The sequence below is a fragment of the Phoca vitulina genome, unplaced genomic scaffold (assembly GCF_004348235.1).
Source record: "Phoca vitulina isolate PV1807 unplaced genomic scaffold, GSC_HSeal_1.0 scaffold10, whole genome shotgun sequence".
In the NCBI taxonomy this organism is placed as follows: domain Eukaryota; kingdom Metazoa; phylum Chordata; class Mammalia; order Carnivora; family Phocidae; genus Phoca; species Phoca vitulina.
In genome coordinates, this window is record NW_022589713.1 from 24,833,820 (window position 1) to 24,977,998 (window position 144,179).

The 144,179-nt window shown below is 41.5% G+C and overlaps 2 protein-coding genes across 3 annotated transcripts in view; both read left to right on the top strand.

Moving 5' to 3' along the window:
* The window catches only part of CPNE4 (copine 4), a 479,148-nt gene extending 444,482 nt beyond the window's left edge, over positions 1 to 34,666 (top strand). For both annotated transcript variants that reach the window (XM_032408703.1, XM_032408704.1), the window contains exons 11-16: positions 8,126 to 8,259; positions 16,455 to 16,509; positions 19,673 to 19,724; positions 20,830 to 20,963; positions 26,653 to 26,889; positions 32,899 to 34,666. In XM_032408703.1, the coding sequence (XP_032264594.1) occupies positions 8,126 to 8,259; positions 16,455 to 16,509; positions 19,673 to 19,724; positions 20,830 to 20,963; positions 26,653 to 26,889; positions 32,899 to 33,033 (747 nt within the window). In that variant the 3' untranslated portion in view covers positions 33,034 to 34,666. The remainder of the gene's footprint in view (positions 1 to 8,125; positions 8,260 to 16,454; positions 16,510 to 19,672; positions 19,725 to 20,829; positions 20,964 to 26,652; positions 26,890 to 32,898) is intronic.
* An 18,269-nt stretch (positions 34,667 to 52,935) lies between these two features.
* MRPL3 (mitochondrial ribosomal protein L3) lies at positions 52,936 to 96,672 on the top strand. The gene is made up of 10 exons (XM_032408705.1): positions 52,936 to 53,191; positions 54,201 to 54,385; positions 55,622 to 55,713; positions 57,602 to 57,700; positions 65,482 to 65,581; positions 67,894 to 67,954; positions 84,586 to 84,694; positions 89,502 to 89,579; positions 91,510 to 91,587; positions 96,159 to 96,672. Exons 1-10 carry the CDS (start codon positions 53,100 to 53,102, stop codon positions 96,309 to 96,311), a joined length of 1,047 nt encoding a protein of 348 aa, XP_032264596.1. The 5' UTR covers positions 52,936 to 53,099; the 3' UTR covers positions 96,312 to 96,672.
* The last annotated feature ends 47,507 nt before the right edge of the window (positions 96,673 to 144,179 follow it).

Below are 144,179 nucleotides of genomic sequence, written 5' to 3' on the forward strand. Positions count from 1 at the left end.
AACCCCACAGGGTCCCTAACTCCACATCCTGGGTCCACAGGGCCTGCCTGACACAGAAGGATGATCCTCCCCTCCTTTGCCACTCCTGCTGATCCTCCCCAGCTGGGAGGCACCACCTTAATGGCTCTCACCACCACCTCCCCAGTTCCAGCTCCTCCTCCCTTACCTTATTGACTTGGTCTCCCTCAGATTTTTTGAATTGTCCTTTTATTAAGCTCTCCTGGGTCATCCCTTTTGAAGGGACCGTTTGTTTCCTGTCAAGACTCTGACCAGTACACTTTACAAGCAGGGGCTCAGAGAAAGCTTTTACACTTTCCACAGATACCTGGTGCTTCTGACTCAACCTTAAGAATGTCAAAAGTGGAGCATCTTTCCCCTCAGGTACCAGGCTGATGTATATTAGGTACTTTTATCGAATTATAATGGATTGAACCCTAAACCTTAAAGGAGAGGTAAGGTTTAGGAAAAAACAAGAAATGAGATGAATAAATAGTGTACTAGGATTTTCCTTTAAAAGCATCCCTACAGGGGAGCCTGGGTGTCTCAGTCAGTTAAGTGTCCAACTCTTGATTTCAACTCAGGTCATGATCTCAGGGTTGTGATCGAGCCCCGTGTCAGGCTCTGCGCTGGGCATGGAGCCTGCTTAAGATTCTCTCTCTCCCTCTCCCTCTGCCCCTCCCTGCCTCCACCTCTCTTAAGAAAAATAAAAGAAGCATCCCTATGAACTTAAATGTTTATGCATCCGTATATTCTAATGATAAATATCGAAACCATATTTGTGTTAATATGCATAAACAGGGTATCTTCAGAGGAGTATTGGAGAAGTGGTTTGGATTAAGAATTTGAAGGGCTTTTAATTTTGAAGTAATGTGGTGGATAAGGGAATGGTCAGAAGAATGTTGAGCAGGACACTGAAGCAATTGGGCACATACTTTAGGGAACTAAACTGGGAGTGTTGGTAGAGAGCATCAAAGGTGGTGAGGGGGCTCTGGAAGATGAAGCAAGAAGAGATTAACAGTCCTGGTGACAGGTAACAAGAGGCTAAGCTAGCAGGGCAGCAGTAGGAAGGAACACTGTGGCAAGAGAGTCCAATAAGCCTTGGCCCGTAGTCCGGTGAGGAGACGGAAGGGAGAGGATAATGAGTAGTCCGGAGGACTCAGATCTTCTGTGCCTGACTGGCAAAGCATGGCGGGCCTATTCATGGCAACATGGAAATCCAGAGGAGTTACCAACAAGATGATTTGCTTTTGGACCTGATGGAACAACTTTCAGGCCTCCCAGTAGAGATGGCACTTATAAATATGGCCCTAGGTTTCAGGAGAGAGGTAGAAGTTGCACACAAATGGGTCTGGGTGAGATGGCCAGAGAGAAGAATACAGAGAGAAAAGATGTTTCAGGAAATTGTAGAAGATCTCCATTGGGCAGCAAGGCAGAGAGGGGCAACCACCAGGAGAAGAAATGCCAGAGGAAAAAGTCCAGGATGAGGCAGTACTTCAAATGACCAGGAAGAAAATTTTATAAGATCAAGGGCAATAATCCCATATGTGAGAGAGAAGTCAGAAGGTGAAGACTAAAACACTGGGTCACGGGATAAAGAGGCACATATCATCTTTTGAAAGAGCAATTTCAACAGCGTGAGACAGGGACACCCAGGAGTTAGGGTGTAGACAGAAGGTAAGGAAGTGAACACAGCGGGTATAACTATTCATTCAAGAAGGCTGGCAGTGAAGAGGAAGCAAGAGGGGAAAAAGAGGATAGCAGCTTGAGGATTAAAAGAGGGGAGGTTTCAGGCTAGAATCTGACCATAAGCAGAGGAGAAGCCCCAGTGGAGGGAAAGAGATTAAGATGCTAAAAAGAGCCCTAGTCAATGATTCTTTTTTGGTCAGCAGCCCCACTTGAGAATCTGATACACAATCTATATCCTCTCACTGCAAAATGCACACACCTGATTCTGCATGCAGTTTTGGGAGGTCAAGGGCGCCCCCGAGGACGTTCCGTCTCCTCGTGGGAATCCTCAAATCATAAGAACTTGAGGGCAATTGTCACGTGGCAGTCTTGGAGGAGGTGGGAGGGGGTGAGTGGACGAGAAACAGACTAGAGAGGGGGAAATGGAGTTCACTGTGTTTGGCACATGGCACAGCAGCCAAAAATAAAATTTGATACTAGAATTTCACACACAAAACACAAAATTATAGACAGCATAGAAGAGACAGACACCATAAGGTATTTGGAAAGAAAATGGTAGAAGAGTTCACTGTTTCCTTTGAAAGTTACTGCTTTTCCAGATGCATAAAAATGTACTTTGTAAAGCAGACTTTTCAGAGACAAGCTGTAAGCAACCTAAATGTCCAACAATAAGATAATGGCTAGGTAAATTACAGTACCTCATTTAGGTGGATTATGATAAAGCCATTTTAAATGATAATTATAATGATTGATGATAACATGGGGACATGTTTATGACATAATGTTAAGTGAAAAAAAAAAAGAAGGTAAAGCAGAGCTACCCTATGATTACAACCAGGTAAAACGTTTATGTCTTAAGACATAAGAGAGAGAGGAGAGAGAGGACAGAGAGAGAGAAAATCTAGAAAGGGAAAACAAAACATGACTTGTTAGGCTAGTGAAATCCTTGAGGAAGAATTGACCTCAGGGGCATCCTCGACCTCTCAAAATTGTGTGCAGAATTAAGTGTGTGCATTTTCTATAAGAGGATATAAATCTTGTATCAGATTCTCAAGTGGTCCAGGTGACCCCCAAAAAGGTTTTGTTTTTTGTTTTTTGTTCTTCATATTGTCAGATGGCCATTTTCATATTGGTAATTTTCTAACATTAAGGATGGTATTGCTTTCCTTTATCTCTGATTTTATAGTCTACATTTTGGTAATACAATATGATATAATAAGCTGAATGTGGCTCCTCCCAGATTAACCTTCCAGCCTAAAGAAAAGGATCACCTATGATAAATTCTCTCAGGAAATCTTCCCAACCCTAACATGTTCAGGGCATCCTATGTCCACACTGTGTCCCAGTTTAAGTTTTAAATCTTTACATTATATCCCATATTAAACACTGGCGGACTCTGGTGTAGACCTCTGAGAAATGAGAAGGAGCCCTGGGTTGAAGAGGGGAGCGCTTTGCAGTTTGTGGGAAATTAACCAGGCGACCTTGGGGTCTCTCCCATCTAGTTGCTATTTCTTTGCCCCCAGCGGAGTTTTGAGGAAATAGAAAAGCACAAGAGTTTAACCTGTTATTTAAGAAATGGTCCAGACTGAACAGTATCTCCACCTACAAGGCTTATTGTATGGGTCCAAATTGTATACAAATATAAAAAACAAACAAACAAAAAACAAAGAAAACAGCTGCCCCAGCAGTTGATAGGACAAAGGTTGACTGCAGGTTGATTACAGAGAGATTAGGCCACTAACCAGAGGTTGGTTCACAGTAGCTTGCCTTAGAAAATATCCGGGAGGTTTCAGATGGCTTGTTTGTCACAGGCAGACAAGGGGATCTGAGGAGTGGGCTCGTTTCATGTAAGAAGCTAAACATGTCCAAAGATAGATGCTTATCGTTGGCTTCCAGCCTTTTCCGGGAAGCAGCTCTGCACCGGGGGCTTGGTGGCAATGGAGGGAGCATTTCGCATTCATACTCTACAAGGTTTTGCAAAGCTGTTCCACAGCTCTGCTTAATGATGAGCGAGGCCTCCTGGGCAGAAGGGGAGAGCCACGGGCTCCGCCTGTTCCTGGGCTGCCTGCTGAGAAGATTGGAGCACATACCAGAACCACAGGCTTTCGTAAATGCTTCCTATCGGCAAATGAAAACGTGGCCACCCCGCGAGCTCACCAGCATTCAGGAAGCCAGGCGTCAGTGGCCACCTCCACAAACTGGCATTTTTCAGTCATTTTCTTGCTTTTATTTCTCAATTTAATCCCGTCTTTCACTGCCTCCCTGTTGCTTTTTAAAATAAACCTAACCTTTCGCTCTGTTCTCTTTCCACTAATGCTAACTTAAAGAGCACAGAGAATTCTTGGTAGAAGGCCACCTCCTGAAGATATTTTATCTCCAGCTTCATCAGGGAGACTTGAGAAACCATCACTTGCCAGGAAAAAGATCTTTCAGCTTCATGCCCTTAAGACCATCCATGGCTGTCTAGTCAATGATAAAATATTTTTGTTCTGAGCAGGGGGAACTACAGAAAGGGGTAGGTGGTAAGGATCATTGCTTTATTTCCTTTTTCACTGGGTTATTTTTAAGTTCATACCCTTCCCCAAAGCTCTATCAGAATCTCTGGAGCTAGAATAGCCTCTGTGGTTTTCACAGACACTGGGGCCATCCCCATGGGAAAAGTGGAACCCCACCCCCCACCCCCACCCCACTGCCCTCAGAGGCCTGCCTGCAAAAAAAAAGTAAAATTTCCATCAGGCCTGTTCATATGTCTACACAGCACCACCAAGAGCAGGCAGCCCAACACCGACCTTCTAATGGTGATCTTCAGATGGTTCTACTATCCTCAAGATGTCATCTCTTCCATTTCCAAAGAAATGTGGCCACTCCTTTTCCCTAACTGCCATCCATCAGTCACCAAATCCTCTTCATTTTCTATCCTAAATCTCTTCGGTCACAATCCCCTTCTCACTATCACCTCTGCCCCACACTAGTTTGTTAATCATAAGGGAATTATTCCAAGCCTGAGGATGAAGAGTTGATAGAAAATGAAATGACCAACAAGGCCAGAATGAGGATGAAGCAAGAGAGGCACCTAGGGTCCAAGATTTAAAAGGAGGCATTCACTCTCAAGATCATGCAAGTGTAGGGTCAGCCGGGAATGAATGCCTTCTTGAATTTGTGCCCTCGTCATCTCTCTTGCCTTCCCCTAGTCCCAACCCTATGATATGTTGCTCTATTTTAAAATACACTGTTGCCAAAATCTGCGTGTGTTCATCTAGACATTATACACACTTCTCCCCGTAACACAACGTATTCATTCAGGTGATACACCCAGGCTTGGATGCTGTCACTTGGTGCCTGCATACTTGGAGGATCATGCCATGCCTGGGGAGGATAAGAGGAACATTTAGGTTTCTTGAGTTGTCTTTTTTTTTTTTTTTATGGAGGTTTTCCCTTCTGGCCTTTCTATTACCTGGTTTCATCCTCTGGTTTTATATCAAGACACCAGCATGTTTTTGTCACCATGGAATACCCTTGACACTCAGGTAATCAGCACATGGGACAATTTTCAACTGCAGCATCAAGAAGCACAGGCAGAGGACTGTGGCGATCCATGATGAAGAGCATCTTAAACAGAACTGATGTGAGCCGTAGGTACTGGCTATTAATAACAACATCTTGACACCTGCCAGTGATTTGCATTTTAGATAAATTGGAGCAAAATCAAGGTTATCTCCATAACAGCATTCTCACATTCTCGAGAATTCTCTAGAGTCCTAAAATGCTTTCTTCAGTAGGAAAGAGGTGGCTCTACATCTGGCCTTCCCAGCACTGTTTTTACCTTGTAAAGGCCATGTACACATGTGGAGGTGCCAATACCCCTTAGTGTGTTCTTATCAGGACCAAGAGGCTGAGAGTGGTGACTCTGCATGCTCGAGCTTCCTAAACCAGGAGGACCCTAGCTGTATGGTTTCTTCAGACACTGTCTCTCAAGCACCTCCTAAGGGTTCTCCTTAGAGAAGTTTTCCAGAAATAATCTGCATGCATTTGGACCTCTGTCTGTTTGAGGCCCCATGGGTGGGTCCTGGAGTGCTTTACATCTCCTTCTTATTCACAAAATACATGGAGGCCCCTGACACGTGACCTTTTCATCACAGTCCTTGATTAAAAGGGCCTTCACCTATTGTCTTCCTCTTTTTTTCCAGTGGCTTGACTTTTACCTTGTGGCTGGAATCTATCTCAGAAGATGCTGGATTTTACTGGTCCTCTTAGATCACCTCCGGTCATCCTCAGTAACACATTCTCCCTATTACACACACACACACACACACACACACTTTAATTGCTCTTTTCCTACCTTTTACAACTGTTCTGATTACAAATAGCTGTTCATTCAAAGCCATTCATCTCTCCTAAATTATCTAGTTGCCTCTAGCTAGTCTCCCTACTTCCAGGCTAAATCGCTTCCGTTCTTTCCAGGAATAAACATAGCCATGTGACATCGTGGCATGTTAGCCGCAGCCATGTATGTTCTCTTCGGTGTACAATGGCATAACGGAGGAGCAGTCTTCAGAGCCATACAGACTGGGGTTTTAACCCAGCTCCATCCCCAGCAAACTTCATCACCTTCGGACACCAGGATCTTCATCGATAAAAAGGAATAGCAATCTCTGCGCCCCAGAGTTTTTTAATGAAAATGAAATAACACAATACCTGGAAAGCAGATCGTACAGTGTCTGATACAGAGCAGGGTTTTAACAAAGGTTACTCCTCTCTTCGTCCCTTTGTTATCTGGGCTAGGGCATCTCAGGGTTAGGGAAGTACTGTGTGATTTTTCTCCACATGACCTTTCCTTTTGAAACACTGTTAGTACTAGCATTTTATCAGCTGGTACTCCCTTTGTTGAAAACATCGGGGTATTCTGAAAATAGATTTTGAATCCTGCTTAAATTCTTTTCAACACAGTCCTGGGGAGGGGTGAGGAAGAAAAGGGGACACAAAATCAGTGATGAAAAAAATAACTTCACGAAAGAAAAAAGAAAGGTTGTAAGTGAACTGTTAGTCTATCGCTTTTTCTCTTCTAGTCACTTGGATTCTATTGCAGCATTACAATATAAGGTATGGGGGCTATTTTTGCCTATCAACCTTACTCTTACAGGCTGATCTTTCAGGAGCAGAAACAAAACACATAGCACCTTTTCTCTGTCCTTCCAGAAGTAATATCCCCCCTAAATAAATCCAATAATAGGACATTCCAATTATGTGTCATAATGGAATTTTGTCAAATAGTATACAAATAACATTTCCCACCCACAAGATCATAAGAGAAAATAAAGCCTTTCTGTCATTAGTAAGCCCGTGAGTGGATTCTGGCAGGCCCTGAAGAAAAGGAGAAGATATAACATGAACATTTCTTTCTTTTCCTACAACTCCTTTTATTTTAATACCCCATCTTTTCCCTACCCCTCGCCACTCCCAAGCTGAAGCTTTTTTTTTTTTTTTTTTTTTTTTGAGAGGTGTTTTCTGGGTTAACTTTTATTTAAATGGTAATCATGTTGGAAATCAGAAGAAATGTTCCTTCCCTTTTAGCACTCTCCAGGCTTGAGCCTTTAGTTGTTGTTTGTTGTTATTAAGAGTGTTAAGTGAGTCAACTCTTATTTAGATAATGATGCCAGGGGCCAAAAAAAATTTAAGAAGTTCAAGGATAATATCTACTCAGTGGCAAGACAGAGGTTTCTCTTCTCTACCTCCCAGTTGTGATGCCATAGCACTCAGCCTTCTCTGTTATAGGCAGGACTTCTCACATGAGTGGAAACCAAGAGCTGAATGCCTCACTCGAAGCTGCTGCTTGTAGAAAATTTATTATAACCACTTCAACACATCTCTGCAACTCACCACACACGAAAATATGACTATGGCTTTTGGAGATAGACCACATCTTTTTTTTTAAGATTTTATTTATTTATTTGACACAGAGAGAGAGCACAAGTAGGCAGAGCGGCAGGCAGAGGGAGAGGGAGAAGTAGGCTCTCTGCTGAGCAGGGAGCCCCACGTGGGGCATAGACCACATCTTTAGCACAGAATTTAGTTTTTAAGGGATTTTACCTCTGCCTCTGAGATGGAATTGTCCTGCCTGGAGAGCAGAGAAGTCTTTTCTTAGTGAATTAGGAACTGGGGAGCAGATATTCCACCCCTCCTCGTGCTGCTTGGTGATGTGGATCAGCAGTGGCTGGCCCTTCCGACCGACATGTCCATCTCAAGTTCTGTTTCGGCACTGGGGGAGAGGACAATTGAAGACTATGGAAATGGCCTCAACCACATTAATAACTTTCCTTTTGGGCAGGGTATGTGATGTGCTGCTTTTGTCCATCTCAAGCCATGTCTTTTGTGTGGCTGATCATAGTTCCTATGAGATGCATTCACTTTAATCTACCCATTCTCCTATTTTCTCTTCTAGGTAGCTATAGATTTCACAGCCTCAAACGGGGACCCCAGGAACAGCTGTTCCCTGCACTACATCCACCCTTACCAACCCAACGAGTACCTGAAAGCCTTGGTGGCTGTGGGGGAGATCTGCCAAGACTATGACAGGTACAGGACTTCCCGTTGGCTCAGGCCTTCTCTCTCTGTGGATTCTGATGGTCCCTAGCTGATCCTTGGCAGAAAAATGGAAATTAAGTCCAGCAGCTACCCATACTGAGGCTCATGAAGGAACAGGATAAAAGCTTGCCCAAACGTTTTATCCTCTCCACACCTAGAGAAACTGAGTTCAAACACACACACACACACACACACACGCACACAAAATCCTTTCTCGGCTTTCTCTTCATATTTGTCTTACATTTTGTGAGGTTTCAGAACGTGTCTTGCTACTCAAAGTTTGGTCCGGGGACTAGCAGATAGCACCACCCAGGAACTTAGAATCTTGAGCCCCTCTCCAGACCTATTGAATTAAAATCTGCATGTTAACAAGATTCCCAGATGATTTGTGTCCACTTTGGAGTTTGAGAAGCACCAGTTTATTGGACCTTATTGCATCTAATCTTCACATTCCGCCTTATGGAGTAGGCACTATTTAACAGGAGAGGAAAACTGTGCAGGGAGGTTAAGCAATCTGTGCACTCACTCAGCCCAAGGCAGGATTTGAATGCAGATCTAATTCATTCCACCGCTAAAGCTCATAATCATGGTGTTTCACTGACTTCAGAGCTATTGGTAACATTAGCAGAGGGTGTGAGTCTGCTCATGTACATGTGTGTGTGCCCGTGGAAGTGTGTGTGTGTGTGTGTTTGTGTGTGTTTGTATGTGTGTATATAGAAAACATGATTTGGGGATCAGATCAATATTACATTTATTTTTTCTTGATGGTAAATATTGACCTTTCCCACCAAGAGAATTGTGATTTATGTAAATTACATTAAACTGAATTTATTTTGCCTTTTCAGTATTTCCAGGTTGAGGTGAAGTTGTTCACATGTTCAAGAAGGTTCTTTGAGGTAGAACCGAAGTAAATATAAATATGGGTAAATCTCAGTTGAGTCCTTAGTGTGATTATAAAACAAGGCTAGTTAGTAATAAGAAGCAACAAACTAATCCTTTAAATCAGGAAAATAAAGTGATTCTGTCCCCCAGTTTCAGAGAAATTGTATAGGAGAGCATGATTTCTGTTCTTCTTAGTCTCATAATTAGTGGTAGTTACATTAAAAATCGGTTGCCCCAAGCACTATAGGGAATGAGACAATCTAGTGACCACAATGTGCAGAAAAACCAACAGGACAGGTGATAAGAAGGGTGTCATCAGCGTCCTTCCTGCTGGTGATTTTCTGGATTCGGCTTGGTCATTGCAAGTAACTCAACAGGGTATAAGGGCAGCTGGGGACTGAATGAACAGGTCCAGTAAAATCAAACAACTTTAAACACTCTTTAAACACTCAGGCCCTTGCTGACACTTGCCCTCTTGTACATTCAGAACAGAGGGCAACAGCATTTTAAATTACCTTGTTGAAGTGATACTTCTTACACTTAACCTTGAGATACTGACTACGAAGACAACTTGAATTTCAGCTCTGATTTCTTTTGGCCCAAATACACGGAGTATTCCTAGACAGGGTATATATCATATGGAGAGTTCCACCAAGGAAAGAAAAAACTGACAAATTGCATCCCCACTGCCAGAAACTTCTTCAGCCATCCCCAGGACACCAAAACAGTCATCTCTCCTTTCTAATATGCACACGAATGTTTTGTTGTACTGGTGTATACATAAGAGGCAAGAAAGAAGGGGGAGAATCTACAGGATTCTTAATAACTTTTAAATCTTGACATGCTCATCGAAGAAATAAAGTAGTTAAAGCACTCGGTACAATACAATAAATAGATGCTTAACAATAATGTTGACTCTCTTCAGGTGACAAGGCAGTGTTCTAATGCATTCCAGTGAGAAGATTGGTGGGTTGACCGGAAACTAAGCTGCCAATGCCCGGAGCCTTAGCTGTGGTTCTGCAGCAGATTTATGGGATGATCTGGAACAAGCTGCTGAACCTCCTCTGTTTTCTGGTGACCTCACACGCAAGATGCAGATACTACAATCCCAGTGACCCATACATCTTTTAGAGCTATTATCCCCTTAAAACATAAAAGCCAGGCAAAGGCAAAGCCCAGAGAGTGTTTTGTACTCATGCGAAAACACAGATTCAATATAAAACTAAGATCTGACACCTTAGGAGTTACATGAAGAATTATTGTAAATGATTCTTTTAAAAGTTTTAATAGGATAATCCCGAAGTTATCGCCCCAACTGTCCAGGAAAATCAGGCTTCTGCAGCCCAGTGGAGCTTTATGTATACGTATACGTATATGCAAAAAGAAGGCAGCTCCGCATGAAAAGGGCAAATACCTAAGGGGGAAAAGGCCTGAAAAGCCCAGGTGCTCTTTTGAAAGACTCCCTGGAAGAATGTGTAATGCAAGCTGCTCACTTGAGAACTGACAAGCTTCCGCAGTTTCTCCTTTGCGTGGGTGGATAGACAATAGACAGGCAGAGTCAGGAAATTTCAAGTTGGGGCTTTGGAATTAATTTATTCTCACATCAAAGTCACTGAGGTTGATGTTCAAAAGAAACACTTGAATAAAAACTGACAGAAGGCGACGTACCCCCTCCTGCAGCGACAGAGAGGTTTTTAATCCCCATGAGCCTTAGAAATTGCTCCCAGCCTCTGACAGCCCGGGGTTTTTCTTTCTGCCTTGTACAGTCATTGCTGAGGGGTCAGTACAAGGTGATCAGTGAAGCAGAACAGCTTGAGAGATGCATAAAGCCCTTCTCAGGGTGGCCTTGAAGGGGAAGCTTTTCCACAAATATCTAGGCCTAAGCCCAGAAGACAGTCCTGCGAGCCCGCTCTGTCTCCGTTTCTGTGCCTTGGAGAGAGAGAACACTGCCCATACTCTCCCCTCGGACTCCCCAAGCATGCACACATGTATGTGTGCGCACGCACGCACACACACACAAGCTCATATATTCCCTGTTGGTTGTAGCACTTGCCCAGCTCCTGTGAACATCCTGCTCAGGCTGCTCAAGACCAAGGTGACATCCATTCCTTGGGCCCAGCGGAGATGTGGGTCTCTGACCACCTGCCGTGTCCTCCAACAAAAGGCTGGTCTCTCTGCTATCAAGAGAGTATAGATACTGAATCTATTGCTTGGAAGCATAGACTGCCATTTCATGGATGTGGCCACCCCACATCTGAGGCAGAAGTCCTCCTGCATGGTGTGCTAGGAGGCAAAGTTAGGGCTGATGCCCCATCTGACAGGTATTGGGGTTAGAATCAGAAGATAGGTTTGTATCACAGTGCCATTCCTTCCACTCCACAAACACCAGTCGGTGGCTCTCAGCCTTGGCTGCGCACTGGAATCATTCAGGAAGTCTTAAAATACGCTGATGCCCGGGCCCCACCCCAGAGCCTGATTTAGTCTGGTATACATCCTGAGGAATCAGGATTTTTCATGGGCATTTTTCTAATGGGCATCCCAAGTTGAGATCCAGAGTTAAATCAGTTAGATGGGTCAGATGCAGCCAAGCAGCACCTGTTGGCTGCCAGGCGCCTCACATGGTGCCGTAAAGACAGAGACAAACTAAGAGAGTGTAATTTCCCCCCAGCTGCTTCACAGTCTCAGGGAGAAAAAGCCATGTAAATAAACCACAGCCCAGCATAGTCAGGGCAGCTTGCCCTGTGTAAGGACGGGGACCGCATCAAGAGAAGGAGTAACTTTCCTACGTGAGTTTCCAAGGTAGTCAAGGAGGGCCTTCTGGGGATGGCAAATTCTGGGATGTTCAGAATTCTGCTAATACCGTCCTCTGTTGTTATTAGAACATGGATGGACTTATCTTTATTATTCTGAGTCTTTAGACCAGACCAGTTTCCTACAAAGGGCAGAGTCAACAGGGGTGATGGAAAGAGCATGGGGTCCTAGTGACAGGTAGACCCTGGGTTCAGACCCCAGCTCTGCTGCCTCTGTTCTGAGGTTTCCTTCCATTCCATGGGCCTTGATGTCCTTGATTTCAAATGGAAGGTTTATCAAACTTTTCTTGCAGAGCAGTTGTAAGGATTAGATATAAAGTGGCTAGCTAGCACATGTTCTGCCTGTGATACTCAGTAAATGATAGAGGCTATTATCTTCGATACTCTTAATTAGTTTTAAAAATAAACTGAACACAATAGGAAAAAGGGATTACAGTGTCAGATCTAAAGGACATTTTGGACCGAAAAACCTTTAATTTTTAGTTTGGGCATATACCCCTATTAAGAATTTTATAAAAATGTGTAATCTCACACATTTTTACGTTGAAATCTAATGTTTTCCATCATGAGTTTAAACAATGACAAAGACCGAAAATCCTGGTGTATTGTAAATATGGACATTTAGAAATAAAACTCTTACATAACTCTTGTGAATACATTTAGTAGGATCTAAATGCCATAGCTCTGTGATACTCACCATCACCCATTTAAAAAATGCATGAACAAGTTCTTTAGCTGGAGTTGAGAATTTTAATTATTTCTTCTTTTTCATGAAACTGTATTTCCAGTCCCCTCCCCCAAAGAATTTCATCCTAATGTTTCTTTAAGATTTTGGTTCAAAACCCTTTTATTGATTTCTACAATAAAAATATGAATATAAATTTTAAAATTTCTAATTTCTAAAATTTTCTATGTTGAAAAGACTCAAAATATTTTTTAAAATCTTCTGTTTGAGTCTTTATTACAATCATCATTAATGCATGATTGATCAAAAGAACATAAATATAATTATTGCCTATAAAAAATAAAAACTTTTAATGAAACAAAATAGTGGGGTTTTTTTCCCAAGTAGTTTACATATCTGTAGATGAATGAATGGTACTAGAATAGAAGAGTCTAGCATCAATTCTAATCCAATTTTTTGTTTTTACCAATATAAATACTGAGAAAACTTGTTCTTATAAATAAGTATATGGTAATGAAAAGAGTTTGACTAGCAGTATTACTTATTTCTTTCTGTTCGAGGTTACATATCAAAAAAAATCACGTAATGGTTTATCACCAAAATGTATTTGTAATGATCTACCAGCTGATATCAGCGCTTCCTACAATTTTTAAAAGCAAAAATTAGCAACTACCTGACTTGCAAAAGGATTTGTTTCCTAGGTCCCTTATTTTCTACTGCAGAGTTCTTGCACTCTGGAACAACACACCATTGTGGTTAAGATTCAGACTGGGTAAGGAGAAGGATAATTGTAAAAGGGAAGGTGTGAATGGAGAGCAGGTCTTTCTATCACAGGTGTTCCCTGAAGATCAATTTCAACAGAGAATACATATGAAAGTAGAGAAACTGAATACTGATTTCCTTTAAAAAAAAAAAAAAAAGCCATGCTCTCTTACCCCAGAAGGGCTTTGCATTTCCATGTACCCCAGTGTTAAGACCACTGTCTTAAAGAACAGTCTTAATTAAATGTCTAGGTGTTCCGAAATGCTGTTTTGCTCTGAGTCAGTCAGCCTCTGTTTCCTTATGGATGAGGTAATTTGTCTTTATTTTTATTACTCTCTTTCTTCATCCCAAAGTCTTCCTTAACAGGAGGGTAAAAATGGTGTTTGAAAATGAATCTTCCATCTGGACATCATTGGACCAAGATCATTCCCTAACAAGTTCAGGAACGCATGCTCATTACCACTGAAGACTATGGGCTCTTTTATTGTATTTTATACTGTTTTATTCCAATGGTAAGAATAAACGATTGCCTTTAGCAATGTGGTAATATTGAATTTTCCAAGTTGGCAAGTTCCACCGATCATTTTCCCAGTAGTTGTAGAGTGGCCCCTTTTCTCGGTGCTGAGTGGATTCAATCTCAAGTTCTTTGATGCGCTGGTGTACCATGCTTGTGTGCTCAACCTGCCTTCTCTTGCCTCTTGCATAAGACTCCTCTCTGCCTAGTTTTATTTTTAGTCAGGAAGCATGGACGTTTCAATCTATTGTGCTTAGGCTTGAAAATTTTCCTTTGGTATGTTTGTTAGTTAGAGACTTTGTGGTGGCTAACTTCAGAGAGTTGATGTCCTCCTGGGTCATTAATTATTCCTCTTGTAGGTGAGGCATTTCCCCTACCTCCCTGCTCTTGAAATTCAATTACATAACAGTGCATCATGCTCAGCAAACTTCAAATCCCCCAGGGTAGCTTAGAAGGTATTAAAAAAATATCATTAAGGCTGGAACATTGGTTTGGTGATTAGAAATGGATGGAATATTAGATCTCACCCTTTCTAAACTCATCAAAAGGTATGGAGCCTCCTAGGTTTCTGTTTTGACTTCTGAGCCATCTCCAGGTTGGAAGAACCAGAACCCGTTCTCCACCCTGGAAAATTTTCTTCCAGACTTACCCCGAAAGCACCTGTGAACTCTCTCTCACAGATTCCTTTTCATACCTGCTCACCCTTGTCTTGCTTGAGGAGGAATTACTGAGGCAATGTAAGTCAGTATTTCCAAGGACCAGAAGTATTTTTTTCTCAGAGCTGTGGCTAATCCTTCATAAGACGTTGTGTTTTTCTATTTACCAATATTAATACCTTTTCTACTACATGCCAGATGCAATGCACCACAAAGCCTGTATCTACACAATAGTGAGGAAAAGGGAGAGCTGGTGGTTTTCTAGAGAATTTGACTAATTCCAAAAATGCTGGCTTCCTTGTATCTCCCAACCCCTACCCCAAATTTGCTCGACTTGGCTGCATTTTGGTGAAGTGTTATCAAAGCCATCATTGGCTACTAATGACCTCTACATCTGTCGGATGGTGATGGCTTTGGTACTTTAGTACTTTGATTTCTCTGTCAGCCTTGGGAGGTCCCCTTTGGTTGACAGAGCCATTCAGGGACAGTGAGCCCTAATCTGAATTTCCTCTTTTCCTTGACTAACTCTGCAAAGAACTGTGAAATGTAGGAATTGTTCCAAGAACAAATCTCAGTTGTATTTTTAATGGGAGAGAACGTAAAAGGTAGATGGCATGAGAAGGATGTGCCTTTGCCAAGAGCAATATTCCAGAGCCCCACTGCAACAGTTTTCCTAAAGAGAGTCTTACTTGTCTGGTCAGGGGGTCCCGTTACCGGAAGTTCCAGAAGGAAATTACATTTAATGCCAAATAAAATCATTGAATTATAATGGGACAACAGAAAAGGCATGGGCTTTAGAATCACACAGTCCTCCCTGGTAAACACCTTTGGCCATTTTCTTAGCCTTTCTGAGACTTAGTTTATTCATCTATAAGCAGGAATAATAAGTAGGTGGAACTTCAAGGGTTGCGTGAGAATTAAATAAAAATGTACATTGCCTAGCATCATGCCCGGCACATTGTATGTGCCAATTAAAGTTAATTCTTCTCCCCATCATCTCACCTATAGTACAGTAAAGTTGGAGTTAATATAACATATGTAAATGAATAAATTAAGAGAGAAATTTCAATATGCATAAGAGAAACCAAGCCATGATTCAATTCATGAGTTGTCTAGTCATTAAATATTTATTGTGCACATACTCTATGGCAAGTATGCTGAAGAGAGGGTCAAGGGGCAGTTTGGGACAGAGGCAGTGGAGATGTAAAGATATTAATACCAAAAAAAAACAGCATCTCTTTGCATTCAGGAGATAAGAAAAGACATGTAAACAGTTTATGTTGTTTGTATGAGTTAAAGTAATGGATGCAATGAGTCCTGTAGATGGAACCAAGTTCTGACAGTTAGCCAGCCTTCCAAGCTTCCCATTGATTTTTAATATCTCTTTGGATTTAGACTCATCTGGATTTGAATCCTGGCTCTAACTAGCAGCCTGATCTTGGATAAGTCACTTTACCTCCCAAGATATTTCCCCACCTGGGAAATGGGAATAATGGTCCCTCCCTACAAAGATTTTAAAAGATAATATATATGAAAAACCCTAATAGTCAACCATTGGAGTTACATAATTCATAACCACTTTTCAAAGACAGAAAACTGGGGTAGGGGAGGTGAGGCAATCCTGGGCCATTTTATTCCTTAGTATCAAATCTAGCAAAAAGTTATGGGAAGAAATTGCAGACTAATGACTATAAAGAACTTTGTGGATTCCTTCTTGATTTTAATTACCCATGCTACTGCTATCCCCTGTTACCACAGATAATCAAGAAGCATGAGTCTGCATTTGACATAGTAACATGTCCTAGTGAGGTAATGCAGGTTCATGTTTTTCTTCCTCATTAGATGAACAATTGAAGCAACTTCTTTTTTTTTTCCAGTGACAAAATGTTCCCAGCCTTTGGGTTTGGTGCCAGGATACCCCCAGAGTACACGGTGAGTGAGTAGAGAACCTTTGCTGTAGCCAAAGGATGACTTAGGTTTCCCTCATAGGAGTTCACTCTTTTGGCCCTTGATAAAATTATGTAAGTAGAGCCCCAAAACTCAGAAATGGTCTTCAGAACCAGTGGGATTAGCTCACTGGAGCCTATCTTTTGATGAAATTCAATCTCCTGTATTCCAGATGGGTCTTCTCAGAGGTCCAAATGAAGGGTCCCATTGTTGAGCTTCTTAATAGATACGGTCAGAGACTGAGAAAACACTCAGGAAGTTGATCTCCACTGGCTCAGAACCTATCTATCCAGGTCTCCCCCAGAGAAAGGTCCTACTGACAATGCCAACGGTGAAAGTTCATGACAGGGATATCTACAGACTCCCTCATTCCAAGTCTCTGAGCCCCAGGCCTATGTGGGGGAGAGACACAGTGAAGTCCTGAAGGAGAATCACTCTGGCTTCGAGTATTGGGAAACTGAAAGGTTTCTGTGAAAACACTGGAGTCCTATTTGATACTGATTTCTCATGAACAAGGAAGGCAAAGATTGTGAAGAGAGATTTGCACTGCAGTGGAGCTGAGGCATTGTGCTATGGTATACCAGATGCTTCTGTGGGACACTCTCCACAGAGAACTCTGCTCCCACTGGTAGAAGGGCCTTGGAGAGACAGCAAGGTCCCTACCCCAGCCTCACCAATTCCTCTGAGGTACAAGCTAAGTGGAAACAATACTGCTCAGTCATCAGTTTTTCTTTTACTGATTGAGTCACAGAGCAGGAGAAAAATGCTGACGTTTGCTCCCACACCAGAGCTGTCAGACCAAGGGCTTTCCCCTCCTGTGAAAAAAGGGAATCCATATCCCTGTTACTGCTGGAGTGAGCAGTGGATAGAGTGGCATGTCTCTCTGACCTGTCCTCTTTCTTGTTTGCCTTATATCCCACACTGCCTTCCCTGCCAGGCATGGCTACAGAATTTTAGAAGCATTTGTTGGAAATTGAGCACATGGGGAGGAAGAACATAGAACAGGAGCTGCTGACTGGTGGCCTGTAGACATTATTCAGGCCACAAGTGTATTATATCTGACACACACTTTTTTTAAGAATTATACAATTTCATATACAATGTCACACTTCTCGCTTCTCCAGAAAAACTAAAAGACCTGGCAACACTATGATTAAAAGATTACACATGCAAGAATTAGCCAGAACTGAGGAGATGCAGTCCCCTTTAGATGGGGTATCAATTCCAGAATGTGGGCAAATGGGTGCCAACCTTCTTCCCAGAACTGCTGAGCTTTGAGAATGAAATGCACCTCAAAAACTACCAGTCCATGGGGTGCCTGGGTGGCTCAGTCAGTTAAGCATCTACCTCTTGATTTCAGCTTGGGTCATGATGTCAGAGTCATGAGATCGAGCCCTGTGTAGGGCTCCGCACTCAGCAGGGAGTCTGTTTGAGATTCTCTCTCTCCCTCTCCCTCTGTCCCCACCCTCCCCATCTCTCTCTCTCTCAAATAAATAAATAAATCTTTAAAAAAAAAACAAAAGCATAAAAACAGTCCAACTACCCAAAGATGGGTATTTTTTCAGGCCCTCCTTATCTCATCTGTGACATCTGCCTGGCCCCCCTCCTGGAGTAACCCATCCTTCTTGCTGTTTTCTGAAGTCCTCATGCTGACCTGATCCCTTGGCTCCATGCTGCCTGTCAGCTAACTTATTCTTCCTGCTGTCTTAACAGGCATCCCTCCCATATCCTCATTGCTGTTCTTGAAAAGTCATGCAAATGCCCCTTTTCCATGCATAATTTCCCCTCTGCCCTGACAGGCACTGATGGTCTCAGCCTGTCGGATGCCCCCAGAGAGTTTATCACAATTGACTTCTTTAGGATAAGATCTCAGAGTTTGCCTTGAAACTGAGCCACAAGCACCTCTGTCTTAGTTTGCACTCTCTCGGAAATAGACCTTGAGACAAGGATTTGGATGCAAGTTATTTATTTGAGAGGTGGAGGAAACCTCAACAGAGGGTGGGGACATGGGGAAGTCAACACAGGGTATGCTAATAAGCCAGTTACCACTGTGGGCAGCTGGAACTTAATTCTGCTGGGGGCCCCAGGGAGATAGTGTAGAGCATGCACAGACCCCAAGAGATAAGACAGCTGGGGTATTGATACACCATATCCTGTCATCCAGTGAGTGATTAAGGGCTGCTCCCCAGGGACATGAGTTTCCCAACACTTACAGCTAGGCAGGCAAAGCAGGCTCTGGAGGCCTGAGAAAGACTTAAGGTCAATAAAGCAAGTAAGATGGTTGGAAGTCAGCTGACTTGCCTGGAAGTGCTCAGGGCAAGGAAATGTGGGGTAGGGCACCAACACTAAGAAAAGAGGGGTCTTTTAACACAATGACCTATCTTCTAGCCCCCAAAAGAGTCAGTGCTTGGAAATAGCCTTTGAAATGGAAGTCTCTGTATAATTCCAGATGATCCAATAAAAATGTCCAGATGTCAGAACATCCCTCTTGTTTTATCAGGTTTTAGAAACAAAAAAAGTAAACAATATCCTTTTTGACCTTATGCATAGGTCCTGCCAGGTAGAGGAAATTGTGTTGGAAGAGTAAAAGTTGTATTACTTTATTACTTTTCCAAGAGTAGAGTCTATTTTAACCTGTGTATATGTGAAAATCCTTCTGCCCTGTATTTCTGCATATCATGTTAGAATGATTCTTAAATGTCAACAGCTTAGCTGGAGCCTTCATAACCATCACCATGTTGGGCAGACAGCTTGCGTTATTGAGCTATCATTGTTTTTATCACTGGGTCCAAATAGAGCTCAGCCAAATCTAAGCCTCCAGGCTGTGGCCAGTTCTATCTGGAAGCTATGTGGAGTTACATTTTTCAGAAATCTTTTCTTCGATTTCTTTTTTATTTGCCTTATTCTCCTCTCCTGCCAGCATTTATCTGATTCTAGAAAGTCTTCCTGTCACCTCAACTCCACAGGGAGCTTAGAATTCACCCTCCATCTCAGATTGATTGTGTAAAGGCTTAAAATGGTTCCTGCTGCTTAACACATAATGAATGTGATGGGCATTTGTTTGCAAACTCTAAACCCCAGTGCCTCCTTACTGGATTAAAGTTGTAATTCTCTTTTCTTCCTTTTTTAAATTTTAATGGGTGTCTAGGTCTCTCACGACTTTGCAATCAACTTTAATGAAGACAACCCGGAATGTGCAGGTAAATCACACCTAAAAGCAAGCTGAGGTCTCACAGCCCTTCCGTGGGTACCTTTCCCATTTTAGTCTCTCTGCTCCGAGGCAGCATCTCAGTTAGCCACAGTCATCTGTCCACAGCAGAGAAGTAGGCCTTCTGGATCCAAATAAACCATGCTACTCCAAAGGCAATGGAGAGCCATAATAGCAGAGCGGAAAAATAGCTATAAAAGACAGAATGCAGAAGAGGTCTTGAGCTTACAGCAAGAGTATTGATACCAATTCTGGATTTCTCTGGCCAAAAAAAACGTGGGGAAGAAATATACCCGATGGGCAGTGATTAGCTACCCCTCTTTCTGCTTTCTAAATTTTCATTATGTATTTATTTATCACAACTTCCTCTCTGTGAAGGAATAAGGAAGGGGGAAACGTGGAAAGCATTTGACACTTTCTGCATGCTAGCAAAGGATATGACTTCAAACAAGTAGCTTTATGCTTTTGTGCCAGAAAGAGCCTTCTCAAAGGCTTTGGTCGGTGTTGCATTATTTCCAGCTAGAAATTCCTCAACATATTCCATCAAATAATGATGATGAAGCGATGTACACATGACTCCTACAGGTGACCCAGGATGGTATATACTAGAGGAGACTCAGCAGGTGGTGTGAAAACTAGAGAAGCATTAAAGCTGACTTGCCTAGTGGCTGAGAGCACAGCCCTGAGATAGAGCCAGACAAGACCTGGGCGTGAATCTTGAGACTACAACTCACTTGCTGTGTGACCTGACGCAGATCATTTAACCTCTCTGTGCCTCAGTTTCTTCACCTATAAAAGGGTATAACATCTATTTTGTTATGCTATGAGGATCTAATGAAATCATATATGTAAAGTGGGACATTAGGGAAAAGTTTGTGTAAATGGTTGCTTTTGACTTGAGCTTTTAAAGAGAATGATTTCAGTGGGAGTGTAGGCAACACCAGGGACGTGGTATTTTCTTTTTTACCTTAAGGATATAAATGTGATGTTGATAAGGACTATTGGGGGCAACTGAATGCTTTATTTCTGTGTGTGTTTGATTACACCTGTATTTGAGGGGACTACTGAACTACTGATCTTTGCCAATTTCACCTTAGGAATTCAAGGAGTTGTGGAGGCCTATCAGAGCTGTCTTCCTAAGCTCCAGCTTTATGGTCCTACCAATATCGCCCCCATCATTCAGAAGGTCGCCAAGTCAGCATCAGAGGAGACTAACACCAAGGAGGCATCGGTAAGGAGAGGCTGGTCCTCCTGCTAATGGGCGTTTACCCGGATATTGGCCATAGCACCCATCCCACTCTGACAATAAATCCAAACATTTCTATCTGTGTGAGTTTGGACAAATGCCTTAACCTTCCCCTATCCTCAGTCTCCTCAACTGAAAAATGGAGATAATCATACCCAACTCTGCTGGGTTATTGTGAGGCTTAGCGAGGCCACATCTCAAATTCTGCAACATTGCCTGAACACAGGAGACACTCAACAATGGAAGCTACTATAGTCACCAGAGTATGGGTCATACCCACCTCATGTTCTTGGGGAAGAAAAAACTATCCAAAAATAAGCTTCCTTTCCAATGTACCCATACTACAGATGAAAGCAAAGCAAAACAGAAGTAAAACAATGGATGAATCTGTCTCCTGGTGGTCAAACGCGACAACACAAAACATCATGGCAAAGATTTGTTTCACATTCTGTTCGTGGTTTTCTTAAGAAAAATGCAAACCAAGCAAAAAGACCAAACAGAGTTTGGTTTTTTCCCCTAAAATTTTAGAGTTAAATATATTACCATAATAACTTTTCTAAATATCATTTTTAATGATATCAATATATTCCTTTTCTAGCTTTCTTAATTTTTTTTCAGATTTAGTAGAATATTACCGATGTCTGAAATTTTCTCTAATTTTATCCTGGGTTCCAAGATACTGAATTTGCATGAAGAAGATTATATACTTCTCCCTCATCTGCTGACATGAACTCATCCAAGCTATTTGCACTGTACCCAGGTTTTCAGCCGTCCTCATATTAGAATGGATGGAGGACCATGCTCATATCTGATGTCAAACTCTTGTGTACTGGGGCACATTCCCTCTCAATTATCCAAGGACATTGACCCAGCAGTTATGTTCCCCTTCTCTCCTTATCATCTGTTTCCCCTTTCTACTGAAGACTCATTCCCATTAGCAAATAAAACAGGCTATAATACCTATGAATTAAAATCTCTCCTTTGATACTACTTAACCCTTTAGCTACTGTCCCTTACTTTACTGTCCTTCAAAGCACAAGGAGAGTCTCCCTCACTGTCTCCATCCACCCATACCAGTCAGACTTTCCTCCCCAACATTTGTCTGAAAATTATACTTCTCAGAGTCAATGACACCTCCATCTTGCCAAACGCACGAGGCCATGGAGCAAATTTGAATCCTCACAGATGCAAGATTTAGAAATAAGGGTTGAACAGGATCAGTATTTCATTTTACGTTTTTTTGGTTTTTTTTTTTTTACTTTTTTTCATCACCAGAACTTCAAATTCAAACTCTTCAAATGATAACTTGGCTCAGAAACCCAACATATAAAGTAGATTTTAAGAAAATAGACTGTCCTTCCTAAATCTGGACTAAGGGGTGGGATTAGGTGGGTCTGCTCTGAAAGGGCAGGTCAAGAATTGGTGGAGGAAGCATCTAATCCACACAGCCCCAAATAATTTACCCTATAGGCCAGAAACACTGATGTTTTGCCCCAGAGATTTTCCCTGTTCTTTGAACAGTGCATGGTCCAGGGCCCCTTGCTATTACTGATTGCTAAGGATCCTAACCTTGAACCTCTTTGGCAGGTTGTGCGGGGAGTCTATGGCTGTCAGATTTTCTTCTCGATTTTTGTGGAACTCTTGTACAAATTAAAAACGAACAAAAAAAATCCCCTCCTTATCTAAACAGGACCTCAAGTTCATTCAAAGATGGTAATATTTCATCTGTGAGCATTTTCTAGCCTGACTTTAGAAGCAACTACTACTGATCGCTTTATTGGAAATTTCCATCAGGATTTCAGTCCAGCAGTCTGCAGCATATTACCTTTAGCTAGATTGAACCTTGAAGGAGCAGATTCTAGAATCCTGACAATCTCTTTGGATCAGTAGTTTTGGACCTTTTTTGTTCCATGAACACCATTAACAGCTGGTGAAGCCCATGGACCCCTTCTCAGAAATGCTTTTAAATGCACAAAATGAAATATATATTATAAATAAATCACATATATTGAAATGCGTTCAGCAAAATATTTTTAAATGTGGCTGAGAAGCAAGATAAATATAGCAATAAAATGCTGCTTTTATTAATATTAAAGTATGAGAACCAGTAACTAGTCTAATAATTCTGTCATTTCTAAGTAGTGTTGATATAAATGATATAGTAAGATATTTACAGTCACTGTAATATAATAGGAAAATATTCTGTGATTTCTATTGGTGACTAAGTCACAAGCACAGTTAAAACTAATTTTATTTGTTGATTATAATTGAAAAAAATTATAAATTTTAGTTAGAGGTTAGTGAAACTAAAATATAATTTACCCCAAGTTCACAGACTGTCTGAAATCTTTCAGTAGTCCACCGGCCCAGTTCAAGAATCCGTGCTCTAGGGGATCCTGGCTGGCTCAGTTGGTAGAGTGTGTACCTCTTGATCTCGGGGTTGTAAATTTGAGCCCTCTGTTGGGTGTAGAGATTACTTAAAAATAAAATCTTTAAAAAATAAAATAAAATCCCTGCTCTAGATGAAAAGTCAACAAACTGCATTCTATAGCGTGTTTATCAATGGCTTGTAGGCTAAGAGTGGCTTTTACATTTTTAAATGGTTGAAAAAAAAATCCAAAGAAGAATAATAATTTCATGGCACATGGAAGTTATATGACATTCAAACTTCAGTGTCCGTCAGTAAAGTTTTATCAGAACACAGCCATGCCTGTTCCCATTAAGTAATGAATATGGCTATTCTCACACTACACTAGCAGGGTTAGGTTGTTGGACAGAGATCACTATGGCCCTCAAAGCCTAAAATATTGATTATTGTCCCTTTACAGAAAATATTCTCCCAACCCTGTCTCTAGACCATTCCAACTCTAAAGTTTCTTGATGTGGTAGTGTGGCTATCAGGTGTTTTGTTCCTGGAGGTATTGAGCAGGTAGGAGCGATCCACCCCCTTGGACCACAAAGATCAAATCAAATGGGAGTTGGGAGAGGTAGAGAAAGGAGGAAGAGGACACAGAAGTGTGACTCATGCAAGGGCCCATCTGCTCTTGAGTCAGAAGTGGTCTCCCTCCAGGTGTGGCATCCGCCTGGCCTTCCAAAGTGTACCCTGGGAAGGGTGATATATGATTCTGGTGTATTCCACACTCCTTCCCCCTATCCCCAACAACCAAGTTGCCTCCTTCTGCCCCTTCTCTGCACCTCCCTAGCTGCACCATCAGGTCATCCTACTGAAACCTTCCTCCAAACTCCCAGGCCACCTTTTTTGTGACTGTATATGACTCAAAGAGCATGGATATGGATGAAAATGTACAACTTGAATGAATTTGAAAATTGGTTGGTTAGCTAGAACTAGGGATGGGTAGTTAGTGGACATGGAACAGAATTAGTCTTTACATTAAACTATATAGAAAGCATTTAAAACATATGGCTGTCTTCATCATAGTGTGAATTTCTGTTCCCTCTGTTCCCTCCAGTTGCACTTCTGACATGTTATTTTGTTTAAAATATTTTTTCTGACTTACGGAGAGAAGCGGGAACCTTTAACACTAACAGCCTGTGTGCAACCTTTTAAGCATGATTCTCAAAACCAGATGTTTTCAGAATGTGGCTAGGCTATCCAGCCTTTCTTCTTTGAAATATGGCAACTTGAAATGGCTTACTAATCCCACATTTACCCCTTGCAGATGTTGGGCATATTGCAAAAATTACATTAGATTGGCATGAATTGGCATCCCAGTGGCCTGCTTCCCTCCCATCTCACAGTAGATGCTCACAACTTCTGATAGCCTTCCTTCTCCAGACCCCATAGCGGGTCCTGAGCCCTCCCTGTGCTGATGGAGACAGAATGTCTTCTCCAGTTTCGCTCTCAGATGAGCCCCCTCCAGCCTATCAAGGTGGAAAAAGGCCAACCAGGCTGCAGGCAGGGAGCTGGGACTTGGAGCAAGAAGCCACAGGAGCTCAGCACCACAAGCACACTCAAACTAGACCAGACCATGGTGTATGGCCTTTGGGGCGAGAGGCAGCAATCCACACCCTCTGCTAGCAAGGCTTTAGACTAGTGCTGTCCACTAGAAATATAATGGAGTTGTATATGTGATTTTAAATTCTCTAGTGGCCACATGTTTAAAAGTTAAAAGAATCAAGGGAATTAATTTTTTTTAATTTTATTTTATTATGTTATGTTAGTCACCATACAATACATCATTAGTTTTTGATGTGGTGATCCACGCTTCATTGTTTTCGTATAACACCCAATGCTCCATGCAGTACATGCCCTCCTTAATACCCATCACCGGGCTGACCCATCCCCTCACCCCCTCCCCTCTAGAACCCTCAGTTTGTTTCTCAGAGTCCATAGTCTCTCATGGTTCGTCTCCCCCTCCGATTTCCCCCCCTTCATTTTTCCCTTCCTTCTCCTAATGTCCTCCATGCTATTCCTTATGTTCCACAAATAAGTGAAACCATATGATAATTGACTTTCTCTGCTTGACTTATTTCACTGAGCATAATCTCCTCCAGTCCCATCCATGTTGATGTAAAAGTTGGGTATTCATCCTTTCTGATGGCTGAGTAATATTCCATTGTATATATGGACCACACCTTCTTTATCCATTCATCTGTTGAAGGGCATCTCGGCTCTTTCCACAGTTTGGCTATTGCAGACATTCCTGCTATGAACATTGCGGTGCATATGGCCCTTCTTTTCACTACATCTGTGTCTTTGGGGTAAATACCCAGTAGTGCAATTGCTGGGTCATAGGGTAGCTCTATTTTTAATTTTTTGAGGCACCTCCACACTGTTTTCCAAAGTGGCTATACCAACTTGCATTCCCACCAACAGTGTAAGACGGAATTAATTTTAATCATATATTTTGTCTAACCCAATATAACCAACATATTCTCATCTTAATAAGTCTTCCATATAAAAAATTATTAATAAAATATTTTACATTCTTTCTTTTGTACTCAGTCTTCAAAATCCGTGTGTATTTTATAATATATCATCTTAATTTGGATACTAAATTATCACCGCAAATACTTGATCTTTTTAGGTTTTCTATATTAATAGCTGAGAAACTAGAGTCACATGCCTGAGTTGTTCCAAATGTATTTAAAAGGTTTCCAATAACTGAATCAAGTCTTCATTTTGAAGGTTAAATTTGAATTCATTAAAATGAAATAAAATTCGAATTTCAGTGCCTCCGTTACTCTAGCCACATTTCAAGGGCTCAGTAGGCACATGGAGCTAGTGGCTATTGTATTGGGCAGTGTAGCTGTGGACTCTGAAAATTCCCCGAGCTGAAGAGGTCTGGTCCCACTCCTCAGGAGATGAAGACGGTGTAGACCCAGAGGAGGTAAGTTTTCCCAGGAACTCAGAGAGTGGAGGCTTTGAGGCCAGCCTGTCCTGACTCCCCTCCGCTGCTCTGTCCCCCACACTGTGCCGTGTAACTGCACTAAGGTGATTCTTAGAATTAACCCACAATTACTCTGCCTGCATTGAAGCTCCATTCATCATAGCCTTAAGTCTTTAGGGCTGCCAACACAGGACTCGTTAAAGTCTGTCGGCACTGTCACTGTGGTCAGTACGCACGGAAGCCACCCGCGTGCATAACAGGTATTGTCCTTGTCTCCCCCACCTCCCTGTCCCCATGCTCACCTGGCCTCCGGTCAACCCCAGCAATACTTCATCCTGCTGATCCTCACTGACGGTGTCATCACAGACATGGCCGACACCCGGGAGGCCATTGTGCACGCCTCCCACCTGCCCATGTCGGTCATCATCGTCGGGGTGGGCAACGCGGACTTCAGTGACATGCAGATGCTGGATGGAGACGACGGCATTCTGAGGTCACCCAAGGGAGAGCCTGTCCTTCGAGACATCGTCCAGTTCGTGCCCTTCAGGAACTTCAAACACGTACGCATATCTCTGGGGCTTCCCATGGGAGAGCAGAACCAAAGCAAGCTCACTCCCACAGTTTCCTACCAGTGTTTGGGGTAAAGCAAGTGGTTCTTAACCAAGCTATCCCTGCCTGGGCCAGGCTGTCTCACACCCAGGATATGTAGAGCTTCACTCTCTGGAGAAAGACGTGTAACTCAAGTAATAGCCGAGGAGTCATGCAAACTGTGACAGCCAGCATTTCACTGGTGCTTGCCCTCATCCATGTAATTTAGGCTCTCTAGTGCATGGAGGACTCCATGTACAGTTGGGCGGGCTGCTCTCTGCCTAAGGGTGCCTGGCTGAAGTAGCGAAGAGAAGCTGAAAGTCAGCGTGGGTTCTCTTTGTCAAGCCATGTACCCTGGGAGAAGCCTGTGTTTGCCTTGGAAAAGTATATTTTTGAAATCATAGTAACCTAAATCCTCTGTAAATATACAGTAGGCAGCATCAAAGATTTATTTAACTCATTAATGAGGGAACCAGAAAGACGACAAAGCTAGTTCAAAGGAGGGTATAAAATAGTTGATTATGGTCAGTGGAGGGGTGGGGGGGAATACTGGAATAAGTTTCCTAAGGCAGATTCAAACTGGCTAATGACCAAAAGGGTTAAAAAATCATCATCATCATCTTTAGATTACCTTGTCTACCGGGCAGAAATCTTATCACTTTTCTGCAAGTTAACATTTAGCTTTACAGTCTTGGATTCCCATCAATAACAAATAGTAGGTCAAGCAGTGTCACAGTCCCCAGATGACCCTGAAGCATCCCCAAATTTGGGATAATTATCAACTCCACAAAAGAAGAGGCACCTTTATTTTATTTTCTTTTTTTAAGATTTTATTTATTTATTTGAGAAGGAGAGCGCGAGAGAGCACAAGCAGGGAGGAGGGGCAGAGGGAGAGGGAGAAGCAGGCTCCCCACTGAGCAGGGAGCCCGACTTGGGGGCTTGATCCCAGGATCCGGGATCATGATCTAAGATGACCTAAGCTTAACCAACTGAGCCACCCAAGTGCCCTGAAAAGGAACCTTTAGAATTTACACAAAACCCTGCACCCTTAGGGCTGCAGTGGGCCAGGGTGACACCCTCTCTGATTCTCACAAAGGCTCCCTCTGTGCTTGGTAGTGGCCCTGAAGAAGCCTTCGGAGCCTCCTCCAGCTGTATCTGGGAGTCACGTAGGGCGTCACAGACAGTCCTCTGTGTTCTTTTGTTCTATGCCCCTCGTGGCAGCCACTCCAGGGCAGAGCATCCCCGACCCCTGCTATCCCTCTGCTCTGCATGAGGTGCCAGCGAGCCTGCTCCCAGGGCTGGTAACTGAACTGGAGCTGCCCTGGCAGGAGGGAATCTCCAGAACCCTCAGTGCCCTGAAGAGACCCTGCAGTCCCCTGGGAAATGACAGGAGTCCCCTCCTTTCCATGCTCCAGAGACCCTGCTGTCACCTGGACCATTAATGCGGTAAAGGCCGTGTCCCTACACCTCCAGGATCCCTGCTGCAAATGTCCTTCACTTCCTCTCCAGCCCCTCCGTGCTCAGGCCTGAAGTCAGTTATTTAGGGTCAGGGTGAGGAAGGGACAGGCACTGAGCCATCCACTCTGAGCTTTCCCTCCTGACGTTTTCTGGAAAAGCCTTTCTCCTCAAACCAAAAGCCCTCATTCAAAAGAATCCCTTTCGCTCTCCTAGCCATTTTATCAGATCTGTCCAGAAATCCCTGAATTCCAATTTGGGCTCAGGCCGGGCCCCAGCTATGCTGGGTAAGGCAAGTATAGGAGCAGAACAATGGCTGGATCATTGCCGATTATCGACAAGTCCCAGCGCCAGAGTCAGAGCCTTTGGCATATGCTTTTTGTAAATTGTTGTTTGCCACCTTCTTGGGACATGCTTTAAAGCAAACATTCAGATAAATAATGAGCCCAGCAGCCTCCAGTGAACCCTACATCTCTTGGCCTGCCGGGACCACTTAGCGAGATCCCTGAACACTCCAGGACTTCCTGAGCAATAAGGTATTGCTCATAATGGTACTGCCACACAACTGCGATTCTCCTTTTAGGGAGGACTGTGTGTAATGAGCATCATTAGAGGAGTCTAAAATCAATCCCTGCCTACAGTGTTGAATGCAAAGGGAGTTCCAAGTAACACCCAAGCCCCCAGCAAGCACAGGGGCAAAAGCATGGGTGAGGGGCTAGCTGTGCAACCATAGCTCCTTCAGTTTGCCTGGGGGTGGGGGGGGAGTGTTTCCAAATGAAACCACTTGCTAAATAAAAGAGGCTCACCAAGCCCTCAGATCGTCTGCACGTAGGAGTGGTATCCGCTATGTGGAGGGATGTACTAGAAGAGGTGAAATTTGCTGCAATCGTGTTCATCACGACTGAAGTGATATGAAGTGACTTACTTGCATAATGCCCAAGGTGGGGAAAGGGGGTTGTTCTTCCAGATTTTCATGTCCTGCCCCATTTTGTCAGCCAGACAGAAGTAGCCACATCACTGACCACCACCCATTACTTTGCATGAGTGAAGTGGGGTCAAAGAGCTCACTCCCTAGGAGATTCATGCACTTCCCCAAACCACCGTCTTTCTGTCCCTGCATGCACGCACACGTGCAAACACACACACACACACAGCCGCAGAGCCATGCACGTTACAGCCTCTCCCCCAACCTCCTCCTGTTCCTCAAACACTCATGGAGCGCCTGTTGTGGGTGCGGCATGAGCTCGCCTGGGGCCGTGGCAAGATGATAAAGCCATGGGTCCAGTCCCCAAGGAACATACTGGAGAATTACATGGTTGGGACATAGGTGTCAGCAGAAAACTCCTGTGCTAAGCAACCTATGGGTGGTGAAAAGGGGCTCAAATGTTGCTACAGGACTTGAGAGCAGAGAGGAGCAGCCGTGAGGGAAGCCTGGCAGCTTGTGCTGGTAAGAGGAAGGACAGACCGTTGGTGCGCAGGGAGTTGAGGGGGCCTCAGCAACAAGGGAAGCGCCCTGCCCAGGGCAAGGGAGCGGGGTCCTGCTCGCAGGTGTCTTCTACACAGTCTCCAGCTGCTCTGTGGGTGACAAAAACAGCACCGGGAGCATATCACGCCGCTTATCTTCACGGACTTCAGCTTAGAGTTTGAAAACCATTTCATTATCCAAACTTATCTATTCTGAATTCAATACACAGTAAAGAAAATAGAAGATGAGCTAACATCCTTTCATATAAGCCAGTAACCCATGAATTGCCTCCCTTTGCATGATAACTCAAAGCTTTGAAATGGACAGGGCACAGACTCTGAGCTGTGTAGCTCCCGGCAAGTTATTTAACCTTTCTGTGCCACAGACTTTCATCTGTAAAATAAGGCAAATGACAGACACATTAGAAGAGTAAAGGTGGTGCCTATATAAAGCTTAGCACAGCACCTGGTCATCGCAGGTGGTTAATAAATACTGCTGCTGCTACCAGCTGCTTTCCCATTTTGGGCCTTTTCCCAACCAGATAATGCCCCCAAGTCCTAATTGCGCACCAGAGCCACCAGCCCAGATACGCAAAGGAGTGGGAGAGTCATTTAGAAACTGTGCTGTCTAGATACAGTGACAAATAGCTACATGGGGCTATTTAAATTTAAATTAACTAAAATGAAATTTAAAATTCAGTTTTTCAGTCACACCAGCCACCTTTCAAGGGCTCGATAATCATGTGTGTCTAGTGACTACCGCATTGGACAGGGCAGATACAGAGTATTTCCATCACTGGACCAAGTTCTATTTGACAGCACTGTTGAGGGATAGCATGGCTTCACATAACAGCAGATCCATCTTACAGTGGATTGCACAAGTGGTTCTTAACCAAGGACAACTTTGGCAACATCTGGAGACATTTATGATGGTGACAGCTTTGGGGTGCCGTTTGCATGTAGTGCGTAGAGGCCAGGAGTGCTGCTAAACATCCTACAATGCTCAAGACAGTTCCCCACCCAAAGAATTATCTGGCCCAAAATGGCAATATTGCCAAAACTGAGAAACCCTAGATTGTATAAAGACAAATACGTTGTTCTTAGGTAACTAGATGTTAGGGACTGGTGGCTGCCTACATCTTTTTTTCAGTGATTTGATAGTATCAGGGCAAGCACTTGGTGATTCCCCTTGCTGTTTGCTCATGATGATAAAACAGTTGCCATAGCTCCAGGAATTACATTCTAGTTCAAGGAAAAAAGGAAGAGGAAAGGAAAACAGAACCAACCATGTCTGTCCCCTCTAACCAAGAAAGAAAAGCTTTCCAAGAAACATCCTCATGTCTTAAAGGATGAAATTGGGTCATATTGGGGCACCTGGCTGGCTCTGTCAGTAGAGCGAGCGACTCTTGATCTCAGAGTCATGAGTTCAAGCCCCACGTTGGGCATGTGGCCTTCTTAAAATAAAAATTAAAAAAAGAAAGAAAGAAAGAAATTGGGTCATATGGCCATCCCTGGGTGCAAGGGAGGCTGGGAAATTAAGTGTTTGGCTTTCTAGCCTTTATATGAGATGCTGCCAGAGAGAAAATGGTAGGAATGGCTTTCATAGCTACCCTAGTGTACGTGTGGACCATGCTCTAATCCACAACCCTGAGCAGACATTTATAAACTAAAAGAGCATTCGTGGATGCCAAGTGCCCAACATGCTAGGACATCTTTGAAATGTGAGGGGTCACTTTTGAAAAACCCCTCACCGTGTTTTCAGATTGTTTTTAAGATTAGTGTCTCTCTTTTGAGCCTCCTAAAAACTGTGAGATAAAACCAATCCCTGTTCTTTGCTATTTCGTCTCTGAGAACACTGGGGCTTAGCCAAGTCGAATGGCTGAGTGGCAAGCCACATGAGGAAGGAAAGAGCAAGAAACCAGGTCATTTGGCATTTAGTCTAGCCCTTTCTTTACTTTGCTGAGGAATCTCAAACACTCGTTAACTGGTCCCTCGGCTTCAAGTTTTCGGCTTCAATAATAGCTAATAATGAGGCTCAGGCAATTTTACTTGCCCAGGGATTGGAAAGTTAGTACCGAATGCCAGAGCCAGAAGACAGATCCAGCTCTGCATGACTCCAGAGTCACGCAGAATACCAACCTCCACCTTCCTCTGCCCCAAATCAGACAGTGGGATCATAATGCTAATAGAATGAAGGCTACATTAATTAGTGGTATTCAAGACCCTCCATTGCCTGGCCGCAAGCTTATTTTCCAACTGAATACCCCCACAATCCTAAATCCGCAACACACACACACACATACACTTTCTTTAGCCCCATCAGATGACTCACTGTACCTAGAATGATCAAATGTCATTCCCCTTCTCTACATTTTAAAACATGCCCAACTTAAACACCACCTCCCCTTGCAAGCCTGCTGTGATTTCCTCTAAGATGACTTAGTCTTTTCATTTTCTGTACTCTGGTCCCAGGGTGCTTGTGACTCTAGAGCAGTGCTTCTCAAATTTCAGTATGCATAGGAATCACCCTAGCGCATCGAGTTAAAATGCGGTTTATGATGTAGTAGCTCTGGGATGCTTCTAGCCTTCCATATTTCTATTAAGCTCCCATGTGATGTGCTGCTGCTGGTCTGTAGCATGTAGCAGTGTTCATGTGGGCCACACCAGGCTCCCCTCTCATGATTATAACTCCCTGATGGCAAGAACCACAAACCCATAAACCCTAGCACAGTGCCTGGAGTTGAATGCAAATTGGGAACAAAACTTAAAGAAAATTCATTCTGCCCTCCAACTTTCACCCATCTTCAGATGTGAAGAGTTTTATATTTTGAGACAAGCATGGGAAAATATAATTATGAAATAAAAGGTTCATTTTCCAAGAATCTGACAACTCTTGGTTGGAGTAGATGCTCAACAAATATCGGATGAATGAATGAATGAATGAATGAAGGAGAGAAAGGGAGACTCGCTGCTCAGAGCAAGACTGCAGTCTTTTAGGCTGATTCTGGATCAGATTCCTTTGGCCAGCTGCCAAAGTCACGGTGATTTCTTCTTCCCTCCAGGCATCTCCAGCTGCCCTGGCAAAGAGCGTGTTGGCTGAAGTCCCAAATCAAGTCGTGGACTATTACAATGGCAAAGGGATTAAACCAAAATGTTCATCGGAGATGTATGAGTCTTCCAGGACACTAGCACCGTGAGCTCCACGTACTTTTACAGAGTTCTGAAATACTATTCCTGCTAATATTTAATACTTCTACTACTCCTGTACTTAAAAAAAACACACACACACTTACACATTTAAAAAATAGCACGTTTTGGTGATTTTTAACTGACGATTTTTTTTTGCATGTGTAGCCCTGAGGCCTGGATCTGTTAAGCTCTTGTATTGTTAAAGACTTTTTACAAAGAAACATGAATAATTATAACTTACTCTTTACATTACAGCATGTCGCCTTGAAATAAAATGTTATCTGTATCTGTTTTTTATACAGGTTTGTTGAAATTTTGCTAAATTTCTTATTATCTTTACACTGTAAAGCATTTTGACACATTTATTGAACGTTGACAGCCAAAACATAATTTGGTTTTATCTGCTACAGGATGAGAGACTTTTCAAAATGGCAGATGCATGGACTGTATTTTGCATGTTTAAAATAAAAAAAAAAAAAAAAAACCCCACACTGTTTTTGCAATTGTTATCTATAATCCCTCCCTGCTAAGAATGGTCTCTTTATTGAAGAAGAGGTTTACCCACCTAGACATAGTCTTCTAGAAGTGGGTCTGGAGCACTCAGCCCAGCACCTCTCAGACTTTACTGTGCATACAAATTACCTGGAGATCTTGTTACAAGTCAGACTGTGGTGCAACAGGTGTGTGTGGGCCTGAGATTCTGCATCTCTAACAAGGTCCCAGGTGATGCCATTGCAGTCCACACTTAAGAGTACTGAGGTTCTAGACTCTAGGGTGTCGTCCCAGAGACCATCTGACACAGGGAAGCACCTAGTCTGCTTGAGAAGGGCACTTCTCCCCTGCTAGTAGCACAAAAGTCCCGCCTGTCTCCGAGGTGGGAATAAAAAGTAGTGAGACTGATTCCAGAAGCTGCATACCCCACATCAGTCTCACTGCTTTATAGTCACACCTCTTCCTTAAACAGACTAGGGAGTATTCCTCCTCACCAGCCTCCGCCCTCTCAAAGGAGGCATCCCACAACCTCAATGGGAATGGTTCCATTTTTATGTCAATCCCGAGGAAGGACCTCAAAGAGTCTTTGGTGGGACCACAACCACAGAAACTCGTCCATGGCAAATAGCCATGCGGTATGGCTCCCCAGAAACCTGGCCCCCCAAGTTGATCTTTAAGCTTAGTGTGGGGCATCTTGTTGCCTCTTTTTATCACTCCTGAGAACAAAGTCTATCAGCAGAAATGCCTAGGATCATTGTTTTGCGTGGAAGTGTTTTGTTTTGATATGAACTGGCCAGTCTTGAACCAGAAGAATGAATGTTTCACTTGTGTAGTGTTCTCAAAGAGAAATGGACAAGTGTTTTGCAGGTATAAAAGGCACAAGGAGGAATTTTATTTTTGGTGAGAGAGATAGGGAGTAAATCACAAGGCAAAATAGATCTGTTTGTTGTTTGTTGCGGGAGGAAGTATTAATAAGCAAAGCAAATGCCTTGTATGATTTCTGGTGTTATAGATCCTAACCTTGCAAATACATGTCAGCCAAATGCACAACATTTTGGGAATGATGGTAAAAAAAAAAAGTGTATGACTGAAAAAAATCATAAATATTTCAACTGTATTGTTTTATGAATAAATTGGGTACTTACAGAATTTTTTCTGAGAGTTATAGTCTTGTTTCTCTTTTCAAGGCAATTCGCTAACAGTGATTTATTTTGTGTAGACGACATGCCCTCAGATTAGGACTAGCTCTTTCACAGTCCCACGGAAACAAAAAGATATTGTTTTTAACAAACAAGGGATTAAAATATGTAGGCCCTATTGTACAGAATTATCTGATGGTGGTTTCTAACCCCAAACGAGGACACAAGCTTCCATGTAGATGTGCCTGGAACATAGCAAGCACTCAATAGATACTTAATGAATAAAGAGATGACTAATTGAATGAATGAATGAATAGACTTGTTAATGTGCCTCTTGAGTGATCTCAAATCTATTGTCGATTTAAGAGGTGAATTAAGTGGCGATGCCTGTCAATCAAAATGATGCACCACTATGTCATTCTCAAATATCTGTTGGGATCTATTACATTCCTGTCAGGATCCCTGGGATCTGTGAGATTCGGTGACAAGGACAGAGTCCAGTTTGCCTGGCCAGAACCTTATGGCAGCTTACTTCCTTTTTCGTAGCCAGAATGAAGCCCCGCTCAAAAGAATAATACAAATAGTAGCTAACAATTATTGAGGGCTTACTGGTGCCAGGTACTGTTCCAAGTGCTTGCTATATACTATCTCATTTAATTCTCCCGGCAGCCCTATGAGGTAGATAATATTATTAGTCCCATTTTGCAGATGAGGAAACTGAGACATAGAGAGTTTAGGTAACTGACGCAAGGTCACACAGCTATCAAAAGACATAGCCAGAATTTGAATGTAGACTGGCTCCTGAGCCCATTTCCTAATCCTAATTTCAGCTGCCCTCCTGGCCCTATACCTATTTGCCATATCAAGCAGTAGATAATTAGGACATTTGAGAGAATGAGGCTTAACACATAACCTTTGCCTCCATTTCAGAAATTTCTCTCCCATCTGGTAATCTCCGCTTCTTGATGTAGGCTCTGGAGCAGTGGAAGAGAGCTGGGATTCAGCCAGGTCTTCCCAACTTCCTGCCACCAAGGAGACCATGTGGATCAGACATTACAAACACAAACTCTCCCAGGAGCTGAGTGAGCCATGTGAGCGACGGAGGAGGAACAGGTTTAAACAAGGGACATAAAGAGTAGAGTGTGGTGAGGATGGAGAGAAACTGGAAAGCACATGTCCCAAAGAGGGTCCGGCCCCGGGGGCCCTGCACAAGTGTGGACCCAATGCAGCCAGCCCATCAGTTTCTCAAGTGAATTGGAAATTGTGGTATTTCACATTTATTCAGGATTCAACAATTGTTTTAAATATTACAAGGGCCAAACTGTAGGACTCAAAGGAAAAATACCTCTGGGCTTAAATTGGCTTGGAGGGCAAATATGGACCCATGTGCAGTCTGCGGACCACGGGGCCTCAGTAGATAACATACACTCCAAAATTCTACACTCCAAAATTCTTGGGGACCCCAAAGAGATTTTATTTCTGTGGTTTATATCTAGCAATATTTGCTGTATTCAAAATATTTATTAATTCATTTACATAACAATAACAAACCCATTACACACTAACATAAATAAAATATTTGTATTTTAAAAACTATTTCAAAATAAAATAAAATAAAATAAAAAACTATATTTCTGGGGTGCCTGCTGGCTCAGTCAGAAGAGAGTGCAACTCTTGATCTCAGGGTCATGAGTTCGAGCCTTACATTAGGCGTAGAGATTACAAAGAAATGAATGAATAAATGAATAAATAAATTTTCAAAACCAAAAATAGCGAGGCAAGCAGCATTGTACGTCTTGCTTAATAAAAGCCAGCTGGATTCTCATATCTCCTTCTGCACTCACCCTGTTGTATAATGATGTTTTGGTTGAGGTACAACGAAGAAACTCTAGCCTTGCATGGCTAGGTATGTAGTAAGGGGAAGAGTATTTTCAGCCTTCTCAAATAACTGTGCTAATTCTTTTCACCACACCAAATCTCAACAAGTTTCTTAAAGGTTAGTTGCAATGTGGAATACGAAATCACGTCAATAAACCCTTCCTGGCATTTTCAATGTTCTTTTACCCATGCATGACTTTGTAACATCGTGCACCAGTCACTTGGGAAATATTGATCCACTCACTTATTTAGATGTTCTAAATGCTTACATAGTTTAGTTTACCACACCAAAAAACTCACATTCTTTTGCTGTAGAACATCTCTGCTATCTCATCAGACAGACTATTGAGAATCTGTCAAATTATAGTGCCGGATTCAGGTTTTCCAAAATTCTAATCTTTGCTAGAAAGCTCAAATGTTTTTACTGGCAACAAATACTGTCAGTTGTTTTTGTTGAAGTGACAGATGCATTTCATACATTTTCAAGAAAGTATCTCCCAAATACCCACATCTGAATAACTCTAGTTTATATCAGTCTTTTTTTTTCCCCCAAGTATAAATGGCGGTCTGTGAAAAAAACAAAACAAAAAAAAGCAGCCGATTCAGGTCACAACAGGAAGGCACGCATGCCTTCGTTTGAGGCAACCGTCTTTGGTCGGACTGCAGTAGGTATGCTGTATGTGTGCTTTGCATTTTGTCACCCAGCATATGAAGAAGACATGGACTCAAGGATCAAGACTTGATAAAACTACTCACTTTTCTGCTCCATCAAGAACATCCTTAAATGAAACCGTGCATTCTTTCCTGGTCAAGTGCGGTACCATCTTCTTGAAGTGAGCTAAGATTCCAACAGTTTGCCCTCCCATGCTTTTGCAACATTGGTACAAAGATGAGCACAGTGAAAAAGGCATTTTATATCTTCGTGTTATTATGAAAAGAGTTTTGACATCACAGACTCCCTGGAAGGGTCTCAGGGACCTTTGGGAACCACACTTTGAGAACTGCTTGCTCTAGACCACTTGACAAATAGTATATTAGTTTGCTCTTCCTGCAGTACGGATTACCATGAGCTTAGTGGCTTAAAACAACACATATTTATTATGCCACAGTTTCTATAGGTCACAAGTCCGGGAAGATAGCTAGGTCCTTTGCTAAGGCCTCATAAAGCTGAAATCAAGATGTCCACAGGATTGCATTCCTTACTGGATGCTCTGGGAAGGAATCTGTTTCCAGGTATATTCAGGAGGTTGGTTGCCGTTGTAGAACTGAGGTCCCATTTCCTTACTGGCCGTCAGTTGGGGGAGGGGGAGTGCTCTTGACTCCTAGAGGCTTTCCACATAACCCCTCCAGCACCGGTGGGTCAAGTATCTTCAAACATTGAATCTCTCTGACTTCTGTGGCATCCCTCTGACTCCAGCCAGAGAAAGTTCTCTGCTCTTAAGCGTTCACGTGATTAGACCGGACCACCCAGGTATCTCAGGATTCACTATCCTGAGACCAGTACCTTTAGTTATATCTGCAAAGCCCCTGATGTCATGAAATATAACATGTTTATAGTTTCCAGGGATTAGGAGTTGGACATGTTTGAGAGGCCATTGTGCCTGCCACAGAGAGAATGCAAGATATTGCCAGATGATTCAAAAACAAAATGTGGTGTGTTCAAGAACTGTAAAAGGGTTGCCTGTGGAGACAGAAGGACACTATAGACGAGGTCAAGGAGTGGTGGTATAAATACCTGCTGATTCCAAATCTCTGCCCAGGAGAGCTCATTCTAAATATGTTTGAATAGCTCCCTTTTTCAGTCTTTCCAGCACTTGCTAAATACCAACCCTGCACTAGGCTTGAGGGCGAGGATGAGGAGTGGGCGGGGGTTGGCTTGGAAGAAGCAGGAGGAAAAATACATGGTGTCAGCTCTGCTCGCAACCTAGAGCTGCCTTCTGATTCTAGGACTTTGGAATCTTATTGCACATATTTTCCATGCCTTAGCATTTAAGACCTATAATATCTAAAGACTTCCTCATGAGGATGTTCTTCAATGCTAGAAGTAGAAGAGTAGAGGGAGAGAGGTAGGGACGCATGTGAGAAGAAACAGCAAGCCTGCCAGCCATTTGCAGCATCATCCTCCGCTTTGCCCCACACATGACCTAGACCTTCAAATTAGTCCTAAACAAAACTAAATACCTCTACATTCTGTGCCCTCCTCTTGAGCACAGTTCAGTGGAAATACTGAGTGTTTTCAAGCCAGGGTAAGTGGATCCAAGTCCAATCTTTGCTAGGTAAGAGTTGGATAATCTCTCGAGTCTCAGTTTTCCCATCTGTGAACACAACATGCATCTGACGTCCACTGTCCCCTATCTGATCCTTGCCCACCTCTGGCCACCCCACCTCACACTGTGATCTAGCCACCTCTTCTCGCTGCGTTTGTTGAAGCGTCCCCTGCCATCCCTTCACTCAGTTGACTTCTACTCATCTTTGAAGCCTCAGGTCAGGCACCAGCTCCCCTCAGAAGCCCCTGGATTTGGCCAAGTATCCCTCCTGCCCCTTCCCTCGTTTAGCCTGTACATGCCTCTCTCAGAACCTTTCTCTCCAACTAGAACTAAGTCTCTCCCACAGAGCAGAGTGCTATCTCACCCACCTTTGCACCCCAGGTCTTATTATTGGTGCCAATTCATGATGAGAGCGTGCAGGAATAAATCAGGAAAGGGGGGTACATTCTGATGGGAGGGAACGAGGTGTGTGATAGAACCTCACTGAGGTCCTCTGAGAAATGCAGCTGCTGAGCACAAACCAGATTCCGGTGCATTAAGTTCTATTACACCAAAATTCTCAGTATAACACAAAGATTTTCAGGCAAACACCATTAAGGACAACAAACTTCCAAAACAAGAGAATGTAGCCAGTGCCTTAAGGTTTACATAATGTAATTACATAATCCAGATGTCTCCCAGACTTCTCCAGCCTTTCATTAAAACCCCCAATAGAACAGAGTCATGGAAATGTCTTGGAGATGGTGGTGCACCACAGTGTGAATGCACGAACCGTCCCTGAATTGTCCAGGTTATAATGGTTGATTTTCTGTTGTACATGTTACTTTATGTGCATTTCACCTCAATTTAAAGCAAAGCAAAACAAAACAAAAAAACAAACATTCTAATACCCCAGCTGATTAGATTAGCAGGCAGTCCAGCCACTCACCAGGCTGCCCTCCCAAACCCACCCTCACTTCTCACTTTGGACCTGGCTCCAGGTCCTTCTGCTAATCACCTCCTGCCACCCGAATCTCATTAACACATTTCTGGGCTGCTGAATTTTTCTTTAAATCATACTTCACCCCCCACTCCCCACTCCCACCACCACAGACACAATTCCCTTGCTGAACTCCCTGAAGTCAAGCCAAGAACACACAGCAGTTACTTAACCGAAGCTTTCCTGAATACTTGAACAGAACAAAGGAAATTTTAATGCGAAGAAGATACACTTAAAACTGGATACCTTGTTTGTGTTGAGAACTCGCAGATTATAAAATGCATCATTAATTTAACAACTCATTGGAGGAAAAGAAACACTTCATTAAATATTTACAAAAATTTCATATTCACCAACAATGCCACACATTTATCCTCACAATCCCATTCTCCTTTCTTCTTCGGTGTCAGAATACATCTAAGCCTTCTTCATATTGTGGCTTTAAAGGTTCTTCTGCCATTTGCAGTTACTCAAAGAAATGTTGGGATTTGTAACTATGCCTGGGACCCTGACCTTCTTGGGTCTTCAGGGTGAGTAATCTAACTCTGAAGTTTACCCAAGAATGCTGAGGTTTTGTATGCATTTCCTATTTTTTTTTTTTAAGATTTTTATTTATTTATTTGACAGAGAGAGAGATAGCGAGAGAGGGAACACAAGCAGGGGGAGTAGGAGAGGGAGAAGCAGGCTTCCTGCTGAGCAGGAAGCCCGATGCGGGGCTCGATCCCAGGACCCTGGGATCATGACCTGAGCCGAAGGCAGATGCTTAACGACTGAGCCACCCAGGCGCCCCTGCATTTCCTATTTGATTAAACTTACAGCGGTTTCTATTTTCAAAAGCCCAGTGTGGACTCACAAAGGAGCACCATGCTGCCATTCTACTCCTGTCTGTGTTTCTGATTCCTGGGAGCATAAGAGGATCCCAAAACTGCAGCCTTGTTGACAGAACACAAAAATACTTTTCCCCAGAAAGTAAATACAGCTTCAAGTTCTCGCATGATGAATAATGTCTCTAGTCTTACCCAAGAATTTCTGAAAGAAAAAAAAATAGCTTCAAATAGACACTGATTTCTCATAGTCTATGGAGTGCCCTTTCCCTTTATGCATATATGTATATATATTCATTAACTTTCACTTTTATAAAATTGAAAGCAGAACCCAAGACTGGCAGGCTCGCTCCAAAATGAACAGACACAATTTCCCCTGTATTGCTCCCATCCTGAAGGCCGGGGTGAGATTTCTAAGAAAGGAAGTTCTTTCGCAGATGATTAAAAGGTATGAGGTTTTTCAAAAGGAAGATCTTTTCTTCTCTCTCACATACCAAAAGATTTTTCCAAGTAACCTAAAAGTGCTAAGAGGGACCTCCAGCATTCATTAACAATCCAAAGGTAAATCCTTGGCAATAAGCTGGGATCCACTGGGATTGAAATCCTTGCATCATGGAAAGCAATCAGAACACCAAATGTCAAACCCAGGTGGACCGGAATGTGGGACGTTAAAAATACGTACACCCAGAGAGACTGGATTAGGCTGAGAAAATAATTTCATAATTGAAACTAATTCATTTAGAGTTTAATAGAAATCAAATGAATTGAAAGTGGCTAAAAATATCATTAAATATAGCCACGGCCCAGAAATTACCACCACATTCCGTCTATGTCTCTTTATTTAATATCCGCAAGATCAGAACAAGCTTAGCTGAGCTGCCATTCTGCAGATCTCAGTTCATCCTAGGATGCACATTTATCCATTCCAGCAAGGATAGTTAACAAGCTGGCCTGACCCTCCTAAAGAAGGCAGAACTGTGATGGTTATGAGCGAGAGCTTTCGTGTCAGGCAGAAATATGTTTCCCAGAGAATATTAAATTGAGTTACCTTCTCTGAAGCTCAGATTCCTCACCAATAAATGGAAGCAATACCCTCTACCTCTTAGAGTTCTCATGAGGACTTAAGGAGATAATATCTTATAAATGTCAGGCTCTGGGGTGCCTGGGTGGCTCAACTTCTGCCTTCGGCTCAGGTCATGGTCCCAAGGTCCTGGGATCGAGCCCCGCATTGGGCTCCCTGCTCAGCAGGAAGCCTGCTTCTCCCTCTCCCACTCCCCCTGCTTGTATTCCCTCTCTCGCTGTCTCTCTGTCAAATAAATAAATAAAATCTTTAAAAAATAAAATAAAATAAAATGTCAGGCTCAATGGATGGCACACAGGAAGTGGTCTCTAAGTCGTTATTTATAGCATACCAGGCAAGTTGTGTAGCCTAGAAGACAAAAGCATGGCAATAATAATAATTATAATAATAATAATTAAGGTAGGCTAAAAAAAAATGCGAATCCCTGAGACATTGAATGGTCCTCGTCACAGTGACTGGCTCAGGGATGTACATGTGACCTGAGCCAGGCCAAAAAATCCCAACCCAGAACTTGCTGGAGCTCTCAGCAGAAGGTAACTTTCCTTTGATGTGGCTACACTGAGAGGACAGGAAGCTGCGTGGGCAAGAAGGCATCCTGCCACCTTGTGGGAATGAGGCCAAAACAGAGGAAATTTTAAGAGGTAAAATAACAAAAAGAATAAGATATCCACTTGATGACCTCCATCAGCCTCTGGATCCCGCCTTGACGCTGGAATTTTCAGCCACCAAAGCCCATAAATCCCCTTTTCACTTAATCCAGTTGAAGTGGGATTTCTGTTGCTTGAAACCAAAGATTTCTAATGCAGCTTGACCTTGGGCAGACAGGGAAGATGGCAGGAGAGGGGGAGGGGGAAAGGGTGCAGCCCGGCCATTCTTCTCTATTCCTACCAGCCACAAAGACAACCCGGTTCCCTGACTCCTTTCTGGTCGCTGAACTCTTGTAGGGAGGAGAGGTATCTAAATTAATACAATATTACTTATCCATTAATATTTTATTGTAAGTATTCTGCCTTAGGACATTGGAGAACAGGTTCATCTTTGATTTTCCTGTAGGATTTAGCACACAGATAGCAGATGGAACATAGGATTTGGAACATGGAAAGTACATGAATATTTGTTGAATGAAATGAACATTCAACCAGCCTCTACTTCCCTTCTTACATGAGAAGGAAAAGGAACAGGAGAAACGGATCATTTGTTCCTAGACTGGATAAAATCATTTGAGTTTCCACCGAAGGGAAAGGGCAAAAGGACAGGCAATTATAGTCCTCCACCTCTGGGAAACCCACTGTGTTCCTTCCTGATAGTCTATATCTAACCACTTCTTACTATTTCCCTTTGACATTCATTATATGATGAGCCACTGCATTTTTCATTTCAGGACTAGGAATAAGAGTACTCAGATTTATACGCATGGAACAATGGAGAGATTAAGATCAAATCTCTCTCACATTCTTGGAAGCAGAAGGGAAATGGTGATTAAGGTGTTCTCTAAATTTGCTGGAAGTTTGAGGCAAGGGGAAACTGAGGGAACTTTGAGGAAGAATGGCTCCTTGTCCTGTAGGCTGACTTTTTTTTCCTTGGGAAAGACCACTCTGCTTTTGAGTCCAAGAGAGCACACATTATGACCGCCAACTATTCTGCTTGAAGCCTCCCCACTGCCCAGTACTGGGACCTTACCTGTGCCCCTGGGAGAAAGGGCCAAGTTTAGGTGACAAAATCAACTCCCCCAGGAATCCATTTCTAATGTATTCTATTTGGTTGCCTGACCAAGTCCCAAACTCCCTTTTGCAGAAGGACTTTCGTACTTGAAATGACATTTTACATTAGACACTTCCAATCTGTTGATATTTTGCTTTAAAGATCATTTTTCCCCTCTCCTGCTGGCCATAACTTAAGCAAGGAGACATTTGACAAATAACTTCTCCTTTCACTCATCCAAAACAGCAAACCGAAGGCCCAGCATCATGTAGACTGGAAAAATAGAATGGGAATTGGGAGACCTGGGTTCGAAACCAGACTGAACTAGGTCCATGGCTTTGTTAGGGATGTTTACTAGATATGTGATCTTGGACAATTTACCTAACCTTTCTGGCCACAGTGCTTTCCTCATAGATTGCTCTGGGGATTAAATGAAATAATATTTGCAAAATATTGAGCGTCACACCAGACACTATATAAATGTCCTTAAAATTAAATGTATTATGAGCATTTTTCATTCCTAGTATTACTACTAGTATGGTATAACAGTAGTTTCGTTTCTGGAGAACACATGTTCTCTCAAACACATGGCTGTTCCCATCATGACTGACTCCCTTCAAGGAGACTGTTTTCCTTTACGGCAAAGTTTGCAGACCCACATCTAGCATTCTCTGTAGTGCTCCTGGACTGGGGATTGTGAATTCCAAGGAGAAAGAAAGGGATAGAAGGAGATGAAAGGAAGAGAGAGGAGTGGGCTTGGCATGAACACCTTGTTCAGATGATGACAATGATGTCTTTAAATAATGGTAGCATTATTCTTGTACATGTTACATCTCTGTAGTCTTAAGAGGTGATCAGCAAACATGGAGATAAAGGAACTTGAGGCCAAAGAATGATGAAGAGATCCCCTAACGTCTTGTTAGGAATCTGGCATAATTGCGTCAAGATGAAATTGTTCGTGGAGAAAATACCAATGGGAAAGTCAAAAAAAGGATGAGTCGAGATTTTTCATGATTATTGTAATATCTAACAGAAAGTGAATGTGAATATTTTTAATAATAAAAGTAGTCAGCACTTGTTTCGTTGTTACTATGTGCCAAGTACTGTGTTAAGCACATTGTGTGCATCATTTCGTTTAATCTGTACTGTTGCCTGGGGAAGGAGGCATTTTTTTAAATCATATTTTACCAATGAGGAAGCTCAGAGAAACTAAGTGATTCACGCGCGTGCATGGAAATAGTAGCAGCAACAGGGTCTGAACCCAGACCTTCCCACTTCTAAAAATAAAGACTGCTGCTAGCCATTACGTGGGTGTACCAAGTCCTCTGCTTCTCCTCCTGCTGGTGGAGGAGAAGGCGGAAGGAATATGTTAGACATTTGGTGACTCAAGGTCAGGCTCTCTCACCCCAGCCGTATACCTCACGATGTACGAAATCACGGCTCCAGTGTTGCCTGTACTCTGGTTGGCATGGTAATTCTGGCCACTCTCAGGATTTCACATCAGATTTCCACAGATTTCCAAATTTCTTGTTAATGAGGTATAATTCACATCCCAGAGAATTCTCCCTTTCAAAGTGTACACTTCAGTGGTCTTTGGCATAGTCACAAAGTTAAAATTTCCAACTATTTCTGGAGCTTTTATTATAAATGTAGGGTTTCTGGGACAGCTGAGGAGCTATGCATGACCCTGCCTTTAAAGAGTTTGCAGTCTTGTCGCGAAGACTCGGTTTCTAAACTTGCGGCTTCTCGCTACTTATACTAAAGAGAATAATACCATGTAAGAACATGTGTGCATAGGGTCAGGGCTAAGAGAGGAGAGGAATTCACTGCCAGGGCTGCCATTATGAGGGGATTGTCATGGAGGAGGCAGGCGGAAAGCAGACCTTGCAGATGAGGGAAAATCAAAGAGGTGATATGAGCTGGGAGGGTGTCAGAGGTAAGGGCTGTCCGGTTAAATGGCCCAAGCGGTCGAGTCTTGCCAAGCATAACTACTTGCCCTCTTGAGAGACTGGGGGAGACTTCAGTAGGAAATGAAAAAGAGACTAGATGGAGCCCAGTGATTTCAGCCAGAGATCGCCTGGTCTATTTGAAGGTAATTTATATAATAGTGACCAGCAGCAACTCTCAGAAACTCGGCGGTGACGCTCATTGGTCGCAGCGGGATGCATGCTCCATGGAGTGAAGACAGCATTTGGCCTTGGGTTGGAAATTCCTGCTTTAAAAAGCCATTTTGTTCCATTTTGAAATAAAGTGGGAGTGAAAGCCATGCCCCGTGATGCTTCCTGGCTAATAAAACTGCAAAGGCATTTCTGCCTGGGCATAAAAGATTATTTTAAGCATCATCTCCCGGGCTCCTCGGTTACTAAGGGAATCCTGTCTCAGCTCAGCCACGCGGACAGGCGAGTTGCCATGACGACCCTGCCAGGCCTGGCTGGAGTCTAAATACCACAGAAAGAGGAACCACTGTCCCTTCCTGACTCCAGAACAAGTCTGGCCACGCCCTCCCTGCCCCTCGCAGTTTGCCGCTCCTCCTCCCGGACGCAGCCCACTGCCCAGGCCTTGCCACCAGGGGACACAGGCACAGCTAGAAGGGCCCTTGGGGTCAGTGGCTCGCCCCGGTCGATGGCCAGTCTCCCCTTCTGCTCCGGAGTGTGTTGTTCACATGGGTCATATCCAAGTCCTCTTGGGCACACACAGTCCTACAGGCCTTTGTCTCTCTGAACAGAGGATGTACTAGACTCTTACCCAGAAGCTGTACGAGGGAGCAGAGGAAAACCTGGAATAAATCTGATTTTCTTTCCTGTAAACCAGCCAGACATAATCTGGAACTTTTTTCCAGGGTAAATCTGTCATGGTAAATGTGCCAGCCACTGGTCAATTCCTGCAACTACCCAGATGCTTTCCTCTCTTTCACGTGGAAATAAACATGGTGTTTGCGGCAGATTATGTCCTCAAAAGATGGCTGTCACAATGTCTCCCATCCCACCTGCTCTTCTTACAAGGTGATCTTGCCATGTTCACATTGAGGAGTGGGTTTATGTTCTTTCCCCCTGAATCTCAGCCGATTTGTACCTGAAGTGAAGGAATACCATGTCATTTATGACAATAGGTCATAAAAGGTGACACAGCTTACATCTGGTTCTCTTGAGATGCTTGCTCTTGGAACCCAGCCACCATGCTGTGAGGAAGCGCACGTAAGCCCATGGAAAGACCGCATAGAGATGTTCCAGAGAACAGCCTAGTCGAGGTCTTGACTGATGGCAGCATCAAGCACCAAACATGGAATGAATGAGCCTTCAAATGATTTCAGCCCCTCAGCTGACATCACCTCCAGTCTTTGAGTCATCCCAGCTGAGCTCCCAAACATCAAGAAGCAGAAACAAACCATCCCCTCTGTGCCCTTTCTGAATTCCTAACCAACAGAAGCCCCACAGATAATAAAATGGTGGTTGTTCTCATGCCAAAAACTTTGAGGTAGTTTATTACCCAGTAATAGTAGCTGGAACCATGTTCTCTTTCCTTGGAATGTCCTTTCCCTACTTGGTCCCTGAGCGCTCTTATTCTCCCCCTCAAGGAGTAATTCAGACGTTAGCTCCCCTGTGAGTATCCCACCTGGGGAACTTTGTACATATACCTTTGCTTTGGCACTTATCCTTTTGGTTCTTGACCTCCTCTGCCTTGCCTGCTGCACTGTGTTCTCCTCGAAGACTGAGCTTATTCTGTCTTGCTTATTTGAATTAGAAGCAAAAGAGTAGAATGACTGGAGATTTTGGAGTCAAACAGACCTAAGTTTGGGATTCCAGCTGGACTACTTACTAATTGGGCAAGTTACTTACTCTCTGAGTAGTCTCATATACAATCAATCACCTACGTAAAATAGTGACCATGTCTATCACTATTGTCAGGAGCAATCTTGATGGTATCTTTTCTGAGCCCAGTGTTTGGCATGTAAAATGCCCCATACAGAGCAGGTATTATCATTATTATTTTATTACCCCCTGCATTTAGTGCAGTATGATTTAAATTCATTTGATCATTCACCCAGTATTTGCAGAGCACCTAACATGTGCCAAGCACTATATGTTTCATAGTTGATATTCAATAAATATTTCTAACATATGTGTGTACAAAATAATGTAATTGGCAATGGACATGAGGCTTCTTACCAAGAATTCTTTTTCTCAGACTCAAAGGTAAACTTGAAGATACAACAGGGATTTTAATCTTTTTGTCACATCTCAAAACGGTCCAAAATCAAGGTCTGTTTATTCTATGAATTGTCAGCCTTTAGGACTTTGGGCTTAAATGTTTATATTCATTTTCTATTGCTGCCATAACAAATTACCACAAACTTAGTGGCATAAAATGACACAGATCTATCAGCTTATAGTTTTAGAGGTCAGAAGCCCAACACAGGTTTTACTGAGCTAACTTGCAGTTGTTGGCAGGGCTGCATCCATTTGTGGGTGAGAGCACCCACTCCTTGCCTTTTCTATCTTCTAGAGACCATTCACATTGCTTGACTTGTGGACTCCTTTCTCCATCTTCCAAACCAGCAGAGGCCGGCTGTATCCTTTCCACATTACATCTGTCTTACATTTCTTTATTCTTGCAGCCGGGAAGGTTCCCCGAATTGAAATTGAGAGACTCACGCGATTACATTTAGGGCCCACTTAGATAACCCAGGATAATTTCTACATCTTGAGGCCCTTAACTCTAATCACATCTACAAAGTCCTGTTTGCCATGTAACAGAACACATTTACAGGTTCCAGGGATTCAGATGTGGATAACTTTGGAGAGCGTTATTCCGTTTCCTACAAAGAATTTCACTTAAAAAGCCTGGAAGGAGCCTCCGCCGGATAAACCCTGCTCCTCTACCATCTCACAGATGAAGAAACAGGGAGGGAAGTGACTTACTCAGTGTCACTTTGCTAGTTCAGTTTAGAGCAGAGGTTGGATCTCAAGTCTCTTGACTTTGAGTTCAGAATTCTTTCTGCTACTCAAAGTTGGTCTGCTCACCAGCAGCTACATACATGACCTTGAGCTTGTTAGACATGCAGACTTTCAGGCCCCATGCCAGACCTACAAAATCAGTCTCTGCATTTTATCAAGATCCTCAGGTAATTTTTAAGTACCTTCAGGTTTGAAAGGCACTGATCTAGGACATCACAGAGCCTCCTGTTTCTTTCCTGACAAGAAAGTTGTACACAAGCAATAGGTAAGTATCTCAAGAAGTTTGGCCTCATTGCTCCCTCCTGAGCCCAACTGATTTTGATCCAGGCTAATCAAATCTCTAAAGAGGCAGATTTAACACAACCATCCCCAGTCCTTGTTTGTCTGGGGCAACCTCTGAATGCCAGGTTCAGCGTTCCAATGTCGTGCCGTACAGCTTTCTCTTCTTGAGAAAGAGGCAGTACAACAGAGAAGTTGGCACTTGGGCTCTGGAGTCACCTTGCCTGGGCGCAACTCCTAAAACTCCCACTTACTTAACAAACTTAAGGTCTGTGACCTTGGGTGAGTTGCTGCTTTTCTCTGTGCCTCAATTTCCACATCTGCAAATGAGGATGAGAATATAGTACCTACATGATAGGCGAGTAGGGACTTGACATATATAAAGCACTTAGAACAGTGCCCGCCACTCAGCAAGAGTGATGTGTTAGTTCTTTCTCATTCTTCTGGGACCCCTTCCAAGAATAATCAAAATCCCAAATGAACTCAGTCTCTAGGAATTTCTCAAGACTCTGTATCTTCTGGGCTCAGAGGAGGCACCCTGACCATGGTTCCAGGTGACAAGAATATTCACTGGTTTAGAACCACACTCCAGCCATCAGAACTACACTGGCATCGGGAGAAAGACCAGGAAAAAGGGCCTGGCTTTGGTTTAGAGTATTTGGTCCCCTCGCATGTGATGTTCCACTGTCTATCGCTAACGCTTCTGCTCAGTCATCAAAGAATTTTAAAGCAACGTAGATGGGCTTAATTACATTAAGTTTCAGAACCATTCTGAATAAAACAGAGGAGGGCAGGATGCTGAGAAACTTCAAACCCACATCACTACATGGGCACACTCCTCTTTTTCCTCCTTCTCCTCCTCCTACTTTTACTCCTCCTCTCTTCTTCTTCTTTTTTTTTTTTTAGGCTTTCCAGTATGGTCATCTCTTGGATCCCTATAATATCTGGGCTGACTTAAGAATTTATAAATAAAAATTATGTTTTTAAAAGCACCATATCGAAGTTGAAAATTGTAATTTGGCCTTACTGGAGGACACTGAAACAGAATTCATCATCTTACTGAATGAGCATCTGTGGGTTTTGCAATATGGCCTTTTAAGTTTTCTATTCAGCTAGCAATGGAATCTCAATGTTCAAAGCTTCTTAAAGTTCATGTTATCTATTCCCCCATCCAATGCTCAGATCACCTTCATAACATCTTTCTTGATTTTAGAACTTGCTAAATTCTCACAGCTTTTAGAAAAGTGGAAGAAAGCCAAGGATAATTTAATGGAAAGTTTAAACTCACCTCAAAAAGATTTTTAATTTCAAATATGAGGCATGTTGTGAACTAAGAGACAGCATAAATGAATATAAAATGTAAGTTAAACAACAATGAATAATTAATTAGTCTGCAATAAGCCAACCATACAGGATATATCACAAACATTATAAGAACTAACTAAAGAGGAGCGCCTGGGTGGCTCAGTAGGTTAAGCGACTGCCTTCGGCTCAGGTCATGATCCCGGGGCCCTGGGATCGAGCCCCGCGTCAGGCTCCCTGCTCCGCGGGGAGCCTGTTTCTCCCTCTCCCTCTGCCTGCTGCTCTCCCTACTTGTGTTCCCTCTCTCTCTCTCTCTGTCAAATAAATAAATAAAATCTTAAAAAAAAAAAAAAGAACTAAATAAGAGCCTAAAAGCAGAAACACGTAGAAAAGATATTTCTAATAAACCATTGGTTTGAAACCTACTGTGATGATTCCCCTTTGTTGGACATGGCTTCAGAAATTCAGAAATGAATCTATTCTTAATGTTTTACTTAAAAAGGGGAACATTTGTTAAATCAGCTTTTTGAATTATAGAATTGTAGTACTAAAAAGAGATTATAGAGGTTATCTTTGTTCCAATGTGGAACTGACGCCCCAGAGAGGCAAAATGGTGTCCGAGGTAGGGCAGGATCTGAAGGATGACATCAGAAAGTATAAGAATCTTGAGCATGGTGCTTGAGTGCCCTAAAGGAGTCCGGGCTGATTTCTTCGAGAACTGGGCCTGGTCATTGTCAATTAGCAGCATATTGCAGTGACAAAATCAAACATGATGCCATCTCCAGGCCCAGCTTGCAATCAGGCGATGTGTGCTACGTAACAGGAGACAAAGCACGTTTTCCTTAGATTCAGTTAAGCAGTGGTGCCTGCTAAGGGTTTCACTGACTCAAAGTCTCTACTATGGACCTGGTGAGAAATGGCACCAGGGGCAAAGGCTAGACTGAATGGCTGCTTCCTCAATACTCACAGACCACGGTGTATGATATGTTTACTTACTAACTTTCCCTTTTAGCCTTAGAGAGATTCTAATGCAGTATCTGTCACAGAGAGCCAAAGGAACTAAATTGCTAAGAACACAAGCTTTGTGCTCACAGTCCTGAGATTTAAATCTTGGCTCTACCACATACTAGCTGAGTGACCTTATTTAAGTTATGTAATCTCTCTGCGATTTTTTCCTGGACTGTAAAATGGAGATAATTATAGTATTACCACATAAGGTTGTTATATAGATTAAGTGGGAAAACAAACTGAAAGAGTGAAAATGAACTCTGTTAGTAATCAGACTACAGTGTTTATAATGGAACATCAATACAAAATTTCTAACAGACCATACCCAAGGCCACACCACTGCTATAAAGTGACTAACAGTCCCTTCTTCTGAGTGAGTTCTGCCCTCATACCAACATCATCCCAAATCTCACTTTGTTCTTCCTGCCTCCAGATCAAAATTTCCCAGATGCCCAATTGCTGAACTGTCCTTGCTTCTTGATAGTGTCCCAAAATAAGTCCCAGCTTCCCTGATGCCAACTTAAAATCACCTGGCATAAGTCCAAATCTTATAACAAGCCCCTCCCAACTCATAGAGACATCATCAGGTGTATGCTTTCTCTTGTTGTCACAAGCTTACTAAACTTAACCTTGTATGAATTCAGGTGTGCTCCCAGTGGTCTTTAATAGATTTCCACAATAGTGAGCACATTCCATATGCACAAGAAATGCTAGCTATTGGCAGTGATAGGAAAGTCGTCTTTCCTCCAGCTTTGTACGTGTACCATGCCTCGAGGTATGCTTGTTCAATGAAGAGCCTTTCTTATGTAACTGGGAAGCCAGGTAGCCTGGCTAGAATTAAGAGATGCAATTTTTCCTCCAAGGCCCAAAAGATTATTTGGAAGTGTCCAGGGTAACCGCAATAGCAATTGGTTGAATGGAAGAGCAAACAAAGCAAAGATTTTGAGCCTACTGAATTCCAAGTAGTAACCAGGAATTGCCCATTGCCTGGAGATTTTAAGTCAGGCTAGCCAGATCACTAATAAAAAAAGACGGTTGAAATAGCTAAATTCTTAAGTTCTTGTTTCCAAATTTCTACAAACACCCATTTAACAAATAAGGAAATGGACTCTTGGAGAAGTAGAAGGAGTGCCCAAGGCACACGCATGCTGATTAGGCTGGGTCTGGAACACAGGACAAGGCTTTATTTCTATAGAAGGTATGTTAGCTACTTACTGCTGCATCACAGATCACCCTAAGACTTAGTCAAAATAAGAGTCGTCCTTTATTCTCTTTGGCAATTTCTTCTGGTCAGGAACCTGTGAGTTCCTTGGCTGGGCAGTTCAGGCTCAAGGTCTTTCATGAGATGCAGTTATCTGAAGGGTTGCCTGGGGACTGGAGGATCCACTTCTAGGTGGCTCACTTCTGGCTGGCAAAGAGCCTCTCCACAGGGCTGTTCGAGTGTCTGTAGGACATGACCGCTGTCTTTCCCCATAGGGAGCAATCCAAGGGACCAAGACAGAAGTAGAAGTACTCGGTATGATCCAGCCCTGCAAGCCACGCATCATCACTTTGGCCATATTCTATAGTTAATACATGCCGGCCCGGTTTCAGTGCCAGCTCTGTCCGTCTGCCAGATGTACTATTTTGGACCAGCACCAGAAGTCTGAGTCTCTGTTCCCTCATTTATAATATAAAAATAACAATTTCCTTTTGGGGCTGTTTTCAACATAAACCAGTATAACAATATCAGGGTTTGTTTAGTACAATGAGCTGCCCCACAATGCACATTAGTTAGAAGTGATTTCTCTTCCTTAAGGAGCCTGTCTCTAGTTCGCCTCATTCTTGCAAAGTTTTAACTGCAAACATCCCTTTTTTTCACCCCCTGGAGAGACAAATCAGTCGTCAGTCCCCGCCCAACCATCTACTGATCTTAACCCGGATCCAAGGTAGAACTAACCGGAGGCGGAACTCTAGTTCCAGGGATGACCCTGGTGCCCGGAATGCATTGGGAAACGGACCGGAAGTGGCTCGGGGGCTCTTTTCCGATCGCTGAGGGCAGCGGGAGACACCCGGCGGGACGCTCCCAGGAGGCTGTGGCGGACTTGCGGCTGCAGCGTGAGGACGCCTTGAAAGCAGAGCGGCGGGGCGCCCGAAAGAAGAGCGGGGCAAGCCCTCCCCGGCCACTCTATGCCTGGTTGGAGGCTGCTGGCTCAGGCCGGCGCCCAGGTGCTGGGTTGCCGCGCGGGCGGCCTGGGTGCTGCCCGGGGCTCGGCAAACAGGTGGGTGGGCTAGAGACAGGCTGTGGGGTTGTGGTCCCTGCAAAGCACAGACCTGGAACAGTGACATGGCCCAGTGCGGAGGGGTCTGCCCAGGGTGGAGGAGGAAGGGGCGCAGTACCAGGACGCAGGCACAGAGGAGTGAGGAGCGTTACTCCTAGGAAGTGCCCATTAAAGGAGTGAAGGGGTGATTTTTTGTTTTTAATGTTTATGAGCCAGCGACTGGTAGAGAGCATTACCAACAGCAATAATATCTACCAATTAGTGGGCGTTTTCTATGTACTGAGTGCTTTGTTAGGTATATTAGGCGCCTTAGTTCGTGTAGCCTCACGAGATAGAATTGCTGTTGTTAATCGTTTCACAGACACTGTCATTATTCCGTACTGTCATGATTGCAGTTTGCAGGTAAAAGGAAAGCTTGGGGAAGTAACTTACCCAAAGTCACTCAACTAATTCGTGTAAAATTGGGACTCTAACCTGGATGTACCTGACTGCAAAAGGTGGATAGGCGACAGAAAGCCTTACTTCTTTTCTGACCCTCCGTCAAGAATTACATACCTCCTTCCCCACACAAGGTCTTCCTTGGTGTGTTCACGTGCTCAGAGATCATGTCTTTTATGGATCTTCTGAGCCTAGGCCTTGTCATTGCTGGGAAGAGGTGAGCTTATCAGAGATCCGCATCCCACATTCTGCCACCTCCACTGGATGTAAACCATTAAAGTACACATACAAATGGGTCAGCTGCTCCTGTGTCTAGGTAGGACATCTCTGTTAGAAATTGGTTTATTCCAGAGGAGAAGATGAAGACCTTTTACTCTAGAGTAATCATTAACAGTTAAAGTGTGAACCCCATTATTATCATAAGGAATGTCAGGGAAAAAAAACTTGCACAGATACCAAATCCTTTCCTAAGGCCCAGACTACACTTTCCAACTCATGTGACCTCCCTTCCCCACATTAAATGGGGGAACTTTTTATATTGTGATTTCTTTTATAATTTTTATTTTTACAGAACGGTCATCTGGCTTTTGGTTAGAGGTCTCCATGGCAGGAGTGGTACTTGGTGGGATGAGCATCTTTCTGAAGAAAATGTCCCATTTGTTAAGCAGTTGGTCTCTGATGAAAATAAAGCCCAGTTAGCAAGTAAACTGTGTCCTTTGAAAGATGAGCCATGGCCTCTACATCCTTGGGAACCAGGTAGTTATTTTATATTTGATGGTTTCTCATTTCCTAGTTACTGTGTGGCTGGAACATTCAAAATCATAGTGACTGCTTGGTGAATGTATCATCTCTTGAATTTACTTTTCGTGTCTTAAGTGTGTCTGTTTCATTGTGGTTTGGTTTGCAAGGTTATTTCCAGCATGCTAGTCTACTATTAGCAAATGTCTGATGGTAATCAAGACTTCCTCAAGAAGCTGTTTTGTAGGTGAAAGGAAAATCATTCTGCATATGTTTTCTTATTTCCTTCAGATAAAAAAAGTTATATAAAATAAATCAGGGAAGAAAAGCTGGAGAAGTATGATCTAAACTACACTGTGTCACACAGATGTTTTCAGTTGGAATGTTCTAGCGCTCCAGGTTTGCCAAGCATAACCCCAGAATCAGCTCCTTGTGCTTTAGTAGAGTAGTAAACCCATGTGTAGCCAGACCAAAAATAAGGCCTGTCCTTATTTGAGGTTGAGAGTGGTCTTTGGTTGGGGTTTATTGTGACAGTTGAATTATATAGTGATCAGAAATTCTAGGGATGCCTGGGTGGCTCAGTCAGTTGAGCATCTGCCTTCAGCTCAGGTCATGATCCCAGGGTCCTGGGATTGAGTCCCGCATCCAGCTCCTTGCTCAGCGGGCAGCCTGCTTCTCCCTCTGCCTGCCGCTCCCCCTGCTTATGCACTCTCGCTGTCTCTCTGACAAATAAATAAAATCTTTTAAAAAAAAAGTTCTTAGTGGAACAGCTTTACTAACTTAGGCAAGAAATCTAAGTGGCATGGTGGAGGCTGACATATTTGAGCAACTTGACCACTTTTGTCATCCCTTAACGCCAGCTAAGTTCTTAGAATTTGAGATGTTTTCTAATTAATGACGTTAGATATGACTTGATACTAGGAAAGCAAAGCATAATGATGGATTTATCATGTCCTCTATTAATACCATTATTTTAAAACCAGAATATATCAGTTTACCTATTTTCTTTATTTTGTACAGTTACCATATATTTATTCATTATACAGAGATTTATTAAGTAACAGTGTGTTACCCAGCCATGGTTGAAGTCTTTTACATCTCTGAGGAATAGTAGTGTTTTACTCTATGAATATATTAGCATGTTTCTTAACTGTCTGTTGCTCATAATGAAACCACAGTGTAGAAATACTGTTGCTTCATGTTGGCAAATGTTGAAAAAGTTTGTAGTAACACTGATTTGTTTTTAATTACCAGGTTCCTCTAGAGTAGGCCTTATAGCACTGAAGCTGGGTATGATGCCTTTATGGACCAAAGATGGTCAAAAGCATGTGGTTACATTACTTCAGGTAAGAAAGAAACAGAGGATGTAACAGATCTGTATGTGTGCAAGATCTATTTGTGCAAACCTGCATGGACAGTATTTGTATCCTGAAATACATGACTGTGATGAAGAATGGGCTCATGTCAAGCATAAATGCTATTAAAGAACTTTACTTCTGTTTCAGTGAATGTTTCACTCTTGCCTGAGGGATGGCCTTCTTGACACTGGCATAAGGATAACTACAACCATGAATAAAAAAAAAGATTGTAACCTAGCTTCTCACAGCTGTACCAGTTGAATTTATAATTGGAAAAAATCTTAGTCCCATCTTATTTTCATTCTTTCAACTCAAAAATAAAATTTTGATCTCTTTGCTAACTTAGAATGTAACATTCTTGTCTGGGGAAGCAGCATTTTGTTGTCTGAGATAAGACAAACTAATGGTTAAGAATGTGGTCCCTGAGACCAGAATATCTGACTTTAGATCTTGTTTCTGCCACTTCCTCGCTATGTTCCTTGAAACATTCTGCCTCCTCTGCAAAAGATATAATTGTATTTGGTAAAAGAAATAGTTATTACCTACCTCAAAGGTTTTTGTGAGGGTTGCACAAGGTAATAAACATCAAACACTTATAACAGTGTTAACTGTCCAATATACGTTAGCTGCTGTTGTCTTTATGATTATTATTAGAGAAAGATTACTGAGAGAGTTAGGAGACCATCATTCCCCAAATCAGTTTGGACACCTGAGTTCATCTTTGGGGCCTAGTCTTAGACAAGTGATTAGACAGATGTTGGTGATCGAAATGAGAGCTCATGCACATAGGCCCAGGGGGCCTACAAGCCTTAGGACATTTTTATTAACTCTGAATGATCAAAGAGAAGATTACAGTTTCTAAAACTCTAATGAACTTAGGGAGCTTTCAGGAATGACTGGTGGAATTGTGCATTGGTACAACCACTTCAGAAAACAATTTAGCATAATTATGTGGTCTAGCAGTTCCACTCCTGAGTGTTAATAGAAAACTTGAACTTCATTATTTTACAACAATGTTTATAGCAGTATTGTTCTTAATACTCCAAAACTGGAAATAACCCAAATGTCCAATAGCAGAATGGATAAATAAGTCGTGGTATTCATCTAATGGAATGCTGGATAGCAATGTAAGTGAACAGAAGAGAGTTACACACAGCAATATGGATGAAACTTGGAAGTATAAACAAGTGAAAGAAGCAAAACATGGAAAAGTACATACAATCTGATTCTGTTTATACAAAGTCTAAAGCAGGCAACAATAAACCACATGCTTTCAAAGGTAGCAACTGTAAGGAAAAGTAAGTAAATGATTACCATGTGTCAAGAATAGTATTTATTTCTAGGGCAGTGCTTCTCAAACTTTAGCAAGCCTTAATCACCTAGAGGGTTTATAAAACAAGGAGATTCTGATTCATTTGGTTTGGGCTGGGGCATGAGGATCAGCATTTTCACCAAGTTCCCAGGTGATGTTGATGCTGCTTGTTTGAGGACCACACTTTGAGAACCACTGCTCTAGGGGTTAAAAAAAAAAAGGTGGGGAGGGAAATTACTAGAAAGAGACAGAGGCTTCGTGGATTCTACTTCTTGAATTTACCACCGGTTGGTAGTAAATGCATATTTTCTTCATAAATACTCATTCTGTTGTATATTTATGTTTTAGGCACTTTTCTATATGTGTTGTCTGTATGCTCTGTCTGTGCTTGACATTTTTTTTTTAAAGTTTACTTCTATATTTTAAGATTGTGATTGGTGTTAGAGGAATGATGAGATAACTTTAGGGAATTCCTAATTGTCCTATGGCTTCAGTGTGACAGGTATGATATGTTAAAGTGTATCTTAGCACATACTTAGTTTTTTTTTATATTTGTTTCCTTAGGTACAAGACTGTCATGTTCTAAAATATACTCCAAAGGAAAACCATAATGGAAAAATGGCAGCCCTAACTGTAGGAGGAAAAACTGTATCACGTTTCCATGTAAGGATGTGTTTTCATTCTTTAGAAGAGTACATTTCATTAGTTTCAGATCTGAGTTCTTTAGGTTTTGAGGCTATTCCATAGTCACAAATTTGTGTTTATCCATGAGGTACATTATGGATTTGAGGGAAGGCAGTCTAGTGAAGCCATTGAGCCCGGGATTCTGAGAGAATTTGAGTTTGTTCCAGTACCTTTCCTCAGTATTTGGAACAGTAACTTTACCCTCTAAGCTGAAGTATTTGCCCATCTGTACAATGGGGATAAAAATACTACTTACCTAAGAGGTTTGTTACCGGGATTAATAGGATTTTTCATATGTGCCTAGCATGTCACAGACACTTAGTAGATGGTAGCTATTTTGTCATTTATGTTTAATTTCTCATTTTTTTCTAAGTTGTCTCAATACCTGACACCAGCAGCATGTGGGGATTAATTTGTATATATTAGAAAGAACTTTCTTTGTGTGTGTAATTTTTTTAATCTGAAATCATCACTATAAATATGAGAATACGGTACAGTATATCATACAATCAGTAAGTTGTTTTTATTTTCACTGTTGTACACTGTGTATAGCGACAGGGAAAGGGCAGTTTTGGAGGAAAGACGTGTGTGAGGTGTTCACAGAAAATTCAGGTGGAGTTGTCCTATAAATAGTGGGATATACTGATTGGTGAGTTCAAGGTGGTTAAAATCATTGGAGTCCTATAGTTTGATAGGACTAGAGGCCATTTAGGCCTGTCTCCTAAGTGTTAGAGAAGTTAGCTACTTTGCATATTATGGTAGTATAGTCTATATATATTTTAGTCTGCTATTGATTCTTGACAGTTTATTGCCTAATAATTTTAGGGTTTAAATAGTTTCACAGTAATGAAAAGCACAGTGAGGTATTTATGAAAACTGTAAAAAAAATGTCAGATTTTTTTCAAATGTTTGAATTTTTTAAATGTGTAAATACATGCTAGTCTTCATGTGAATAATTCTTTGATTTGATAGGTGCCTGTTTGCTCATTGATTGTACTTCTGTGCTTTTGTTATGTTTAGCACAATCATCTTTATTTTCATTACCAATTTTGTAAATTCATGACTTTATTGCCTTGATATTTGTAAATCAAACATGATGTTGGGGTAATCCATTCTTGCACCAACAGATCTGTAAACATTACTTTCCAGAACTATGAGATAGTGGAAAAACAAGTGGATGTGGGGTCAGAAGAGCTGAGTTCTAATTCTGATTTCTCCCATTAGCTCCCTTCACTCCACTTTTTTTAAATATCCATTTTCTTACACATAAAAACAGGGAATTGGACTTGATGGTTGCTAAATCCTTTTAGTTCTGAAAGTCTCCTTTGGTTCTCCAATATCTTAGTTCTCAAGAAAAAAACAAAAGTTCCCCCCAAAATGTATTTGGCTGCTCAATTTATTCCATTTTACTTAGTGAGGAAAATGTCCTACAGAGTTTATGAGTACTAATAATTAAAATATTTCAGAAATGGGGAGCCTGGGTGGTTCAGTTGCTAAGCGTCTGCCTTTGGCTCAGGTCATGATCCCAGGGTTCTGAGATGAAGTCCCGAGTCTGGCTCCCTGCTTAGTGGGAGCCCGTCTCTCTGCTTGTGCACTCTCTCTCTCTCAAATAAATCTTTAAAAAAATTTCAGAAATAATAGTACTTTCATACTTGAGACTGTGGTCTACATATTTTCAGCTTTATTCTCTTTAGTGAATATACCGCACAGCAAGATGATTTGGATGCCTTATTATGTTGTGGTGGATTTCCACCCACTTACTTACACACATTTTTTATTTACTTCTCTGGTATGGAGAGCGCTACAAGGGTCTTTCTTGTTCTTCAAGATATACATTTTCTAGGGGTGCCTGTGTGGCGCAGTTGGTTAAGCAACTGACTCTTGGTTTTGGCTCAGGTCCTGATCCCAGGGTTGTGGGATCGAGCCCCCCGTCAGGCTCTGCCCTCAGCGTGGAGTCTGCTTAAGATTCTCTCTGCCACTCTCCTCTGTGCATGCGCGTGCATGCGCGCGCACTCTCTTTCTAAAATAAATAAATCTTTAAGAAAAAAAGAAGACAATAAATTTTCTAGGTCCAGAGGACATGTATTACAATATTAAGAAAAAACTTTGTCTTTGAATGACCTTTCTTCAGAATTAGATGTGAAAATGAAGTTTTAGAATTCTTCATAAGTAAAGAATTTTGGTTCAGAAAGGAAAAAGATTTTCAAAACTAAAAATATGCAAACTTCCTCTTGCATATTGTAACCCTCAGAGAAACTGCAAGTAGATTGGCTATAGAAGGTTTTAAAAACAAATATACTGGGGCGCCTGGGTGGCTCAGTCGTTAAGTGTCTGCCTTCGGCTCAGGTCATGATCCTAGGGTCTTGGGATCGAGCCCAGCGTCGGGCTCCCTGCTCCACGGGCGGCCTGCTTCTCCCTCTCCCACTCCCCCTGCTTGTGTTCCGTCTCTCGCTCTTGCTGTCTGTCAAATAAATAAAATCTTTAAAAAAAAACAAAACAAATAGACCTTTGAATATAAAATATCAAATACTTAAGTATTCTAAAATGAATTGACTGAATCAGTTTTACTTATAATAGGGCTAGAACTGTTTTGTTTTGTTTTGTTTTACCCTGTAAAGAATTTAGGCCTCCCAGAAATTACACTGTTTTGCTTTTGCTATTTTTGTAACTTATTATAAATATAAACATAGGAAGTTAAGTGGCCTTAAAAGTTGATTAAATCAATTCATCTTAGGAGCAGAGAAGCATTTTCATTGTGAGAAGGATAATTGCAGAGAACTTTGAAGAGGGAGAAAAAAAATTGCAGCCTCATAGATGGGATTATCCAAGTGTGACACTGCTGTCAGTCTTTTAAATTGCCTTTTGAAATCATTTATTTGGAAGTTAAAAAAAAAAAAAACTTCAGTTACACTGCTGCTGCTTTCAACTCAACTTGAGCATTTGGATTTTCTCATGACTGATACCTAATTAGTTTTATGATATTTTGATTTTTAAAAGAAAAAATTAAAGTATTCAGTTATAGTGAAATTGGAATATAATCAAGAGTATGTATTACCTTTTATGTCTCAGTCTGTAGTTACTTAGATCAAGATGTTTATCTTATCTGTGTTGTGTTTCTGAAATGGTAAAAGTTTTTTCTTAGAAGCTTCCTCACATACTTAGAAACTGATATTAATAAAAGAATATGCTTTTAAAATCATCAGGTAGAATATGTGAATGTCAAAAATAAATTTAAAGTGTTCTAAAATGTAATAAATTTAAATCTGATACATCAGGAAAATAATTGCAAGGAGGCACATTTTTAAATGAGAACTTATGTGTTTGCTTTTGATGTGAAGGAAGTGTGCATGGTTGAAGATGAAAAGTAGGGGCCTACGGACACCTGGGTGGCTCAGTCAGTTAAGCATCTACCTTTGGCTCAAGTCATTGATCCCAGGACCTGCGTCAGGCTCCTTGCTCAGCGGGGAGTCTGCTTCCCCCTCTCCCTCTGCCCTTCACCCTGCTCGTGCTCTCTCTCTCTCCTCTGACAAGTAAATAAAATCTTTTAAAAAAAGAAAAGAAAAGTAGGGGCCTTGATAAGGGTGGTGTTGACTATCAGTGTTAGATTTCAGCATGTGGGAGGCAAAACTATAGGGAATGACTGGGATGAACTTATGTTATTACTCTTGGAGGAAAGGAGGAAAGGATAGCTTCTTGAGGGAACACTGTAAGGTACAAAACAACCTTTCGTGGGCATCCAGAGCAGGGCTTCTCAGCGTCTGTTGCATGGGTCCACTGGAGGGCCCCAAGGACATTCCCAGGGCTTGTGGGCTGATCCAGAAATTAACTTTCTATGCTTACAGGCCAGTGCCACCCAATTTCATGTCAACCAAAGGCAGCCTTCTCAGTAAGTTACAAAGTGGCACTAACAGTTTACATTTTAAACTGAAATCATCAAGTAACTGAAGATTGCTACATATTCATATAATCTATAATTAAGACTGGCTGTGCAGATACACCATTGGATTGGGGCAGTGATGCTTGGTTATCAGTACATCATCAGCATCGTCTTAAGTTGGTTAGGGTCTTTCAATTGCTGCTGTTCTTGCTTTTTTTACTACAAATTGCTCTTGGTTTGGTTTCATAGTAGTTTAGTTTCTTGAAGATTTGTTCATCCTCAGAATAAGATCTTTATTTTAGGCCTACAATTTTTTAATAACTAGACTTGAAGATAACATTGTAAACACAGTAATGTCATGTGCTAAGAACTGATGCAGCAGCAAGAGTGGAAAGGTGTGGTGACTTGGAGAGGCAAACCAGGACCTCACACCCAAATGGATGTCTGTCCTCCATCTTTTGTGTCTTCACCATTCATTTAGCTCACTTCTGCAGTGTTTGACTTGCCACTGTGCTTAGCTCTAAAGTTGTAGACACAGGTGAATAAAACAGTTCGCCATCCAGGTGCTCCAGCAGGCGGGCAAACATTCGTGTAAGTTGATAAGTGTTAAGGTAATGTGGACAATAATTGAGATACAGGCAAGGTCTAGAGATAGCATAGACCAAGGAGTAGTCTGCTCTGGCAAGGCTGCCCAGGCAGGAATCTGGACAGGAAGTATTACTGGAGCTGAGACTAGACATATATTTAACAGATTTTTGATGAGCTTTGGAGGTACAGGGGTGGGGAAGAATTACAGGCCAAGAGACGGACATAGGCAGACATAGGTAAGTGTACATAGAATACTGTGGTTCCTTGGGGACCTGCAGGTGCTTCTTTTGTGGTGAGAGGGGAAGTTGAAGGGGAAAGAGCATCAGGAAGATAGACACACCTGTGCTGTTATAGTTCCATGAAAGAGGCACTCTTCACATCAGGAAATATAAAGTGGTACAACTTTTTTGTCAAGTCTTCTAGCAGTCTGCATCAAGAGTCTGAAGAGCTAAGAAAAGAAAAAAGACGCAGGACATTATTTTAAGGAAATGAGATATTCATAAAGTTTTCTTTTCAAAGATGTTTTTTATTCAAGGATATTTACAGTACAGAAAAAAGGGCACGAGTGGAGGGAAAAGCAGGCAGCAGGACCTACCAGGAGCTGGGGATGTAGCAGCAACTAAAGTTTCTGTTCTCAAGAAGCTTACATTTTGGACACCTGGGTGGCTCAATTGCTTAAGCGACTGCCTTCGGCTCAGGTCATGATCCTGGAGTCCCGGGATCGAGTCCTACATCGGGCTGCCTGCTCAGCGGGGGGTCTGCTTCTCCCTCTGACCCTCTTCCCTCTCATGCTCTCTGTCTCTCATTCTCTCTCTCTCAAATAAATAAATAAAATCTTAAAAAAAAAAAGAAGCCTACATTTTGGTGGGATTGGGGATGAAACAGGGAGGCCGTGGCTTAGAAGATAAACAAAAAAAACTTCTATTTGTATCACAACAAATAGAAGTGCTTTGTAGACTAATAAAGTAAGCTGAGGGGCTTGCAAGTGACAAAGTGGTGCTATTTTAGATAGAATAATCAGGAAAGGTAAGTTAATATTTAGATAGAGGCCTGAATAAAATGTGGGAGCAAGTCCTGCAAAAATCTGAAAAGCATTCCAGGCAGGGGGAATAGTATGTGCAAAGGACCTGAGATTATTGTTTATTTTTATTTTTTAAAATATTCTATTTATTTATTTGACAGAGAGAGACACAGCAAGAGAGGGAACACAAGCAGGGGGAGTGGGAGAGGGAGAAGCAGGCTTCCCACGGAGCAGGGAGCCCGATGCGGGGCTCGATCCCAGGACCCTGAGATCATGACCTGAGCCGAAGGCAGGCGCTTAATGACTGAGCCACCCAGGCACCCCCTGAGGTTATTGTTTAATGTGTTCTTGGAATGTGAGGAATGCCTTGTACCTGAAGCAGGGTGAGCCAGGAGGAGAGTAGTAGATGAGGTCAGATTGTATAGAACCTTGTAAACCATGTTAAGGATTTAGGATTGATTCTGCATGAGATGGAAGCCATTGTGGAGACATGATTTAGCTTGAGTTTTAAAAGGATCATGCCAGCCTGTGACTGGAGAATAGACCATAGGGTCAGGAGTGTGGAAGTTTGGAGACCAATTAGGAGGCTATTAATATAATCCAGGCAAAAGATGGTGGTTTGAGGTGCAGGGGAGAAGTAATTGATGTGGGCTTTATTTTTAAATAGAGTCTGCAGGAACTGCTGGTGTGTGGGACATGGGATGTGACAGAGAAAAGAGTCAAAGGTAACCACAAGATTTTGGGTCCAAGCAATAGAAGTATGGAGTTGCCATTTATTGAGGTTTGGGAAACCAGAGGAAAGCAGGTTTCTGGGGCGGGGGGGGGGGGGGGGTGAGTTCCATTTTAGACATATCAAACTTGAGTTGCTGTATGACATCAAAGTGAGATACTGAGTTAGCGGTTGGACGAATGAATTGGTAGTTCAGAGTAGAATTTGCAATGGAGGTTAGAAATGTGGGATTGTTAGCATATGAAAGAACAGAGAGTGCAAGTCTCAAGGAGAGAGTGGTCACCTGTGCCAGGCATTCCTGGTAGAGCCAATGAGGTAAGTATTGACCTGTGTATTTGACCACATAGACATGGTTGGTGACCTTGATGAGCACTTTGCATTGACTATTTAGGGGCTGCAAGCACCGGATTAAAGTGGGTTTGAGAGAATGGGAAGATAGAAAGTAGATTCAGCAGAAGTTTTTCAAGGAGCATTGTCATAAGGGGGAATGGAAAGGAGACTATGTGGTCAAGGGAAAGTTTTGTTTTAATGTGAGTTATTGTGACATCTTTGTATACTGATAGGATAATTCCAGTAGAAAGGGGGAAATTGGTGATTCAGAAGGCAGTGGAGACAATTTCAGGAGTAAAGCCATTGAATAGGTGGGAGAAGGGTGGGATGAGTACATAGTGAGGGATTTGACTTCTAATAAGAGCATGGACAGCTTACCTGTCATTGTGATTTCCAGCCCCAGTTTCACATCAGAATCATAGGGAGTGCTTAAAAAACACACTGACACCTGGATGACACCTTAGATCAGTGAAGCTGCAGTCTCCAAACAGAAGGCCCTTGGCATTGGCATTTTCTAAAGGTGCCCCATGTGCATCTCGTGCAATCTGGCAGGGGATGGGGGATGGCAGTAGGTAAGTGCTTGTGCAGGAAGTTTGATTGTGTGATAAGACCTTGGGGAAATGCTCCTGTTCTTCTGGTTTTTTAGTGAAATCTGAAGCAACATGGTCAGCTCAAAGAGGGGAGAAGGAGGGAACAGTGCTGGAGGTTTTAAAAGAGATTGTGAAAAGGGGCTTTGGAGAGTGTGAGAGGGATTTAAGTAGGGAAATGTAGGTTGGCCAGACCACGTTTGGGACTCACTTTGAAGTTTGTGATCATACATTTGAATGTGACCTGGTATGTTTTCTTCCAGCTGCTTGGAAGCAGGTGCAGAGTAGACAGAGTTGAATTTCCCAGGATTGGGGTTCTTGATATTTAGTCTCCAGTCAGAATTCAAGTATGAGCACAATTCTGTTTCTTTTCCTACAGAATAAAGGTCTTCCACCATGTAATGTATATGAGCTCCGCCATGCACCTGCTTGGATCCTGGGTGAAATGGATTATAGATAAAAATCTCACCTCCCTTAAATAAGAATATGGTGCTCTTTATTCATTAGGGGAACAGAATGCTCTTAATGATTTGTTCTCTGGGTTGTTAAGGACTTGGTTTAGATCTCTGTGCATTGAACTCCACCTTTAGTATAATGGGTTACTTATGTATGCTGCTTTTCCTCTAGAAATCTACGTCTATATTGGAATTTTACCAAGAACTTGGATTGCCGCCAAAACAGAAAGTTAAAATCTTTCATGTAACAGATAATGCTGTGATTAAGCCAGGTAATCTGAGGCTGGGGAGAGGAGGGAAACAAAAATACCCAAATATGTGATTTGTTTAATGTTAGGCCTTTCAGTAAAGCTGAATCCACAATACAAAGTCCTAAACATTTATTTTTAAATACAAAGTGGTATCTGATTTAATCACTAGGGACAAACAAGCCTTTTTCTTTTTTGACTGGAAAGAACTGTAGAGAACTCTTTGTTTTCATTAAAGAGGGAGGAGCGCTTTTGTTTTTAATGTACAGAGAGTTTCACATTTGGAAAAGCCACTCCAGATAAGTACACTAACTTTTTTTTTTTTTTTTTTTTTTAAAGATTTTATTTATTTATTTGAGAGAGAGAGAATGAGAGACAGAGCACATGAGAGGGAGGAGGGTCAGAGGGAGAAGCAGACTCCCTGCCGAGCAGGGAGCCCGATGCGGGACTCGATCCCGGGACTCCAGGATCATGACCTGAGCCAAAGGCAGTCGCTTAACCAACTGAGCCACCCAGGCGCCCAGTACACTAACTTTTATTTTTTTATTTTTTAAAATACACTAACCTTTAAAATGTGAAGTTCACTCTGTGTAGGCTGTCATTTTAATGAGTGAAAAATAGCTAGACTCTCACTGAGATAGAATTTTCATGAAACAGGAAAGTGATTGACCATAGGACTTCGATGTAAAGATTCTAACTTAAAAATTTTGAAGTATTTTACCTACTCCCTGAAATGTCAAAAAGTAAGATTTGGCAGCATGGTTTTATTGGTTTATGTAGTCAACAGCATTTCTCATCTTTGAACTTAAGAAAAGCTTCCTGATCTCTTGAACTTGAGTTCTAACAAGTAGATAGTGGAAGGATGTTTTAAGATTTGGTATTTTAATATCTGAACTGAATTTCATGAAGTAAGTAAGCCTTATTAATTGGAGTGATAGAGGATCAGCCTTGATATAAGCTAGAATTAAAAGTATTTATTGAAGTCTAAGTTTTGTAGTTTGAAGCTGAAGTGAATGGAATTAAGGTAACAAGTATAAAAATTAAGTCCCTGTTAACTTTTGTTGTAGCTCAAACTATGTGGAATTGTTTTTGTGGGTGAAAAGTGGTCAGGTATCAGCAGTTCAAGTCATTCAACCTCCTGGAAATTCAGTCAGTTTTAATCTCCCCTATTTTTCTTAATTCAGGGTTTTTCTTTGCCCATAAAAATCTAGGTTAGGTCCTACCCTCTGAAATCCCATAGTACCTTACTCCCTGTTTTAAGTAAGCCATAATTAGTATTCAGTTGCATTCTCTACTCTATGGATTATGGCTTTTTTTTTTTTTTTTTTTTGAGAAAAAAGTCTCTTCTTTGATGATGTTAATGTTGAGTCTTAGATAAATTCTTGAGGTCAGGAGCTTTGTCTTACCTTTTATATTTCTAACTGTGCGTATGGTAAGTGCCCTATTAAATATTTGCAGATTGTCAAATTAAATAGTTCTCATAGTGTTAATTCCAAATTGTTACAAACAAAATGTTGTGAAGGGCTTTCACTTACAAAATTCCTCTAAATAACATGTTTTTCCAGTGCCTTTTAAGTAAGATTCTATTTACATACAACTAGTTTTGGAAATGTTAGTATATAAAACTAAGGGTATCAATAATGACAATTTTTCAGAATTCAAAATTATCCAGGCAGGTGCTGGAATAACAGGAATTTATTGGCACAGTGACCAATCTACCAAAGATCTGATATATATGGGCTTTATGTGGATATCACACATACTGTAGTCACTGCCCAGTATACAATGGACCTGGGATCAAAACAGTTAAAAGTTAAAAAAAGTTCCTATTTTTGGATAACTTATCTCTAATGGTTAAAAAAGATTTGATCCAGCCGCAGCGTTTTTTGAGTCATTCTTTTGTTTTTATTTTGTTATATGAAATAGGAAACGTATCTTAAGTCAGTATATTATTATTCACTAAAACAACAAAGAATCATCAAATTCGTGTATTTACCAGCAAGAACAGTGTGTTTGTCTTGTGAATTGCCCATTTCAGCCAGTACCACGTTGCCTCTGTGAAGGCACAAGCCCATCAGCTACCCGTGGTCTGTTAGCCTGACTCCAGCACCGTGGGCCTTGTCCTGGGACATGTTGTTCTTCAGCCCATGTACAGTCCGTTGAGGCATGTTTGATGAACAGTTTTATTATTTTATTGTTGATGTTTCTAATAATTATAATTGTGAAGAGAATCTTCTACTTTTTTTGAAATCTGACAGGCTTCCTAGATGTAGTTTATGTTTAGTGAAGTTGGGCTGACAAATTTCATATCGATTGTTTGTTTTCTTTTCATAAAGGCACCCCTCTTTATGCTGCTCATTTTCGCCCAGGACAGTATGTGGATGTCACAGCCAAAACGTAGGTCCACATAACAGGTTCTTTTCCTTTTGTTTTCCTCATATATTAAAACGTAATGGAGTGAGTGAAAGTATAGTCTTTCAAGGCAGTGAATAAAGATTAAGTAACCATTATTCTTATTTGTAATTCTATAATGTTACTGACTATACTAGATTTTGAATTGCACTGAATTAGTTGTATGTGAACATCAAGTTACAGGTTTGAAACTGAGATGTATGCTTCTTGAAATGGGATTACAAGAAAGGTCACATTACTTAGGTTCTTTGTGGGTTGGGCCCACTTCTATTTTTAAGACCAAAGGCTATATACAGTTTGATGGTGATCTATAAATGAACAATGCTATGGAGTTCTTTTGAGATTGTGTCATCTAGTAAATGCTGGTTCTTTCCAACTCTAGGAAACATACTGTTTGTGATGGTTGTTGTGCTTAAGGTTCCCCTAGGGTAACTGTAAAACATTTTGTTAACTGTGTTAAGAGCCTATCCGAAGCAGGAAGAAGTAGTGTTACACCTTAAGCCTCTGGTAGCATGGCATTGTCTCTCAGTACTAGACAAGTGAGACAGTGAGACTTCATAAAAACAAGATATGTTTTATCTGCAAACAAGGGTTTAATTTGGGAGAAATCAACACTTAATTACACTTAATCACACAAACAGAAATGCTGACTTTGAGTCATATTCAGACTGGGAGGAGAAGCAGTTTTTCAAAATTTGGTTAAGGTTACTTCACTAGAGAATGAAGTAACTGAGCCCTTATATATGTTTATGTAGAAATTGCTCAGTATATGTTAGTAGAATCTGCATGATGAGGCTAAACTAAACTCCAAATATCAGCTCTTGGCTATTCCTGTTTCTTGTTCTGTCAACACAGATGATGATTTACTTCTCTGTGTGCCTTGATTTCCTCCTTTTTTGTCATTCAACAAGGTCTGCAGCCTATGTAATTCTGACAGTGGTCCACATGTGCTCTGGGATTGTCTTACAATCACAGTGACTGAGCCAAAGAGCTTTTATCCAAGGAAACCAGAGCCAGCATTAGTTTCCTTAATGGAGTCAGTTAGATACACTTTATTTCCACCCCATTATTGCCTACTTTCAAATATGAGCCATTGCAGACAGCTCTTACCTTTGATTAGCTGTTTAGAAGTGAAGTCAGATAGATTGACAATACAGTGGGTCCTCTTTTTAGAGATTATGGACTTCTCCTTTTTTTTTTCCTGCATCCTGATTGTTGCAGATTCATTCCTACTGACTGGGGCCTCTAAAATCACTTGGTAACTTTTCTTGTTCTGCCTTCCCTTGTCAAGAACTCAGAATATTAGAGCTGGAAAGCTTTGGTTTGGTTAGTCGGGGAGATGTGTGTGTGTTGTGAATCAGATAATTTTACTTTTTAATTTCTGAATTAATTATTACATATAATAAAGTACCTCAGTAATTCCATTAATTTGCACAGAGGTAATAGTGTGTGAATTCCATTACATAGTTTACAGAATATATGAGATATTCCGAGAAGTCCTACAAAGTCAGAGACCTTTGTTAGCAGATGCTTTGTGGTGGGATTCGTGACTAGCTTGGATTAGAGCCAAGCTTTTCAGATGCCTGTGTTCAGCAAATGCTTTCATTCATACACTACTATTGGGTTTCTGGCTTCTTAAAAAGTTATTTTTAAAAACTTCATCCTTCTTTTTGTGAGTATAAAGTGAAAAGGAAAGTATTTTAGTTTGTTTTAAGATCATGTGCCTAGAAAACAAGACTGTAAAGCCTGGTGCCAGCCTCGGGCCTAGGTAGCTGATAAGAGCTGGGAGAATAACTAGCCCTGGGATTTAAAGTAGTTGCCATACAACTCTGGAGAAGGGAGGACCTTCATTTGAGAAGATCCTCACTATTGTGTGGGCTGCAATACAGTGTTCTGTTGACTAATACGTGAGAATTTGCATTTCTCTAACAAGTGCCCAGGTGATGTGGATGCTGCTAGTCCATGGACCACACTTTGAGAACCACTGGCCTGGAGAATAGTCAAGGGCTCACCAGTGGAACCGTTTTTCCTTCCTACTCCTTTACTCAGCTTAGAATCCTAATCCCTTCCTTTCCCTAAACCTGTACTCAAATTATAACATTGAAACATCTGTTTTAAAGCAAGCAAATTTAATCAATCCAGTTTCAAATAACAGTGTCAATAAAAGTAGGCCTAGTTAGTACTCACATTTTAGTTAGCATAAAACTGAAAATTGGTCTCCTTAGTAATCAGTTGGCTTCATCATCATCTTTCCGTTAGAAAAGAGAAATCTCAAATTAATCCCTAATTGAAATTCTTCATTTTTCTCATACTGTAATAATTATATTTGTTAAATCTACACTTACATTTTGAGTATTTCAAGTTTTTTTACCTTATACCTTCAATTTTAATTGCTCAACTAAACGTATTTTAGAAATAACTAAGAAAATTTAAAACAAAATACCATATAATTTAAGAAAATAAAGTGTTAATAGAATCTACTTTGAGAATGACATTATCTGCATTTTTTTAAGGTGACCAGTGACCAACAGTAGCAGCTTCTTGAAGACTTCCCTAAAATTTTTAAATGTTTCTCTGTTAATAATTGATTGGGAACTCTGCTTGCATTGAAAGATACAATTTACCTGTGCCAAGTTTGTGTATTATTCTCTATACAACTAAGTATTTACCAGTGTTACTTTGGAGTGTGAGGTAAATATATATTTACCAGAGTTCATTTTAATTTTTACTTTTATAACAAAAATAATTTTTCATCCAGAGGGTTTGAGAATCTAAATTCAATTTAGATTAATGGGAAAGATTTTTCATCTAATATATAAAACCATTCTAGCAGAATCACTTTTTAGTTGCATTATTCTGTTAACAGCTAATAAAGCCCTGTCTTTGAAATATGACAGTTTTGTGTAAATCATTCTAAATAAATTTTAAGACTGGCATGTATCATGTGTCCCTCACACCCTGCCCTAGCACCCTTTTAAAGTTTCTATTCTTGTCCTGTAATGGCAGTTACATTCCGGCGTAACTTCTAATAGATGATGGTTTGGGGTCTAGCGTTCTCCTTTCTTTCATTCTCAGGTTTGAGGAGGAAACAGCTATGGATAGTACATAGTGTGTGAGATGGGGTGTGACTGTTGAGTCTATCCTCAACATAGCCCATTGTTTTCTGGTGAATCTTAGTGGTGCTTTTATTATATGTTGTAGGTTTTTTTTAAAAAAGGAAAGAAATTAGAAAAGAATGAAAGAATGAATAAACAAAAAGAAAACTGTAAAAATGCACTCTGCATTATTAGGGGGAAACGGTTAGGTCTTTGTCTGAAAGGACTTGAAGGACACCGATGGTGGTGATATCTCCATAACAGTGGGTGTGGTGCACTTTCCTGCCAGGTCTTTTATTAAGCTTTGAAGTCATGACAGTGGCTTACCTGAAGTAAGGGTTTTTTTCCTGGTTGTCTGGAATTTATTTATTTATTTCCTTGTTTAAATTCTGAAGCCCACATTGAAGTCAGAAAAAGTTCATTCAGCTACTTTAAAAGATTCTTTTCTTTCTGGGTGAAGGATAATCTAACAACCTTGTCTCCAAGTTTGGGCTAATTAGGACTACCCATATATTTTCAGACATAATCTTATTACTTTAAAGTTGTCAGTGCTCTTTCAATTCTTACTGCCCTTTGGCCTCAAAATAGAAAAATAGGCACTTACCTTGATAATGTTATCCCTGGTAGTAGAAATGAAAGGAGTGGGGGAGATTAGATGACTGGTAGAGCACCTTTGCACATTTACTGAGATTTGTTTAATTTGGGTTCTTTCATTAAAATATCACATTATGTACAGAAATATGGTTGCCCATCAAAGTCTTAAGGTGATTAAAATGCCAGGTGGATTCTTAGAAGAGCAAAGACTCTTTGAGCTCTATGCCCAGTCCCTCCCTCTGTCAGAAACCTTCCCCACTAGCCCACTGTTCTCCTGTTTCGCAGATGTTTGCTTGAACAGGGAAACAAGGCGTGTGCCGCCTTCAGGACACCGTTGCTGTTTGGCCCTGTACATTTCCAGTTTTATGTCATTTTTAATAAGTTACTTTATTTTCTATTCAAAGCAGTACATTTTTAAGCATAGTAATGAAACAGTTTTCAAAACGAGTGATTAAGTGTAGAAGGAAATCATCTATAAAAACTAATCCTTTTTAAATCAGTCAAAAGTGAATGTTTCAAGATAAAGGAGAGTTTGGAGGGTGGTGTTTTAGGGTTATATTTTGTTCTTTGCTTTAAAAATTTGTATAATAATCATTTATAATAGCCTCACTTTTAACTATGAAATAGCATTTTTTTTTTAACTCAAAACCAGCAAAATTAAGGCCTAATGAGAGGCAGTATAGGGAATGGCTAAAAGGATGGGCTTTGCTTCTCAGTAGCTGTGTGACCTAGATGGCTTTCTCAACCTCTCTGTTGCCTCATCTTTAACATGAGAATAATTATAGCACCTGCCTCATAGCCATGTTGTAAAGACTGAATGAGATAACACACAGATAGCTATCAGCTCAAGGCCTGGCACATATTAAATGCTCAGGAGTATTGGCTACTATCATTATTGTTGATATTACTGCTTATTAATTTGTTTCAGATTTTAGAAGGAAAAATCTTTTTTTCAATAGGAAATATCTTTTAAAATGAATAAAAAACATGAAGTCATTAGGAATTCTATTGTGGGATTTTCTAATATGTCTAGTTATTGCCTCCTTAAGACTGACTTGTAAAGCAAAGTTGTAGCTTTCCAAGCACTCTAGGTAATTTTAAGATTGCATACTACCTGCTACATCTAGACATTACTGAGTAATGAGGATGCCTTTGAAATAGCTTCATGCCACTCCGATGTGCTGGACATTTTCATATTTTTGCTCTGAACTGTTTCCCAAGAGGCAGTATGACCTGGGTTGAAAACATGGCCAGATGCTTCCATTTACCAGGGATCTGTCCTTGGGCAAGTGGCTTAACATGTCTGAGTGTAGATTTCATTGTCTTTACCATAAGGGCATGGGACTGTGTGGTTTCTAAGATTCCTTTTGTTCCAAAAAATTATTTACAAAAAATAATCCCTCAGTTTTCCAAGTGGTATAACTCACTCTTATCTATATTAATGAAGAAGTAAGACCTAACAGTAGATTCAACAGTACACGGCAGTATGGTCTTCTGGTCTATTGAAGAAAGTGGTGTGGCTAACAACCTGCAGAAAACTGTTATGTCCTTCCATGATATTATGAAATTATTTAGTTATTTGAGTTTTCTTTTTTGAGAAATGCACACTGAACTTAGGACAACGATTGTGGTTTTCTGGGTTTATTTAGGACAGCCAGGAAATGCTTCCTTTTTTAAGAGGACTCAAAGGAATCACTGCACATTTGGCTCTTTGTACTATTGAATAAGCTAGATTTGAAGTCGGGAAGCTATAAGCAGTGCACTCTTAGCAGTCACTTGTTGATAAAAATGTTCCCAGATATTGATGGGAGGTTTATGGTTTTTAGACAGAAACGGATGCATTCTACATTTCAGGTCATGCTGTCACAAACTCATCCTAGAAAGTAACAGCTATACAGCTATTCCATGCCAGCTTTTAACTAAATGTGATAGAACACAAAGCAACTGAAAAATGCCACCATGCCTTACTTGTGGGCTCAGGAGCTGTACGTCACTGATTAAATAAGTTTAGACAACAGTGAATCAGTAGAAATTGACTCCCAGGGTTTGCAGGGGTCTTCAGAGAGATGCTTTATCCTTGGGATGTGTGGAGATGAAAGTAGGTAGATAATATCTATCTGCATGAGTTTGTTGAAATGAGAAGCTATAATTAAAGATTAAAATGTTTGTGCCTTATTAGTTTATCATAAATTAAAAGCTAATCCTGATGGAGATAGTGAATTAACTAATAGGGCCTTTTATATGCATGTAATTTATTTTAGTAAAAATTGCCCTTTTTTGTTTACTAGAAAAAAAATTTTTAATTGAAATCTTTTTGGGTGTTTTGACTCTAAAACATAGCAAAGTAATGTTAAATTATATCCTTCAAGAAATTCTTTTGATTGTTGATTTGTAATATTCCACATTACTTTTTCACAAATAAAGATACCATCTTACTCTAATCTGTTCTCAGTGGTTTAGCTTCATAAAGAAGCAGCCCAGTCATGATTTTGGCCAGAACCTGACGTGAATCTCCATTTCCCTATATTCAGTGTTTAACCATAGAGAAGCTGGTTTTAAACCAATAATTTCTTCATCTTCCCATCCTCACCTCCATAAAAATATGGCCTGATCTTGGGGCATCCTTAGAGAAGTCAAGAGTCCTCTCTTCCATTTAGTACTTAGTTACTGGTTCTCTGAGAGAGTATGTATGAGTGACTTAAACTTTTTACAGCTTTAAATCAGCTAAAGAGAGAACGTGAAAGCTCAATTTAGAAATGGTTCTGATACAAAAACCTCTACTTAGAGTATGGATTTTGATTATTTTTAATAAAGAAAATCAAGTACTTTGTAGCCCATATGATGCTTGATGACAAACACTTTCGGTTCTCTTTTCGTGGTAAGAGTAGAAAGACAGTGCAGTGAGATGGGCGTGTGAGGCTGAGGCAACAGAATGAGCAAAGACAGGAAAGAGAGTGGCATACTTAGGGGTTCGTGGAATAATCTGCTATGATGAGGATTTGTGATAGGCAGTGTTTGAAAGGTCGACTGGACCCAGTTATAAAAGGCTTTATATGCCCCAAGCTAAAGAAGTTACTGGGAACCACTTAAGGTTATGGTTTAGTTTGCTTTTTTGTTGTTGTTGTTGCTGTTTTGCTTTTTAAAGCAGGGGACAGCTTGTGTGAAAAGACTGTCATCTTGGGAATGTCACTCTAGTGGCGAGGAAGGAGGATAGCTTGAAGAAAGATGTGAAGTTTCTATTTCTGAAACATTATAATTGAATGGCTAGGGTGCTTCTGGTTGGATATGGTCAGTACATCTGTGGAATAGGATAGTAGCAGAATTCTTGCCAAAGGGCAAGGTTTGTGGAACTCTGGCTTATTAGTAATAGGCTCAAGAGTCAGCAGACTTTTTCTCAACAAGCCAGATACTAAATATTTGAGATTTACAAGCATTATGTTCTCTGTTGAAACTACTCAGCTCTGCCATTATAGCTCCATAGCAGCCGTAGGCAATGAGTAAATAAATGTACAAGGCTGTGTTCCAATAAAACTTTATTTACAAAAACAAGTGGCCACTGCAGGCCATAGTTTGCCAACCCCTGATGTAAACTCTGTTGAAAAGAGGGTCAGCAACAGATCTCTAAGTCCATCTTTTCATGTAGCAGCAAAGGGAAAGGAATGTCTCAAGGAGCATTAGGGAAGCAGGAAAATAGGGAGGAAATGATGATTGAGACTAATGGGGGAGAGGGTGGTAAACAGGAAGAATAGAGGACTACTCTTTCTATTTTAAAAAAGGCCATAGAAATTTGAATACTGACTTAGGTGTTTGATAGTAAAGAATTACTAGTTTTTTTTAGATTATGATAATGGTATTGTGGTTTTGTTCTTAAAAAGGATCCTTAAAAGAGACCCATGTTAAAATATTTTTGAATGAAATGATATGATATCTGGGATTTGTTTAAAAATAATCCATTGGAGTTACAGAGGAGGGGAATAGATGAAACAGAATAGGCCTTGAGTTGATAATGTTTGACCCTGGGTAATGGGGTACATAGGGATTCATTGTACTAGTCTCTCTGCTTTTCAGTTTGTTATTTCATAATAAAACATTATTTTAATAAAAGGCTTTGGATTTGGGAATTAACAAAGTGGAGAAAGAGGGATACCAAGGAGAGAGAGATAAAAGAAGCCCATGTCAAGGGAAAGCCTCAGTGATGAGAATTTTAGGAGAAGTTTTCCAAGTACTCAGAATGAATCGAGTTGAGAGCACTCTTCACCTTTGGACATTTTGTTTTATCCCCTATACAAATATATCTAGAATCATGCAGTCAAGGGCACTTTCCCACAAAATGGGGAAATTCATGATGGGTTTGTATTAAAACCTGTGTGTCTGCTGGTAGACATTTGTGCTTTTGACGCAGTGTACCAAGGGAATGAAATTCACATAGCAGTAATCTCTAGAGACTTCAAGAATGCAGTGGGAAACATGAAAGTAAGCATTTTCTTCTGTGAGATACTTATGACTGTCATACCTTTAAGCCCCTCCTCCCCTTTTCTTAATACCATCTTCTTAAACTTTATAAAAGGCATGCGCATTACACAACATTTGAAAACTACAGGACAAAATAAAGGAAACTAATTATCTTTCTTCCTAAGACACAGCTATAGCCAGTAACAAAACAACTCTGACTTTTCTAGGTTGGACACAAGGGTTAAATAATCATAATCCCCTGCCCTTCCTGAGCTTAAAATGTACTCAGGGGCAATGGACTGAGAAACAAGGGCAATAGAGTCTCCTAAATTTAAATAAGATCTCTGAGTTTTTTAATGAATTTTTGGTTTATCAAGTATAAATGTTCTAAATATATTTTTATGTTTTCCTAATTTTCTGATCTGTCTCACTAAATGTGGAACTTCTCACATTGTTTTCTTTCTGACTTGAATTTTCCTTTATTTGACTTTTTTTCTGCTAACTAAAAACTGCAGCAGGAAAGGGGTAGGGGAGATAAAGCGTGTGTGTTATGTGCTGTGTATCATTGTTATATAAAGGTTTTCTTTTATGTGACCTGTGAAAACCTTATATTTGAAGTGTGCCTGGGTATGCTAAGTATAGATCAGTTCTCTTCTTGGCTTTTGTTTTGTTTTTGTTCTCATGTTGGGTGACAACTGAGAGAACTAGTAGAATAGATACCTGAACCACCCATGGATCAACAGGTGCACTCTATTCTCCATAATCTGAATTAAGCCAATAATTTGTCATGTCATTTATCCTTTTGTTTAAAGGTTATTTATTGAAGACGTTCCCATTGTACCCGGTATAAAAACCATGATGCATTCTAGAGCTAGATTGAAAAACAGTCTGTAATTAGCTGACAGATAATTAGCCCTTTCAGGATACCACTTTCATCTTATAAGCATTTACTCTTAAAATGAGCTAAATTGTCTTCTGTAATTTACCTGGCATTTGCTTTACTGGTGTACACACTAGCGCTCTTTCTTTCTAAGTAAAGCAAAGCAATTTGAGAACTCAGAAGGTACCAGCAAACTTTCTACCAAGAATGGCCAGTGTTAGAATGTGGTATTTTTAAAACATGTTCAGTTTAGATTAGTGTTGCCAGTCCCCTCTTTTTATCTTTAAAGTGTTATTGGCCAGACAATATCTGTAGGCTAAAATGACTTTATAGGTATTTCTTCTTTATTTTTCAATTGCCAAGCTTTTTATTTTTCAAATGTGTTCTAAAATTCAGCATTAACTAGAAATATTTAAGTTTCTGAAGCAAACTTTCAGTAAAATATTTGATTATTATAGTTTCTGTCCTTAGATGTTAATCTCCTTGCAAAATTTATAGTGGGTTTTTCATTTAATATATGTTAAATTACTGTTTTAGCTCTTTGACCAGGAATAAGCATTATTTTGAGTTTTTGAGGCAGAGCAGAATTATGTGCACACCATTAAGTGATGGTTCAGTTGATTAATGTGAAGAAAATGATGTAAACTACATTTAAATTATTCATATACAAGTAACTTTTGACATGCAATTTGATGATCTGCTGTTAGGTTCTACACATAGTTTACATTGTTTTTATGCTGAATTCTTGACTTATTTAAAACAGTTGTTTGTATGGGCTTACTTCAATCCATTACTCTCTGATAATTCTTTGTTAAATGCTTAGCAAAGTCCTTGTGGAAATAAGATGGTTTTTATTATCTTGTACTTTTGGTCCTTTTTGTTAGTGGCCTGCACTATGCGCTGTCTTATAATAGCTTTGTTAGAGTTAGGAAATATGACATTAAAAATAGGTTGACTTCAGGGGGCCTAGGTGGCTCAGTTGTTAAGTGTCTGCCTTCGGCTCAGGTCATGATCCCAGAGTCCTGGGATCGAGTCCTGCGTCAGGCTCCTTGCTCAGGGGAGCCTGTTTCTCCCTCTCACACTCCCCCTGCCTGTGTTCCCTTTCTGTCTCTCTTTCTCTCTCTCTCTGTCAAATAAATAAATAAAATCTTAAAAAAATAAAAATAGGTTGACATATTATCTAGTGAAACGTGAAGAAGGTATTATCTTTTTTTTTTTAATTTGAATTTTATTTTATTTTATTTTTAATTTTTTATTATGTTAATCCCCATACATTACATCATTAGTTTTAGATATAGTGTTCCATGATTCATTGTTTGTGATTAACACCCAGTGCTCCATGCAGAACGTGCCCTCCTCAATACCCATCACCAGGCTAACCCATCCTCCCACCCCCCTCCCCTCTAGAACCCTCAGTTTGTTTTTCAGAGTCCATTGTCTCTCATGGTTCTTCTCCCCCTCCGATTTCCCCCCCTTCATTCTTCCCCTCCTGCTACATTCTTCTTCTTTTTTTCTTTCTTAACATATATTGCATTATTTGTTTCAGAGGTACAGATCTGAGATTCAACAGTCTTGCACAATTCACAGCGCTTACCAGAGCACATACCCTCCCCAGTGTCCATCACTCAGTCACCCCGTCCCTCCCACCCCACCCCCCACTCCAGCAACCCTCAGTTTGTTTCCTGAGATTAAGAATTCCTCATATCAGTGAGGTCATATGATACATGTCTTTCTCTGTTTGACTTATTTCGCTCAGCATAATACCCTCCAGTTCCATCCACGTCGTTGGAAATGGCAAGATCTCATTCCTTTTGATGGCTGCATAATATTCCATTGTATATATATACCACATCTTCTTTATCCATTCATCTGTTGATGGACATCTTGGCTCTTTCCACAGTTTGGCTATTGTGGACATTGCTGCTATAAACATCGGGGTGCACGTACCCTTTCGGGTCCCTACTTTTGTATCTTTGGGGTAAATACCCAGTAGTGCAATTGCTGGATCATATGGTGGCTCTATTTTCAACTTTTTGAGGAACCTCCATACTGTTTTCCAGAGTGGCTGCACCAGCTTGCCTTCCCACCAACAGTGTAGGAGGGTTCCCCTTTCTCCGCATCCCCGCCAACATCTGTCATTTCCTGACTTGTTAATTTTAGCCATTCTGACTGGTGTGAGGTGGTATCTCATTGAGGTTTTGATTTGGATTTCCCTGATGCCGAGCGATATTGAACACTTTTTCATGTGTCTTTTGGCCGTTTGGATGTCTTCTTTGGAAAAATGTCTGTTCATGTCTTCTGCCCATTTCTTGATTGGATTCTTTGTTCTTTTGGTGTTGAGTTTGATGAGTTCTTTATAGATTTTGGATACTAGCCCTTTATCTGATATGTCATTTGCAAATATCTTCTCCCATTCTGTCAGTTGTCTTTTGGTTTTGTTGACTGTTTCCTTTGCTTTGCAAAAGCTTTTTATCTTGATGAAGTCCCAATAGTTCATTTTTGCCCTTGCTTCCCTTGCCTTTGGCGATGTTTCTAGGAAGAAGTTGCTGCGGCTGAGGTCGAAGAGGTTGCTGCCTGTGTTCTCCTTTAGGATTTTGATGGACTCCTGTCTCACATGGAGGTCTTTCAACCATTTGGAGTCTATTTTTGTGTGTGGTGTAAGGAAATGGTCCAGTTTCATTCTTCTGCATGTGGCTGTCCAATTTTCCCAACACCATTTGTTGAAGAGACTGTCTTTTTTCCATTGGATATTCTTTCCTGCTTTGTCAAAGATTAGTTGACCATAGAGTTGAGGGTCCATTTCTGGGCTCTCTATTCTGTTCCATTGATCTATGTGTCTGTTTTTGTGCCAGTACCATACTGTCTTGATGATGACAGCTTTGTAGTAGAGCTGGAAGTCCGGAATTGTGATGCTGCCAGCTTTGCTTTTCTTTTTCAACATTCCTCTGGCTATTCGGGGTCTTTTCTGGTTCCATACAAATTTTAGGATTATTTGTTCCATTTCTTCAAAAAAAGTGGATGGTATTTTGATGGGGATTGCATTGAATGTGTAGATTGCTCTAGGTAGGATTGACATCTTCACAATATTTGTTCTTCCAATCCATGAGCATGGAACGTTTTTCCATTTCTTTGTGTCTTCCTCAATTTCTTTCATGAGTATTTTATAGTTTTCTGAGTACAGATCCTTTGCCTCTTTGGTTAGATTTATTCCTAGGTATCTTATGGTTTTGGGTGCAATTGTAAATGGGATCGATTCCTTAATTTCTCTTTCTTCTGACTTGTTGTTGGTGTATAGGAATGCCACTGACTTCTGTGCATTGATTTTATATCCTGCCACTTTACTGAATTCCTGTATGAGTTCTAGCAGTTTTGGGGTGGAGTCTTTGGGATTTTCCACATAAAGTATCATATCATCTGCAAAGAGTGAGAGTTTGACTTCTTTTTTGCCAATTTGGTTGCCTTTGATTTCTTTTTGTTGTCTGATTGCTGTGGCTAGGACTTCCAATACTATGTTGAATAGCAGTGGTGATAGTGGACATCCCTGCCGCGTTCCTGACCTTAGGGGGAAAGCTCTCAGTTTTTCCCCATTGAGAATGATATTCGCTGTAGGTTTTTCATAGATGGCTTTTATGATATTGAGGTATGTACCCTCTATCCCTATACCCTGAAGAGTTTTGATCAAGAAAGGATGCTGTACTTTGTCAAATGCTTTTTCTGCATCTATTGAGAGGATCATATGATTCTTGTTCTTTCTTTTGTTAATGTATTGTATCACGTTGATTGATTTGCGGATGTTGAACCAACCTTGCAGCCCAGGGATAAATCCGACTTGGTCGTGGTGAATAATCCTTTTAATGTACTGTTGGATCCTATTGGCTAGTATTTTGGTGAGAATTTTTGCATCCATGTTCATCAGGGATATTGGTCTGTAATTCTCCTTTTTGATGGGGTCTTTGTCTGGTTTTGGGATCAAGGTAATGCTGGCCTCATAAAATGAGTTTGGAAGTTTTCCTTCCATTTCTATTTTTTGGAACAGTTTCAGAAGAATAGGTATTAATTCTTCTTGAAATGTTTGGTAGAATTCCCCTGGGAAGCCATCTGGCCCTGGGCTTTTGTGTTTTGGGAGATTTTTGATAACTGCTTCTATTTCCTTAGTGGTTATAGGTCTGTTCAGGTGTTCTATTTCTTCCTGGTTCAGTTTTGGTAGTTGATACATCTCTAGGAATGCATCCATTACTTCCAGGTTATCTAATTTGCTGGCATAGAGTTGCTCATAATATGTTCTTATAATTGTTTGTATTTCTTTGGTGTTGGTTGTGATTTCTCCTCTTTCATTCATGATTTTGTTGATTTGGGTCATTTCTCTTTTCTTTTTGATAAGTCTGGCCAGGGGCTTATCAATCTTGTTAATTCTTTCAAAGAACCAGCTCCTAGTTTCGTTGATCTGTTCTACTGTTCTTTTGGTTTCTATTTCATTGATTTCTGCTCTGATCTTTATTATTTCTCTTCTCCTGCTGGGTTTAGGCTTTATTTGCTGTTCTTTCTCCAGCTCCTTTAGGTGTAGGGTTAGGTTGTGTACTTGAGACCTTTCTTGTTTCTTGAGAAAGGCTTGTATTGCTATATACTTTCCTCTTAGGACTGCCTTTGCTGTATCCCAAAGATTTTGAATAGTTGTGTTTTCATTTTCATTGGTTTCCATGAATTTTTTTAATTCTTCTTTAATTTCCTGGTTGACCCATTCATTCTTCAGTAGGATGCTCTTTAGCCTCCATGTATTTGAGTTCTTTCCGACTTTCCTCTTGTGATTGAGTTCTAGTTTCAAAGCATTGTGGTCTGAAAATATGCAGGGGATGATCCCAATCTTCTGGTACCAGTTGAGACCTGATTTATGACCTAGGATGTGATCTATTCTGGAGAATGTTCATGGGCACTAGAGAAGAATGTGTATTCCGTTGCTTTGGGATGGAATGTTCTGAATATGTCTGTGAAGTCCATTTGGTCCAGTGTGTCATTTAAAGTCTTTATTTCCTTGTTGATCTTTTGCTTAGACGATCTGTCCATTTCAGTGAGGGGGGTGTTAAAGTCCCCCACTATTATTGTATTGTTGTCGATGTGTTTCTTTGCTTTTGTTATTAATTGCCTTATATAATTGGCTGCTCCCATGTTAGGGGCATAGATATTTACAATTGTTAGATCTTCTTGTTGGATAGACCCTTTAAGTAGGATATAGTGTCCTTCCTCATCTCTTATTACAGTCTTTGGTTTAAAATCTAATTTCTCTGATATAAGGATTGCCACCCCAGCTTTCTTTTGGTGTCCATTAGCATGGTAAATGGTTTTCCACCCCCTCACTTTCAATCTGGGGGTGTCTTTGGGTCTAAAATGAGTCTCTTGCAGACAGCATATCGATGGGTCTTGTTTTTTAATCCAATCTGATAGCCTGTGTCTTTTGATTGGGGCATTTAGCCCATTTACATTCAGGGTAACTATTGAAAGATAGGAATTTAATGCCATTGTATTGCCTGTAAAGTGACTGTTACTGTATATTGTTTGTGTTCCTTTCTGGTCTATGTTGCTTTTAGGCTCTCTTTTTGCTTAGAGGACCCCTTTCAATATTTCTTGTAGGGCTGGTTTCGTGTTTGCAAATTCCTTTGGTTTTTGTTTGTCCTGGAAGCTTTTTATCTCTCCTCCAATTTTCAATGACAGCCTAGCTGGATATAGTATTCTTGGCTGCATATTTTTCCCATTTAGTGCTCTGAATATGTCCTGCCAGTCCTTTCTGGCCTGCCAGGTCTCTGTGGATAAGTCTGTTGCCAATCTAATGTTTCTACCATTGTAGGTTACATATCTCTTCTCCCGAGCTGCTTTCAGGATTTTCTCTTTGTCTCTGAGACTCGTAAGTTTTACTATTAGATGTCGGGGTGTTGACCTATTTTTATTGATTTTGAGAGGGGTTCTCTGTGCTTCCTGGATTTTGATGCCTGTTTCCTTCCCCAAATTAGGGAAGTTCTCTGCTATAATTTGCTCCATTATACCTTCTGCCCCTCTCTCTTTCTTCTTCTTCTGGGATCCCAATTATTCTAATGTTGTTTCGTCTTATGGTGTCGTTTATCTCTCGAATTCTGCCCTCATGATCCAGTAGTTGTTTATCTCTCTTTTTCTCAGCTTCTTTATTTTCCATCATTTGGTCTTCTATATCACTGATTCTTTCTTCTGCCTCATTTATCCTAACAGTTAGCACCCCCATATTTGATTGCACCTCATTAATAGCCTTTTTGATTTCTACTTGGTTAGATTTTAATTCTTTTACTTCTCCAGAAAGGGTTTCTCTAATAACTTCCATGCTTTTTTCAAGCCCAGCTAGTATCTTTAAAGTGATGATTCTGAACTCTAGATCTGACATCGTACTAATGTCCGTATTGAGTAGATCCCTGGCAGTCGGTACTACCTCTTGTTCTTTTTGTTGAGGTGATTTTTTCCGTCTTGTCATTTTGTGCAGAGGAGAATAGATTAATGAGAGAACAAAATGCTAGCAGGGTAACAACCTCCCCAGAAAATATACTCTAAACAAATCAGAGAAGACCTGAAGCAGTGGGAAAAGAAAGGGAAAGAGAGAAAAAAGAAAAAAAGAAAAAAGAAAAAGATAAAGATAAAAACAAAAGCAGAACAAAACAAAACAAAAACAGAATGTGATCAAATATGATCAGGCTGGTTTATAGATCAGTGCCACACACAAGATTTTGGGTGTATTTTGGTCTGTTAAAAGAAAGTCCCTCCCAAAATTTTAAAGAAAGAAAAACTTATATATGTACAAAAATAAGGATTGATATGATGAAGGGATGGAATATGACTGTAAAGATGGAAATTATAAAAAATTTTATAAAAGGATTTGATAAGTTGTTTGAAAAAAGAAAGAAGAGGATTTAAAAAAAAAAAAAAGAAAGAAAAAAGGGAGAGAATGTGATCAGGCAGGGGAGTAGAAAAAAACCATACACTAGAGATTTAGAGTATATTTTGATCTGTTAGAAGAAACTATCTCAAAATTTTAAAGAGAGAACAACTTATATATATATGCCAAAAATACAGGTAACTACTATGAAGGGATAGAATATGACTTTAAAAATGAAAAATAAAAATGTTTTTTTTTTTTTTAAAAGGGATTGATAAGATGTTGGTTGAAAAAGGGAAAAAGAAAAATTCAAAAAAAAAGAGAAAAAGACAGTTAAAAAAAATAATTTACTTTGAAAGACTAAAGAATCATGGGGAAAAAAGCAAAGAATTCTGTGCTGTATTCCCCTAGCGCTGGAGTTCTGCCGTTCTCATTGATCGGTAAACCTGGTCTTGGCTGGCTGTTCTCGCTGATCTTCTGGGGGAGGGGCCTGTTGCCGTGGTTCCCAAATGTCTTTGCCGGAGGCAGAATTGCCCCGCCCTTGCCGGTCCGGGCTAAGTAATCTGCTCGGGTTTCTCTTGCTTAGCTTTTCCTAGGTATTTAGATAAGCAGTGTTGTTAAAACTCTAAGGTACTATTAAGAAAATGCACAATTGGGAATATTTTATGCTGTTTATTATGTAAATTCTAATGTTTATCTTGTTCAGTATTGGTAAAGGTTTTCAAGGTGTCATGAAAAGATGGGGATTTAAAGGCCAGCCTGCTACTCATGGTCAGACAAAAACCCACAGGAGACCTGGAGCTATTTCAACTGGTGTAAGTATAACTTAGTGGTCTCCTTTTAATGCTAAATACTCAGCTTCTACACATAGAGTGCTTTAGTCTGTCCTTGGGGTCAGGTCACATAATTTTAATCTGACTCCAGGTGGGTCACAGTACTTGTCACATTTTTATGGGTCCTGGCCTCACTTACTTTCCAGAACCAGACTTGAATCATTTAGTAACAACCCCTATACTTAGAGCCAGTATTCTCAGTACATTCCTGCCTACTTTCTCATTTCCATCTCTGTCTCCCATCCTACCCTCTGAAGTCAGCTGCAAGAAATCAGGGATTAGAATGTCCTTCCATCTACCCCACCAGTTCTTTCACAAATTAATTTTTGCCTTAACACAGACAGTTGGGAAAGATTGTCAAGGACAGTATCATGGTGCAAGGGAGAAGTAGTAGAGAGGAAATGGGGACACAAACAATAAGAGCACAGAAAATGGAGAAGGACTTTTGTATTCTGAAATAATTTTCTCTAAGTTGTAGGATTGAATGGATAAGTAAATATATTGATAATGGGAGCAAGTTTCTTACTGCTGGAAAAGGATATTCAGGTATGAAAAGGAGGGAAATTAGAACAAACCGTGTAGTGTTGAATTCAGATTGCAGGTATCCATCATACACATTTACTGTATGTGTACATAAAGAAAGAGAAATAGATTTAGATAGGTATGTGTGTGTATATTTATTCCTTAGCTCTCTGCTGAAAGAACCTAAAAGCAAAAATATTCTATAGCAGCAAGCCACACCTAGAGCCTAGATCTTAGTTTCTGAATATCATTGCCCACTGAAAGGAACTTGGACCCATTGGAGAAATGGCCAATTTCATGCATGGGGCAGGAAGAGTATAAGATGAACCCAAAATATCTTGTTCAAGAAAGTGAGGAATGTAATTTACAGCATGGTAACTATAGTTAATAATGCTGTAGTGCATATTTAAAGGTTGCTAAGAGAATAGTTCTTAAAAGTTCTCATCACAAGAAAAGAAGTTTTTTGTAAGTATGTATGATAATGGATGTTAACTAGACTTATTGTGACCATTTCACAATATATACAAGTATCGAGTCATTACTTTGTACACCTTAACCTAACATAATGCTATATATCCATCAGACCTCAATAAAAAAAATAATTCTTTTAGAAATTAAAATAACAAGGAAGAAAGAAAGGAAGTGCTTTAAAAATGATGGCACATGAAAAGGACACAGCAGCCAGCTAAAATGAGCTCCCACTTGTAAAGCTTGGGATGGTTTGATCTGGAAATGTAAAAAATGACAGAAAATGGAATAAAATTAGAATTGATGATCTCACACTGGTACAGATGCATAAAGTGAATGGATAGGTTAATAAATGGGAGAAAAGGGACTTCTCTTCTTTGCAGTATAATATTAGCAAATAAATGTACAAAGAATGATGGAGTTAGAATTTCATTTTGACAGCCATTGTAGGAATAATTGATTCAGCCAGGAATTATCAGTGGATGCTGAAACAAGTGCTGAAAACTTGATGGAGACGAGTTTATATACAGAGTCCCCAAAACAACTCATCGATTAATTACAAAGGGAAAGATAATAGCCTTAGAGTGGATTAACCTAGTGAACACAAAAAGAACAGAAAAGAACACATCATCATTTCTGTGGTGATTCCTGCCAAAAATGCATCACCTGAATCTGATCATGGGAAAACATTAGACCCAAAGTGAGTGATAATCTACAAAATAATTGGCTTCAAAAATGTCAAGATCATGAAGGACAAAGGCTGAGGAGCTGCTCCAGATTTGAGGAGACTAAAGAGACATGACAACTAATTACAGCGTAGAATTCTGAAGTGGATCCTGGACTTGGGGGAGCATTATTGGGGCAAAATTTAGAATGTGGACTACAGAAGAGATAATAAATTTTTTGAGTTTCATAAATTGTACTGTGGTTATATGAGAGAATATTCTTGTTCTTAAGAAATACACACTGAAATACTTGCAGGTAAAGAAGCATCATGTCTGCCATCAGATTTTTAGATAGTACAGGGGAAGATGTGCATATATAGAGGTAGAGTGAATGGTAGAGCAAATGGGGCAACATGTAAACACTTGGTGAATTTGGGTAAAGAGTATGAGAGTTTTTTGTATTTTGCAACTTCTTTATGAATGTGAAATTATGCAGTTATAAATTATATGAAAATTGTTATAAAAATTAGGTAGATCATAGATGTAAATTTAAGAGCTAAACTATAAAGTCTTTTAAGAAAATGTAGAAGTAACTCTTTATGACCTTGGGTTAGGCGAAGCCTTAGATAGGACGCCATAAATACAAGTAACAAAAGAAAATACAGGTAACTTAGGCTTCATCAAAATGTACTTTTCTGTTGCAAACAATACAATCAAGAAAATGAAAAGACAACTCACAGAGTGGAAGAAAATATTTGCAAATCATAAATCTGCTAAAATTTATAATCCAGAATATGAAAAGATAACCCAATTTGGGGTGCCTGGGTGGCTCAGTTGGTTAAGCATCCAACTCTTGATTTTGGCTCAGGTCATGATCTCAGGGTTCTGAGATCGAGCTCCACATTGGCCTCCACACTCAGCAAAGAGTCGGCTTGAGATTCTCTCTCTCCCTCTCCCTCTGCCCCTTCCCCTGCTCCTGCAGGTGGGCTTGTGTGCTCTCCCCCTCCTTCTCTCTCTCTCTCACTCTCTCAAATAATTAAATAAATCTTAAAAAAAAAAAAAAAAAAGATAACCCAATTCAATCCAAAGGATTTGAATAGGTATTTTTCCAAAGAAGATATACAAATGGCCAGATTAGCATATGAAGAAATAATTAACATCTTTAGCCATTAGGGAAATGCAAATCAAAACCCAGTAAGCTAGCACTTCAGCACCTACTGTGATGACTAGAATTAAAAAGATAGATGGATAGTAACAAATGTTGGCAAAGATGTGGAAAATTTGGAACCCTCATACATTGTTGATAGGTATGTGGGAATGATAACAGCTGCTTTAGAAAAGTCTGGCAGTTGCTAAAAATGTTAAGTGTAAAGTTACCATATGACTCAGCAATTCCACTCCTAGGTATATGCCCAGAAGAAGTGAAAACATGCACAAAACACTTGTGCGTACATAGCAGCATTATTCAAAATAGCCGAAAAATAGAAACAACCCAAATGTTCATAAATTGATGAATAGATAATCAAAATATGGCAAATTCATACAATAATGTTTAGCATAAAGAAGAATGAAGTATTAATACATGCTGCAACATGGGTGAATCTTGAAAACAGTCACAGACTACATATTGTATGATTCCTTTTACATAAAATGTCCATCCTAGGCAAATCTTCATGATGAAAGTAGATTAGTGGTTGAATAGAGCTGGAGTTGGAGGGAGTGACTACTAATAGATTTGGAATTTCTGTTTTAGATTGATGAAAATGTTCTAAGATTGCTTGTGGTCATACACAGCTCCCTGTATATATTAAAATATTTAAATTGTATACTTTAAAAAGAGTAAAATGTATGGTATGTGAATTATACCTCAGTAAAGCTCTTTTAAAATTAGGCATGTAGAAGAACCTATTGTTATGACTCAAGTTAGTCATTTGTCATGAAATGCACCATTCTGTGTTTGTAAATACTGCCATTAAGTATTAGCTGGTCAATACCTTTATAATCCTTAGAGGGTGTACTTTTTTTTTTAACTCTATTTTATTATGTTAGTCACCATACATTACATCATTAGCTTTTGATGTAGTGTTCCATGATTCATTGTTTGCGTATAACACCCAGTGCTCCATTCAATACGTGCCCTCTTTAATACCCATCACCAGGCTAACCCATCCCCCCACCCGCCTCCCCTCTAGAACCCTCAGTTTGTTTCTCAGAGTCCATAGTCTCTCATGGAGTGTGTACTTTTAGTGAGAATGTAAACTTAATTGGGGAGGGCAGAGTCCTTTTTTAGTAATGTTAAGCAAGGTGTACCTATCACAGAGTATGTTTGTAGAATGAATAAGAGTGATATTTAGTCTATAACACACAGAATTGTCTTTTAACCTGAGTTGGTTACCAACTCTCATACTATGGTGAGCTACTTCCACTGAGAGTTTTACCTGTTGATGTCAGAGTAGTGATACAGAAGTGTTTATGTTCCAGGAATTCATGTGTCATGAGAAGCTTTCCCATTTTAGATGTAATTCAAATTTGCTTCTTTAGATACAGTATTATCCATTATCAAAGCCAAAATCAGAGAGACCATGTGAAGCTGTTTGATTTATGTGAATCAGAGACAACCAGAGCTAGACAAACAAACTCAATATTCCAATAACCAACTCTGTCCTTTAATCATTCCGGGGAAGGAAAGTAACATCAAAAGCGAGGGTGGAAGAGTAGGCCATCCCAGCAGCAGGGGTGTAGATGGAGTCCATTAAGTCAGTTAATGCAGAAGATTAGTGAAAACAGACCAGGCAGTCAAGTTTGTTCTTTGGTGGTGTGACGTGGGTTTACATTTTGTAATTCTTTTCTTTTCTACTTCTCAACCAGTATTAGCGAAGTTGCTACTCTCTTGTTACCGGTTTTTCTCCTACATTTGTTTCTTAGCCTGTATTTATTTTGTTGCTCTAATTTAGAAGGGAAATCCTCTGGGGTAATTGTGTCCAAATCCACATTTAGTTCCTTACTGGGGCCTAGCAGAATGAGGAAAAAATAAAACACTTTAATAACTCCTATCTCACTTTGCATTTCGGTTTGATCAGTGCTATTGGAAATTGAGAGTACTTAAAAGTGCTAATTTTGGTTTTCTTATGTAGGATGTTGCCAGAGTCTGGCCTGGAACTAAAATGCCTGGACAAATGGGAAACAAAGATAGGACAGCATATGGACTGAAAGTAAGTTTCTGAAATGGCTGTTTTAGGAATAATCAAATTAATACCTGAATGTAAAGGCACCAGAGGATGTACCGCATCTGTGTCTGCATAGGGTCGTTCTGATACCTGAAGTGTGTGTGTGTGTGTGTGTGTGTGTGTGTGTGTGTACACGTGTGTGTGTGTGTGTGTTGTAGCCATAATCGTGGTAGTGTGTTCATTTAACACCCAAGCTATGGATGTGCAGTCATTGAAAAGAAAGTTAGTCATCTACTGTTTGATCTGGAAGATTTCCACAAGATGGTGCATGAGAAAAGTTAGATTCTAAAGCATTGTGTATAATACTATCCTTTTATAAAAGGATGAACAAAAGCTCCCCCCATGTATATGTTACTGTGCTGTTATATAAGCACAGAGAAAAGTGGAATTCCATGCCAGAGTATTTTGGATTATATGTCGAATGTGTGGGAGGATAGAAGTAGATGTGGAGGAGGAGGAGAGAGGGAGACCATGAAAACAGGAGGGAAAAGATAGTATTAAAGAAAGGATTGTGGTATATATCCATCTTTATAAAATAACTATATGTATTTAAAGGGGGGGGAGTTAAATTCAGTCCCTACTAATTTGAGGAATTTGCCAAATAACTGATGTTTATATGTGTATGTGTATATGTTTCAAAGTATAGAAAGTACAAAGAAGAAAATAGCTCCTCCTAAAAACAATACCCGAAGATAAACACTGTTAACATTTTGGTTTATGTTCTTCCAGCCTCTATTCTAGATACATTTTTTTTTTTTTAAAGATTTTATTTATTTATTTGACAGAGAGAGATATAGCGAGAGAGGGAACACAAGCAGGGGGAGTGGGAGAGGGAGAAGCAGGCTTCCCGCTGAGCAGGGAGCCTGACGCGGGGCTCGATCCCAGGACCTGGGATCACGACCTGAGCCGAAGGCAGATGCTTAATGCCTGAGCCACCCAGGCGCCCCTATTCTAGATACATTTTATTTATAAATTTTGACCAACAGAGTTTTTTAAATTTTATGTAATTAAATCTAAGATTTTTTTCCCTTCTATTACTTTTACATCTATGAGAGATCACCTATTTGTATCTTTCTGTGTATTTTCTGTGCGTGTGTGTGTGTATTTGCATGTGCGTACATGTGCAATATTTCAATTTCCATAGTATTTAACATTTAGCCACTAGGAGCTATGAGCTGTGGGTCAGACTTGATTTTCCCCCCACATGAGTTGTTCTTTCACTACCATTTCTTGACCATCCTCCCCCATTTGTATAAGCTTTTCTCTGCATGAAAGGCCACCCACATGAGGACCATCTGCTCAGCACACTTATTTTGAAAATTAGACCCAGAAACGTTGTGGCTTCCCCAGTTTCTAGTTGCAGCAAGCTAGTATTAAATAAAAATAAAATAAAATTGAATTTCCACTTGTTAATGGTGCCAGCAGAGTCCATTGAGATATCCAAGCAGTCTTGGTTGTTGAGTCACATTTATATTTAAAATGATGAGAGTTTGCAGGGTGCCTGGGTGGTGCAGTCAGTTAAGCATCCGACTTTTGATTTCAGCTCAGATCATGATCTCAGGATCGTGGGATGAAGCCCCACGTCTAGCTCTGTGCTCAGCATGGAGTCTGCTTGAGATTCTCTCTCCCTCTCCCCCTCCCACTTGTGCTGTCTCTTTCTAAAATAAATAAATAAATCTTTTAAAATGAGTGTTTGCTACCACTTCCATAAGACATATCTGTTATAATCATATATTACAAGTCATCAATAGGATTTGAATTTTTCCTATTCTCATTCAACATTTTGAAGTGCTAATATGATGATTACTTCATAGGCTACTTATAGCCTCAGTTTTTAGTAACATATTGCTTGTTTTAATACAAGTATATTCCCAAATTTTTAACTCTTAAAATTCGATTTCATTTCTTCCTTTAGGTATGGAGAATAAACACAAAGCACAATATAATCTTTGTAAATGGCTCTGTACCTGGACATAAAAATTGCTTAGTAAAGGTATGTATGTAAACCATCTTTATTTTCCATTGTTCGGTTACATGAATGTGTGCTATAAATTCTTCTTTAACTCATAAATGTGGCTTGAAGATAAGGGGCCGTTTCTCCACATTATCTGCTAAATTAAATTTTTTCCACTTTTCAGTAGCACCTGACTGAAAAAATTGTACAAAATAGCCAAAACCTATGTTTATAAAACCATGAATCTGCACAAAGGGTAGGACCAATAAATAGAGGCTCTTTAGAAATACAAAAAGGATATTAGGATAACTATTGCCAAAATATCAGTATCCTTCCAAAAAAGAACTTTTAATTTTTTACAAAATACTTTGACATAGCCACTGGAAATACATGAAATGGAAATTCAGTGAGAGAGTCAACAAGATAGGTGATAAAAGGGCACCTGCCTGGCTCATTTGGAAGAGCAGGTGACTCTTGATTTTGGGGTGATGAGTTCAAGCCCCACGTTGGGTATAGAGATTACTGAAAGAAAAATAAAATAAAACTTGAAAAAAAAGGAAGGTGGTAAAAGTAGACATTTTAAGGAGAGATTTATTATTATTTTTACTAACATTGCTCTGATTATACTTTTTAGTGTTTTTCTTAAAAATATACATGTTCATTTTATGTTCAAAAACAAAAGAAAACAAATGTACAGGAAAATTTTGAAAAAAAACTCTTGCACTCTCACAGACTTACGCCTATCAAATAGAAAATAAATATTCTGCCTGGGATTTAGACCAACATAATATAACATGAGAAATCACTTTTGAAATTTGAATCTTCCATTCTGAAAATAAATTTATAGTAGAAGTGATGCCAGATATTCCCAGAAATATATTCTTTATTAATTTTCTAACAGTAACAACAAAAATAGGTTAAAACTTAAACCTCAAATTTTTCAGATTGGGTCTTTATGTATTCTTTTCATTTCTCAAAGTAGATTCCATTACTAGTCTAAAGTATGATACTTGTTTTAATCTTACAGTAATTAAAATTCCCTTTCTGCAATTAACTTTTTGACTGGATTCTCATTTTTCTTAAAGAAAAAATACATCTTATGAATTCTTACAAGTTTTCGGCTTTTTTTTTTTTTTTTTTTTTACTTTGCATGTTTTTAGATTTAAGTAGGTTTCCAGTCTCCAAGTGGCCTAGTCATAGACACAATGACAGGTTGTCAAGGTTGGCAGGTTGTCATTGTACTTCTTAGAACATATTGGCTTCATAATTAAATGTATCCTTCTACATTCCAGGCTTATTGCATGTTTATAAATATCACAACCTAATAAAAGAGAAAAGAGGGAAATGATTCTTTTCCATAATGAAATCATACTGTATAGCAGATGAATTTTTAAATTTTGACAAAATGTTGTCAAATCTCCCTTTTGTCCCCATTTTACTGCATACACGGTTCTAGGCTGGCTTTCCAGCTGCACCTTACTGCTGCTATGGCTTCTCAGATACACTCGGCATTTTCTTGGATGCCAAATATAGATGAGTAGGTCACCTGTCTTGAAAAACCGTAGTATGTGCAGTGATATTCTGACTGGTTGTTAGAAACAGTTTATAGGCAACAATATTTAGTACTCTTCCACCTACTTCAACAAAAAAATTGCCTCCAAACACTCCGCTTTCTGAAAGAATGATGGCTTGCCATTACTGAAGACATTCAGAAGATACACCAAAGGCAATTCCAAAAGAGGAGTCCAAATATATTTCAAGAAACTGGCATAGGGGCTCCTGGGTGGCTCAGTCAGTTAAGGATCTGCCCTCGGCTCGGGTCATGATCCCAGGATCCTGGGATCGAGCCCCGCCCCTGCATCGGGGTCCCTGCTCAGTGGGGAGCCCGCTTCTCCCTCTGCCCCTCCCCCGTGCACTCTTACGCATGTGCGTGCACTCTCTCAAATAAAATCTTAAAAAAAAAGAAACTAGCATCAAAGAATGTCTAGTCCATTTTGAACTGTTAACACACTAATGAATGTATTTGCAAGAAACGTATTTTGGGGCTCCTGGGTGGCTCAGTAATTAAGTCTGCCTTCGGCTCAGGTCAAGATCCCGCGGGGTCCTGGAATCGAGCCCCGCGTCTGGCTCCCTTCTCCGCGGGAAGCCTGCTTCTCCCTCTCCCACTCCCCCTGCTTGTGTTCCCTCTCTCGCTGTGTCTCTCTCTGTCAAATAAATAAATAAATAAACTTAAAAAAAAAAAAAAAACATATTTTGATGTTTAAAAACTCATTTTGAAAAAAAATCTTTGAAACAGTGTCTAAACAAGTGTCTTTTGTAACCTTACACAAATGTCTGTCCCAGACATTAAAGATGGGTTTAGTGAGTGTTTTGTGGGCTTGTGTTTTAAATGTCAGAAGTGTGGTACACTTTTTGAAAACATTCACCCCACTTTTTCTATTCCTCCAGGTGATTCCATAGCAAGTGATAAAACCCCCTTGCCCATGGGGATTGAGGCACGTCCTAATGGACAGGCAGCCTCTTTAACATTCTCTCATCCCATAGGAGCTTTTGCACCCTGCCCCCGCCACCCTGCAGAGTACAGGGCTACCAATACCTTTTTTTATTCTAAAGTTAGTAAAGATAGTCTTAGGGATGACCAACCTGTTTAATCAGTGTAAGCATTTTTGTTGTTTGGATTCACTAAATCTATTAAGAGAGCCTAAAGAACTTATTTACAACATTATGTAGTGTATGTTGTTATTATTTGTGTATGCTCATTCCTATACCCTAATTTAGAATTTAAGTTTATTCTAGATTTCCTAGTTTGTGTGTGTGTGTGTGTGTGTGTCTGCTTGTGTGTCCTACCCCTCACCTTTCCTCAAAGGATTTGAACTGGTTTGCCAATATACAGAAATATAAAAAGAATGAGCTGGAGAGTTGAGGGAGTTTTGGCGAGGGCAGGGAAATAAGGAAGCCAGAGGTTAGATTAAGTGCACAAAAATACATACTATAGAGTCTTACACATTTGTTAAAGATGGGTTGCAAGCTTTTGGCCCTCGGCCTTAGAGCCAAGACAAAAGAGATTTAAATAAAATGTCATCATTTATGTTTCAAATCAATGAATTTATAGTACTGTAGCATTTACAATTAGAATATATAAACAGTGCTTTTATCTGAAATGTTCCTCAGGGAGGAGAGATCTATCAAAATGTAAAAGCAACTGAGAATTTGCTACTTAGATCATTTACGACTAAATTTTCACATTTATCAAATTAGCACAAAGTTTTGCTATTGTTGGTTTTGTTTATTTGCTTGGGTTTTCAGTTCTAAATTTTGAGACAGTTTAAATTGGTAAAAGAATAGGACTTTTTTTCCCTCAAGTTAAAGTTCAACCCAAGATTAGTGAATTGGAAAAAAAAAAATGAGTTTATTTTCTTCTGGGCAACTTACTGAAAATTTCTTGGAACAATTTTAATGAGAGAGATTAAAATAGATGTTTTTCTGTACTTAGCTGTTCTTAGCAGCTGTATACTTAATTTCAACCAAATTATTCATTTCTTATTGCCAAAATGATTATGCCTTATTTTACTCTGTGTGTATAATTACATGTAATTTTTTTTATTTCTCTCTGAATGAAAGCTGTAGAATGAGTCAGAAGCTTTAAAGAATCCAATAATGTTTTCCAAAAATAAAGCCCAACATTTTAGATCATATCAATATCTGAACTGTTCCTTGGTTTACGAATTCACAGATATAATTAGCATATTTTTAGAATATAAAGAGTTAATAGAGTTAATATAAAGACGTGTGGATTATTTTTATTTTTGCTAAATACTATTTTGTCCTTATTTTCTCAATGATAATGATACTTGTTAAATGTAAGCTTATTTCCTTAATAAAACTTGATATTTTTGGTTATGTGCCCTTTCACTTAAGACTAACAAAAATACTAGGTAAAAGTTATTTTTTTAAAACTCAACTTAAAAAATCTATGATAGAGGGGTGCCTGGGTGGCTCAGTTGGTTAAGCGACTGCCTTCGGCTCAGGTCATGATCCTGGAGTCCCTGGATCGAGTCCTGCATTGGGCTCCCTGCTCGGCAGGGAGTCTACTTCTCCCTCTGACCCTCCCCCCTCTCATGTGCTCGCTCTCTCTCATTCTCTCTCTCTCAAATAAATAAATAAAATATTTAAAAAAAAAAAATCTATGATAGAAAATAAAATAATAAAAATATGTAATAGTAGATAATAAAATCAATAATTAGGTAGTAATAACTTTTAGGTACATAGTTTGGATATAATTGATATCTAAGTAATAATTGTAAAATATAATTTATCCTGTTGGGCAGTTCTAGAGATTTATAAGTTATGGATAAGATATAAATTAATAATCAGTAATTTTATTTTGAGTAGATGATTAACTTGAGGAAGGCTGTATTTCTGTCATTGGATTAATTAAATTTATTGGAATAAAAAGAATACATTGAGTTCCTTTTACTTCATATAATAGTTGTGTTATTCACATTAGAAAATGTAGGAACACATATTCTTTAATTAATAATTAAAACAGACCTTATCTTTAACTTAATTGGTAATACTTATTAATAATATCTTTGTCTCCTTCCCCACAGATCAGAGATTCTAATCTGCCTGCATATAAGGACTTCTGTAAAAATCTACCATTTCCTACATATTTTCCTGATGGAGATGAAGAAGAACTACCAGAAGATTTGTATGATGAAAATGTGTGTCAACCCAGCGCACCTTCTATTACATTTACCTAACCTCATTGGACGTGGCAGAACCTTAACATATTTTATGAGCTTTGATGAGCCAGAACAGTAATATAACCAGGAAATATGTTTTCCTTTCTTAATCACAATACCATACTTGTCATCTTTGTCAAGGGCATAAATAGATCATTCATCCCCCAAACTAAATTATGTTAAAAAAAAAAAGTACCACGTTAAACAGATCAGTTAAGTAGATTGAATATGCCAAATTTAAATGGACTGGCAGTTTGCATATGAACAAAATCTTTGTAATTTGTGAGGTTCATTCTTTTTTTACTGCATATTTCTCAAGTTACCTTAAGATGCTTGTAAATTAAACTTCTTTTATTAAAGATTTGTCTGTCTTTGTGAAGGAATGGCTGTGGAACAGTGGCAAACCATTTGGGAGTTATGGTATAACCTATTCAGAAAAAGAAACCATTTCCTAAAATTCATTTTTATCATTCTTCCTTTTAGAGCCCTAAACAGAGGAAGTAAGATTTTTATTTAAATTACAGAAATATGTATGTCATAAAGGCCTGATGAAGGAAAAACAATAAAATCATAAATTTTGGATTCTGTTTACACTTCTGTTGGGAGGAATATTTTTTAGTTTGATCACTCAACTATAGTTAGGTTTAATCATTTTTCCTGATACCTTCCCAGAAGGATTTGAAATGGCCTGGGATTGTACATTCAACAAACTTGTGAATCACCTATTTCTGAAAATGTTAATGGCCCCTGGGTTTTCCTTCATTGTATGAAATTAAGATGTGTCTACTAATGGCTACTTAAGCCATATACTTAACAATATAAGTATAAGCAGGCCTCATTGAACTCCTGGATTTCCTCTGTACCAGATTCCTGAGGACCCAGAGAATCCAACTTAACTCCAGACGTTTTCTGAGACTTGATTCATATGGTCACCCAAGAGACTTACCAATCATAATGTTAGGTCTCCATATAATTTCCTGATAACAAAAAAAGAATTTTTTTTTGCTTATATTACATTTCTCTCATTCTCAATTTTAAATCCAAATGTAGCCACATTTTCTTAAAGTTTTCATTTATTGTTCCCTAATTCCACTAAGATTTGTTGCAAATGACAGGAAGTCCATACAATAAAATAGTAAATGAAGAGGAAAAATACCAAGGGTAATATAAATCAGAATAGGTGGGAAGGGGTGCCTGGTGGTTCAGTCAGTTGAGTGTCGGACTCTTGGTTTCGGCTCAGGTCATGATCTCAGGGTCATGAGATTGAGCCCTGCACTGGGCTCTGTGCTCAGCACAGTGTCTGCTTGTCCCTCTCCCTCTGCCCACCACCACCCCCCTCCCACTTGCTCATGGGTGTGCTCTCTCTCTAAAATAAATCTTTAAAAAAAAAAGGTGGGAAGTTGGGAAAGAAAGACAATACAATACAGATGAGCAGACTACGACAGAGTTACACTCAGTTTGACTCTGAGCTGCCTGGGTACCAAAGTAGAACAACATTGATCTTTTACATATTTCTCTTTAATCACGAGTTTCTCAAGAGGAACTATTTTAAACTGGAGTACTCTTGGTCACTGTACCATTTTTTATTAAAAACAAGAATAACTTATCAAACTAGAAATTCCTGGACTTGTTAAAAGATTATCTCAAATGTATTCAGGGATAAGATACTAGACACATTCTTGTCAGAGATCAAACAAGGATACCCTTTACTACCGCTATTCAACAATGTTCTTGGTCCTTGTCAGTACAATTACTAAGACAAGAAAAAGTAATGATAAAAATATTACAAAGTGAGAACAATATTTGTAAGAAATATCTACCGAGATCAAAGACAATCAACTGACAAGCCATCAGAACCAATGAAGACAGTTCAGAAAGGTGACTGAAAATAAGATTGATATTAGCAATATTCAATTGAGAAATTTTATGGGGTGGGGAGGGAATGGATATCATTCACAATAGCAGTTTTTTAAAACGTTACCTAGAAAAAAAAAGCCTAACGATTGTTCTGGGGTCCTATTGGAGAAGATAAAATTTTATTGAAAGATGTAAAAGAAATAGTGGAGAAGAATACCATGGTTATGAGTGGGAAGTCTTAATATTGTAAAGAATTCAATCCTATTTTTAAAATCTCAACAGGATTTGCCAATTGAACTGTTCAAACTGATTCAAAAATGGATGTGAACGTGAAAATTTAAGAATAACCAAAACATAAAATCATAACCATTAGTTTGGTGTGCCCCATACTACGCTTAGGGACTTACACTTACTTAACTTTGAAATTCGGTATACCGTATGCCTAATTCTACTACTTCAGTTGCATTTGATCAAAAGATTTTAATGAACTTAGAGATGCATGAAATTTGCTGATACACCAAAGGAAAGCAGCTGTTCCCTTGCAAGGCAAATGAACAATCATTGCTGGGAGAACATAAAATCTTGTTTCGCTCTAAAGTATTTGTGGAGATGGAGAGAAAGGAATCTTAGCACCTGAAGGTAACCAGATGACAGATGACAGGGAGAGGAAGGAGCCGTTCAGCAGTCATTTGCCCAGGACATGCAGTGTTTTGAAGAAGGCAGGGAGCCGTCTCCACTGGAGAGCGGGGCCTAGAACCATCACCATTTGTCTATAGAGTCTTCAAGTGGTCTTTGGATCTGCATTTGAATTTTAAGGAGAAAACTTCTGATCCTCTTTTAGGATAATGAGCATGAACCCTATCTTCTAAGAGAGCCAGGGAGCAAAGCATGTGCTTCCACTCCCCACCTTCATCCACCTACTCCCCACTGCCAGGACCCTGAATAGATACCTTACGTATTGAAGAAGATCTGGGCCCCGTTCCTGCAAACTTCTTCAGTAGAAGTAAGCCCAGAAGAAGTAACACGAGTTGTAGTCTACTGACCCAAGTGGAAAGGGAAGAAGCCTCGACAGTTACGGCCATTTCCTTCCTCAGGAAAGCCGACTGGTCAAGGCACATTTGCTTTAGGAGTTACACTAAGCATTGGTTGTCCTGCTTCCTTTCCAGGACCCTAACCCTACTAGAGTAGCTGAAGCTGAAATGCTAATGCTGTCTAGTCCTGTCTCCACAGTGGGCCCTGGCATGGGGGGAAAATTGGACGGTGACAAGCTGTCACAAACACTAAAATGTCAAGGAAAGCATTTCTTACCTACAGCAGATGTGAGGATATAATTTGCAAGGAGATTACGTTTTTCAAAGTCAATAAATAGTGCTTTCTGTAACATTTAATGCTGAGTTACAGACTTGCTTTTCAACTTTTCAAAAGGGGTGGACTATGACTTTTACAGCTTATTTCCAAAGGGAAATTTGTGAATGGAACCCGAGTGCATCTGAGAAGACAGGATGAGATATGTACAGAACTACGGGGTTTGGGTTTGGGGGGCGGGGTTAATGTGAAGTGCTACGACGCACGCGAGCTAAAGCAGCCGCTCAGGGTTCCTGATATCGCAGGGTAAGTTCCACCAGTCTGTGTGAGCTTTGTCTCCTGTTCAGCAGCTTCTGTTTTAGTAATCAAAAGAACGTGTCTTTGAGGGAAAAAAAAGTGTCAAAATGAGAACCCTCGTTTCTGCAGTGAAATTGGACCTTGGTCCTAAGCCACTGCCCACGGAGATTGTGTGGGTTGTTCACAGCCAAACCCACTGCGGGGGTGGGGGGGGGCATTCAGACCGCTGCCACCCGGTCCGCTGTTCGGCTCTCTGGGATGGATGCTCACGCGAATGCCTTTAAGCATCTGTATCACTCCTCATTCTCGTTCCAGGGGAAATATCCTGCCACGGCTCGTTGGGCCGTTCCACCTTGCAACGTGGTCTAGCCTGCAGTGTGATGCCTTCCATCAGCTACTTTGTAGTTTGCTTTTCCATGGCTGATTTCTTGCCCTTGCGATTATTCCACAAATGCCCATTCCTGCTTGTGTCGTCTGAGGTCAGTACTCTGGAAGTTCTCCCCAACTCTTGCAGGAAGCATGGCAGGGAGAGTGGACTTCAACTGTTTACCTTGTTTTTATAACTAGTTCTGTAGTGGAGCACTTTAGTGATGAGGAAGGCCATGTTGCTGATTTCAGTTTTGCTGAACCAAAAGCGAGCATTTAAATACAGACAGAGGTAGGTCACCATGCCATGAGGCGCCTTGGGCAAACATTTTCAGGAGCTTTAGAATCACATGGGTCACTCCATGGCTACCTGTTTTTTATACAGGAAGCAGTTCTTCACATGAGATTTACTTGACTAATGATGGACAAAGTTTCTTCCGCTTTCAGGAATTTTCTTTTTTTTTTTTTAAAGATTTTATTTATTTATTTAACACAGAGAGAGAGAGAGAGAGAGAGAGAGAGAGAAAGAGAGAGAAGGAACACAAGCAGGGGGAGTGGGAGAGGGAGAAGCAGGCTTCCCGCTGAGCAGGGAGCCCGATGCAGGGCCTCCATCCCAGGACCCTGGGATCGTGACCCAAGCCAAAGGCAGACGCTTAACAACTGAGCCACCTAGGTGCCCCACTTTCAGGAAGTTTCTACCAAGTTGACTCTACTGTAATAACACATTTCTCCTTCAGTTTCCAGTTTTACTGCCGTATATGCTTTTAGACCTCATCTGCCAGCTTCTGGTAATAATTCCTGGCTCTAGGAGGGAGCTTGGCCCCAGAAATGGCCATGGTCTCTCAGAGCATGCCTTACAAGACAAATGTGTCTGCCATGCAGAATGCCATCCATTTTGCCTCTAGCAATTGCCTAGGAGTCCCTGAAAGAAGAGGACCCAATTAGGGTGTCCTCACCCCCTCCAGAAAACAGCCAGGGTCCTGAGTGTGTGGGTTGCCAGCCTTCATTTCATCATTTGGTTTTCTGCTTTCAAACCACAGAACTTACAGGAGTCCACCTCACGCCTTGTTTTTCATTCTTTTTAGACTAATGAGGTGGCCCATGCAAGTTAGACAAGCCAAATTAATCTTAACGAATGCAACCCGTAACCCCATAAAAGCACATCAGTGACTTTAACTCAAGCTGGCCAAAGCATCTTCTTGGTGTGAGAGGCGCCTAGTTGTTCTTTCCTGGCTTTGACTGGAGGAGTGAAAGGGACAGTTGTGACCTCGATCCTCCTAACGCGGACTTTATACGATCACCAAGTATGTGTTGGGACAAAAGTCCATTGTTTTTAAAGAAAAGGGGATAAGATATCAAGTTCGGACAGTGCATCAAATCTGCTTTGAGAAGGAACGAATTAAATACTCCATCACAAACTTCCTGACAAAGAGGCATGGATGACTGTATAAAGGGACTGTGTCAGGATGAACAATAAAAAATGGCTTTCTTGGGCATCCAGCATAAACTGCCTCATCTACAATGATGTGTTTCAGTGGTGAAGCAAAAATGGCCACAGGGCTGTTGGCTCATGGTCCATTTTACTCTGCCAACAGCAGAAACACTGAAGCGATGCTTCCCGTCAAGGAGGAGTACTGGTGCCTATAAGGAGGGCACCCTTCCCCTCCTCGGAGAGTTTCACAAGCTGCTGGTAACAGCCAGCCTGCTGCCAAAATATCTATGAATGAGAACCAAGGCGACAGTATCCACAGAGAAAAATGGGTATTTAGGAAAACATGAATCAAAGCTGAGGAAGTAAGCAAAGGAAAAAAAACGGATAAAAAGAAAGTAAACAGGAAGAGATCTGTTCTACAAAAACTTGAACCTTGGGGCACCTGGGTGGCTCAGTTAGTTAAGCATCTGCCTTCGGCTCAGGTCATGATCCTGGAGTCCTGGGATCGAGCCCCGCATCAGGCTCCTTGTTCGGCAGGGATCTTGCTTCTCCCTCTCCTTCTGCTGCTCCCCCTGCTTGTGCTCTCTCTCTGTCAAATAAATAAATTAAAAAAATAAAAACAAAAAAACTTGAACCTTTTTCTACCTGTAAAATTAGAACAGGGAGGCTCTCTTCCATGCATGCATGGCTCAATTCCCTAACCAGTCACTGATAAGGACACCTCTGCCTAGGAAGAAGGTTGTGTTTTAAAGATCCAAAGCCCCTTGTTAGACGCCACTTCCCATAAAGAGGCTCAAAGTGCTGTGGCCCAGGAGCCCTTGAGCTGCACAGTGATGATGAGGCCCAGCCAAGCACCAGGACCCTGGAAGGGAGCCCATCAGGCACAGGTAATTCTCACAGTGGTTGACAAAAGCAGGTCTTACCTTCACTGAACACAGTGCTCTCAACCCTGGCAGCACATCAGAACCACGCAGGAGGCTTTGAGAAGTCCAGTCCAGTATTCTTGGAATCTCTGGGGCTCAGCCCCAGACATCAGTATTTTCTAAAGTTCCCCAGGTAACACCAATGCACAGTCAAGGTTGAGAACCACTGGCCTAAAACAACATGATGTATAGACGGGCAAGTCATTTGTGGTACCCAGGCCCACTATTTGGGAGCCTCCTTAAAGCCATTCACATTGAAGAAATGCTTATAAAAATGTAATAATAGTAATGTTTTATATGTGTATAGTACTTTATATTTTAAGGTGTTTTTATGTTCTTATGAGAGTACTGTCCTGGGAAAATGCTTAACATCTTGTAACACTATACAAATGTTAGATACCGTCAATCTCGTATAACTGAGAAAATAAGCAGAATGAGAAATCTAGGACTTGTATAGGACCTCACTAAACAAGTGACGAGCAGAGCTTGTACTAAAATCAGGGCTTCTGATTTTCCCCATATCCCTCTACACAGCTGAGATTCATAACTATCTTTAAAGAGAACCTATAATATTGATATGTTTGGTTTCCTCTATTAGGAACTGTGATTTAGCCTCATACACAAGTATGTATTAAATTGTTTCGGGCGCCTCGGTGTATCAGTTAGTTAAGTGTCTGCCATCGGCTCAGGTCATGATCCCAGGGTCCTGGGATCAAGTCCCACATCAGGCTCCCTGCTCAGCGGGGAGTCTGCTTCTCCCTCTACCACTCCCTCCTCATGATCTCTCTCTCTCTCTCTCACTCACTCTCTCTCTCAAATAAATAAATAAAATCTTAAAAAAATAAAAATAATTTGTTTCAGCCTCCTTTGGAAATGTGTTACTTCAGTATCTCACCTCAAGGATAAAAAAAAAAATCACAAGTGAAACAAACTGTCAATCTTAGTAAGTTTGAATGTTTCAGTTAGTTATTGTTGTTGTCAATATTTGCTACTTACTTATTTCACTTGTCCTGTACCTGCAGCAAATATCAGAGGTTCTGGAAAAATTACTGAGAGGAAATCTTGAAAATGGAGAGAATTATATGCACAAACTTAGTTTCTTTTTCTACAAGTTGGGATAGATGAAGACTGTTCTTTTCTTTTCATGGCTGAATGCTTTAGAACAACTCCAGAGAAGGTGATGTGAAGATGGAGTGTTGGGTGTAAGGTGAAGCTACACCAGCACATTCCTAAGGGTTGACATATTGCTCAGTGAATCCTCCTCTCAGGCCACATCAGGGCCCCTCCTCCTTATGACTTGAAGGTTAGCAGTCAGAGCTATGAGACATTTCTTGAACACCCACTAAGTGTCAGATGTTTCACACATAGGGTCTCGTTCAGTCCTTTCAACCACTCTGCCAGGTATTTGTTATCACCTCTACTTTGTACATGAGGAAATTGAGACTCAGAGATGATATAGCATTTCCTAGTCCAATACCCAGGGAATGGCTGAGCTGTGAGACAGGAACTGAAGGTCACCTCCAGACTCCAAGTCATGCATTCTGGGCAGAGTCCCAGCTTCCAGGCACCCAAGTTTCCTAACCATTCTGGAGGATACCACTGAGTTCACCCACTTTTCCACCATGAAGAGATAGGAGCCCTGTGTGCCTCCTCGCTGCACCTGTAAACATGTTTAGACAACTTTCCTGAGGAATAGTTTCTCCCACGCAGGGTAGAAGTCAGTGTGAGAGGAAGAGCGGGGTGTGAGGGTGGGGTCTTGCCACCAGACCGTGGAACCTTGGTGGAGGCCCCTCTTAATTATGACGGGGTGAAACTGCTCTCCTGACAGGGCTATTTCACCATCCTCAGAGAAGGAGAGGGTCGAGGAGTTGGGGGCATGAGAGCTTCTGCCCCTTCACTCCCAGGACAGGTCAAGACAATCGTATTACCCTCTCATCCGGCTCCAGAAAGATTATGTTGAACTGAGCAAGGGTCTTAAGCCTGACTAACAGATGTTGATTAGACCTGCAAATAGCTTCAGGCAGTAAGACAGTATGAAACCTAAAAAAAAAAATCCTGAGTTTCCAGAATATCAAAGAGGTCATACCAACTAAAACTGCTGAACCAACTTTTTTAAAAATAAGCATTGATTAAAAATTTAATTGAATAGAGAACTCTCACAGCTTTTTACAGACCATATCCCAATTTTCTCTCCATCTCATGGGTGGTAAGGTGCATTGGACCCCTCTTCATGGGTGGGCAGGCCTAGGAAGAATGTCTGTGAAAGTCATTTCTCCTATTTATTTGGTAAGTTGGGTTGATCTAATTTATCCAACATAGAAGGTCAAGGATCTGGCAGGGTTTTAAAAAATGTTCTAGTAATCTTTTTCTTTCACCATCAAGCGGGAAAGCACCTGAACTTTCAGGATCTCGGTGCTCCCCTCAGCATGGAAATTCCACTGTTTCTTCTTTGCTGGCCTCTGTATGGAATTATTTGTCTGGCCAAAGTAGGGGTCCTCTCTGTTACCTCCTGGGATCTTGGTTTGTTGAGTCTATGTTGAACCAGGGTTAGTTTCCTGTTTTCACTGAAATGATAAAGAGACATTCAGAGAACCCACTGAATGAGTAAATAAAGATTGGGAAAAGGTCATTATGGATCAATCACCCAGTCTGATTTTATGGGGACACCAAAGCAAATGAGTAATAAGATTTTTAAAACAAAAATAGACTATTTTGCATTAGAAAAATAATATTTGTTTATTGTGCAGATTTAGAAAATGAGAAAAACACTTCATGATCCCATCTTGCATAATTACCAAGGTTGTGGACATCTTCTAGAGCTTTCCTGCCTGCATATGTGTATGTTTGTATAATAAATAAGATTATACTGTGCATGCTATTCTATGAGTGTTTTATTTTCAGTTGATAATAGATCTTTTCGTGTCATTAAAGTTTGGGGTTTTTTTGTGGTTTTTGATTTTTTTTTTTTCCAGTTGGAAACAATGCCATGATGGACATCTTTATAGCTAAACCTTTGTGGACATCATTAATTATTTCCTTAAGTAAATTACTGGAAGCAAAATCACTGGTTCAAAGGACATGTAATACTGAATTGCCCCTCAGAAACATTGTTCCAAGTTAAATATGTTCAAAATCTCCTCTATTTACTTAAGACAAAAATAGCTGGTCCCTCACTTCCTGACGTGAGGTGTGCACAGGCGTCCTCCTCAAGCAGGCGCCCTAGTATTTCTCCCCTGGTTCCAGCTGGGGCTGTATCTTCTATCCTTTCCTTTCCCAAGTGCCAGGGTAGTCAGTGTCCAGTCTTCCTTTCTGTCACTCTTCTCCCTCCACCCCTAAGGATTTATCTCCTCAGTGAGCCACATGAGGTCTCTTAATACCAGTTTGGAATTTCCAGAATCTCTAGGAAGAGCCCATCCCTGAGTGATGTTATTAGGCCATTGCATGGCAAGCAGAAGGGAATGCAAAAGCACATATCACTTCAACCTGTGATATTGGGTGGATCCAAGTATCGCCATCAGAGCCCCAGGAAGAGCGGGGAGGAAGGACAGCTGGGGAGGAAGGAGGCTGGCTTCACAGGGCCTGCCTGGGGAAAGGCAGCATTCAGGCTGGCAGTGTTGAAATGGTATTAACCCTGGTGTGGGCTGAGTGTCTCTGCAGCAAACCATGTCTGTAAGGTCCAAAGAGGGCAGGTGTTGTCACGAGCCCTGCTGCTGAGGACAATGTCCACTTTCATATAGAGGATGGCACGCTACTTCCCCTCAGGGAGTAATGTGAGGAAAGATCTGTTGCTCTCCAGTCAAAATGAGCATGATTCTTTGAATCAGGTAAAGGAAGGTTTTATCCTTCATGTGCTTCTACCTTGACTCCCCCCAAAATAGTAAAAGTGAACTGACTATTCTTAGCCCGATTTCTGGGATAATTATGTCTCTTTACCCCCTCCTTCCTATCCATGTTGCATGCAGCTAATATTTAGGTTTATACTTCCAGGTATATACAGTGCTACTGTGTATATATCTCGTAGGGTAAGTCATATCACGTTTTCAAAGGAAGGAAAGAATAGTTAAGCTGGAGGATTTCCCGAGAGGTTAATTTGAAACTGAACTGTGAGTCTCAAATTCCACTCTGATTTACTTAAATACTGGAAAGAATTTACTCTCTTCCATTTATCCAGAACTAGATGGACAAAATAAATGTTCATCAAATTCTTGTTTACTGAAGAGAGAAAAGCAAATAATATAACCAAGGACATGTAAAGACAGACAGACAGACAGAGGGAGAGAGAGAGAGAGAGAGGAGACTCAAGACTCTTCAATATGCTAATTTTATTCGCTTACCAAATCAGCCTTCTGGAGGTTCTACACTATTCTGGAGGTTCTACACTAGAATGTTTCCTAAATACCTGTGGAAGGGAGGGAAGGAGAAATGGAAGGAAGGAGGCGGGAAGAAGAAAAAAAGGAGGGAAAAATAAGTTATGGCCTGGGGACCTCACCTGAAACCACAGATGGCGCCCAGGACTAGAATCATCACTGCACGGTGACCCGGGCCATTCTCCCCACCGGGTGCATGATGCTTGCGTCTGGGAGCTCAGGCCTAGTCTGGCGGAGCCACAAGTGATCTAGGCCACATCCCAGGCGTTGACAGCCTCCTAAAAGGTGCTGAGAAGCTAACAGAGCCAAAAAAAATTTGCTGAGCACTTTTCAGACCCCTTCATTGTAATGGCCAGTCGTGTCCGACGATCTTAGTTGTGTATTGCAGAGCACAGAGAACAGAGGTCTGAATGCTTCCAGGTGATGCCCCTGGGAATCCCTGCCCTTTCCCCAGACAGCTTTGTCCCTTGCGGCAGGATGTAGAGAGCGAAACTCTCAGGAAGAGTTTCCAGATTTTAAATTATATTTTTCTCAAGAATATGTTAAAAAAAATAATCATCATATATACTCTCCTCGCTTTTTTTCTGCTCCATGTGCTCTTATTTGGTATGTGCGCAGCTTTTCCAGGCTGTAAGTTAACACACTATGAATTAGTCATATAACATTTTATTGAAGCTCATCATCAAACTACATTAATAATTTCCAGCCAGCACTTTACCACCTGCTGTGTTAAGCAAGGTTTCCTATTACCGGCCTAAGACCGCTGTCTTCAAGCTCCAGGAAGCCACACTATAGTCAAGACTTTTGAAATTTGATAGAGAAGTTCATGATCATTCCGTCCCCACTTCATTAGGTATCAACCCTGAGGCCCCTTAGTCTCCTATGGACTCCCAGAGGCAAGGCCTGTGGTTTACTCATTTCTGTGTCCCCAGGGCTGGCAGTGTCTCAAGGGTGAATGGGGGGGTCTCCAAAAGGCCCTGTACAAAAAGGGAATGAAATGGGCATATTGAAGACTTTGTTTTGCCTTCTATCCATTTGACTTTATTTACTTTTCTCTGGTCTGGTTTCCCCTCTGTGTCCCCACATCTAATACAATGCCCGGCAGGTGACAAGTAGAACCTCCAGAAGGCTGATTTGGTAAGCAAATAAAATAACCAAAGACATGTAAAGACAGACAGACAGACAGAGGGAGAGAGAGAATGGAGACTCGAGACTCTTCAATATGCTAATTTTATTTGCTTTTCTCTCGTTTGACCCCAGCACCATAGTGACAAAGTGACATGCTTGTAAAAGTCTGAAATCTTCTGAGAAAACACAGAGCAATAGCACATCTATGTACCCTATGCTTATAGAAATGTGTTCATTATAAACGTTGTTGATCAGATTAAAACTTGAATTAATGGAGAGCAGACTTGTTCATGATGAAAGGACTACATATCACAAAATTGCCTGTTATTTCTAAATTGGTTTGTAGGTCCAACACAGTTCTATCATAATGCCACCAGAGTTGAGGGAAGGCAGTGAAGAGAAAAGGCATAGGGAGTAAAATTTTGTAAGAAAGTTTCTAAAATTCATCCAGAGTAATAAACTGGAGGAAATATACAAAAAAAATTCTAGATAATGAAAAATGGGAAAAAGATTTATCTTTTGAGACTCTAAACCATAGACACTGCTTTAAGAATGAAAAAAGCCCTGAGATGCCTGGGCATCTGACTCTTGGTTTCAGCTCAGGCTGTGATCTCACAGATCATGAGATCGAGCCCTGCATCAGGCTCCGCACTCAGCGGGGAGTCTGCTTGAAAGATTCTCTCCCTCTGCCCCTCCCCCAACTTGTGTGCACTCGCACATGCTCTCTCTCTTTCTCTCTAAAATAAATAAATAAAATTTAGGAAAAAAAAGAATGAACAAGGCTCTTGTGATACTGACGTAAGATATAAACAGATTTTTAAAAATTAAAACAAGTATAGAAAGATATTTTTGAAAGTCAGCTTATTAATTTGAAACCATTTGAAAAAAGAGGAATCCATGAGTCCATACCAATAATAAATATAAGTAAGTGAGAGAAGGGAGGACGGTCACTTGCAATAGAATGTTGAATGGCAACATTTAGTGAGGCAGGAGTGCCAGAGATGGAAAATCATCATTTTATAACCAACACAATAAAGACCGGTTCAGACAAGAATCATCAAAAGATACTAAATCAAGGGGGACGGTGATAGGTTTTGATGGGGAGCAAGATATTTGCATGGCCTTAAAGTGGCTCCCCAGAGATTGCTTTAAATTAATTGAAAGGGGAAATACCAACTATAGAGTGATTGCCAGCTGATAAAAATGAACATCACCAATGACGGACAGATGAACATCATATGTCACCAGCTATAATACACTAAGGAGGACATAATATCACTTGTGTAATAGCCCAGCTGAGAATGCATAACCTGAATCTACTCATTAAGGAATGTCAGGCAAGGCCTCCAAAAGAAATAAAGGACTGAATTCTTCAAAAAAAATGTCTAATTTTATAAAAGACAAAAGAAAAAAAAGGGAGCTCATAGGAGCCCCCTGTGGTGCTGGAAATGTCTCATAGCTTGATCTCTGTAACGGCTACGTGAGTGCATATGTTTATATGTAAGAATGCCGTGAGTTGTTGACTTAAGATGTGTGTGCTTATACACATTACACCTCGGTTATAAATTAAATTTTTAAAAAATTTAATGGGGAGTTGAGAGCAAGTCACCTGTATGAGCGGGTAGGAACAGGAAGTGAAGGATGCAGTGACGGAGGTAACATGATACCAGGAAATAATTACTTCAAAATTTGCCTCAGAACTTTCACACATGAAACAACAAAACTATCCTAGAGTACCACAGAACCATGTGCAACAGGATGATCTAGCTTACCCACCGCTGCTGAAGGAATCCAAGTCGGAGAAGGATAGGCAGGGAGATTGGTTAGGAAAATGTCCAGGGTACTTGCAGTGAGGCTTGGCCGGAAATGTAGGAGTTGGAGATGGAGAGGAGTGTACAGTATCCGTCTTCCTAATTTCCCTTCTTTGACCATTTATATAAGATTTTACCTTTGGGTGGCTTTCATTTGAAACTGGTTTGGTCTTCTTTTTTAATGCACAAATACAGAACTGAAGAAAACCATACCTATGGGACAAAGAAATCAAAGAGCATATATGTTATCTCTCTGAGAAGAAGTTTTTTAAAGGACTATGATGAGCACTGGCTGTTACACGCAAACAATGAATCATGGAACACTACATCAAAAATTAATGATGTACTGTATGGTGATTAACATAACATAATAATAAAAAAGAAAAAAGAAATAGAAAAGAAAAAATACATGAGACATAAAATAGCAAAATGGCAGTTATAAATACATTTATATTATAATCAATAATTATATTAAATGTAAATGATATAAGCACTACAATAAAAATAGATGATCAGACTAGATTTAAAAATGGGATCGGGGGGCGCCTGGGTGGCTCAGTCAGTTAAGCATCCAACTCTTGATTTCGGCTCAGGTCATGATCTCAGGGTGGTGGGATTGAGCCCTGTGTTGGGCTTCTCGCTCAGCAGGGAGTCTGCTGGAGTTTCTCTCTCCCTCTTCCTCTGCCCCTTCCCGCCTCTCTGTCTAAAATAAATAAAGAAATCATATAAAGAAAAAAAAAAAAAGGACTATGATGATAGATTCTCAAGACCTGGGCTGCAAGAGAAGGCAGGCATTACCCAAGTCAGCATACTTAATTAAATCCACATTCATGGAGGAGCCTCTCCCATGTCCTCAGCACTGGGCTAAGTCTGGGGACAATGAGTGTGCTGTTCCTAGCCCCGGCCCTTGACGAGCTTACGCACTCATGGGCTGATAGTACAAAGCGCAAGTTAGGACCTCTCATCAGCAAAGTTAAACGAGATCACATTTTTCCCACCCCTTCTGCTCCAAAACACAACAGTGAGAGTCAAAATGTGTAAATCGGTATAGCCGGGTTTCACAGCAAATAAACCAGAAGGTGGGGGCGGGGGGGGAACCAACAACATAAAACAGAGAACAAACTGAAGCATATGCCTCTTAAGATATGAGTAAGAAAGAAAATGAGAGCATGGAGCTAAAGGGATCAAAACGCTTGCCCCAAGAGGGGAGACCAAAGTGAGCTTGTTACGTGAAGCTAGGGGAATGGTTTTCCCATTCCAATATCTTCCTCAAATGAAGACAAGGGAAAAGAAACACAAACAAAACTATTGTTGTTTATGGGGCGCCTAGGTGGCTCAGTCGTTAAGTGTCTGCCTTCGGCTCAGGTCGTGATCCCAGGGTCCTGGGATTGAGCCCCGCATCGGGCTCCCTGCTGGCCGGGAAGCCTGCTTCTCCCTCTCCCACTCCCCCTGCTCGTGTTCCTGCTCTCGCTATCTCTCTCTCTCTGTCAAATAAATAAAATCTTTAAAAAAAAAAAAAAAAAAAAACTATTGTTGTTTATGACATTTGCTGTGTCAGAGATTCCAGTCTAAGTTTTATAACCAAGAGATATGCCAAACTCCCCCTGGCCCAGTACCTGGATTTGCAACGTCTCCATTAGCACCAGAGATTAGGATCTTCTGAAATCATTTTGGATGAAGGGCCCAGAAGCAAAGTAGAAGCAACTACAAAACCATCAGATGAGGACAGATGAGCAATGAAGTAAAAATAAAAAGAGAAAATACATTTTTAAGAGGAAATCAATGAAATGTCTCCCTTTCAAAACCAAAATTCTAAAAACACAAGAAGAAACCAAACACTAAGAAAAAGCCAATACAATCAACAATCAGAATGAATCCCCCCGACACAAAATTAAAGTTATAAGCAGTACAACAAAAATCTGAAAATTAATGCATCTAGGATGCTCAAAGGGATCGCTAACATTTAAATTCTATTCAACACGGTAAAAAATAACAAAATAAAAACAGACAGAAGGGAAACAAAAGTGGATTGCTTTATCATGACATGCTATGCACCTCACAATTTAATCCAGCAAAACAACCGTCCTAATGCCTTCTTTCTGAAATGCCTCCTGGCCCTTTGCGGTGTGCTATTTCCCTCATTGCTGCCATCCACTAAATCAACTTTGTTCCCCAACAGTGTATTCCTAATGGTCCTTAGCTGGAGAGCATTGGCAAGCCCATTTAACAGATAAGAAAACTGAGGCACAGAGAGGCTAAGTAATTTATTCAAAGTCACACAGATGACAGGGCTACAATCACTGCTCTTCAACCCCACTTGTATATCAGCGTCTCTGGACATGGGACCCAAGTAGTCATACGTATTACAAAGCTCCCTGCCGTGATAGCCAGCCAAAGTTGAGAAACGCCAGGGGAGATATGCGTACCCCAGCACATCTCAAACTTTAGCATGTTAATTGCTGCCCTGGGAAATCTTGTTAAAATGCAGATTTTGATTCAGTAATTTGGGGTGGAACTTGAGATTCTGCATTTCCGACAAGACCCCAGTAGATGCTGATGCTGCTGTCTTGAATAACAAGGTCTGAAGTTCCTTAGAGCTGACTTGGCAGAAATGAGCTTTGCTTGTCTATCTTTTTAAGTAATCTATTTATTCATTTATTGAGCACCTACAATTCATTAAGCACCACGCTAGGCATTGGGAATCCAGCGGTGAAGCAGACAGAACATGTCTCTGCCCACCAAGAGCTGACTTTCTAGGGACTGGGAGGGAAGTACCCCATGTGGTTGAAGCCGGGAGTTCAGTTTAGAGACCTAGGACCAGCATTGTGTGCTCCCACTCTAGCCTGGTGATTTTGGTGATTAGGACCCTGATACCCTCCTTTGGGCATCAACACTGTATTATTTGCTTTTACCCTGAGTAGTATGACTTTGGGAATCATATATTTATTCCAGATGTATTCATTTGCTACAATAACTATAATGTTGGGAGGTCACTATATATTCAAGATTATGAGAATAGGAAGTATGTTGTTAATAAAAAACCAGCAACTGTAATAGAATTTAAAAGTAAATTATTCAGTATCCAGGAGTTAATCCCTCCAAAGATTATCACAATTTTAAAGTAGGTCAGCTTCTCAGAGTACGTGTCTCTAGACTATACCTATAATAAGTGAAACTCAAGTGTTTCATTGCTCTTGCATTTAAATGGTTTTGACATGAAATTTTAATTCGTCTTCAAAAGTCATCATATGTCAGCCGCTGGGAGCTTGGGAAATTTGTTAACCATTCTCAGGAATGTCAGAATCACAGAACCCATTTAGTGAAAGCTGGAATTTTCTTTCTCTTAACATTTGGTCAGTTGTGTGGGGCGAAAGAGAGAAAAGCGGTCCTTGACACTCGAAGGCTGGCTTGGTGCCCTCCCATCGAACATAACGTGTGCGCAGAGCATCTGCAACAGACAGGATCTCTCTGCGACCTTGAAGGATAGAGACAAAAACAGAAACACCCTACAAATGTGTCTGAACACATACAACACATGAACACTGTCCAAACCACAAAGATGACCAAACATCCCACTCTCCTGGCTAAAAGGAGTGACCACTGCTTCTTTGTCAGGTCCAGCATTAGTCTTGGTCTATTCCTCCCTCCTTCTAGATAAGATTTATTAAGGCACCTGATCATAGAACTCTCCTAGCACATAGAGCATAGTAGCCACTTAAGATAGAACGGTTGAATAGACCTCCACATTCCTGATTTCAGATCCCTTCTTCTCTGACCACGACTTCCTGTTCTAGTTCCGACGTCTTATCTCAGAGGCCTTGATCTCGCCAAAGCAGAGCTGGCCTTGCTGTCTCCCCAGGCCCGGCCTCAGCAGCTGAACACTGCTGGACGAAATCACCGCAGTGGGTTGACTGCTTCCCCTGAATTCATGAACACGGACGATGGCGGACTGCTCACAAATGGTTTCAGGTGATGGCACAGATCCTGCAGGGGGTCTTTCTGGGGGTGACATTGAGCAGTGTTAAAATCTAAGGAAGGGAAGAGGCGTTTGAAGTAGAACTGAGAGGTCCTGAGGGAGAAAACAAGGAGCAAAGGAGAATCAGGAATGGGGGTGTCATCTTCAGAAGCACTGACTTCTAGTGGAAGAAAGTGGCATTTTGAATGTCTCTGGAACAGAAAGGAACCAATTCCTGTTGGGAGCATGACCTTTTATTACCCATCCCCCAAGATCCGAGTCATCCTATTTATAAGCCCCTTTACAATATTTTAGAAGGAGGTTCATTTAACAAAAAAGTGCCACCAACTAGCTTAGTGCTGTGTTTGCACGCAGTGGGAGGGAGTCTCAGATGGCCTAGTCTCTGCAGAGTCCTGCCTCACTGTTGCCCAGACCATGGGCAGGCATGGAATCTTCCTCCTCCCTGTCCCACAAGCCCTCTGCCTATCCTTTGTTCTGTCCTCTGCTCCCACCTGTCGTATTTTTTTCTCCTATTTTGGGCCATTCTAGAATCTTCTCCCAAGAGATGCCTGTTTTCTGAGCACCAGCCCCCTTCCCGCCCTGTCACCTGCCTCTTCCCTAAATACACCTTCAGTGTTAATAAAGGAAGCCTTTCTGCTCAAGGCAGAACTCAGAGCAGCTAGTTTTAATGCTCCCACACAGAAGCAGGGAAGCATTCTTTCGGGGGGAGGGTCACAGGGTAAAAAACAGTGCCTCAAAAGATGCAGGGGTCGTGGGGCGCCTGGGGGCTCAGTCAGTTGGGCGTCTGCCTTCGGCGCGGGTCATGATCTCGGTGCCCTGGGATCAAGCTCCACATCAGTCTCCCTGCTCAGTGGGGAGCCTGCTTCTCCCTCTCCCTCTGCCCTTCTCCCCCTGCTCCTTCTCTTTCCCTCACTCTCTCTCAAATAAATGAAGTCTTTATATATATATATTAAAAAAAATATACAGGAGTCCTAATCCCTGCCTTATGTGGCCAAAAAGGACTTTGCAGATATGATTACGGTAAGGATCTTAAGATGAGGGGATTCTCCTGAATTGTCTGGGTGAACCCTAAATGCAATCACATGTGTACTTATAAGAAGGAGGCCGAGGAGAAGGCAGTGTGACCACTGAGTGATGTAGCCACACGGCAAGGAACACCAACAGCCACCAGAAGCTGGAAGAGGCAAGGAACAGATTCTCCCCTAGAGCCTCCTGAGGGAGTGCAGCCCTGCTGTCACCTTGAGTCAGACGGTTGCCCCAGAACTGAGAGAATGCACCCCAGGTTTGTGGTAACTTGCTATGGCAGCCCTAGGACACTAATGCAGGAGTGGGGGGCACCCTTCTCTCCCCCGGCTGTGGCAACCACCACAACTATGATGTGGAATTGAGAAACTGCCTTCCCAACTTCTTTCCTGTTGGGTCACAGAGCTGAGGGAGCTGGGGAGCAGCCCACCAGGGAGCACAGGAATGGGGGCGAGACACAGAATGACAAATAAATGAGTTGGAGAAGCACGGCGGATTCTAGCCTGTTCTTTGCCAGCATTTCTACTCTTGACCTGTCCTTGGGTGATGTGGGTCACTACCCAATGGGAGGCAGAAAGTCTGTGGCTTCACACAAACCTGGAAGCCCTCAGCTCCAAAATAGCATTTCTTGGCAGGGTTGGAGGGACCGTTTTTGGAGTAGAAGACATTTTCAGGGAATGCCTTCAGGGAAGTGACCTTTTTTGAAATGTCATGGCCTGTGCAAACTTCCCGTGTTTGATTAGGCAGACATGGCACCTGGGCTGACAGAAGAGGAAGGCCTGGGGGAAGACCTGTCCTGGGTTGGCCCAAGGTAAGCTGACATTACTGAGGGCTGTCAGTATAGAAGGGGCTAGAAGCACCGGGGCCTGAAGTCTTTTGCAAAAATTCCTTCCTTTTCTCAAACAATCCCTGAGTTCACCTAACTTCAATGTTGTCGTGTGCTAAGGCACCAAAACTTTCCAACAGAACAAAAACTCTTCGTGCCTCTGAGACCTACCCTTTCCGCAGGCTAGTGTGAACAGCAAAAACGTCCCTCCCAGGGTGTGAGCCATGCTGTGCCCAGGAGGAGTCTGGGATCCCTTCAACCAACTGTTCTTTCTCTCTCTCTCTCTCTTTTTTAAAAGATTTTATTTATTTGAGAGAGAGAGAGAGAACGCGCACAAGCAGGGGGGAGGGGTAGAGGGAGAAGCAGACTCCCCACCGAGCAGGGAGCCCAATGCGGGGCTTGATCCCAGCATCCCGGGATCATGACCTGAGCCAAAGGCAGACGTTTAACCGACTGAGCCACCCAGGCACCCTGTTCTTTCTCTTTTGAATAGTTGTTTTTCATAGTTAAAATACATAAGGATTTTACAAAAACTTTTTAAAATAGAGACTAGGAGAGGGGAAAAAAGCATACAGTCTTCTCTCTAGTGGACCCACCCACCGTTAGGATTTCAGAGTATTTCTTGCTTTACGTGGTTTTCCCTTGGTTTCAGAAAGCTGCAATCAGAGCATTATAGCTCTGCACCACCACTCCCGACGGCTTGTCCTGACCACCCGACCTGGAAAGGCCGCACCTTCATCACTTTGCCCTGCCTGCTTTTATGTTCCTCATCACCCTCACCACAATATGAAAGTCCACGTGTGATTCTTGCCTCCTTATCTACTGAAAGTGTCTTCCCTTTGGCTCCTTGGGGACTCTGTCCCGGGCCCCACCTCAGAACATTCCCAGGACCTAGAAGAGCGCCTGTCACAAATCTGAGTGCAATGCATTAATTGGATGGATGGATAAATTCTGTATATTCTCTTTTCTTTTAACTGTTGTATCTTAATTGTTTTTCTTCTGCCTATACGGTTGTTGAACCTACAGTTCAAACTTGGTTTCCGAGCATTGCCTACCCACAGTTCTTCTCCATCTGTCCCTCGTATTTACCCCACACGTTAAAAATAAAACCCAAGGCATCATCAAGGAGGTTGAGGGGAGAAGCTGCATAGGCCGAGTGAGGGCAAGGAAGGCAAGACAAGGCCTGGAAGGAATCAGAAATCGTACGGTAGAGTAGACTGGACACGGGGCTTTACCATCAGATTGGCCTGGTTTTCGATCCCAATTCTGCTGCTTGCCCGCTATGATCATGATCCTGAGTAAGTAACTTAACTTCTCTGTGCCTCTGTGCCATCATTATCCTGGGGAGACCTTCTCCTGCCACTTGCTGTAAAGGTTAAATAAGACCATGTATGTAAAGTTACAAGGATCTTTACCGGGGTGCCTAGCTGGCTCAGTTGGTGGAGCGGGCGTCTCAATCTTAGGCTTGTATTCAAGCCCCACATTGGGTGTAGACATTACTTAAAAAAAAGAAAAGAAAAATAAATAAAGGTATCCCACCCCCCGATCACTTGGTCTTGCTGGTCACTCGCCCCAGTGAGTGAAATGGCTACAAGAATAGTTGCTAATTAAATAAATTACTAAATTATCACTTAATAAACTACTATACACACTTCCATATCATGCTGACATGACAATCCTTCCCAGAGGGATGACTTACAGGGTAGGCAATTATAAAGCTCATGGTTGATAATATAAAATTTTTTGTATAGAAGCAATATGTCCCCAGTCTGTATGTATACCCACTAGTAATGGGCACGGAACAACAGAGAATAAATAACAGCTTTATGCTTTGCTTTCTTTTCTTCTCTCTCTCTCTCTCTTTTTTTTTTTTTTTTACAATTTTCATATACAGAAGTATAGGCTATTCGAATTCATATGATGTCATTCTGCTTCAAACAGTGCTGTTTACAAACATGCAGAATCAAAGAAGGAAAATGTTACTTGTTTTGTGCCACACCAAATACACACATTTGACTTGTAAACACTGATAGAGATACTGTTGCAAATACTTCTAGAAAGAGAGATACACACGTTTGCACACTAAATTCTGGCTGCCTTAAAGAGCAAATGGAACGTAAAGGGCTCTTTCCCTAATTTGCCCCCGGCTCTCGCAAACCTTCTGTGCCGGACTGTGCTTCCATGGACTGCCTGATCTACCCCGACCATGACGAGGAAGATCCTATCGCTTCCCAAACCATACAGATGCTGGTGGAGTCGGATTCAAACCCAGGCGGTCAGGTTCCAGAATCCATTCTCTTTAGAATCAGACTTGTGCTACCTTTGTAAAATCTTAGGCAAGCAAAAGAAAAGTTATTCAGTGACAGAGAAGTAACATCAGACAACCCTCTACCGGTGCACACTATGGTGTGATACAATAAGAAGTATATGTGGTCCTTCCTGGAACAGAGCTCCTAAAATCCCTGAAATTTCCCGAGTGATAGGAGTGTCCTTTGTTATTCATGATGAGTCTCTTTTGGTTACACCTGAGTTCCTGTGAATGCGGTGACTTAGGGTGGGGTCCCTAGACAGTCCGAGGATGGGGTGAGTGACCAGCAAGACCAAGTGATCAAGGGGTGGGAACTCTCAGCTCCAGCCCCACCTCCAAGGAGGGGAAGGGGATGGAGACTGAGCTCCATAACAACTCTTGAATAAGGAGATTCCAAGAGCGTCCGAGCTGGTGACTATCTCAGGGTGCTGGGAGGCCCAGGGAGGACATGGAAGCCCCATACCTTGCTTTACGCATCTCTCTCATTTGGTTGTTCCTGGGCTGTATTCTTTATCAGAAACCAGTAAACGGTAAACATAAGTAAAGTGAGCCATTCTGGCAAATGATTGAGTCTGAAGAGGAGGTAAGTGGGGACCCACGATTTGCAGCCACTGAGAAGTACAGGTGGCCTTCCAGGACTTCAGCTGTCCTCTGAGGTGGGGCCAGTCTTGTGGGATTGAGCCCTTACCTTGTGGGGTCTGCGCTAACTCCACCTTTTAGTTATTGTGAATATGCTCTTATAAACAGTGGTGCACAAGTATCTCTTGAAGTCCCTGCTTTCAGTTCTTTTGGGTATATACCTAGAAGTGGAATTGCTTGATCATATGGTAATTGTATGTTTCATGTTTTGAGGAACTGTCTGGTGGTAGTTCTGAGAAATCCCTTTAAGAGGGACTGGTGCTGTGGGGGACGCATCTTTTCTTTTAACCCCTCCTTTCTACCTTTACTTCCTTTCTGGAACATGGATGCAATGGCTGGAGCTTCAGCAACCATCTTAGAACCTGAAAGGATTCTGAGGCTGGAGACCAGGAGCTAGGAGGGAGGAAAGTATCCTGATTAGATTGTGGAGTAGAGTATAGAAATGGATCCTGCTGATCTTGGGATTCGTTCTTGTGAGAGAAAATTTGTTTTGGGGGTGGGTGGGTAAGAGTGGTCTCCGATACTTAGAGAATACAGTTCCTAACTGATACAACCCTCTTAATACTGACTTATTAAACTCTATCCTGAGGTAACATCGGTTCAATTTTGTTCTGCTGAAAATTATCTGTTGCCGAGAAATAACGCTGTTGCGCCATATATGCTCCAGAGCTCCCAGAGACCAGACTGGCTGTGGCTTTATCAGTCAGACACCACAGATCTCCTTCCCCAAGCCCGTCCTGCTTCCTCTCCCTGCTTCAGCAGGCCTTGAGCTGATAAACACCATTGTGAGTTAAATAAACACGGTCTGAATCCTCCTGCTTCCCCCGCTGTGTGGCATTCGGTAAACTACTTGAATTTTTACATCTACAAGAGGCAAATAACGATCTCTCCTTTGGACAGTTATTGCGTGACTTCAGTGAGCTAATGCATGGAAAGCATCTGGAACTTGCAATGGCATATGCTAATAGTATTATTATAACTTCTTTTGGCAAAAATCTCATTGTCCATTCAGCTTCACACAGTGATTCATATAAAAGAGCTACATATTGAGTGTTCGTTAAACAACAGACAGTAGGATCTATGTGTATTTCCCCTTTTAATCTTTGTGGGAACCCTACAAGGGGTTATCATTAATATCTCCATGTTAGAGGTGAAGAAGTTGAGGCTCAGACAGATGAAGTAACTTGCCCAAGGTCACACAGCAAGTAAGTAGTGGAGTCAAGATTCAAATTTGGGTCTCTCTGTATCCAGAAGTGTGACATAATAAGGAATATCTGTATTGGTCTCTGCCCTTGGGTCCTGACACAGAACCCTGAAAACCCTTATAAATAAGGGTGCCATGAAAATCTTTTGTTCTAATATTTAGTCTTTGACCCCAGTTCCCAACACCAAGCTCAGAATGTCCCGGGTGATAGGAGCGTCTTTGGTTCTAAGGAAGTGACTCGTGGTGGGCTCCCGGATGGGGGCAGGTCACCAGAAAGACCAAGCTGTGATTAGAAGCTTGGAACTTTAGTGCCACCCCCCATTCTCAGGAGAGGGGAGAGGGGCTGGAAATGGAGTTCATAATTGATCGTGCCCACATGATGAAGCTCCATAAAAACCCCCATAGTACGGGCTTTGGAAGCTGCAGGGGTTGGTGAACACATCTATATACGGGGAAGGTGGCGCACCACAGCTCCCCCGAGACAGGAGCACCTATGCTCAGGACCCTTTCAGACCTCGACCTATGTAACTGGCTGTTCATCTATCTTTCATCATATCTTTTATTCTATAATAAACTAGCAAATGTGTTTCCCTGAGTTTTGTGAGCTGCTCTGGCAAATGATGGAATCCAAGAAGGGGATCCTGGGAACCTCCAATATGTAGGAAAGTTGGACAGAAGTTGTGGGTAACCTGGGACCCATTCGTTGCGTGCGACTGACGTCTGAAATGAGGGCTGCCTCGTGGGACTGAGCCCTTAACCTGGGGGGTCAGCACTAACTCCGCTTAGTGTCAGGATGGAATTGAACTGTAGGACACCCAGTAGATGTCACAGAGAATTGGTTGGTGTGGGGGAAACTCCCACATGTGGTGGCCAGAAGCGTCAGAAGTGAAGTGCTCTCTGTGAGTTGTAAAGGACGGATGGACCCAGGACTGTGCTTTTTCTGGGCAGGAACCCAGAGGTTTAACTATGTTGGGGCACAGCCTTCTGTCCTGTGGCTCCTTCTCTGCCTTCAAACCCTTACTAAAGCAGCAAGGGCTAAAGTAGTGATTGTTAGTTTAATATTAGCAAGGGGAGATCTCGGGGAGAACATAGATTTAGATATTTACTTATCTATCTTAAAATTTATTTTCACTGTGGAAAAATAACCCTCAGTACATACTCTAGACCAAACTAGGGCATGACTGAAGAAAGAAATTGCTCTGCATGTAAAGTTGGAAGAACTTTGAGCTTCTGTGGGAATCCCAGAGGGAGGAAGGGAAGGGGACAGAACCAGGGAAACTGGACGAGCTGATTGGAAGTCAAGCAAGACAGTGAGAGGAAAGGTACAGGGGACAGGTGTGGCTGAGGGCCTTCTAAGAACAGGGCTGCCCAGTATCTGGTATTAACTGACTTGCTATGCTGGTCCAAGGGCCCCCCAACCCGACCTATGGTCATCCGCAAGTCTTTAGTAGCAAAGATTTCACCCAGTGTGAGTGGTGCTGAGGGAGGCAGAGAAAGGAAGCCAGGTCCGATGGTTGGGCAGATATGCAAGGCAGAGAGAAGGCAATGGCCACAAGAGCCAAAATGGGATCCAGAAATCAGCAGAAGCAGGAAATCAGAGCAAGCGATAACCAGGAGAAACTTGTGCATTTAAAATTCTCACGAAGTATGGAGGAAGAAGTCAGGATTTTGGAGGACTTGAGCCTTCCAGGTAGTGCTGGCTCAGCCTGACTGGAAACTGGCTGATGCTCATGTCCCTGCACTAGGAGAGCCAGGACCCGGGACAAGCAGAGCCTGGGCCTCCTCCAACCAAGTCCCTTAGAGAATCCTACAGGAGGGAGAGACCCCACCTCACCCCAGGTCACCCAGGAGCTTGTGTGCCTGTGTGCGCGGGCAGGGAAAATTCTCCAGGCCTGGAGCTGCCTCTACCTTCCTCTTCCTTGAAGACCAGCCTTGGGGAGCTGAGGCGGGAGAACCACAGGGTGGGTTGCCCAGGGCTGGAGGAAATCATGCATATGAATGGACTCTGCACAGGACCTAACCTTTTCCCTCCCCCCACAACACCGGTAAAAATAAATGCTCCTGACATCAATACTTAATGGGAGCAGGCCTTGCATACTAATGAAAATCTCTGCAGAGCAGCCACCTGGAGGGAGAAAAACATGGGGACTTATTAACCCTCAAGGAGCAAGACCACATTCCCTGAAAGGCCTTGCCGGCCAGGCAGGGAAAGCCTCACATCCTCCGCCTGGAAGTGAAGCTGTTTAGTTTTTCTGTGTTGTCGGGGGCAGGGGGGCAGGGGTGAGGGTCTTGGGCCACCCGCCATCCAAACAGACACCCCCCCCCCACCTGCCTCTTTCCCACACACGGTGGCAGAAGCCAGAGGGAGGAAACGCAGCTGTCATGGGACCCCTCCTGTGTGTTCACTTCCCACTTCTCCCAGCGAACACCAACCTAGCCCCCCTCTGAATGTTGTCTTCCAAGGTGTGGAACGTGAAGAGGACTTCGACTGCCTCCATTCTGACCTCAAACTTTCTAGTTGGTTCTCTTGGCTCAGACAGAAGACTGAGGGTAAAGCATCCCCTGATCAGAACCAAATTACCCTGTCAAGCAACACAGATTGCCCTGAGCCAGCCAGACCCCACCCAACCCATGACTGACTCCAAGGCAACGATTGATTGGACCTTCACTGCCCACTTGCAGGCAGCCACCCACCTTTGCCCCGCCCTTTCCTTATATAAACCTGGAAGGATTTTAGCACCTTGGAGACAGTCTCTGAGACTCAGTGCCCTGTCTTCCTGGTGTCGGTTTCACTGAAATAAATTCCTTTCTTGTTTCACCACCACTCATTTCTTTCTCTGCCTTTGGATTTTGTCAGCTGCAAATGGCTGAACCTGGTCTGTTGGGGGCCCTTGGAGCCAGGTGCTCTTGCACCCCAGTGCCTGGCTCCGAGGCAGTAGCTAGAGTGGAAGGACGAGACAGCCTTGGGTTCAAAGCCTGCCCCCAGCACCTGCAAGAAGCAGCGACCCGTTTCCTCCCTAGCAAATCGGGGATGGCAGTTCTGTGCTTACAGGAAAGTCCTAAAGAGGAGGAGAGGAGATTGTGAGCACAATCCAAGATTGCTTGGAACGGAGCATGTGCTCAGCAGATGGCAGTTTGCATTTGCTCTGAAAGAACCCAGAACCCTTCCCCACAATTTGCTCTTCTGCCCAAGTCAACAAGAAAGGGAAACAGGAGGCCTGTGATGTGATGTCAAGGAAGAGAAATATTTGCAAGTACCTCCCAAGAATCCGACAGCAGCTGAGGGCTTTCCTGAAACAAAACAGCAAATGTGTGGGAGATCCTAACAAGGAACCCAGCCGCCCATCCCCAACCTGTGGCCCCCGCCTCACCCTGCTGGGGGCGGGGCTGCAAGCTTGTTGCCTGTGAGGAACGAAGGCCAGTTGTATCTGGGGGAAGGTTGGAAGAAGGTAGGGCTGAAACAGTCTTGGGGGAGAAGGTAGCTGCCATGCTGAGGAAATACTCAAGCAACCCTGTGGAGAGGATGGTGTGAAAAAAAAAAAAAACCTGAGGTCCTTGGCCAACAACCAGCTCACCCCACCAGCTGCATGAGCGAGCCACCTTAGAAGTGGAATCCTTGTATCTTGCTGCCCCAGTCAAGCCTTCAGTAAACCAAGGCAGAACCACTCAGCCAAGTTGCTTCCAAATTTTTTCAACCCATGGAACCTGATCATAAAGTTATTACTTTAAGCCACGAAGTTTCGGGGTGATTTGTTATGCAGGACTAGAAAATCAACACACTGTTTTACATAGTACAATTCCAAGTAAAATTTCATTTGAAAAACTCTGTTGCTTAAAACAAAACAACAGCAAACAAGAGAGCTTATAAAGTCATCATCTAATCAAACTTCTCAATCCATTGATAAGAAACGGAGCCACCAAAGGTCAAGATGTGGTGATTATAACCAAGTCATGGCAGAACCAAAATCAACTTTGATTTCTATCTCATTACATCCCATTCAACAAGATCAGGTATTCAGGGAGTACCAAGTACCAAGGTGTTCATGATTTACCATTAGGTAAATATGGTCTTCAGTTTTGATTTGATATCAAGAGTTGATATAAATGATAAAAGAGGTCACTGTTTATCACTATCCTGAACATATCACTATCCTCAATGATGACTTGGAACTCTAAGGACCTTTAAAAAAAAGCATTTTATAAATAAGTTTGAAACTCATCAATCCATTAACTAAAAGTGTTGCTGCCCAAACATGGCAATTTCCCAAACACCAAATCAGTGATTTGCAACATAAATAAAGCAATCAGAGTGATGAAAATAGATGGCTTCCAGCAAAATCCATTTCTGAGAGTTGCTGTGACAGGGAGAAGGAAAACCATTTTCAGGCTAAAATCCTGACTGAGCTGAGAATACACTGAAAATTATCACCTCTCTCTGAAATCCAGTGGTTAATTATGCTGTTCCACAGCAAGGTGGGTACAGATGCAGCTGGGATAAAGAAAATAAATGTACAGAGGGAATTCAAACCACATTTCCTCTGATGGTATAATACTATTTTTTTTTCCCTGCTACACACCAGGTGGCAAATGCCATGCTGACTTCTCTCCACAGTGGACGCAAAATTGCTAGAAAATGGCAGAAGACCTTTGCCCTGTCTGTTCAAATGATTAGTTCTCAGATCTCTCATTTGAACACTCCCTCTTCATTGCTATTTATATTGCCATCTGGAAGCATATAGCAGCATGTAGGATCGACCCCAGAATTTGCTGGCGTTCCTGGTGCTTCCTCTGGCTCTCTGAAGAGCAATGACATGGAATGTCTCGTGTGATCAACAGCTGGGTCACTACAACTCTAAATGGATATTTTTCCCCCTTCCCTTCAACTCAAGACATGATTTACATTACGATGTAATTTATGTAAATACCACCTACTTTCAGTCAAAGACTGATAAGATGGGACCATTGAAACAATCTGAGCCTCAATGTAGCTCATGCAGCAGGGTCTTTCACTAAGGTATCAGTCTGTGGATTTCTGCAAGCCTCTCGTCAACTTCTGAACGGGTGTCTGGACCCTCAATGTTTCCTTGCCTCAGGGATTATTGTAGACAGAGGAGAAAAAGGAGCTGCTTAAAGTTGAAAGCAACTCCTGCGTTTTGAAAACTGGAAGATTTCAAAGCATGTCAGGTTTTCCTGCACAATCTGAAAGAATGATCACATCAGTATACCTAGAAGCCATTTCTATAGCCAGTCACATACACCAGACCCTCTGCTAAGGGTCTGGTTTCACATTTGGGCCAATGTCCTCAAAGTTCTCCTAGGAAGAATGGCCTGCTGCCTGGCTGATGGGGCCCCAGCCTCCCAGGTGGTAATGAAGCTCACGTCATGGCAGGTCAAGACGTCTAAAACATTGGGAGGACCTCAAGAAAATAATTTATCAGATTTATAGGTTCTCCAGGTTAAATGTGGTGGGTAGACTTTCTTGGGCTTGGTTCCCCAGCCTCAAGATAGGAAAGAAAATAATACTTTTCAAAGTCCAATAGTGACGTCTACTCAGTAGAGTTGTCGATACCACCTGGCTCTAGATTTGCAAAGCAAGCCCAAGGCAGTCTGTATGGTTATTTAACACTCTGACTGCACCTCGTAATTATCAGGCCAAACCTAATGAGAGCAGCCTTTGAAGATTATTTATGATCATGAAGGGGGAGACTGTCTAGAAAAATTACCTAAATTTGAAAATAAGCAAAAGAGGTTATGAAGGGACACCTGGCTGGCTCAGTCGGTTAAGTGTCTGCCTTCAACTCAGGTCATGACCCCGGGGTGCTGGGATCGAGTCCTGCATCGGGCTCCCTGCTCAGCAGGGAGTCTGCTTCTCCCCCTCCCTCTGCCCCTCCCCCCTGCTCGTGCTCTCGCCCTCTCTCTCAAATAAATAAATTAATTAAATATTTTAAAAAGAAAGAGAGATTATGGGGTATTCTTGCAGAGTATGTGGGGAGGGCACCTTTGATTGGCTTTCCAGTGACTATTTTACAGCCCTGCAGGGGGAGAGGTCAACGTGCAGGAAACTGGTAGCAGTGCAGATGATGCCTGACAAAGGCAGCTGTCATCTGATAGTGAGACAATTGATTTCCATTGGCAAAAATGATAATCCCCCAAATCCTTTGTTTGTAGGATATTAACCAGTTTCACATTTATGAACAAATTCATTTTGACTTTTTTTTTTTTTTTTTGGTCTGTTGTACAACTCTGTTCTTCAAATTCTCCTTTGAATTAGTTTTATCGTATTATGGTTCCCAATGAGTGGAATAAAATCTTTGACGTTTATTTGATATGTGTATGAAGGTCATGTATTTAACTTTTGGAAAAGTATTCTTCAGCGCATGCACTAACATATTCCGGAAGTTTTGTAATGAGCCTCCTTAGCCCAATTTTACCCTCCAGTTCATACGGTAGAGCCAGGTTTAGCTTCTCATCGTGCAGCTCTCACTATATCACCCCTTCTTCCTCTTGATACAAAAAGGTTCAAATACATTAGATTTGTATTCCAGGCCTTTTACAATCATGCCCCAACCTCTCTAGACCTACCCTTAGCTCCAGGTAGAGAGTAGGTACCCAATAATGCTTGGTAACAAATGGATGAATGACCTCATTGAAACTATTTTCCTGAAGGTAGTGGTTTGCTTTTTGTTGCTAAGAAAGAATGAAAGCATCCCACTTAAAATATTTTGGTTATCCTTGTCTTAGTTTGGCTATTTCCAGAGGTAGACCCTAAGACAAAGATTCAAGGACAAGTAGTTTATTTGAGAGGTGATCTGAGAAAACACCAGCAAAAGAGTAAGAAAGTAACTAGGGAAGAGAAAGAAAGTGATAAAGGGTGTGTTATTAAGCCAGTACCCACAGTAGGTAACTGGAGGGCAGTTCTACAGGGGTGCCTTAGGGGTAGAGCAGGACCCTCCTCAGAGATGTCCCACCCAAGAGGTGAGGACACAGAGGGTATTTATCTCCTAATTCCCCACCTGTCATTGGTTGAGTGTTGCTTCTAGGGACATTATCTCCTGACAGTTGTAAGCATGCTCCCTCAGCCAGACAAAACACCTCAGGCAGAGAGCCAAATATCTTCACGGTACCCAGCCTTCAAGGCACCTACAGCCTGGGCTACACACTGGAGAAGCTTCCAGCCAAGTAACTCAAGGTGTTTCCTCTAGATTAAAAGACAAACTCCATTCTCATACCACCTCTCTGTCAGAAGCTGAATTTTTTCCTGACTCTATTCTCATACTACTGAGTTCCATGATGATCCTAAATTTAGGCATTATAGCTTTGAAATATATTGAAGGGTCTCAGGAGTTTGGACTCAGTAGTATCAAAAAAATAAACAACTGATTAAAAAATGGACAGAGGACCTGAATAGACATTTTTTCTGAAGAAGACACAGATGGCCAACAGACACATGAAAAGATGCTCTACATCACTCAACAGGGAGATGCAAATCAAAACCACAATGATATATCACTTCACACCAGTCATAATGGCCAGTATCAAAAAGACAAGAAATAGTAAGTGTTGGCGAGGATACGTAGGAAAAATGAACCCTTGTGCACTTTTGGTGGGAATATAAATTGGTGCCGCCACTATGGAAAATAGTATGGAGTTTCCTCAAAAAATTAAAAAGAGAGCTACATATAATCCAGCAATTTTACTTTTGAGTGTTTACCCAAAGAAAATGAAAACACTAATTTGAAGAGATACGTGCACCCCTATGTACACTGCAGCATTATTTATAACAGCCAAGTTATGGAAGCAACCTAAGTGTCCATTGATACATGAATGGATAAAGAAGATGTGGAATATTACACATTCAATACAATGGAATATTACTCATTCATAAAAAAAGAATAGAATCTTGCCTTTTGTGACAACATGGATGGACATAGAGGGTATAATGGTAGATGAACTAAGTCAGACAGAGAAAGACAAATACTATATGATTTCACTTATATGTGGAATCTAAAAAACAAAACAAATGAACAAACAAAACAGAAACAGACTCACAGATACAAGAAACAAACTGTTGGCAACCAAAGTAGGGGAGGTTGAAGAGGCAGGCAAAATCAGTGAATGAGATTAAGAGGTACAAATTTCCAGTTATAAAATAAATAAGTCATGGGGATATAAAGTACAGCATAGGGAGTATAGTCAATAATATTGTAATAACTTTGTACAGTGACAGATGGTAACTGGACTTATCATGTGGATCATTTCATAAGGTATAAAAATACCGAATCACACCTGAAACTAATAGGATATTACATGTCAATCATACTTCAATTTTAAAAAAAGATCGTATAATGAGATTGGTTGGGGATCCTGCTGCCCTTTGTGGCATTACTTCTCCATGCATTTAATGTGCTCCCTCTGGGCTCTGTTTAGCATGCAGGTCACAGTGTGGGGAAGCAGAGGGGAAGCTGGGAGACCAACCGCTGGAAATCAGAATCATCCTTGTTAAAAGATATTCTACATGCAAATGGGGAAGGCCAACAGGAGGCTCATATCTCTCTGCAGGAGGCGCTTGAAAAGCAATCACAGGAAGCTATCTGGTCACCTCTGGAACGGAGGCTGGAATGGAACATAGCTTTGGGAACCCATTGGGCCATGAGAAATTTTAATTGGTGGCAAAATATAACCACCATTGTGATGCGATACAGTCAGAACAAGGTTGACTCCCAGTTCAGGCTGGATAATTATATTGGAGAAATGTTATAACCCGTGAACTTACCACACTGCCAGGCCACTAGCACATCCCTCTGCCTCTCCTCCCCATTTTCAGGAAGTGCCTTATCTCCCTGGATTCCCGTGTTCTTAGAGCACGTTCAGATTTGCAGTGATACTTGTGAACGGTGGTTCTTAAACTTTAGCTGCATCAAAATCACCTGGAAGTTTGTTGAAATACAGTTGCTGGGTCCCACCTCCAGACTTTCTGATTCAGTAGGTCTGGGGTGAATTTACAGCTCTAAGAAGTTTCCAGGCACTGCTGAAATGGTCGGACCAACCAACACACTTGGAGAACTACTGCATCCCTGACCTACTGGTTTAGAGGTTCCATTTTGGCAAGATTTTTCGGTGATCCATGCGCCCACTGAAGTATGAGAAGCATTATTTCTTTGGTTTTCCCAAGGATGGTACCATTCTAGATGCACAGAAGAGAAGTTAATTTATTATATACAATGGATGCTTTAACCATTAGAATTTAATTTTCCCCTAAAATGGTTGGTAAAAGCTGAAATGCCTAGAAAAGGAGTTCCCAAGTTTTTCAAGAATGGAATCCCTTTATAAGGTCGAAGTATTTTATATGCACTATTCTCCATGTGAATATCCACTTAATAGGGAAATAACTGGCCCCTTAAACCATGCAAGCACCCAATGTCCACAGCATGGGACGCCTCCCCCGTGGACTCGTGGTCAGACGAGCCACAGGGACAAGTAAGTAAAAGCCACCAAGCTGAGACGGGAAAAGGCAAAGCAAGCAGGCAGGAGCCAGGAAGCTCTAGGAGTTCTGAGAGCTGGAATAAACTAGAAAGTTAAGAAAGCCACAACATAGGCAAGAAGTTTTGCCACTGAGGGAGACAGGGTTATCTTGCTTCAGCCAGAAAGTCTTCTCTATGCCAGCGGCTGAGACATTGTCTTCTGAAGCTAGGACTTAGCCTTCTGGGGCCCAGGACCCGAAACAGAGCTGAGTGCAGCAACCCTCCACACTTCGCAGGGTCTGAGGATGTGAGCCTGGGAAAGAGAGGGCTGGGAAGCAGCAGAGCAGTTAGGAAGATTTCTGGAGCCAGGCTGCCTCAGTGCAAACTCTGCCTCTGCCACTTACTAGCTGCGTGACCTCATCAGGCCTGCCTTGAGCAATGGGTTGTAGGCAGGCTGTCTGGCTCCTGAGAACCCACTGTGCACAGCCTTTCCCACTCTCCTCTGGGGGGCAGCCTATCACCTATCCCAAGGAATCCACTGTGGTGGGCATATTCCCGTGTGGAAAGAGGCCAACTAGGCCAGCTCCAAATCAGGGCTTCCTCCACAGCCCCCAGCCCTAAACATCCACCAGCAAACCACTGCTCACTGTTAACTTTATGGGGATCTGAGTAAGAGTATACATGTAGATACAGATATGTTTAAATATTGAAAAATTATAAATCGCATTAACCCACTGTTATATAGAATAGCTCCACCCTCCAACCCTGGCAAATAGATCTTTATGATGACTGGAAAGCTATGTTCAAATTTAGAATTCTAATGCTCTTCAGAATTCCCTGTTGGGTGGCAGTAGTCGACGAGCCAGCCCCCACCTGCCTTCCCTTCCCACTCTGTCCCCAGATCCATCCCACTCCATGTGAGGACCCCCAGCCTGTACATTCAAGCTCCCCCCAAGCTCCCAAACCACAAATGCTGCTCCTCAGCCCCCCTTCTGGCCTAAGCGTGCCCATGGGCTGGGGGAGGTCCACTCTCAGCAGGACGACCCTGGGGAAATGCCTGCATGGGACCTAGAAACATCCTCAGGGCTGTTTGGCAGGGAATTCTGGAGTTCTGGGTACCTGGCTGTGGTCTAGAAGATAGAGCAGAGCCTCCAGGTAGACAGCACCTTGGCCCCACTGATTCCTCATCCCACGGGGAAGGAGAAGGCAAGAAAAGGCCAGTGTAAGGATCTCTAAAGCAGTGCCCAGGCAGGGACCCCTAAGCTCTGTGCCTCTGTTGTCTCTTTTCACTGCAAAATGACAGTTAAAATAGCCCTAGGGCCACCATAAAAATTAATATGTTAATATTTATGTAGTGCTTAGTCTTGGCCCATAAATGGTTTATAAGGGCTTATTATCTAAATTAAACATTTGTTCCTTGAAGAGCACACTGGACACTGGGAGTCTAAAATCCTAGCCTTTAAACTCTGCTCAGCCATCTATTAACTCAGAGATATCCCCTCACCTCTCTGAGATTGTTTCCTTGCCTTAAGTATGGAATTTGGACTGGATATGTTCCGTAGCTAACCGTGGTTTATTTTTCTAACTAGCAAAGGGATCTTATATTCACAAAGGATGGAAAGATAAAATGGTTTCCATAGGGGAGGGGAAAAAAACCTTATCTCTAGACCTAGCATTGCTGCCCGAATTAGAATTTTAACCACATGTAATCCAGTGCCGTGGAAATTTCCCCCTTGTCGGGATGTGTGGTTAGCAGGGTTTCTTTGTATTCATTATGGGAGTTTAGCATTTTGAAGACATTTACATTTGAAGAATCCCAGGCTGGCCTTCCCAGGCCAGGGCCACGGGAGTGAGCTGCCCTTCAGCATGGCAGCAGACAGTGTGACAGTGAGGTCCCACATGGGTGACAGCCATCCCCCGTGGCTCCCCTGGCCTGCTCTCCATCTCTGCAGTGCTCAAGAGGTCTGTAACAGTTATCTATTGCTGTGTAACAAACCAGCCCAGATGTAGTGGTATAAACGGCAACTGCAATTTATTATTATGATCTTCCATGGGTCTGGGGGCTGACAAGGCTCAGCCAGGTGGTTCTTTTTCAGGGTCTTTCGTCCATTTGTACTCAGATAATAGCTGGGACAGGAGTCATCTCAAAAGCCTCTTCATCCATATGACTTGGTGCCTCGGCTGAGAAGACTCAACAGCTGGGCTCCTCAGACATCCCTCTCTGTTTCTCCAGTGCCATAGCTTCCAGTACGTGGTCCCTCCATCTCTCCAGTACAATGGCTTCAGGGCAGCCATACTTCTCACATCGAGGCTCGGGGTGCCAAAGGTGCATGTCCCTAAAAGAGATCCAGTTGGAGGCTCTATTAATTTTCATGACCTAGACTTGGAAGTCACAAACATCACTTTTATCACATTCTCTTTATTAGAAGTGAGTCATTAAGGTAGGCCTACTTGAAAAGGGCAAGAAATTAGACCCCACCTCTTTTGGGCAGGAGGGTCAAAGAATTTGTAGACATGCTTTAAAACCATCATAGATTTCTCCCCGCCACACAGAGATTGGATGGAGATAGACTTTGAAGAAGTAGACAGGGCCCTCCCTTCCCAAGGAAGCTCCTTCCCAAAAGGAAGCCAAACTGAAGTGCACAGGGCCAACTCAGGAGCCACACTCCTCACAGGAGGCTGGACAGCCTCAGGCAGAGCGAGGCTTCATTGACCTCTCTCAATCCCCCAGGTTCAGGTGAACACATATCTTAAGACTATCTATTTGAAAAGATACATTATTAGCCTTACTGGGTACCCAGATGCCTCTGTACAGACTTACACGTCCACTCTCTTATGCCCTGAAGCTTATGGCAAAGGGAGAAGGCCCAAGTGGTCACAGAAGTCCACATCTCCCCGAGAGACTGAATATACAACAGACAATAGCCACACTATGTAGAAATAGAGCTCTGATCCACAACCCATGCAGTAACCAGTTCAGGATCCAAACCACACCCTCTGCAGCAACTGGCCCCATATGGTCAGGACTTGGTCAGGGACTACCAGCTTCCCTAATATTGCAGCCACTTCCAACTCAGGACCAACAAAAGAAAGCCAAATATGCTCCTCAAACTAATCACATAAGACACTCTGCTTCTAGTTAGCCCATGTCCTGCTTCCCCATGCTAAAGCCTCCAATCAAGCACACCCAAAGCCTTTCTTTAATTCGCTATAAATCTTTCCCACTCCCCTGCTTGCCTTTGGGACTCTGACAAATGCATGATGGTGGCTGATTCCCTTGTTACAGCAAATGCTGAGTAAATAGCGTTCTCATTTGGGTGGTCTTTGATTATTTCCACAAACCCAGGAGTTTTCCTCAGAAGGGGACTACAGAAGTCGGTCTTGTTGAGAAATGATGGTGGCAGGGCCTAATGTGGTAGCACTGGAGCAGGTGAATAGAGGTTTCTGAAAATACTTTTGAAAGGAAGCCATAAGGGGGTTGCTGATGGATCAAATATGGGTGAAAGACAAAAATGGTTAAGGATGACATCAAGTTTGGGCCCTAAAGCAACAGGAATGATAACACCAGCTTATGAGATGGCAAAGATGGGGATCAAAAGTTGAGCTTGGGAATGCCTGCGTGGCTCAGTTGGTTAAGCATCTGACTCTTGATTTTGGCTCAGGTCATGATCTCAGGGTCGTAGATCTCAAGCCCACCATAGGGCTCTGTGCTGGGCATGGAGCTTGCTTGAGATTCTCTCTCTCCCCCCTTCCCTCTGTCCCCCCCCACCCTTGTTCATGCATGCACCCACAGTCTCTAAAAGAGAGAGAGAGAGAAAGAGTTGAGTTTGGGGTATGCTTATTAGAGTCGAAGATATGAATCTGGAGGTCACTAGCTAATAGATGGGGCTTAAAATCATGAGACTAGATGAGATCACACTGGGAAAAGGATGATTCTTTCAATTAATAAGTACATATTGAGCACCTACTATATGTCAGGCATTATGGTAAGCTTTGTGGATTTAGTGGGAGAAAACACAAGACACTGGCCCAGCATTCAGAACTGTATGGTCTGTTGGAGATTCAGATATTAATCAATTATTCATGCAAGTGAATAGGGGTCAAGTAGTATGAGAACAAACAAAAAGGAGATGTGATCCAGTCAGAGACTCTTGAGCTGAAACCTAAATTATGAGTTGTTGTTAGCAAGGTGAAGTGGGGAGGAAAAATCATGCAGGGGAAGAGCATGTGTTTCTGTAAAAGGAGGGAATTTGGCTATTTGGGGATGAACTGCGAGATGGAAGGACAGCCTCATGGGAGCTAAGCAGGTAAGGTCTGGTCTAAGCAGGACCTCAGAGGCCATGGAAATATCGAGTTTGGTTTTTTCCTAGAAGCAATGGGAAATCATTGGAAGAAATTAAGTGTGCTTAGTATAAGATCAGATTACTTTAAAATACATGTACCTAGAACCCACCCTAAAGATTTTGATATAGGAGGCTTGAGTTGAGACCTAGGTAATCTGCATTTCTAGCAAGCACCCCAGAGGATGTCACATGCAAATAGTCAGTGAACCCTTATTTAAAGAAGCACGGGACTTGCTGATTCTTCAGAGGGTTGCTAAGCATCCAATGACACTAACCGAGACTTGGGCATTACAGAAATTTGTCTCAGAAAAAGGTACCAGAAGGGTAGGTAGTGTTTGATTAAACACTAATCAAACAGATGGTTTGATTAAAATAGAACAAAATGCACAGAGGAACATGCTATTTTGCAGGGACAGAAAGCAGGGGACTCTGTCAGTCTGGTAACCCTGTAGTGTGCCCTGAGACTGCCAGGCCTTGTACTGTTCTTGGGGGCTGACCCCAGATTGACTTTTCAGTAGCCAGATTTCAAAATGGTATGTTCATGATTCCCTGCTCGTCCTGGGAGCCCAGCAGAGGGCAAGGCAGGGCTTTGGAGAGCATCAGCTCCAAACTCTGGGCAATCTCCGTCCAAGTTTCTCCCCAACCCTCCTTGGTGCTAAGAAGTCAATGCCTGTGATATTTTGTCTTCAACTTGCTAATTCGTGTACCACTATCACTGTAGCTTAGCCTAACCCCTGTGGAGCGAGCCAACCAGGTAGAGGCCAACAGCCGGCCGGTGGTGAAAGAATTCTCCCAAGGCAGAACAAAGGAGACAGAAGTTTATCGAATACACCGCAAGGGAGAAGCGGGCAGGACAGCAAAGGAGAGACTGTCTGCCAGGAGGCGGTGGTGAGGGGCTATAGGTATAGGGTAGAGTGAGGAAGTATGGGAACGTGTGGAATTCTTCTTCTCTGGTAACTGTGCCGGATGTGAGTAACCTATTGGTTTGCTAGGGCATACGGGTATTTTGAGGTGGGTCACCTAATCAGCCTATTTGCATTCAGTGTGGTGGTCACTGTAGGCCCTTTTACCTTACTTGGATTTCCATTTTCAAGCCTATTGCCTAAAAGCAGCCTCCCCAACCCCAGTCTTCCAGACAAATCATTGTGTGAATTGAATTTTAGAACTGAAAAATAGCCAGCAGAGCCAATGAAGAACAATTGTGGCCCTCTCTGCTCTCTGCCATGTGAGGATATGACAAAAGTCAGCAGTCTGAAACCCAATAGAGGGTCCTCACCAGCACCCAACCATGTTGACACCTTTATCTCAGACTTCCAGATACTTCTAGAACTGCATGACTCCTCATGAGGTGTACTGTTGGATTTTGCTTTGTCAGCAAATCTGAACACTACTCCTTAAATAGATCTAAGCCAGTACAATATGGGAAGCAAAGGAAATAAAAGGTATCCAAATAGTAAAGAAAGTCATTTTACTTACATGAAACATGATCATCTTTGTCGAATATCCTATGGAACCCTCTATAAAGCTATTATAAGTAGTAGTGCATTTGGCCCCCACCCAGGCCAGAGAAAAGGTGATGAGCAGAAGCCGTTTTCCTTCCCCCCCAGAACATGACTCAGCAGCTAAACGCAACAGCTCAAATTATAGAAAATTGATGGAGATACAGTTGGATAGTATCATTTTTTCTTTCAGAAGTTTAAAATATATAAACTAAGAAACAGACTTTTGCAACACCTAAAAATCCAAATAAGAGGAGCAGTAGGCAGAAACTATTGATGTAGAGTGAAAAACAGAAGGAGAAAGAAATAATCATAAGATTACTGATAGTCCTTGTTCTCTCTGGATCATTTCCTAGTTTTCAGAGATGAAGGAGAGATGGGTTAAAAGTAAGCAAAACAATAGCCACAAGTAAAAAACCACCAAGGCCAAAAAAAAAAAAAAAAGACCCCCAAGTTTGAATATTTATGAAGGAAAGTACTTGAGAAGAAGGGCAGAATTGAAGTCAGTCAATTTTATATATATATATATATATATATATATATATATAATCCCTTAGCAAAATATTTTGTATTTATTAAATTAATCAAGTATTTTTAAGGGGAATATGTCCTTAGAAGAAAAATAATAAACTTCTTCAGCAGCGGGTTTGGGGGATGGTTTATCATTCAAATTTGGAAAATAATAAGAGCTATTTTTTGAAAAGATGTTCTCATGGATAATAAAAATGAAAACATTAAAAAACCAAAAAATGTGAATTCATTACTTCTAAAATATGAAGAATTAAATAAAAAACAAACACTATCCACAGAAACTGTTAAAATGCTGTAATGAAACTGACAAAATGTTATGGTAGTTATACCTGGATCTAAAAAAAAAAAAGGTGATTGGAATAAATTACTAGATGTAAAAATGAAAAAAAAAAAAAGAATTAGAAAAGAAAGACAAGTTGTTTTAACACCCTTTCCTGGTCTCATGAGAATCGGGGTAATGGTGGTGGCTTGAGCAAGGGTTACCGCGGTGGGGAGGGAGAGAAATAGAACTGTGAAATAGACTGGAGGTAAGAGCTTCTGCCACTCACGATTGGTCCCTTGCCCACATGCCAAAAAAGTTCTCACCTCATTACTAGGGTTGTTCACGGTCAGAGTGACAGGATTAGGACAGGCCTTCCCCTAAATCCCATCAGAAGGCAAATCTCCCAGAGAAAGATAGCCATCACCTCAGTCCTTATCGAGCTTTCGCACCTTTGCGTGACTAACGCGACGAGACCTGACCCCGAGAAGCCGGTGCACCGTGGGATGATGCTAAATGCCAGGGAGGAGTCCCTGGCTCAAAGGCCTGCCGGCAGGTAAAGTCACCGAAGAGACCCCGCTGCGGTCAGAGGACTCCTGGCGGCCAACGCCCAGCGGAAGCGGAGATCAATGCGCACCTGCCATCCTGCGCCCCTGGGGTTCGGCCTTTCTCCAGCCCAGCCCCTGGCTAGCGCAGGACAAGGTGGGTACAGTATTGCTAAAGCTTCTGGTTTTCTAAGAGATGGCAGAAATGTGGATTTTTTTTTTTTTAAGTGTGAGAACTCTCAATGTTTAAACATTGGAACTAATTCAAACTTTTAAAAAAAAATCTGGGGATGGGGGAAGAAAAGAAAAATAAGATCCATAGGTCAAACCTTGCCGTAATTTTGGAACTTCTAGCCTCATATGTTAGATATTAACTCATTTAATCCCTACATGAATCCCAGGAGGTTAAGTACGAGTGTCCCTGTTCTACAGGTGAGAAAAATTGAGGCTCAGAGCGCATGGGATTTGTTCCAGAATCAAAGATTGCCCTTTGGTTTCTTCTGGCAGCTCCTCTTGTCATTTTTCCTGGCATTCTTCTTCCAAATTTGACTATATTTTCTATGGAATTGTCTTTTTCTTTACTTTTTTGGTAGCTATTACATTGTTCATGGGCTTCTCCACAAGGAACAGTTTGAAGGTTGGTGCTTCAGAATACATTGTTCAAGGCTGATTCTGTTTGAAAAGATGATTGTATCTTTTTAATCTCAAAAAAGAAAAATTGCATCCAGCTAGCCTGGCTTATTCTGACTCTCCCATGGAAGCACAGGAATGTACTGCAGGGGTTGGAGACACAAACCGCATCTAAAGTGAGCTAGAATTACTGAGAACCATTATAATTTACATTTTTAAAAAAATTTTTTATTATGTTATGTTAGTTACCATACAGTACATCATTAGTTTTTGATGTAGTGTTCCGTGATTCACTGTTTTCGTATAACACCCAGTGCTCCATGCAGAACGTGCCCTCTTTAATACCCATCACCAGGCTAACCTATCCCCCCACCCCCTCCCCTCTGAAACCCTCAGTTTGTTTCCCGGAGTCCATAGTGTCTCATGGTTCATCTCCCCCTCTAATTCCCCCCCTTCATTTTTCCCTTCCTTCTCCTAATATCCTCCGTGCTATTCCTTATGTTCCACAAACATTGTTAAAATATCTATGCTGCCCAGAGCAATTTATACCTTCAACGACATCCTGATCAAAATACCAATGGCATTTCTCAAAGTGCTGGAACAAACAATCCTAAAATTTGTATGGAACCAGAAAAGACCCCGAATCACCAAGGAAATGTTGGAAAAGAAAAACAAAGTTGGGGGCATCATGTTCCCTGATTTCAAGCTATATTACAAAGCTGTGATCACCAAGACAGCATGGTACTGGCACAAAAACAGACATACAGACCAATGGAACAGAATAGAGAACCCAGATATGGACCCTCAACTCTATGGTCAAATAATCTTTGACAAAGCAGGAAAAAACATGCAATGGAAAAAAGACAGTCTCTTCAATAAATGGTGCTGGGAAAATTGGACAGCTATATACAGAAGAATGAAACTCGACCATTCTATTACACCATACACAAAGATAAACTCTAAATGGATGAAAGACCTCAATGTGAGACAGGAATCCATCAAAATCCTAGAGGAGAACATAGGCAGTAACCTCTTCAACATCGGCCATAGCAACTTCTTTATAATTTACTTTTGAAACAAACGTGTGTCCACATATGTTTGAGGCCAGTCGTGTAACTGGGATTTGAAGCTTATACATTATTAAGACTCAGTCACAGCAATAGCTTAGAATTTTGGCCAATAAAAGATTTTTGAGGGGACCAGTGTTGTTAGAATGACCTGTGTGTGGTGACAGCAAAAAGGAAACTGACTTTTAGTCAGTTTATTATTTTTATATCCTTTTCATAAAATGGAACCTTTTAATTGCTTTACCTTGGGCAACTGCTCTCACCATCCACTCTTGTTAGGCTGCTGTAGAGGGATATTGGTTTTCAACCATAATTCTAGAAGAATCCAGAGGTGTGACAGAGTCTAATGTTGGACAAGATTTGGGGTGTCTGGAGGTAGAAGGGAGACAGAAGGGAAAGGAGAAATCAGAGTATGCTCACATGCTGCTGGAGGAAATGGGGATCCCTGGTAATGGTTATGAAAATTAAGCATAAATATACCTTTCAATTCGATAATCCTACTCCCAAGAATCAGTTCTGTGGAAGTAAAAGTCCTAATTCATAAAGAGCAATGGGCGACAACATTTGTTGGTCATTGTTGATGGTAGAAAAAAATGGAAAAAGGTTGAATGCGATCAATATATTGTCATATATCTGAACCATCGAATTCCACGTGGCCACTAACAAGCTCCATCTGTACTGGTTGACTCAGGAAGATCTCCATGATGTTGTATTAACTGAAAAAATGCAAGAGGGCCAAAATCGTTCACCACCAGCAAGGCCCTCTGCATGTGAATATGTAACTGTATGATTGTAAGAGCCAAGAGAAAAGCATAGGAGGTTGCGTACACATCTCGCTTACCAGGAGAAAAGAGGTGAAGAGTCAGAAAAGAAAAAGTGTGCTTTAGGTAAGAGAATAACGGAAGAGTCCCCTCATAAAAAACAGCATGCAAAATATTTCCATATATAACACTGTATGTACTTGTTCAGTGTCCCAGGGGACTATGGAAATAGGCCCCCAAACTCCTCAGCATTGTCCATTAGAACTTTCTAACGTGATGGAAATGTTTTATATCTGGGCTATCCAAAACAGTAGCCAGTAGACACATGTGGCTATTGACACTCGAAATGTGGTTAGTGCGACTGAGAAAAGAAATCTTTCATCTTATTTAATTTTAAAAATTTTTTTTATTATGTTCAGTTAGCTGGCATATAGTACATCATTAGTTTTTGCTGTAGTGTTCAACAGTTCATTAGTTGCGTATGACACAACACGTGTCCTCCTTAATCCCCATCACCGAGTTACCCCGTCACCTAACCCCCATCCCTTCTGTAACCCTCAGTCCGTTTCCTGGAGTCCAGGGTTCCTCATGGTTTGTCTCCCTCTCTGATGTCTTCCCATTCAGTTTTCCTTCCCTTCCCCTGTGGTCCTCTGCACTCTTCCTTATGTTCCACATAAATTTTAATTAATTTTAAATAGTCAGTGCAGCTACAATGATTTTCTATAAGTGGTAGAGTAACAGTTTATTTGTATTTTCTCTCTTCTACTCTTCTATGTTTGAATGTTTCTATGAGGAACAGTTATTTATATATTCAGTAAACAGACAAAAACCTGTGGAGAAGCAGTATGTGTAGTGATTAAGAGGTCAGATTTAGATCCAGACAACCTGGTTCAAATCCTAGCCTTGCTACTCATTGCTAATAATTTGGGGCACATTACTTAACCTCAAATTAGTTTCTTCATTGTGTCTCAGTTATCTCGCCAGTAGAACGGGATTGGTCATGATACCTGCCTCAGGGGGTTATTGTGAAGTTTAAATAAGTTCATCCATGTAAAGTACTTAGGACAACTTCTGGCACATGGTGTTTGATAATATTGGCTGAACTTGTCAGGGGTCTTCACTGTAGATGGTAGAAGACACTGGCTATGGAATCTACTAGATACTGGTGGGTTCACAAAAATGTTGAGATATCTGGGGACCAGGTTCAAGGCTAAGACAGCAGGTCCCAAATAATGTTTCCCCACTGGTTCTTATAGAGAAGCCTCTGATGCCAACATAGGTTGTCTGGGAGCAGCTGCTTCCCTTCTGTTCCCGAGTGGAGTTCCTGCCTGGGTACATGAGACTGGCAGAGCCTAGAGCCCATGCGCGGGCCCTCGCTGCGAGGAAGTCTGGGAAAGCGAGTCTTCTGCTTGGCGCTCTCGGCTTCTGTCGGGCAGGTGGCCATCAGATGGGAGGCTCCCCACAAAGTAAGAAGGACTTCATGTGCTGGACAGCCAAACACAAAGATAAAAAATACATGATGGATGCTATTTAAAATAGGGCAAGCCTAGGGAGAAAGGGCAACTAATGGAAAAATGCCAAGTAGACCTGGGTTCTGCACTCATTAGCTCCAAGTAGCCTTGCAACTTTCAGAGGTACCTGTAGCTGTCTGGACCATGGTGGTTTTCATATCCATGAAATGAAAGGGTTGGATCGGTGTCTGGATGTTGGCAGCTGTGAAATGTCACATTCTCTGGTCATCTCTGTGACTGACATGATTTGAAAACAAAGAACATCAAGAAGATCTCATAATTATGTGGGGAAAAAAAGGGGGAGTTTTATCCAAAGTTGCCTCAATGTCCGTTTTTGGAAATGGGCAAGGTAAACCTTTTTATAGGCATTTTTATTCCTTTCTTTAAAATAACTTGCCAAAGGGACACTGTTAATTATTGGAAGAATTGAGAGGACACCTTCAATCTCTAGATCCCAAAGGCTGAAATGGACCAGGCCGTTTGTAAACAGGAGAGGCAAAGGTGCCATGAGGTGGGAAAGGGGACCCAAAAAGGTAGACTCTGCTTCTGTAAAAATCCTTTGGAACTTGCTGGCTGTTTCTGTTTTAGCCCCATTTAGAAGTTGAGAAACAAGACAGAGCATCATAGGGGAAGGGAGGGAAAAATGAAACAAGAGAAAACCAGAGAGGGAGACAAACCATAAGAGACTCTTAATCTCAGGAAACAAACTGAGGTTTGCTGGAGTGGAGGTGGGTAGGGAGGGATGGGGTGGCTGAGTGATGGACATTGGGGAAGGTATGTACTATGGTGAGCGCTGTGAATTGTGTAAGACTGATGAATCACAGACCTGTACCCCTGAAACCAATAATACATTATGTTAATTAAAAAAAAAAAAAAGAAGTAAGGGGAAGAACGTTCTTGTTGCCTCTGCCATTTGCCCCATGAAAGTTGCTAAGCCTCTTTCAGGCTTTCTTTCTCTATTACTATGATATAGTTTTAGGCTGATTTCCATTTCATTCGAAAATTTTTCTTTGGATTACAGTGTATGTGCATGTGTCTAAGTTTGGCTGAGACCTCAAGTGGGATTCCATGGCACCTCAATTTCTTTCTCGGTGGGGGATGCATCTCTTATTTTGTAAGCCTAATTTGGGCGTTCCCAGAGGTTTTCACACCACGGCACTCAGGAAAATGCTATTTGTACAGTAGACGAGGTTACTTCAGATCCTGAGGTGGCCATCCAGTGGCTCCAGCCTTCAGCTCCCCCAGTCCTAGCCCAGCCGCCCCGAGGACTGACGGCACCAACGAGGCCACTGTCTGTATCCCATTTGGGGCTCACCCATGTGGGAGGCTCTCCTCGACGAGCTCTGGCCGAAGCCAGTAGGCAAACTGCATTTGATATACCAAAGCACTCTACACACAATTTTCCGGGAATGGATCTGTTGAAGTGCGGAACGGATCGGAAAGGGTGGATCTCATGAGTGGACAGAACAGTGGAATGGCCTGATGTCTTCAACAGAAGAATGGTTAAACAAACTGCGGTGTATTCAGATGGTAGACTTTACTTCTGAATAAGAAGGAAAGACTGTGGATTCCATGCAGCCACATGGATGAAGGTCAAAAACATGCTGAGTGAAAGCCAGACACAAAAGAGAACATACTTGTGTTATTCCATTTATATGAGGTTTTAGAACATCCAAAACAAATGTGGGGGGGAGGTGTGGGGGGTGGGGATTGGCTGGAAGGTACGTGAGGCAACTTTCTGTGGTGTGGTCCTGTTCATCTTTTTTTTTTTTTTAAGATTTTATTTATGTATTTGTCAGAGAGAGAGAGAGAGAGCACACAAGCAGGAGGAGCGGCAGGCAGAGGGAGAAGCAGGCTCCCCATCGAGCAGGGAGCCCAACGCAGGACTCGATCCCAGGACCCTGGGATCATGACCTGAGCTGACGGCAGACGCTTAACCAACTGAGCCACCCAGGAGCCCCAATCCTGTTCTTTATCTTGATAGAGGTTTGGGTTGCACAAGTGTATGCATCTGCCACTTAAGATTAGTGTCTCTCACAGTACATAAGCTTTATCGTAAAGATAAATAAATAAACAAATGCTAGTTAATACTATGCATGCTGAAATGCTTAGGGGTGAAGTACGCTGACATCTGCCACTTACTTGTGATGGAATGAAGGCCCAAGGAATAAATAGATGAATAAAAATGTGGCAGAGTGAGTAAAAGAACGTTAATGGTAGAAGCCAGGTGGTGGGTGTATAGAATCTAGGCGGCTGGTCCCTGTGCCATTCTTTCAACTTTTCTGTATATTCAAAAATTTTTATAATAAAATGTTAGAGCAGATATCAGTAAAATCATATTACTGTGGGCCATTCATAAAATTATTTACTGTACTTAGGGTAAGGACGGTCCTGTGCATTTGTAGCTGCTAACGAATCCTAGAGCAAGAAAGAGTCTTAGAGATCAATTCCAGTGACCTCGTGTAACAGGTGGGGAAACAGGCCGGGAGAGGAAGCAACTTGCCCCAGGTCACATAGCTAGTTGGGAGCAGGCCAGGCCTAGCACTGAGGACCTTCTCGGGTCTATCATTTAGGAAGGGTGTTTGCCTCAAACCGAAGCATTGCAATCAAATGCATTTTAGAATCTTGGAGGTTTTCTTCTATCTAATAAAATACTTCTACAAATGATAATCTGTGGTATGACCCAAGCAATTAGTTCAAACACTGTATTTTTAAAGTTTGTAGACACTGGGGGTAAAAACAAAAAAAAAAATGAAATGGTACTTTATTTTAAGCGGCTTAAAGTCTTTTGCTACTTATCTATTTATCACTTTATTCTAAAGTGTTTTTCCGTGCCCGACTGCTTTGGCAGAGCACGGAGAAATACAATTATTAATTACTGTTATCATAAGCACTTCACGAAGCAGTAAGTACAGAGAGCTTTGCTGTACTTCCCAGGAGCAAAAGTTTCACATCGACATTCCTCAAAGACAAGCAACTCCAGAGTCAAACATTACTATGAATCATCAAGAGCTATTAGTACAGCCTTTGCAGACTTCCTGAGCGTTTACCTAAAAGAAGATTTAACTTGGGTTTAATTTGAGGAGAAAATAGAGGGCTAAACTGTAATATTTTTCTTCTCCCTTAAAAAGTTCTGGTCCTTGACCCCGTTTCCTTGTCCCGCACTGCCCATCACTCCTAAGAGAGAAGTCTCCCCTGTAGGGCTGAAGTGTGTCTGTAAGGAATGTGTCGAGCCCTCTTCTTCACTAATAATTCACTGACTAATGCCCCCAGTCTTTCCCTTGTCTTATCCACTCTTTGCTAGGCAGTTGCCATGATCTTGCTAAAATAATTCATATATATAAATTATGATTTCATTTATATGAATCTCCAGAAAGTGAAAATTCATCCCTATTGACAGAAAGCAGATCAGTGGTTGCCTAGGGGTAGCAGCTGAGGAAAGAGGACTGAAAGGGGCAGGAGAAAACATTTGGGGGTGAGGGATATCTCTCTTGATAGTGTTTGTGGGGTCAGCAGCACAGTGCATAGATGGAAACTTATTCAAATATATACTTTAGGGGCGCCTGGGTGGCTCAGTCAGTTAAAGCATCTGCCTTCGGCTCAGGTCATGATCTCCAGGTCCTGGGATCGAGCCTCATGGCAGGCTTCCTGCTCAGCAGGGAGTCTGCTTCTCCCTCTCCCTCTGCTCCTCCCCCCTACTCATGCTCTCTCTCTCTCTCAAATAAATGAAATCTTTAAAAAAGAGAGAGAGAGAGAGAGAAATGTATACTTTAAATACGTGCAGCTTACCGCATGCCAATTATGTCTCAATAAAGCT

What these genes read in the sequence shown, in the direction of transcription:
- MRPL3 (XM_032408705.1), top strand. Translation starts at nt 53,100, where the DNA reads ATGCCTGGTTGGAGGCTGCTGGCTCAGGCCGGCGCCCAGGTGCTGGGT. An exon ending in TCTACATCCTTGGGAACCAG is followed by an intron (nt 54,386 to 55,621) that starts GTAGTTATTTTA and finishes TTTAATTACCAG; the next exon opens with GTTCCTCTAGAGTAGGCCTT. An exon ending in GGACAGCATATGGACTGAAA is followed by an intron (nt 89,580 to 91,509) that starts GTAAGTTTCTGA and finishes TTCTTCCTTTAG; the next exon opens with GTATGGAGAATAAACACAAA.